The sequence below is a fragment of the Carex rostrata genome, chromosome 11, assembly GCF_964058835.1.
Source record: "Carex rostrata chromosome 11, lpCarRost1.2, whole genome shotgun sequence".
Lineage (NCBI taxonomy): Eukaryota > Viridiplantae > Streptophyta > Magnoliopsida > Poales > Cyperaceae > Carex > Carex rostrata.
In genome coordinates, this window is record NC_135928.1 from 13,191,515 (window position 1) to 13,335,693 (window position 144,179).

Genomic DNA, 144,179 nt, shown 5'->3' on the forward strand with positions numbered 1-144,179 from the left:
TGCATGGATAATTTTTTAAAAAGTTATGCTGTCCTTTTGCAAATGGGATCCAATAATTTCGTTCCTTCTTTTGCTCTCTCATCAGAACAAAATTCATTATTAAGTTCAATTTAACCAAAAAAAAAAAAAATGAGAAGAGTTAATTTGAAATTGATTTTTTTTTCTCTTAATTCATTTTGCAAAGTGCAGAAGGGAAATAAAAAAAAAAATGCATATTAGTTACTTATTTTAATTGATAATCTGTTGAGGCATTTATTAGCATTTAATGAGAAAAGTTTATTTTGCTTTTTCCTAATATTATATTCCGGTCAAGTAAGTTCTTAATTATGTTTTTTTGTTGAATCAATTGATTGAAATATTGAAGTATTTAAAATTGTAGATTTAATTTTTGATATGCTGTCCTTTTATAAAATGTAATGTAAAATCTTAGAAAAAAAGAAATGTATTTATGGTATGGCATGTTTCTTCCACCAACTTGGTGGGCTTCGTAATGCTTGGCACCTCGCTATAGAATCATAGATCTGGAGGCCCCTCTATCGGCCTAACAACCCTAGAGCCTCCGCCTTTGATGCACGGCCTAGGCCTGTACTCTGTAGGCCAGGCTCTTCTCTTATCTTATCTTTTCGAAAGGCCCCTGACTCAACCCAATTCAAAAGGACGGCCCAGATTTAATTTCATCTGGTTCTTGCTCGGAATGTCTGAGGACTGAGGGAAACAATATTATTTGTGCTCTGAGATTCGTGCTAAGTTAAAAAGAACAATTTTGTACTCAGTCGGGTATCCTTAGAGAGGTGAATTCCTCTCTATCCGTCCACATCAGTATTCAGTATTCAGTATTCAGTATTCAGTATTCAGTGATAAGTTGCCAGGGCACGTCAAGTTGGAGGAATTCAACAACAGCAGTTTAATACCGTGGCGCGCAATTTTCCATTCGAGCCATAATTATAAATAAACATTTTAAAGGGTTAGATATGTAAAACTCCCTTTGCATTCCAAAACCCCGAAAAAAACCCACGAGAAAAAGAGCAGCCGTCACAACATTTGTTTTCTTTCTTTATGCTGTGTTTCCTCCGACGGAATTTGTCTCTTATCCGACCAATTCCATCTCTCTCATTCCCCTTCCCCTTCCTCTCCACCTTTGCTATCTCTTCAGATTCGTCCATGGGGGAGACCTCCAACTCCAATCCAGGCGTTGCGGCCGATGCCAAGCCATTCAAGGATCAGGCCTATCTCGATGTTGTCATTGATAAACGGATTAAGATGTTTCAGGCGATTCAAACAGAGCAGATCGCTGAAAGAGCCAAAATTGGTGGTCAACCAATTAAGTAAATGTTGCTTCTTCTTTTTTGTTTTGCCAATTCCTAAATGTTTCCAAGAGTTATTCAGTGATAATTTTTCCATAAGCTGTAAGAACCACTAGCTGTAACTAAACTTGGATGTAGCCGTATTTATTTGATATTATTTAATTGGTATTTACAGGATTACGTTGCCTAACGGTTCGGTAAAGGAGGGTAAAAAGTTGATTACCTCTCCAATGGACATTGCCAAGGAGATTTCCACTGGCTTGGCTGCGAGTGCACTCATAGCTCAAGTGGGCAGCTTATATATTTTAATCCTGCAAGCATCAAATTAGCTGTTTTACATTTTTTTATTATTATAGTACATTGTTTTATTTTCTGTGATCAAAGGTAAATGGAACTTTGTGGGACATGACAAGGCCACTTGAAGAAGATTGCGAGCTGAAATTGTTCAAATTTGAAGATCATGAAGGCCGGGACACCTTTTGGCACTCTAGTGCTCACATCCTTGGGGAGGTACTCCCTCCTAACACATGTATTTATTTGTATAATTGTATTTAAAAAGTGTTTTTTATTTTAGTTATATTTTGTAGGAGTATTTTCATACATAAAACTGCAAAATGGCAACTTTTTCTGCATTATACCATTTTTACTGCACTGGCAATATTGTTTTCAGCTCCAGACCTTCATCTTATAACAAAGTTGGAAAAGCTTTGCTTCAGTGTTTTTGATTTTCAATATCCAAAGGCAACGAAAGCAAGGGTGATTTATCCATTTTTCCAAAATTAGTAAAGCTTTTTAAAGGCATATGTGATATTTTGGGTTATGCAGTGCTTTCACATTTTTGTTATGTTCTAGGTGATCATAAATTAAACAGCTTCAATTATTAATTTTTGTATTACTTTTGGTTCTGTTATGCACATGCCAATAGGAGCAATAGCATATGAACTTTTGTGGAATGGACATTGTAAAAATTCATTTGTATTAGTTGATTATCACTTTCCAATTTGTGAATCTAATGCAGTCTTTGGAAAGAGAGTATGGATGCAAGCTGTGCATTGGGCCATGCACTACAAGAGGAGAGGTAACATGAAAGCTTTATCTCTGTTGTTAATCGAGTTGTTAGAAATTATTTTTATATTTTTGGTCCTTATTTGCTTGTATGCGATGCTCGTTCCAGGGTTTCTACTATGATGCCTACTACAATAATTTGACGTTGAATGAAGAGCATTTCAAGAATATAAAATCTCAGGCAGAGAAAGCAGTTGCGGTATGTCATGTTATCGATATTTTTTTTGCAATTGTACCTGTTTTTTTTTCCTTTTCAACAAAGTGACATAAAAGCCGCCGCTAGCTTTCAATTTCTTGAAAGATTACAACAAGAGATATTCTATGTAAGTTTAAAATAAGACCACCAACTAAAACTTAAAAGATCTAATAAATATAAATATAGAACATTCAGATCTTGGCACCAAATGAGGATTGTAGGAACTAGGAATAACAAAGAGTGGATGTGGTAACCGTCGGATGTATCAACTCAGAAACAACACAGCGTTAACATAAAAAGCTTTGCAAATCTTGAAAACTTTGTGAATTGATTGGTTATAATCTATACAGCTTCATTCTCAATGCAGGAGAAACAACCTTTTGAGCGAATTGAAGTTTCTAGAAATCAGGCACTTGAAATTTTTGCAGAAAACCAATTCAAGGTTCCTTTTCCTTTCAAGTTATGTTATACATGCTTTGCAAAGTTGTTACAATACAGCATCTCTGGTTTTTTTGTACTCTTTCTTGTCTGCTTTTTTCTTAGGAAAAGGGAAGTTACATTGTACATAATCCAACCTTTTCTCTTTTTAATACCACAAAAATCAGGATTCCTTTTTGAACATGATAAATACACTGAGTTTTTACTTTCTTAATTATTTAATTTATTTATAAAATTTGTGTCATATGCAGGTGGAAATCATCAATGACTTGCCAGAAGACAAGACAATTACTGTTTATAGATGTGGTCCTTTAGTTGATCTGTGCCGTGGACCACACATCCCAAACACATCCTTTGTTAAAGCTTTTGCATGCTTGAAGGTGACTCCATATTTTTAATTTAATTACACAGTTTAATTTTGTTTTTTGGATTATAATGTGATATGTAAAATGCATAGGCATCTTCATCCTATTGGAGGGGAAAAGCAGACCGTGAAAGCTTACAAAGGGTCTATGGGATTTCTTATCCCGATCAGAAGCGTCTCAAGGTAAACTTCTACCAGATTTTGGAAAAAATAATGTCCGCCACTTTTGTATTTTACCTGTAAAAGCACCATACAATCGTTGGATTTCCAAAATATCCACGAGTATTAGGAGACACAAGTGATTGTTGGAGTCTTCAACTTCATTACATCCACTAGGCTTACATGCCTATTTGGATCCAAGATTTGGATAGGAAGGATAGGATCAGAATTTTCTATCTGATTATTTGGTTTTTGTCGCTTTTGTAATTCTTCATTAGCATCTTTCTAAATTATTGAAAACTTCAATTTTGGAAATGGTTATCAATAGGTAGGTAGGCACAAGTTGTGCCACAAAAATGGAGTCATATTTTATATGTTACCGTTATCTGTTTAAGAACCGATGATTTTTTATAATACCAGTAGTCTTGGCCCTTTTTTGTTAACTGGATGCAGATATACCATATCTACCAGTGTAGTTTCCTGGGGGTAAATATACATCACACGAGGACAAAAGATATATGGAGTAAATCCGGATATGGTTTGGGAAATTCTAGCTATGTTCAGGATTTACTGGGTCAGGACAGAAGATATATAGGCTAAATTATACTGTGTCAGGGTAGACCTGTGGAACCAAAGCAAAAAATAATAAACCCAGGGTAGCTACCAGGGGTAAATATGCATTCCATAAAATGTCAAATAGAGGTCAATATGCATGCTGTGTAATATGATAGGTACGCTTAGTGTCTCTAGCTGCAGTTGCACTGCTACCAATGTTGTTAGGACCCAAACATATTTCTTGTTAGATAGAGTCACACAGATATAGTTATGTAGAGTCCGTGCTGTCTGCAAGTACACTTTCTAACTTGGGGAATTATCATGTATACCCTTCAATAACCTCAAAATTACATATTCCCCCTTCTAAAACCCATAATATCATATTTATCCTTCTATATTTAAAAAATTCACAAATTTACCCAATTTATTGTCTATTCTATTAATACTCATTTTAAATTTATAAACTTCCTATTTTACCCTTATTAAAAAAATAAAAAAAATATGTAGAAGCATGTGTAAGAGAAATGTTCAGTCTTATAATTAGTCGGTTTGTGAGGGCAAATGGTTAATTTCTTTACTTGTGACACATACACAGTTACATTTAGGCTTACACTTTTGCGTGCGTCACAAGTAGGGAAATAAACCATTTGCTCTCACAAATTGGCCAATTAGAAGACTGAACATTTCTCTTGTGCAGGCAAATTTTTTATTTTTGAAATTGAAAAGGTATATATGATATGATGAATTTTACAAGGAAAAATATGTAATTTCGAGGGTTTTGAAAGATATACATGAAATTTTCCCTTGCAACTTGGCAGGGAGTTATTTCATACCCGTCACTGTGATCTAATATTTTCTTCATGTGTTTCATAGGAATATCTGCACTTCTTGGAGGAAGCCAAGAAACGTGACCACAGGGTACTTGGGCAGGCTCAAGACCTTTTCTTTTTCCATCCTCTTAGGTACATTTACACATTTCTCTGTTATTCTGTTGTGTTCATTTGTGACTTTTTCCTGGACTTCTTCTTTTTGACATTAAATTTGTCTTGTAATAACTTAGTCCCGGGAGCTGTTTCTTCCTGCCCAATGGCGCTAGAATATATAATAAGTTGATGGACTTTCTTAAAGTCCAATATAAGGACAGAGGCTATCATGAGGTAAATCTTCTCTTTTCCAAAATTTATTAGCAAGCAACCCTGGGACGCAGAGGGACAACAAAAAGTCAAATCTAATATGGTTTGGATGTGTAAAGTAAAACATGTAGGTTGAGAAGTACGGAAATTTCTATGTATTATGCATTTTCTCTTCAAATATACAAGTAAAAATGCAATGCAAAATGAATATTAGTGAAAGCCCTTAGAACTGTCATATATAAACATGAAAACCATACTAAAACTAGTGTAAATTCCAAAATATACATATGAATAATAGCTCATAAAAAAGAGTTCCTTAAACATTCAAAACAATAGCCGAAAAGTGAATTATGCGGGATATTTTTTTTTTGAAAAAAAGGCAGTAATTATGTGGGATATAATGAGTTAATGTTTTCTTTTGGTGAATAAATGAATGTAGCATTGGAGATTTTTATAGAAGATGCCATCTTTTAACTTCAAATTGATTAACTTATGTTTTTGAACATCGTTTAGGTCTTGACGCCAAACATTTACAACATGCAACTCTGGGAGACATCTGGTCATGCTGCAAACTACAAAGAAAATATGTTTGTTTTTGAGGTAATTTTGTTTTTCAAAGTATATTTGAAAGCATTGAATTGGTTTCAGGAAGTTGGTTTATATATAACCTAGTTCAGTGATGTTTGATTGCTGTTTATCAGTTTCCCAAGTTTAATGTCCTTGAGGAATTGTGGTGATCGAAAGGGAGAAGAAAAAATAATCAATTTTGGTAATCTGTGGTTTATTTTGCGTATTAATTGGACAGTCGGTATTTGTTTTACATTTATGCTGCTCATGTGATGATGCATAAATGTTTCCTATTATGATGGATCTATTGTTGTGTATAATAATTTTGTTTTTTCAGATAGAGAAGCAGGAGTTTGGTCTTAAACCAATGAATTGCCCAGGGCACTGTTTAATGTTTGAGCACCGGGTTCGCTCTTACAGAGGTGAGATAATTGAATCTTTAAATTTAATTTTAGAAGCTGTTAAAAGGACGTATTGTATCTTATTCATTATAATTAGTACCCTATTTTAGTCATCTTTGATAGGTATGGGCATGCTTTTATTGAATACAATAGGCTTAGTATTGTCTTTAGATTGAGAAAACTCCTAATTGTCCTCTTTTTTGCAGAATTGCCCCTCAGATTTGCTGATTTTGGAGTGTTGCACAGAAATGAGCTAAGTGGCGCACTTACGGGTTTAACGCGTGTTAGGAGGTTTCAACAGGTATTTTGTTATGATGAAGGATATTACATGTTTACTTCAGGGCTGCACTAGTCAAGTTTTAGAGAGTTCTGTTTGCTAGATTATTTTGTCCTGTTTCTTTACATAGTCCTTGTTAGACAAAATATCTACCTTCGTCTGAATTCTCTGTTGGATTCATGTACAATAATTATCACATGTTCTGCATTTGTGCTACTTAGTTGAATTTACTTGCAGACCACCTAAATTTTTTCATGTTACTGTGAATACTGACATGAACTTTCTGTTTCTGGCAGGATGATGCTCATATATTTTGTAGGGAGAGCCAGGTTAATTAAATCATTCAAAAAAAAAAGAAAAAAAAGATAATTATACTATTTACCCCCTTTATTCAATCACACCTTTTATTCTACAGGTAAAGGATGAGGTCAAGTCTGTTCTGGAGTTCATTGATTATGTGTACAAGATATTTGGGTTCACTTATGAGTTGGAGTTATCTACGGTATTGCTGAAACCTTCTTTATTATGATCTGTTTATTGATATGTGTCGGCTCCGATTATATATCTGAAAATATGTGATTTTTTTTGTTATTTAAGAGGCCGGAGAAATATTTGGGGGAAGTAGAGACGTGGAACAAAGCTGAGGCTGCTCTGTCAGATGCTTTGAATGAATTTGGGAAGCCATGGCAGGTAATCTTCTCCAATACTTAACAAGAACTAGCATGTCTGATCCTAATATCTTAACAATCTGGCTGCATAATAGTACAGTCTTGGTACTCATCGTCTTGTGTAAATTCGGCCTGCTATGCTGTTTGATTACGCTCAGATTTTCATGTTTTCTGTTTATTCTGAAAATAGTTATCTCTTAGGACCCTTGCACTGAAATCACATAAGATAGGTTTAAAATTATAAACACCAGCTCACAAATCAAGCTAAAGAGAAAGAAAGCTTTAATTCCCTATGTATCCCTCCTCTCAGCAGCATCATAAGTAGCTGGTTCCTTTACCCTCAGATAATTGTGGCTTTTGTTCAACTTCTTTGATTTTTTTAATTGAGCTTAGCTGCACCATCTTAGTCAGGTGTGTTGGGTATGCATCAATACCTTGTTATACTTGAATTCTCATCTTTCGCCATGCCTTTTCTTTACCACAGTTTCATGTCAAAACAAAATAATAATTTTTTGTTTGTTTTGCAGATAAATGAAGGAGATGGTGCGTTTTATGGACCAAAGATTGACATAGGTGTTTTTGATGCATTGAAAAGAAAATTCCAATGTGCCACTTTGCAGGTTTTGCATTTGAAAACCGTGATTACTATATATGAGCAAGTTGGTGATAGTATAAAGACACCAGAAAACAACTAATAATAAAAAAGAGAAGCAAATGGAAAACAAGTAGTTTTTATGGGTATCATATATATGTGCTTAAAAATAATTCTTTGTTATGTTAAATAACTTGCCTCTCCTGATGCTTTCAAAATACTGTTGATGTTAACCCATTGTCTTGCTCATGTATTGGCAAGTTAATGGGATTGGAGTTTTGAGTGCCAGGAATGGGAGGGTTTCAGAAGATAATTTTACTTCTCTAGGGTACCCAATCTACTTTGAGTCTATTAAGGGTGTATGTGGTGCTTTGACAATAGTATGGGTAAAAATGGGATACTCCTAAAATATGACTCGGAACTTTTTTTTATCTGCAGTTGGATTTTCAGCTGCCATTACGGTTCAAGTTATCTTATTCAGCAGAAGACGAGGCTAAACTAGAGAGGCCAGTTATGATACACAGAGCCATACTTGGCTCTGTTGAGAGAATGTTTGCCATTCTTCTAGAACATTACAAGGGAAAGTGGCCACTTTGGCTCAGCCCTCGCCAGGCCGTTGTCTGTTCAGTGTCTTCCAACACTCTTGATTATGCCAAACGGGTACTTCAACGTTTTCAAATTTGATTTGAGTGTACAGTTGATTTTTTAAGTAGACTGACTATAAAATATCAGGTACAGTTGTTGGTGCACCTGTACTGAGCCTAACAGTTCAGTACTCAATTTTTTTTTTTTGTCTTTTCTAGAAGGAAATTAATATTTGAAGTTAATAGGGGACCCATTACTACCTGCCTGAGTTGCTCGTTTTCTTTCCACTTTTTTCAGGTGCATGAGCAGATACATAAAGCTGGGTATTATGTCGATATTGATTCCTCAGACCGTACGATTCAAAAGAAGGTGTGCTTCTCTTTCTTACAATAGCCTGAATTTTGTACCATTTTTTTGTTAAGTTTATGGATTGAATTCTCAACATATGGATCTTCCTTTTGATTTCAGGTACGGGAAGCACAAATAGCGCAATATAATTACATACTGGTGGTTGGCGCAAAGGAAGCTGATAATGGAAAGGTTTGTTCTCTCCAAATGATTTCTGATAGTTTGCTTAAATACCAGGAATTTGGTTTTTCTTAATTCAGTCATCTGTTGAAGTGTACATCTAACTATGGGAAATGCATTTTTGTTTAGGTAAGTGTCAGAGTTCGAGATGCTGCCAAAGATGCAAAGCTTGAGGAGTTGTCTATAGAAGATCTCCTCCTAAAATTCAAGAGAGAAGTAGAATCTTTCCAAATATAACTAAGTCAGAATGATATTTTATTGGACACTTGATTCATGTGATATTTAAGGGAATGTTGTTGTTTTATTATTCTAATGTAGTATGTTTCTAAAGTTGTTTCACTGGTAATGTTTTTGCCTATATTTGAATCCTCAGTATTGATTATTTTCTATCACCGAGTTGGTTATTACCTATGAATTCATAATTTGAAATAGTTTTGACATTTTTTTATTGTTTTTTACTGATAAGAGGTGCTGAAGGTTAATCCTTCAAATTCTTCCCGTTACATTTTGCAACCGATTAGTAGTGGGTATTTGATAATTTGGATGAGGCATAAACGAAGGGGATTATAGGCATATGTTGACATTGAAAATTAGTGGAATTTTTCCTGAGGTCAGTAATTTAAACTCCCATGTTTTAATTGTGTCAATCTTTGGATAGTTCCAATTAAGACAGACCCTCAATAGTAAATTCTGAACTCCCAAGTCCCAACAGATGTATCCTAGTCTATAATAGAGCTCAAGTGACAAGAAGGTTATTTCTTAAAAATAAATGGGCCGAGATACAATCGGGCCGGGATGTGTGAGTAACAGGCTTAGTTAGCAGGACAAAAAGGGTTTCTCACTTTCTCTAATCTCGTCAAGGACAAAAACTGCAGGGGTTTAAACGGAAATCCACGGTCGGGATTCCCTGTGCGAAGATAAAAATTAAGGAGCAAATAATAGAGCAGCTAAAGCTATTATTATTATTGAAAGACTCGTTAGAAAAAACTGTTCTAAAAACATGGAAGTAGAGAAACAAATTATTGAGGAAGAAACCGCCGCCACCTCCACCGCCGCCTCATCGGTAAACGGATCGTCTGAAGTGAACCGTGCAGTGACGTGGGAAGGGTGTAGTGTGCTTCTAGATATAAACGATGGAGATCGACTCGTCTTCTCCCGTCTCTCCCCTGCTGCGTACACTCTCTCTCTCTCAATAGTCCAAATTTCGTTATAAAGGATGCTCTTGCAATTCCTTTACTGAATGCTCTTGCGTATTATGTGGTAGTAAGCAGAGCAGTACTAAGTGCACTATGTTTGTTTGAGGTTTTTTAAAATGGGAAAAATTGTTTTTGAGTATGACCTGTAACATACAAAATCATTAGTAAAATCTATGTTAATTGGTTTGTAAAGTCGATGTATTGGTGATTTCAGCACAATTAAGATCGGCAACAAGAAGTGCTCTCTTGGGCCTCTTGTTGGATGCCCCTTTGGTACCCTCTTTACTGTGGAGGCCGGCGTTGGTGGGCCCCACCTCTCACGATCTGCCGCATCTAATGGAGGTATCCTGGACAGATTGTTCTTTTGTACAGCAAGTAATGCTGGTACCATATACTGGTTTGGTACCAGTCCTCTTTATATTTGATAATGTGGAATTCCAGAGATACCTTGATAATTTTTGAGACTTCATTTTTTATCTGCAGCAATCTAAATTCCAAAAGCATCATTTATGAATCTGAAGAAAGTTATATCAAGTATGGTTAGATTTATGAGATACATGTTTTTTCCTGTAAGAATAATATTCTTACTCTTGAACTGAGATCACCCGCAAACCCAAAGAAGGCCGAGAAAGAAGAATAAAAGCTATTTATTCCTGCTCTCATCCCAATTATTAAACTTCCAAAATTTGGAGTGTTTGCTGGATATTTTTCTGCATATTATTTAGTTTATTTTATTTTATTTATGTTTTGGTGTGGTTTGATTTTTTTTTTTTGTTTGTTTAAATTAATACTTACAGGTAACTGTGTGGAACACAATAGTAAGGATGAGGCACAATCAGTTGGTGAAATTAGAGATAATAGAGCACTTGTAGATAATAACACTGCACAAAGTTTATCCAGTGAGGATATTGAGGCTTTGCGAAGGTTAGATTTCTTATTTGTTGCTCTGGAATAAGTTTTGGCATGTTTCATTCAAAGATTATAGTAGTCTGAACTATGTCTGATTTATTGCAGTGAAGGTGCCACGGGGGATGAAATAGTGAAAGCTTTAATTGCCAATAGTTCCACATTTGAAACGAAAACGGCCTTTTCTCAAGTGAGTTTTATCTTTTTTACTTCGATATGTATGGTCATCTAATTAGTCTTGTACTCCAAATTAGCTAACTTGTTGATGTTTGGTCAATGCCATCAGGAGAAATACAAGTTGAAGAAACAAAAGAAGTATGCACCTAAAGTTCTTCTCAGGCGTCCTACCATGCGAAGGTTTGAAATTTGCTATGTTTGTTTTATAAGAAAATTCTCTATTTTGGATGCACTTTTGTGTTGTCTTATTGTACTAGTTTTGCTGCAGTATTTGTGAGACATATTTCAAGAAACACCCACAAAGAACTGGGTAAGTGCTCATCCTTCCATTTTTCTTTAAATCAGTGCAAATAGTTTCTAGTTATGGTTTGTGTCAATCCTTGAATTTGTTCTTATATTTCTGCAATATAGGTTTATGAGAGTAGATACATTGTCAATGCTATTGTCTCTGGCTAATGTGGGTCCAAACTCCGATGCACTAGTCCTTGACAAGCTTGGAGGTTTAGTTGTTGGCTCTGTAGCTGAAAGAGTTGGAGGTGACATTTCTTTGTTTTTCAGTACCTCTACTAAGTGTAAAAACCTCATTTTTGCCTTTGAAAATTGAAACTATTGTAGTTTCTGAAAGTGTGCAATATGAATAGTAACTTCAAATTAAATCAAGCTACTTAATAATACTAAAGTAATTTAAGAAAACATTATGCTACTAGTATGATTTAGTTTGTGCGAGTCAAGTTTTTGTATTACTTTTACTCTACTGGTACCAATCACTTGTAATACACCCCGAGCTATCGAAGCTTCTGCTACTGATAATTAACACGTATAAAATTGTAAATGTTTGTTGCGAAATATGGCAGGTACTGGCTATACCTGTAGCACATATTTTGGGTCTGTTCCATATCAAATTGACATGGTGAGGATGTTCAATTTTTGCAAAGATGTCTGCACCAGGTATTGAATTGTTCCTCAGAAATTTTTATTTTTTTTATTATCTTAGTGAATGAGGTTGAATGTGAATGATGTGTCAGTGTGTCACTACAGGATATTGCAAGCACCTTTTTGTGACCTTTCATCTTTGCAAGATCCGCCCTCTGAGTCTGTGATGACAGATCCAAGTGATATGGGACCCAGCTCAGTGGAGGCTGCTCAGCCTGATCCATCAAATGAGATCCTTAATCAGGATGACGATACCTTGTTAGGTACAAGTCCATCAGTATTTTTATGGGAGTTGACTACTTGACATCATTGTCATTATTAATTGGCATTTTTTTTTGTAAATAATAATGGCACGTTTGAATTGTAGATTCTAGGGATAAGGATGATGATGCTTTGACTGCTCAGAAATCAGTCAAACCCGGGAGGAAGGCACCACCTGAAATTATAAAATTATGGAAGGATAATGGCTTTACAAGGTTTGCTCTTGTTGCTCTTGTGAATATTTACTTGGTTAAGCTCAGCTTGTTTCTTTTTTCACTTTGTTGATTAACCAATTGAGAAACCTGGCACACTTCATATGGAGAAGGAAACTTGAGCACCTCCTCCTGTTTTTAAATACTTCCCCTACTGTTCAAAAGCTTACTCTCTTTTTGTTTTTGTGCTTGTGTAAACTTGTGTTTGGAGGGTGTGGTGATGGTTTCTGCAGAAAGTCCATGGAGGCTAAATATTTTGTTTATCATCTGCTTTAATTTTCTTTTTATTGTGCAGCTTGATTGTTGCAGCTCCGGAAATGGATGTGGAGAGCTTGATAATGGATCTTCTTCCCCTTTTAGCTTATTCTGCACCTTTTGCTATCTATCATCAATATCTTCAGGTTTGCATTTCTGTTTATTTAATTTTGTTTTTGTTGACATTTAATTCTGCCACAATTCAGTCTGGTGCACAGACTGGCAACACATATAAGGTAAGATGAAAAATGGGCCATTAGACAAATTTTATATATATGAAAAGCTATTGTTCGAGGGAAGTTAACTGGCACTCCTGGGTATTGATTGGTACATTATTTTTGTTGATTCTGTATATAGGTTTATAGGGTAAAACTAGTTGCTTTTCGGGAACCTCTGTATTTTGTTGCTGTTAACTTTCTCTGTATCCATACAGCCCCTTGCAACATGCATGCACAAATTACAGGCCTCTAAAATGGCCATTGGCTTGCAGATTTCTGAACCTTGGCTTCGTGAATATCAGGTATCATCTCTTTTTTAATCTATTTAATTAGCTGGTTTTCTTATTTATTTATTTATTTATTTATTTGTTTGTTAACTTATTTGGTATTTAAAATTGAATATTCAGGTGCTTCCATCGCGGACGCATCCACATATGCAAATGAATGCATTTGGGGGTTACATTCTTAGTGGGATTAGAATTTCCAACACAGGAGCTGCTAATGAAGATAAAACCACTTAATGGATTTGCTGGTTAACTAACAAAGCTACTCCCCCCCAAATCCCCCTTTTTTGCTGGAGTTTTTATTATTATTTTTATTTGAAGTGGTTAGTTGAGTTAGTTTTTTGCCAAGTCTGAGTCGATTGTATTATGACGAGTTTCTCCAAAGTAATTAACATTATTTATCTTCTTATATTCTTTATTCGTGTGCATTTGGGATCTCGGTATAATTGTCTATGTTGTCTTCAAGTAGAAAACTCGGATTCTCTGTGGCAATATGTGTGCAGGAAGACATCAATTAGAATTTAGGAGCGAACCCCACATGGCCACATGTACCCAAGTAAAAGGTTCAACAATAAATTTAGGTAGACAAGGTATGTTAGCGATAACACTGCTGTCCTTACTCCTTCCCTGCCGCTGAGGCTGAGCCGCAGAAGATCCATATTCTTTCAGATCAATAATTTTTTAATACGTTAGGTGCTGGTTAAAAGAATAAAAAATGAGCTTGATTGGGTATGATTTTGTTGGATGAACGCGGTGCATCTCTTAGTGCTTGAGCTTTACCAGTAATTTGCTGCGACAGGCGACAGCGCAGTATGGACACGTGAAAGGGGAGGCCCAGCAGAGGCGGCTGAGGTTGAAGGCGCGTCACTTGGATGCGAGCTTTCCCCTCGTTCCTCGTTTGAATCCGTATCCTCCCAGGTACCTGACTCAAGCAAATTACAAACGGACGGTCCAGATTAATCTCAGCCGGGCCTAAGTCAATCCGGTGCCTATAGAACTAACTATAAGGGGGTCCGTTTTGAGATTTGTGTCACGTTAAAAGAACTAATCTGGGCCGTCCGTTCGTAATTTGCTTGAGTCAGGTACCTGGGGTGATCGAATTCCGTTTGTTGTGGCGTTACTACTTACGACACCGCACCCAGAATTTGCCTTTCAAAGAAATGATTGCTGTCTCCCAATGTTTGCCCATATCAAATTTAATACATACATCAGCTATATAATATTACTGAAGATACATTAGAGATAAACATACATCTGCACATTTATGGAAATAAAAGTTGAGAAAAATTTGAAATTCTTTAGTAAACAATATTCCCTTTTTCCGTGTGCACTCAACTCATCCATTAATCTTACTAATATACTCCAATCCCATTTTAATAAAGCTAACATAATATGAAAAAATTATTTAGATTGCTCTTCTTAAAAAAAATTAATTGTTAATGTAAATGTTAATTTTAATCTTTTATGTTCAAATTTTTTGTTCGAGATAATCGAATCTTTGTAAGGAATTAGAAGTATTAATATAGCTTTTGCTAAATTATTGTTCGGGTAAGAGTTCATATTCAAATTGAAATCAGTATACTCAAGGATAAAGTTCATAGAAAAAGTATTTAATATTTTTAAAAGAGAAAAGGTATTATTTATGAACCATAATAAGCTGAAAAATTAAGGGAGTCCGTTGGCTTTATCTTACTTTTTTTTTTTTTACAATGTTGATTAATTTGGGGTAGATAGTGGGCATGCTTATAATAATTGAAATTTCAATTCTTAAAATATATATTTCTAATAGTAGTCGCAACTCAGAAAATAACAAAAGCCGAAAGGATAATATAACACAAGAATTAAATAATAGACCAAAACAAAACCAAAGGAACCTTTATATTTTCCCTCTCTCACCGCGCCCCTTTTCTTTCCCTCTCCTTTCTTCTTCCCTCTCTCTTTCTCTTTCTCTATCAAAACCCTACCCGCCATTTCTCTCTCTACTCTATCTCGCCTCACCCATGTCAGGCCTAGATCCTCCTTCTAGAATCGCGCCTCCAGCGATCCTCCGCACAGCCTCCACCAACCGCCACTTCCCCTTCCAAGCCGCCTCCACTACTCCAAATGCACGATTGATTACATCTGACAATTCAGATCTTCCCCTTCCACCTTCTGCTCAAACTGTGGTTAGTCTAGCTTACTTTTCTGTAAATTTTCTGTTTTTTTTCATTGCCAAGCTCATTATTGGTGTTGAAGTTGTTTGTTTTTACTGTTAAGGATCCTGCAATTCAAGTTTTATGGTTATAAATTAGGTAATTGATCTAATTGATTAGGTTTTTATTCTCTTTGGCTTGATATTCTTCTCTGTAGCTTATACCCCTACATTGGGGTTTCTAATTTGGTTGGGTCAATAATATAACAATATTGTAAGATTAGTCTGATTGGGTAGATGGGAAGCATGAAAATTGCTTGATTTTTTAATCAAACCTTTAAAAAACAAATTTTATTTATAAGGTTGTTGAAAGAGCAAGTATCTAGTGAGTTTAGTGAGAGAGAAAAAGTTCATAGAAAACCATCCACCCATGATAACAGCAACCAACCAAACTGCTAATTACTGAGTTGCTATCTTCAAATTATGAACATATATTTACTGATTGTTGTTTGGTCAAAACTTGGATTTTTATTTGGGAGGGGGGGAAGGAATACATGTACAGATAGCTTTGTTTCAAAACTGGAACCCTTCTGTTCGATTTCTCCTATGTTTTATATTTTTTTTCTCGTCACACAACATCTGATGATTATAGTCTATGAAATAGTTGATATATTTTATAACTCAGTCTGATTAAAAATATTAGAAATTGTGGATAGTGAGCGAGCTCATATATTCTGGGTCAGCACACATACTGGTACTACCAGCACCTGAATTAGTATCAGCATGGAAAGTTTAATTTTTTCCGTTATCATTGAAATATCCAATATAAGAGCTGAGTACAAGCTTGATGTCGTTCTTAAGGATGATTGAGAAAGAAGAGAGATGAAACGTCAGAAAACAACAATAGGAAAGTATGGTACCGAGACTAGATTACTGTATGTAAAAGGTGATATGCTTATCTGGTATTGGTAACTGTTGTTATTTGTAAACAGAACAACTCATCTTATCTAGCACTGGGACTGTTGATGCATATTTTTCTGAAGAACATGCCAAACTATTTAAATTACTAATCTAAGTGCTGAATTCTCAGTGCGTGAAAGCTTTACCATCTTATTTGACTGTGGAAGTGTCTGTAAAACTCTGGGATTGAGAAGGCTTACGTGAGGATGCCTCCCGGAAAAAAAGAAGAAAAATCTGATTGTTGATCATGTCTTTGTAGGTGAAAAAACAGCTAGATGGAAAAGATGTGGTCAAGGTTGAACCCTCTGAAGCAGTGTTTACGAGAGAAATTAAATTGGAAGATATGGCCAATGCACTTCCTACTGGATTAAAACGCCCCAAAAAAATAAAGCCTCCAAAAAACAAAAGATTTCTCTGTGATAATCCTGCATTAATTGATGGCAAGTTTCCCAATTCTATAATTTGTAAAATTTGTTGCTCAATCACGGTCTCATTTTCTTTTGCTCTCTTTGTGCAAAGGAGAAGGAGATAATTAAGGAAATGGTCCCATTAAGTTAGACAAGGGGAAATTGTGGAACTTACCTATCTGGTTTTCGGCATTAATGTATGGATGCCCTGAATCAGTTTGAAGTATGGATTTGTTCTTAGATTTTATATCGAAGTTGGATATAGATATCTGTTTCTGTTCACAATTTATTTATGCTTGTGTATTAAATATTCTCTTTCAGGTGACCCGACCAATCCTCTGCTTGCCAGTAATTGTCGCTACGACAGTTCCCTAGGTATAAAATGCTAAATTTAGTACTATCTTTTTATTCTATAGTAGTATTATTTGAAATTAGGTGATTGCTGTTTTGAAAATCTTATAATTTTTAATCAGGATTGTTGACAAAGAAGTTTATAAATCTGCTTCAAAGGGCTGAAGATGGAACCCTTGATTTGAATAAAGCTGCTGAAACTTTGGAGGTCTTTATCTATTTATAGACTAGAATTTTATGAAGAAACATTTTGTTCATTTATTATTTGTTGTAATACTATGATTTTCTTATAAATTATATTACTTTACTACAGGTACAGAAGAGGAGGATATATGATATCACAAATGTTTTAGAGGGAGTAGATTTAATAGAGAAAAAACTGAAGAACATGATCCGTTGGAAGTAATTACCATTTCATAAGACTTACTATACCCTTTCTTGTTTTCTGTTTACTTGCTATTTTGTTCTGAGAATTTCCAAAATTGATTTTAGGTAATAAAACTTTTTGTTCTTTTGAATTAAAGGGGATATGACATGTCAAGGCCAAAGGAGCTAGAGGATCAACTTGCATCATTAAAGGTTCATTTTCGCCACATTTTATTTCTACCATTAGTCAAACATTGTCAATCTGCATGATTTTTAACTTATTAGGTTCACCTTATTTATTCTATTTGTAGGCTGAACTGGATTTGCTTCTAAAGGAGGAGGCTAGACTGGATGGCATGATAAGGTTCCTTTTGTCTATATTGTTTTTACTTTCTTTATTTATAATTTATTCCTTTTTCATTTTTGTTTCTATTTTAATAGTGGTGGAATTGGTAAAATACTTCAGCTGTGGCAAGGACAAAAAAATAATGAGCAAAAGTTTTTCTTAATTGCATATTTGATTTAACTATAAAGTTTTCTATCTAAATTTCATAGAAGTGTTTATTTGTCACTTGTCAATTTAAAATAGATAATAATGTTTGGGTAATGCTAACATGTCTTAAGTTCACTAAGGGAATTCTCAAACTTAACCTAAAAACTGTTGAATTGGTTTCAAATACAAATCTGAACTCATGAGCCAACCACTTTTGTTCAATTTTTTTTAGTTTGTTCTGTATCTGAAGAAGAGGTTGAAATTTTTTGATAAATGAAAGCATCAAATAATTTATTTGCCAACAAGACTAAAATAAATAAAAAATTAATTTAAAAACATACTAAAAAAAAAATGAATGTAGATGCTTGGATTCTGAAGTGGATCAGAATCAATGGCCAAATTCTTCATTTGAAGTTGATGTGATGATTTTTTATGTTACGCTGATGTAATTTTGTTAGTGAGCTTATGGCCATTCTATCTCTAATTAATTTTTCTATCATGACACTTTTCCAAATTTGCAGAACACAATAAGTCTGAAAATAATTGCACCTGAAATATAATGACCAGTACACATAAATGTATATAGTAGAATTTGAAGTGTTTCCTTCAAAAGTGCTAGGAAAATTCAAGTTGTCAAGTTCAATGGATCTGACTTTCAATGAAGAGGATTGGATCTACCTCATTTTCTGGAAGGAGAATGCTGGGAAAATTTTGGTGTCTGTATATGTATTAATTCCAAATTAATGATTCCATATTAAAAATCTTGAGTTTTGATAATTGGATAGTGGTGGAGTTTAAGAACTCAGACCGGGTTTTGAAAAAGCTGAACAGCTGAATTTTGAAAATTCTGGGCATAACTTTATAAGTTGAGTCCACATTTCTGACAGATGCCAATTGCTGGAGTTTCAAACTTTGTCAATTTTAATTCGGATGTATCAGTTTGGTTAATTAAACATTTCCCATCTCATAATCTGAATAATATTCATAACATCTATTACATTGCCAATATGAAAAAAAAGAAAATGTAAATTGGAATGAGATTAGGAAGAAGGAAGGAGAGTTGTGAAGCCAAGAAATATGTTATAACTGTGAGTTGTACGTCAATAAATTTCAATGACAACACATCACATGTATTTAGGCTACATTCTATATACAGTAGTTTGGGGCAGTTCACAACAATGAAATAATCATGAGGTGTTCTAGGTAGGGTTGGACACAATGAATTAAAATATCATACTTATACTGAACATTACTGCCATACAAGTGTTCCTGTTTAAATAATCGTGGCCCCATCCTTCATTTTAATCCATGTTTCTTGCCATACAGGGAGATGAAAGAAAATTTACAAGATTTTTCTTTGGATGAGCGAAACCAAAGGTTGACTTTATTTCATTTCATCTAAAAATATGATAAATTTAATGGAAATTATCATTCAACAGTATGCCACCTTTTTCTCATTGTTTCCATTTCCAGTTTGGTTGCTTTTTTGTGATTATGTTTTTTGGTACATACTTGCAGATGGCTTTTTCTTAGCAAGGAAGATATTAATAGGATTCCATGCTTCCAGGTTTGTCTTTTTTCTCTGGTCAAGATGACTTGAAATTTGATTTTTTCCATTTGTTTTTTATTTATTGGTTGAGCATATTTAATTGCAGAATTCGATGCTAGTTGCAATAAAAGCACCACATGGGTCGAGCGTTGAAGTGCCAGACCCAGATGAGGTTTGTAATTTTTCACTTTAGTGATGTAATAAAGACGGCAGAAAATAATTTTCTGATGAATTTGTTTCAACAGGGTGTAGAATTTCCTCAGAGGCATTATCAGATTCTAATGAGAAGTTCTACAGGGCCTATCGATTGCTATTTAATTAGGTATTATTCATGGGTTTTTCATAAAATTTGAAACTGGATTACCTTTCAGAAATGCACCTTTATTGTTTTTATGCTGGTAAATTCTGACTTTGACAGGATCTGTTCTTTACTAAAATTCCAGATAAATTAGTTTTTTCCAAAGGCGCTGATTTTTTTTATTTTTAATTATCTTCCAATGTTTTTAGCAACAATCATGAAGACAGAGCAGAGACTTCAAATCAAAATCAACAAGGGTTACCTGAGGAGTGTAACATGATAAACACAAGTAAAATACCTAAAAAGGAAGGTGAAGATGATTCTCAATTAAGAGTTTCTTCACATCCATTTCTCTCGTCACAAGATAACATTGGTGGCATCATGCGAATTGCTCCTGATGATGAGAATGTACGTATTTTTAACTTAAGTCGGCAAAATCAGCAAGTTGAGTCAAGTGAAATTTCTGGTCACTCAGTTCTTGGCCAATTTGGCATCTGGTTCATTTCAGTTTATGTGTTTTATTTCTGGTCTGGTGATCTTCAGTTGACGTTAAGTTCTGTTTGGTGTGAGGTTAATCTGGTTTGGGGTCCATTTTGCGATGTTGCGTATTGGATTGCTAGTGTATTGATTCTGTTTTTTGAGCAAATGCTGGTCTAATTTACAGTTTGGCTTATTATCACAATGATGTTGATTTGGTGTTGCATTTAAGACTCTGGTACTTGTCGGGTAGTTTTCTTGTATTTTTTGTGGGTTCGGGTTTTCAGGTTGGTTATTGGGTTTCTTATGGGTTGCAAGTTACATTTTTTCTTATGGTTTCTCAGTGTTAGGTTGGCTGTTGTCCGGGCCAGAAAAGATTGTGGTTTTGTGAAATTGTGGCTTAATTCTGGTTTGGTATCAGACCTGTTTAACATTATTTTGGCTGGTTCACATTTTCCTAGTTTTTTATCTGATTCTTTTATTGAGTAAGGGTATATTTGAATTGCAGATGGATGCTGATTATTGGCTATCATCAGATCTTGAAGTCAGTGTAACAGATATTTGGGGAACTTAAAGATTATAATGTATCCTTTAGTCCTGTTATTCATTTACTTTTCTATTTAATAGTAATCAATTATACTCTTGAACTCAAATCTGCCTCATCATACTAGTGATTTAGGTTTAATTACTCTCATTTTTACATTGACATGAGCCAATACCTTACTTGATTTCAAGCAGGTCCAACAATCAGTTAAATTGGATCTGGCTTTAATCGTAGGATGTGATCAAGGTCACTATTTGGCATTTCTGATGTTTTTCCCTTAACATAGAGAAGTATGATATTGTGACTATAGCTGTGATGTATACAAGTATTGTCAGATTATTTATCAGTGTTATGATCTGCATAGGGAGGTTCTGTCAAGTTTTCTAGTGCATGCTTGAGTTGGTACGTACAGAAAAATGTAAAGAATCATGATAGGCAAAATTGTAGGAATAAGATTGTCCACTGTATATCGTAGACCTATTCCTGCTTACTGTAAATGTATTGAAGATAATCTATGATGTTTTAATTTTCTGAAATCTACCTTTGTATTGTAAGGCTCTACACTAGGGAAAGGAGATTGTTGGGATGTTCTTTTCTGTTTCTAGTGTTATGATCTGGACATTTTAATTTCTGTAATATGCATGCATGCTTCACTCTTTGAAGAGATCAGTGCAAGGGGAAGCAAGATTAGAATGGTGGAGGGGGATGAGAAGGCAGGGGATCGAGTACGGGTGCTGGCTGGACAACATCCCATGCTCTGATCCAAGAGTGCAGCATCGGAGGATTTCAGTCTTCCTCGTTGAAAAACTAAAGAGGAATTAAGAAGCACTTCATTAAGTTGTGTACAGCTCTAAACTTGTCTTCTGGGCTTTTGCTAAAACTAAGTTGGCAACGACTCATCATCCTGTCAAATGCCAAAAAAAAATGTGCCATACCGTACGTCATCAAATAATTTTTTTACGTATCATAATTAAAATATTAACGAATAATTACGATACACAAATTGATCATACTGTGATTAAACATGTTATCTCTAATCGTAATAGTCACGTTTATTATGTTTAACTATTTTTTTTTCATAATTTAGATTAATTTATTTAAGATTTATCATTTGATCAAGATCTAACAATCTTAATTACACGTGACTCATGACCATGTATCTTGATCATATTTTTCGCGTGACGTGCTGTATCAAATTTTCAAAAAACTATAATCTTGCCACACAAATAATCACAGTATGGAACACGCAATTAACAACACATAACCGATATATGTGCTGTGTCGTTCCGTGACAGTGCCGGCTCCGCACCGTGCTATATTTTTCACTCTATTCACCCATAAATTAGACTATTTTTCTTTTGTTTTTTTTGAATAAATTCACCTATAAATTAGAAAAAACAAATAAGTAGGTTCATCTGAAATTTAAAAACATTGTATTCACAAGATTGACTAATTTTTCTTCATTAAAACGAACAATTACAGTATACATTTTGATATGCTAAACCGAATTTATCTTTTCTAATTAATTCAAATACTATCTTCATTACAACAAAACGGATTTTCTGCGACCGATATCAGCGACCGGCGCCAACATCTACTGGGATCATATGCGGTGCAGCACTGGGTTCATATGCGGCGCGACCAATGCATACTTAAGTGTTGAAGCTCATAATTTGGAAAATTCATCGATGTGCGATCTGGAAATTCAACGGCTGAGCATCATTTCGAAAAAAAAAACAGTAAATCAGGACCCTTGCAGGATCTAGACATTAAGCTCCTTAATAAGGAGGAGAGATATAGAGTGTGACTAATTTGCTACCGGAAGTACTTCGACCGAGGTGCTTTCGGGGCTATATTAGCATATGTGATGTTCAAACAACAAATCCAAACCGTTAGATGTTTAATATATATTAAAAACTACTTGGAGATCAAATTTTATATTTTTTGGAATTTTTTTACTATTTATTAAGATGGTTTGAAAATTGCTGTTTTTATTAAAATTCTGCACCATAAAAAACAGTGACTTTCAAACCATCTTAATAAATAGTAAAAAATTCCAAAAAATATAAAATTTGGTCTCCAAGTAGATTTTAATATAGATTAAACATCTAACGGTTTGGATTTATTGTTTGAACATCACATATGCTAATATAGCTCCGAAAGCACCTCGATCGAAGTGCTTCCGGTAGCAAATTAGCCACACTATATATATATATATATAGAGATGGGCTATGGTGCATTGCAATGCATGGAGGGGTTTGTGCATTGGAACATAAATCTAAAATTCAAAATCCAAAATCCAAATGGCCGATCCAAACTGTTCATCTTGTTCTCCATATTAATATGTGGTTGGAGACCAAATTTTACATTTTTCTGAATTTTTTTACTATTTATTAAGTATTTTACAAAATTGTTGATCTAACGGTGGCTGCTGATTTTACTGTTTTGTTAAGCCACCGTTGGATCAACAATTTTGTAAAATACTTAATAAATAGTAAAAAAATTCAGAAAAATGTAAAATTTGGTCTCCAACCACATATTAATATGGAGAACAAGATGAATGGTTTGGATCGGTCATTTGAATTTTGAATTTTAGATTTATGGTCCAATGCACAAACCCCTCCATGCATTGCAATGCACCATAACCCATCTCTCTCTCTATATATATACACGTGAATTTTTATTTTAAAATCCGCATGAAAATCCGCATATGCGTCCGCATACCGCATATGTAGTTGCCTTCCGCATGCATGAACAAAACTGCATTTTAAAACACTGGTCCCGGCCACGGTTCGGCTCTGACTTGCTTAGTGTTCGGTGACGCTAAAACCTATTTTATGGGTCACGGGGTTTATTTATTTCGTTATAACGGTTCCTGGATCGTTATAACGGTTCTTAACTGTTTTGAAACTTCGGCACTCTTCAAATAGGCGTATCTTGGTGCTCGAGTGTTCGATTTCGGCATATGACCACTTTTCGGAAAGCTTGTGAAGAGTAGATATTGAATATGAAGTCTTGGCCTTCATTGGAATATTTCTACATCTTATGAGCCTGCACACATCTCAACTCAAGGAAACTGTTAAATGCAATTTATGTATGTTTTGCAAATCTAGTCAAACAAATAAGTCGAGGGCTCCCAAAAGCCAATAGGGGTTAGTTTTACTTTTTACTAAATTAGCGTGTAGTTATGTTTTAGTGCAACTTATGTTATTGTTTTTTCTTTTCTTTCTTGAAATAACAAAATAATACTTACTATATGATAGTTGGAATAATTTGAATAAATTAAGATAGTTAATTATGCCATGATGTCTAGGTTATTTTGAAATTTAAATAGAAAAAGATAGATTATGGCATGATGTTGAAAATTTTTTGAATAGAAAAGAGATCGATAGTTTATGATATTAGTATTACTATGGATATTTTGAGTCGCAATTTGGACTTTGTGTTGGTTCAATATGAGTATTATAATTTCTTAATTATATATATATATATATATATATATATATATATATATATAGAGAGAGAGAGAGAGAGATGGGCTACGGTGAGTTGCGAAGTAAAGCGACTATTTTACTTCACGCTCATATTTTGTGATTTTAAAGTTCAAAACGTTGATCCGAACCGTTCATCTTGTTCTCCATATTGAAATGTGCTTGGAGACCAAATTTTACATTTTTTGGAATTTTTTTACTATTTATTAAGCAATTTTGAAAGTCGCTGATCTGATGGTCCAGAAAATTTTACTGCTTTTTACTGTTCACAGCGAAACAACAATTTTAAAAAATGCTTAATAAACAATAAAAAAATTCAGAAAAATGTAAAATTTGGTCTCCAAGCACATATTAATATGGAGAACAAGATGAACGGTTCGGATCGACCGTTTGGATTTTCAAAAGTCGAATTTGAACTGTATGTATTTCGGCCATATACATTCGAATGTGCATTAGTCACTCTCTCTGTGTGTGTATATATATATCTATATGAGGAGGGTTAAAATACACCAACCGTTTATACCCCAACAAGATCCCATCATCTGTACCGCACATCTAATTTTAAATCAGCGGTCCAGATATCACCCGCTTCGGACCTTACAACTTTCCTAAAGTGCGCTTTGACCTCTTCCTCTCCTCTCCAGTTTGCTATCGCTTGAACTTCTCTTCCCCACTGAACGAAACTCGCACGCCAACATAACTTGCTCTTCTTCCGGCACGCTTATCTTTTCCTCTCCTCTCCATCCACCCACTTCGCTCTTTCTTGACCATGAATGAAACTCACTCTCTTCCTAGCAGCGAACACGGGGTGGCTCACAACCTTATATTTTCAAATCAAGCTTTAGGACCAATTGGTGTTCCCTAAAATTTCATTGACCAAATTGGTATTTCAGAAAATTTTACAAACTGCCCAAATTTAACTTTTTTTATTTCTCAAACATCAGGAATTATAGCAATAAGATTAATAAGCAAAATACTTGAAATTCACAAATGTTGGTAAGAACAAATAAGAATTACATTAGTGAGGGTAATACTGTATTTTGACCCAGCATATTCAGTACCACCTGGGAGTTGGCCACGATCAATAGTGGAAATAGATGAAATGCTAATCATTGCTCCTTCCAATTTAGCATAAATGGTCAGTCATGAGTTTTCACTGGTTGGCTGGAGAGACAGACGGAGGGAGGAGCCAATTTCGCTGATGGAGAGCAGAGAGTTCCTTTGCGCGTGTGTTTCGTTCAATGAAGAAGAGAGGAGCTACCGATAGTAAACTGGAGAGGAGAAGAAGAGGTCAAATCACACTTTTGGAAATTGAAAGATCTAAAGCGGGTGATATCTGGACCGCTGATCTAAAATTAGATGTGCGGTTTAGATGATGGGATTCTCTTGGGGTATAAACGGTTGGTGTATTTTAACTCTCCTCTATATATATATATATATATATATAGTGTGGCTAATTTGCTACCGGAAGCACTTCGACCGAGGTGCTTCCGGGGCTATATTAGCATATGTGATGTTCAAACAACAAATCCAAACCATTAGATGTTTAATCTATATTAAAATATATTTGGAGACCAAATTTTACATTTTTTGGAATTGTTTTACTATTTATTAAGATGGTTTGAAAATCGCTGTTTTTATTAAAATTCTACACCATAAAAAACAGCGACTTTCAAACCATCTTAATAAATAGTAAAAAAATTTCAAAAAATATAAAATTTGGTCTCCAAGTAGATTTTAATATAGATTAAACATCTAACGGTTTGGATTTGTTGTTTGAACATCACATATGCTAATATAGCCCGGAAGCACCTCGGTCGAAGTGCTTCCGGTAGCAAATTAGCCACTCTCTCTCTCTCTCTCTCTCTATATATATATATATATATAGGGTCCGGCTAATTTGCTGCCGGCAGCATTTTAGCCGGAGGTTCTGCCACCCCTTTTTATATTTTGTGATGTCCAAACAACAAATCCAAACTGTTAGATGTTTAATCTATATTATAATCTACTTGGAGACCAAATTTTACATTTTTTGGAATTTTTTTACTATTTATTAAGCTGGTTTGAAAACCGCTGATTTCAATGCTGCAGAAATTTACTGAAAACAACGGTTTTCAAACTAGCTTAATAAATAGTAAAAAAATTCCAAAAAATGTAAAATTTGGTCTCCAAGTAGATTATAATATAGATTAAACATTTAACAGTTTGGATTTGTTGTCTGGACATCACAAAATATAAAAAGGGGTGGCAGCACCTCTGGCTAAAATGCTGCCGGCAGCAAATTAGCCCCTATATATATATATTTATTTATTTTTATTTTTAAAGATTTTAATATTTTCAGATTTTGTTCAGTGATCGATGTAACCCTTTCAATTACCTTGGAGATCTGATGCCTTCCATTGTATATATATATCGAATATTTTGTTAATTTGTGCTTTTTTTAGGTTTATCACAATATTTCGTATGTCTTAACTCGTTGGAACAAAAGGGTTGATATGAAGAACGATATTGTTTCCCTATTGGTTTGATAGCCGAGATGATGGCTATTATTTGTATTAGCTCTATCTAATCACCCTGTTGTCATTTCATTCTTTTTTCTTCGAATGTTACTGGCATACCTAACTGCAGAAGACCTTTTGGTTTGTACCTGTACCAGTATGCAATGTACTGGTTATAATTTTAATTGAAAGGAAAATAGTATCCTTAGTCATCCTAAGTTTCTAACATGAATGCATGATCGATATAATCAATGTTACTAAATGGGTACATTTCTGACAACATATGGGCTAAACTAAAATTCAACTTCTTCCTGCCTACGGGCTTCAAACCAAAAAAAAAAAAAAAAAAAAAAAATTCAACTTCTTTGTGCAACATTTTGAACTAAATCCATATCTGAGTATGCAATGAATGATTCTCAGTTTCTCACACAAAATATATTTTTTGCGTAACGAAAATGTCATTTGTGCCTAGTTATGGCATCTAATTGATGATCATGCACATATTAAGTATGAACTTTAATTTGTCTCTCTCTCTCTCTCTCTATATATATATGCATGCATACAACAAAGTTAAGAAAAAATATTTTATATATGCTGATAGTTATGCATGATAAATAATTTCAATACTTAACGTTAAATTAAGTTTGATAATAATCAATGTTTAACATTTTGCAAGTTATTGGAGAAAACCAACACCAAAATTATGACCGAATGTCATATTCTTTCGTGTATATCATACATGTAGATTATGACACAATCCAACACATGCAATATGAAATTATTGCCAAATATTATGAAAATGGTTATCCAAGCTGGCATTTGATACCAATCACACTCCCCTAGCGATACGGTGATCTTTCTAAATCTATCTTTATATATGTGTTTTCATTTAATATATTAAATTGAGATTCTAATAAATGTGTTGTTTGCCTTGCAGGTAGTATTTAATAAGACTTTTCCGAAATCTGAAGATTAAATAATAATTTCAAGTATTCAAAACTTAGGAGGTAAGTTTGACAATTTTATTTAATTTTCTTGATGCAATACAGATCTGGTACCTTTAACTATGCATAGTGCAGTTTGGTCCTGGATGATGTATCAAAAATATTGAATCTAGATGGCGCCGTGTAGTTTAGTTACCATGTGTTGTTTAGTTGCTTGTGTTAGTACTGTGTTCTAGAGTAATTATCTATCTGTGCTGGTACTGGCCTTTTTCTGTTTTTGGTTTTGTTGTACTGGCACCTGTGTTGGTACCAGCCTTGTGTATTTTTTTTTTATATGGTTGTGTTGGTACCATATGTAGTTTTTGGGACTGATCTGCAAAATTTGGAATTTTTGAATGTTCGGTCTTGGCTGTTTAATTAAAGGGGCTTTGGGCCTTTTTTCATTGGGCTTGGCTGAGGAGTTAGTAAATTTTTTCTTTGTAATTTATCATGTTTCAGTTAATGAAATCGGACGCCTTTTTTACTCAAAGAAAAAAGATAATACCGCCAAATCTTCAAAACGAATATGATGACTCCCAATTCTAGCTCATGAAATGGGTAGTTGTCTTAATAGAATCTTTAATCTCCATATGAAAATGTAGACCACTTTTATTTTTCTAGGGTTTAGAGCATATCGACTCACGATGGATGCACAACGAATACCTGCTGGTTTATTTAAGGCATTGTCTACTATGAGAAGAAATGAAACATCTTGGGTATATATATTTTATTTTTTAATATAGTGTTTGGTGTATACTATTATATATAACATGTCAATTTTAATTTGCAGTTTGTCATCGATTCAAACTCTAGTCCAAATTTTGGACAACAAAACTCTTCTGAAGTCTCCAAAATTTGATCAACGTAGTTCATCTGCATTTGAAGTTCCACACGATACACGTGGCGGCAAATGCGAGATACAACTTCTGGATATCTTGTCAGATCAATAGGTACTCCAAATTTTAGATAAAATTAAACCGTTAAAAACCATTTATTTAAGAATACTAATATTTTCAAGCACTTGATAATTAACTTATGTTTTCACCATTTTCAGATTAAGTTGTTTCTCTGATTTGTGCGCAAATTCTCTTTTAATTAGGAGTGCAATATGAAATTTCCAAACATTGTGAAAACGATTGTCCAAGCTGACATTTGCTATCAATCATGGTCCCCGGCGATATATGGTGATCTTTGTAAATTGTTTTTTTTCATTTAATATTATTAGCTAGGTTTATATTATAAATATGTTATTTGCTTTGCAGTTAATATTCAACAAAACTTTTCTGACAACTAAAAATGAAATCATGTATATTAAATTGTCTCACTTCCTGTAACTTTCTACCTTCCTCTGCCTTCCCGCAACTTTTTCCTTCCGCCCAACCGAGAGCGTAGGATCTTGTCGAGTACGGAACTCCAAAATAACTCAAACTTGAGGTTCGTCCGATCAGAATCTGGCCAATCCAACTTGAACTAAAAAATTGAGTTGTATGAATTCCGTTTGGTCTAGAATTGGTTCACGGAATATTCTAATATCGATCACAGTTTAGCGGGTCAGTTACCTGATGTTTCCTTTAGTAGAAGGATAAGCATAATGCACATTGGATTACACAGATATTAAAAACAGGAGATACAATTGGTACAAGATATATAACAAGAAGATATCGATTTTGTCTTTTTCAAACCTGTTGTTCGATACACATATTACATATACATGCTGATTTGACAAAGATGTTGTATATTGGGCTATACAGATAAAATAATAAAAGATCTTCAAAAATATAATGAGAGCAAATTATCCAATATAATAAAATTGGTCCTTCCGAAAGATGCAATCAGCAAATGGTATATATAACTGAACATCCAATTTGTCCGTTCTTTAATATTGCTAGCGTTTATTGTTCGATACACGTCATTTATCACTTGTGAGACATGCTGTGACTAATTTTATTTTGGAGTACAAATGGATCTGATTTTAATATCGTATTGGACAACAAATATATACGAACTGATGATTGGCCATATGAGCCGCTCAAAGTGATTCATGTTCTGAAATCTGTGATAAATATCTCTTGTTTGAAGAGGCAAACCAAAGGAATTTAATCAGTAACCGACGGAGATTCACCACCTCAGAGAGAGAGATAGAGAGATAGAGAGATGGGACATACAGGTTTTACGTACTGGCCGATCAGGTACGAGCTATCCCAAACGGCTTACATAAAAATAGTTTTACACGCATTGAAGCATCCTTCGTCGGCCATCAATGGCATCCTCATTGGTACTTATAGCAACTATACCACCGTTGAAATCGTAGATGCGATGCCCGTCTCGCACTCCCCATCCACTTTCTTCACTCCCTTTCAGATCGCTAATTTTCAGGTTGGAATAGAATTTCTGTGTAAATAAGTCTAGTCTAGCTATTGCCTTTTCTGATCAGGTGAAATTTATTTCCTTATTCAAGAATACAAATTAAAATCATGAGTAGTATTTCATTAAAATTGTACAGACAGGTGAGTACTGTTACAAACATCAGCTGAATGTGGTGGGGTACTACCATGCAAATGAGACGTATGATCACTGCAAGCTGGGCCCTGCTGCTTCCAAATATGTCGACCAAATGTTTCGCCAAAGTTGTAATTCTGCAGTGCTGCTAGTATATATATATATATATATTTTCCACCTTATTGTCATCTTTTTTCTCTTCTTTTTGAATTATCACAAAATCCCGATCATTTACTAATTGCTGATACATTTTTTCTGTGACAGTTGGATCACAAGAAGCTCGATCATTTAATTAAGGAAAATGATGGTGATCCTGCTGTTATGGTAACCACACTTTTTAGTTTTTATTGTACCTATTTTTATCTATTTAAAGCCTATCATGATGGGAACTGGGAAGGAATTTATATTGACAACTCAACATACCAAAAAAATGTTTGTTTATCAAATCATAATTAAACTCTGGTTGGAGATACATGTTCTCCGTATATAGTTTAGATAGGTTGTGTATGAAACTTGGTACAATTTGAGAATGGTTTGGTCATTTATCAATTAATTGTCAATGCTACAACTGAACTCTTTCCAAATTTAATTTCTTGATGAATGACCAATTGTCTTTCAAATTATACCAAATTTGAGACAAACACTATCTAAACTATAAAGGACATATTTGCAATTCTAATTATTTTATTTTATTTTATTTTGGTCACCATTTGGTCAGTTATCAAATAACCTATCTCTATCATGATATAAAGACTTCCTATCTATATATGTTACCAGTTGTACATATGTGTTTTATAACAGCACAAACCTGTCAATTTAACTGATTCTTGAGTTAAAAATTAAAAAATGCTCATCCTCAAATGTAAAATCAATTGCAGATTTTCACATGTGGTATATCTAGAACACCTTGTCTCCAGGCTGGGCCTGAGGCTAGAGATGAGTTAGTTCTAAAAGAGCCATCAGCACATGCTTTACTGGCTTAATATATTAATTGCATCAAAAAAGTGGAAAGAAATAGTTGATTTTGAAGACCACCTCAATGACATAACCAAGTAAGAATCATGAATATATATATATATTGTTACTTCTGAATGGTAGGAGACTAATTCTGATATATATATATGTCTTTCGCATCCTTCAATTCGCAGGGACTGGTTTAATCCTAATCTCTTCAAGTAGAAGTACTGCTAGTTAGCTGCATATATATTTTTGGGCCATTTGACAATTAGTAGGTGATTCAAGAAATAACGATGTACGTTGTTTATCCTGTCAATTCATGTTAATTGATAATTACTTGTGCAAATGAATTTATATCATCTTATTTATTCATGAATTATACCAGATTTGCAGCAACAACTAAGCCTAATGAATTTTTTTTTCTTATTATATATATATATATATATGTTATTTGTTAAAAAATCTTACTTGTGCTTCCTTCATCAAACTTATTTAATGGGAGTACAACATAATTCCATAATCTAGCAACCAGTATACTCTATGTACTCTTGCAGCTTTTGTTTTCCTACATTAACACCTACAGATACTGAAAAAATAAAAGGCAAATGTTTCTATGGAAACCTTGTAACGTCAACCGTTCAATTCTTTCAAATCCAACAGCCCGGCCAGCCCCAGATTATATAATTATCTCCGCTTCTAACGTTAAGATCAACAGAATTTTTTTGCGGAATGGCAAAATCATCATTTGACCATCTATTTATTTCTTGATTTTGTAAAATGCTTAATAAATAGTTAAAAATAAAAAAAATATAAAATTTGATATGCGAGCACATTTTAATATATCTATCATGTTGAACGATTTGGATTGATTATTTGTACTTTGAAAACTTTAAAAATATAAGTTGTAATCGGGTGTCACTAAAAACGATTACGGTGCTAAAGCTCAATATTTGAGTTTTCAAAATCCTAACGGTCGATCCAAATCGTTCATCTTGTTCTCCATATTAATATGTGTTTGGAGACCAAATTTTACATTTTTTGAAATTTTTTTATTATTATTTTAGATAGGTAGAAAATCAATTGATCTAAAAAATTATGCACCATTCAGATATTTGATTTTCTACCTATCTAAAAAAATAGTAAATTTTTTCTAAAAAATGTAAAATTTGGTCTCCAAATACATATTAATATGGAGAACAAGATGAACCTTCGGATCGGCCGTTAGGATTTTAAAAACTCGAATATTAAGTCATAGCATCGTAGCCCTCTATGCAACCCATAGCACCGTAGCCCTACCCACAATATAATATCAGTTTAAATATTAAATGAGTAAAACTAGAGTGTTTGTTTGGTGAGCTTAACTCCAAAATATATTATATCAGTTTCAAAAGACAAATCCAAGCCGTTGAAATCCATCTACTTAATTCACAAGTGATGAATTTACATACATAGATTTTAAGTTTTCTAATTATTTTAGTATAAAGTCAAGCGGTCAAAATTAGAAGGTTTATAAATTAATTTTGATGCATTCATTTTTTGACCACTTGACTTTATACAAAATTAATTCAAAATTCTAAAAACTTTACATGTAAATTCATCACTCGTAATGTAAATCAGTTTCAATGGCTTAGATTTATTATTTGAAGCTAATCTAATAGATTTTGGAGTTAAGCTCACGAAATACCTTGGTGAGCTTAAGAACACCCTACTTCTACTAATATTAAATTAGTATTAAATAAATATAATATCAGAGTAGATTAGTATTAAATAAAATATTAGATTAGTGTTTAAAAATTTAGTTTAAATGTAATATAATATTAGTTTAATCATTATTTTATTCATTCTCTCCATTGTTATTTCAAATATACAATCTAAATGATATTTTACTAATCCGAATAGTTTAAAGTTAGCATTATTTTCAAATTATTCAGGTTGGTACTATTCTCAACCACTAACTTAAAAATCGTTATTCTTGCACTAATCCTTGTACGATCCAAACGTACCCAAAGGACGTTGGCAAGGACTCATCATCCCATACCATGTTGTGACTTAATTAGGTCCTGTGCCATGTCATGACCAAGTAATTATTCACGTAGCATAATCAAAATATCGAGGGATGGTCACGACAGGCGAATGGTCACACCACGTGAGTCACACTGTGACTACATACACATGCTGTGTCCAAATGTCACGTTTAGCACGTTTAACTATTTTTTTCATAATTTAAGTTAGTTTATTTAAGATTCACCATTTGGTTAAAATCTAACAGTCTTAATTACACATGACTTGTGATCACGTGTCGTGCAGTGCCGTGTAGTGTTGTGCCAAATTTCAAAATATATAGTCTCCGCAAGCGAATGATTATGGCACGAGAAACGCAAATCATGACACGTACTGTACCATTTTCTGACGGAACTGGCTCTGCGCCGTGCCATTTTTCTCACCCTATTCACCCATAAATTAGGAAAAACAAACAAGTAGGTTCATATGAAATTTCAAACATTGTATTCACAAGATTGACTAATTTTCTTAATTAAAACGTAGAATTACAGTGTACATTTTGCCATGCTAAACCGAAATTATCTTTTCTAATTAATTAAAGAGAAAATGTAATGTCAACCCGGGCTACAGTCCCCCAAAAATACCTGTGTATAAAAGTCTTCTCTTTTTAGCTTAGTTCTGATGCGTTTTTTACTGTCACAACTGCCATAATTTCAACTGCTATAATTTCAAGTACAATATGTATATTTACAGAATTATATGTGTATGTTTATAGGATAATATGTGTATGTTTACAGGATAATATGTGTATGTTCACAGAAGGTGGTCCCCAACAGCAGTCACGCGTTTTCAACACCTGTCACGCGTTTTTAACAGCTTTCGCGCATTTTTATGTTTACAGAATTTGTTGAATTAGTTTACAGGATTTAGTATTGATGTTTACAAAATTAGTTGAAAACATTCGGAGATTTTTGGGGGACTGGAATTGGAGGACTGTTAGCTGCTTCCTTAATTAAAATACTACCTTGATTGACAAATAATAATAATAACAATATCAACTACATTACATATGACATACACGTAGCTACATTATAATTTCATCATTTTCTTAATTAAAGGACCAATGAAGGAAAAATAGACGAAAACCAATCAGAATCACAGATCACAAGTTAAATTGAAGCATGAGAAATCAATTCTAAAAACAGCGGTTTACCTCAATTAACATAAACTAACAAAATATTGCCTTTACGCTACCTCTACATGGAGATCAACAAAAGAAAGGCGGTCACCAGGAAATTTTCCTGAGCGAGAGAGAGCCATCTCCAGTGAATTTAGAATTTTAGATGGATAATCGAGATAATAAAAATACCAATATTTACAGCAAATTAAGAGATGTTGTTCCTATTCTCAAAAAAAAAAAAAAAATTCTCAAAAAAAGAGAGATGTTGTTCCTCTCGTCTCTTGAGCGCAAGGAGAAAAGTCAAAAAAGGTTTTTTTTAATAATGACCTATGTTATGTGAATGTGAAGTAGCGGGAATAAAATAAAAGAGTCAAGTAAAAAAATGAAACTTTTTACTGCTTTAACTTTACTACATCTCATCTGGTGTCGTGAAGTAATTTCTTTTTAAAGAATATACTTGTATTTTTTTTTCAATAAAATTATGAAAGTATACTTACGTTTTAAAAAAATTAAAAAAATTATCTATTCGTGAAATTTTTGTCCAAAATATATTTCTATTTAATGTTTTCCTCATAATAATTATAAAAATATACTTAATATTCAAAATAATAAAATAATTATGTTTCATCCAAATTGTTTGTTCTGATTATATACGCTCCTGATCTTGTTTGAAGTAAAAATTTCATACAACAGTACTTGATCAACTGCCAAACGCAAGGCAATTAATTAATTAAGGAAAGAAGGCTGCTGGGATTAATTCAAGTTTAAGGAATATATATATGTTGGTATGATTTTTTTTTTTTAAGGTTAGTGGCAAATTGCCGACTCGTATACTATTTAAATTAAATGTAATTTTCCAAAAAGAAAACAATTTGTGGATCAAAGCTGGGTTTGTGAGTTGTGGAAGGAGAACTCTCCAACTTGTCTACTATTTATTATTGGATAGAATTGAACCTGATTGACCATGTCTTTCTGTTCTGATCCAGACGAATGCGACTTTGTCCCACAATGACTGATTTCTTTTACTAATTCCTATTTCCTACTACTAAACATATCATGAGAAACAGTCCTTATTTTGCCTTATTAAAACAAAGGGGGCTAATTTTATTAATATAATATATATCCCAGTAAAACATTATATTCTATTGGGGTGCTGCCTATATTCAAAGCAATATTTCTATTATGAATAGGTGAATGAAACTTTTTGTCAATTTATATCCAATTTTCTACTATACTCTTTCTTTCTATTACATGGTCTCAAATTAAGGAGTATATTATCTAACATAATTATGATAAATTAGTATTATTTTGTGGACAAATCATCTAACTATTTAATATTCACAAATTTTTTTGTCTTTGCCACTAGACCAAAGACTAATTCTCGCTTACAAAATGTATTTAGAGGAGAAAATGCTAGTTTGTAAAATATAAATTCTATAAGAAATTATTTATGTTCATAAATATTTGAATACAAATAAATATATTTTTCTAAACATTAAATACATATATAATGTACCTAATACGACTGACGGCACAATTCAAAGAAAAATAAACCAATAACTGCATTATATTAAAAGTTATATGGTACCTTAAACACATTAACATGTATTTATAGAATTAAGAGAGAGAAGCATGACACAAGAGTCATGCAATCAAAAAATGAAGAGAGAAATTGAGTTACACAAAAAGAAAAATAGAGATGATGTAATATTATTAAAATTCTTAAATATTGCTCCCATGACTCCGTATGGGTTCGAAGTCCGGATGAGAACTCTTTTTTAGATATTAAATGTAATTTGAAAAGTTAGACCTGTGTATTTCTATTTAAAAAAAAATCTTAAATGTTGAACTTTATGAATTAGAAATATATATATGCAAAATAAATAATGTGAACATTAGTCAAATCCGACTTGATGCAGTCATAAATTCACTCTTCTGGCTTAATTAAGGTAGTTAGGTAGCAAGTGATTACTTGGTCAATCTTCAGGTTTAGAATATGTAATTACATCTAAAAGGTTTCTAGAAAAATAAAATTGATCTATTAAAAGGGCTGACTGCTTCCAAGAGGTCGGAATGTCAATACTGTGTTACACAAGATTATATCAAGAATAGTTTTTCGGAAAAAAAAAGAAGAAGATAAAAGATTACTAATATCATATACATTGGAAAAAAAAATATCAAATCTATCATTTTGTGCTCTTACATTAGATGTGATTTGATGATCATTTATTCTGTTTCTTTTTATCAATTAAAATGTGATTTCTAACTTGTTAACTTGAGTTTATTGATAGCCTAAATGAACTCCAAAAATATGAGAATACATTCCAAGTGTAATGTTTTGCTAAGTCAAAAAAGGAAACAAAAGAAAAGAAAGAAAGGTGTTTGTCACGCACACACTTTGACTTGGCCATCTCCAAGTATTAGGTATATATATGGGGAGCAAATACAAACATATATCTGCATCAAACACAGCAAAAATGAATTTCAAGCCTTCCTCTTCCATCGTTCTTGCACTCATTTTCTGCATTCAAATTTTCCAATTAACGGTGCATGGAGTAGATGCATCAAGCAAAGTAAGTACTGCATGCGTCAATTAAAATGACACACACATATATATTGAATTTCTTGCTCCTAAAACTTCTTGTTAATTTCAGCTCTATATTGTGTACCTGGGAGAGAAAAGGCACAATGACCCGGAACTTGTAACAGCTTCGCACCATGAGAAACTAACCCCTCTCTTTGAAAGGTTTTTTTTTTTTTTTTTCATTATAAGCTTTATTCTTTCTTTCAAATTAGGTGACTATTGATAAAATCCACTTAATTTTAGAAGTTAAAAACCAACTCTCCCCTTTCTAAATTACACCAAGTGGCTTATACATCTTGAAGTTATTTACATGTGCATACAACTAAGATGTAGTACAATAAAGTGTTCTGATTAAATGTATTGTGTTTATATATATGAAACAGTAAGGAGGAAGCAGTGAGTTCAATTGTGTACAGCTATAAGCATGGTTTCTCGGGTTTTGCCGCAATGCTTAACGAGTCTCAAGCACAAATTCTTTCAGGTTCATTGAATGCATCTGTTTTTTTTTTTTTTTTTTTTTGCATCACAAATTAACAAGTTCATTGCAACATGTGTGCAGTTACAGTTAGTTAGCTATGTGTAATTATTGTCAGAAATGAAAGTTTATATCTTTGTATTTTCCTTACGTATCTTGTGATATATTTTGTGATTTTAAATTGAGACATAACAATAGTAAATTTGTGTGTTTTTTTTAATTTACTATCACTGTCAACAGATATGCCAGATGTAATTAGTGTGACACCTAATCGCAAGTTCGCAGCACACACGACACGCAGCTGGGACTTTCTTGGGTTTGACAATAATTCCCAGTTTAATACACTACTCCAGAAGGGAAATTACGGAGAAGATATAATTATTGGAATCATAGACTCAGGTTTGATTTTACTAGAATCTTGATTAGTCTGATGTTCTCACAAAATATCCAAAAGTATTTTAAATTATTCCTTGAAAAATGTTTTCCTCATGTGACTCTTTTGAACTTAACCAGGTATATGGCCGGAATCAAAAAGTTTTGACCCCACCGGGTTTGGACCCGCACCAAAACGGTGGAGAGGCAAATGTCAAACTGGGGACTCATTTGGTACCAGCAACTGCAGCAATAAAATCATTGGTGCGCGTTGGTATGCCAGTGATGTTTCTTCCAGTGATCTTGAAGGGGAATACCTGTCACCTAGAGACGACAATGGACACGGGACCCACACTGCCTCCACGGCTGCAGGCAAGGGTTTCTTTTAGATATCAAGATGCACTATGTATTTTCATACTAGTATGTCTTGTCAAGTATAGTACTCAGTCTTAGATTAATTTACTACGACATAATCAGCATCGTCGCTATATTATATACTTTGTAGGCTATTTGATTAACTCAGTTGAATCATGATATAGTCAACCATTTTTTATTAAGGTTTGCTGGTGATTACCAACCAACAATATTTTCATTATTAAACAAAATAAAATTGAAAAGTTGTACAAGCAATACAAATAGAAAAGTCGCCGAGGAAATCAAGATTTATACATCATGAACATATATAGCCAACTAATTTAAATATTATTACCCAAAAAGAAAACGCTTATAAATCAGAAGAAATTTCATTACAAGTGGTTAAATTTTCATTCCTTGTTACAGGTAATGTAGTGTCAAATACGAGCTTCCACAGCTTGGCTGCTGGATCCGTCAGGGGAGGAGCGCCTCGTGCCAGGCTTGCTATATACAAGGTCTGCTGGGGGGGCCAAAGTCAATGCAGTACAGCTGACATTACTGCAGCAGTAGATGATGCAATAAATGATGGTGTTGATGTTATATCTATGTCTATTGGTGGCGCATATGAGAATCCCGGAACATTGCATGCCATTGCAAAAGGAATTAGTGTAGTTTGCTCAGCAGGAAATAACGGGCCAGCACCTCAGAGTGTAGTAAATAACGTTCCATGGGTAATAAGCGTGGCTGCCAGCACAATCGATCGATCTTTTCCAACTGTTATCACACTTGGAAATAGTCAGAGATTGGTGGTATGTAATTAAATATGATGATTTTGGTATATCAGGAAAATTAATATTAGATATATATATTTATATATAGGTGGCTCATTTTATTTTTCTAATTTGCAGGGTCAATCGATCTTCTACGATACTCAACAATCTAAGAACAACAATTTCTCCATGCTTGTTGATGGTGAAAGGTATTCCATACATATGAGATTAGAAAAATGTCTTGCATATATTAGATTTAATTTTACAATGTTCTAATTTTTTTTCAAATAAAAAAAAAATTAAACTCTTTGTGGTCTTCTTTTTCTTTCGCAGTTGTGACAATTCAACATTAACCAAGCTAACAGTAACCGGCAAGATTGTGCTGTGCTATGATCCGACTACAATTCAACAAACTTTACCTCGATCAAACTTTCTTGTAGCAGAACAGAATGTACTAAATGCTGGGGGTAGGGGTCTCATATATGCACAATATACAACAAACTTATTACAACCATTTCCAGGAATTCCTTGTGCTATAGTAGATTTCGAGATTGCGAACAAAATCTCTTCCTACATTTCTTCCATAAGGTACACAAAAAAGAGGGAAATTCTTCATTTCTGAATTTTGCAATAGATTTGGGATTGATCCATCATTTTTTATTTACGTTGAAAATCAGCATTCCACTGGTGAAAATATCTCCGGCATACAATATAGAAGGAAAACAAGTGTTAGCACCTGCAGTGGCAGCATTCTCTTCAAGAGGCCCAAATCCAACATTTCCCGGCATCCTCAAGGCATGTGATCCATAATACAATTGTTTTAAATTGCTGGCACTGTTTAAAACTTTACATACTTTCAGTTTAAGTTCTAACATTTTTTGATATGTATGTGTGCAGCCTGATGTAGCTGCACCTGGAGTGAGCATACTGGCAGCTGTGAATGGAGGTTACCAGTTTAATTCCGGTACGTCCATGGCATGTCCCCATGTGACTGGTGTTGTTGCACTTCTCAAATCTCTGCATCCTCATTGGTCCCCTTCAGCTATCAAATCTGCAATTGTCACAACAGGTTAGTGCAAAATTAGCAGTTGACTTTGTAGAAAACCGAGTAACCGACTCCTTTTCAATTTTCTCCTTTAATTAAATATGAGCCATCTAACCCAGGCCAACAGCACAACACCAGATACATTAATCTTACCAATTTGGAGCACTTTTATTATTTTTCGTGATTCAATAAATCAATGACTACAATTATGAGCCAGCAAATCCATACATTTTTTTATCGAACTTGTTATTAATTAGTAGAGAGACTAACTTATCAATGGTTCTTTTCAGCATCTGTTGTTGATTCATATGGTGTACAAATAGAAGCTGAGGCTACTCCCAGAAAAATCGCAGATCCATTTGACTATGGTGGGGGCCACATCGACCCGAACAAAGCAGCTGATCCTGGTCTAGTCTATGACATAGACCCAAACGATTATACCAAGTTCTTCAACTGCACTCTCGGTCCATCAGATGACTGTGACTCGTACACAGGCCCACTTGACCAACTAAACGTTCCATCAATTGCTGTACCGGATCTTAAGGATATCGTTTCCGTCTGGCGAACTGTTACCAATGTGGGACCCACCAACTCGACTTACAGGGCTTTCGTACATCCTCCCGCTGGAGTCAGTGTATTTGTTGAGCCAAATTTGCTTTCTTTCAACAGCAATAAGAGCGTTGAAAGATTTAAGGTGACTTTTGTGGCGAATCGCAAGGTGCAAGGTGGTTATACGTTTGGAAGCTTGACTTGGTCTGACAACTCGAACCACTCAGTGAGGATTCCAATTGCTGTTCGTACCATCATTCAAGATTTTTATGCAGACACTGCATAATTTAAGGGTTCAGAAGCTTTTGTTAATAATGATTGTAGCTACTTAATTAATTCCATTTATTTTAATTCAATTATGTTCTTTCATATGATTAATGGATGTATAGATTGATTCCTGTAATCAAATAAATGAGATAAATCCTCTTATATTTACCTTTTGAGCTGTCAATTCCGATATACCGCACTGAGTTAAAACATGATTAAAGAGAAGAGAGAAAACTACAACTACATCATTGTCTTCTTCGTCGTTGTCCTCCTCTTCTTCCTTGGAAAAGTGCCTCTCACTGGATTATACCGATATAGTTTCTTTACAGAGTAAAAAATAATAATTCATTTTGGTTTTTCGTTTTGTAATACTATTTTATTATGTAAATTTCTCCCGAGATCACTAAAATGTTTCATTTACAAATTGAAATCAGTCGTGCAAGGGTCGCACAACTTCAACTTGTCCGACGGAAACCACTAAAATTTCAGTTTGTACTTTGTTCCGATTAAAGATTTATGTTAATATCAATTTACATCCAAAAGAACTTAAAGATCTTAAACACTGATATCAGCATTGCCAATATCAATAACTTATGTCTAATCAACAAGCATATAAAAACGTTTAGAAGCATTTGATTTACTCACTGTTCAACGACATAATGTCTGAAGAGAATTTTATTATATATATGCTCTGGCTTGAGTCGGGAATTTTGATGAAGTGGGGCAAAATATTAGAGTTAGACACAATAATATAATTAGTTTAACTAATATATGTATATTCTTATATTTATTTTAACTATAAATATATAATAACAAATTTAGTTAGATTGTAGTTTAAATAAATTGTTTTTGTTACAAACTGTTAGATTCTAACTATATTATTATATAGTTAGGATTTTATCTTTACCATAGGAATTTTTTCTACAAACTGTTACCCTTACCTTTAAGTAAATTAAATAATAAAACTTTTAATCTTTTAAAAAAAGAAAAGAAAAATAATTTCTTCTCTAAAATATATTGTACTGAAGCAAATCTCTTTACTTTTACAATTTTAATTTTTTTTTATCTTGTTTAATATAACAAATATTATATATATTAAGCAACTTTTAGAGTTTTCAATTACTTTTGGACTCATTTTCATATGATTAAATTCTAAAAGCTGTCGGTTTTAAATGTTGGTTTGCGTTAGAATGTTATATTTGTACGGAATGTGAAGTAAAAATCGTCAAACACCAAATCCTTCGTAGAAAAAGTTGTTTAAACTTCACGGTAATTTTCTGTTTTTGTTTTGCCTGTTGAGTGAAAAGTAAGTTAGATTTTACTTGATATTTTATTAATGTTTTAATTTGGACCGTCTGATTGGAACAAAGTACGTAACTATGACACTGCTAGTCTCCCATGCCAGCAAGTCGAAGAGTTAACAAGCCATAATTATATTGGGCTTTGAGATTTATTACGGGCCGCTTTAATCAGGCCTTTTATCGTCCTTCACAAATCCTTTTATCTTCATGCGCATTTGGGTCTTGGGTTCAATTCTGTAATTGTGAAAACAAAAACAAAAATTGTTGGTGCATCAAACATACTAGAAAGCTAAACTTAATACTTTGATGAATTTTTGTTTTCTACATAATTATGGCACAAGTTCTAATCATTTTCATTAAAATGTAGAACATATATACGAGTATGGTTTTCACTATTGTTGGGGACTCAATTTTGTTCTTTAGATTTCATTTATTTATTTTTTGTTAAATATTTGCCACAAAGATTGAATCACTTTAATGCAAGGTTTTAGAAAATTTAATTGACTTATTGTAAATTTTTAAGTTCCAAATGTAAATTAATTTAAAACGTTGTATTAATTAAATCACGTTTAGTGTGACAATTAAAATATCTCGCATTCATTAATGTATAAAAAAAATGCTAATTTTCAAAATGGTAGTTTTCCCGTTCCATCGATTAATAATTCCATAGTAAAATTCTCTCTAATTATTTTGCTATTCTCGTTATAAAAAAAATAAAGATGATATCCAACTATTAATAAATAACGATCAATTATATTAAATTGTAGAGTATGAACTATATATATAATCAAATGTTAACTAAATTGATGTAGGGAAACACCATTCAGGCTAAAAATAAACAAAAAAAGAACTTTTAAGCCCTTATATCTTCATTCTTATATTAAGCATGTAGATGTTTTGATCCGCCAACGAATTTGATTAAAAGATGAAATTTCAAATTGAATATTAACCCTCAGATGATGTTTTGATCCGCCAACGGTTTTGATTAAAAAATGGTAAATTTTAAATTGAATATTAACCCTCAGATCAAATATTTTGATTCTATATATACATCAAATATGCATGCTCCTATTTGATTAACCACAATTAGCTAAATTGTTTAAGAGTTTAAAGGTTAATCCTTGATTTATTTATAAATGAGCAAGCAAAATTTGAAAAAAAAAAAAACAAAACAAAAAGAAAACAGAGTCGAAAACGACTGATCTAGTAAAGCAAATCAGAAAAACTAGTAAAAGAAAAAGATATATGAGTGTTTGCTTATTAAGATATATCTCTCCTAAATAGGAGTGGCAAAAAAATTAAAAGCTCATAGTTCGTGGCTCGTGTTCGCACAGAATATATGCTACAAAGTTTCAGTATAGCAAGCTATACCTTTTAAACCTTTGTTACACTCTGTCAAATCAGATAGCAAGTGCACTATCCTATCGATGAGTATGCTCAGGTATCGATCCACAGGGACGGAAGAAAATGACCGGACTCGTCTTAAAATTACTTGAGATTCTAGAAGTGAGAAAAATTGGTTTGATTTAATCCTAACAATTCTACTGATTTATGACAAGTTTAAAAGACAATAAAAAGAATTAAAGTTGTTTTCAAATGATAAAAAGGCGTTTCCAGGGTTCAGATTTCATTTCTGTTCAGCCCCGAGGCATACGGCCCGTATGGGAATCCATACGGCCCGTAGGGGACCCCGAGTTAATGCTGCAGCTACTGTTTTCTGTGTTGATACTAATGTTTAGGGTTTCTATCGACCAGATCTAGATACCTAACCTCAACTTTCGCATTTTGGCCTAGTACCCGATTACCGGACTCAAATACTTCCCTCTTAGATGCGTTAAACCTCAACTTTCGCATTTTGGCCTAATTTATCTAAGTTACTTGTTGGTTTACTAAAAGTATCCAAGGACTTTCGCCTCAAGGAAAGTTTCACCTTTCGGGTACTCCTTGGTTTCACCCTACTTCATATACTTTATTCGGTTGGATTAAATGTCATAGACTTGGCTCATAACACTTAGATGTGCGCATTCATCTAACGGGATGACTAATCAATTCAAGCAAGCACAAATAAAGCAATCAAAATACTACTCAACAAAGTAAAAACAAAGCATTCAACACAAAATCCAAGTAGCATGCAAACAAAACCAAACTAGAAACTACATCTTAACCCTAGAAACAAAGTAAATTAGCTACTCATGTTCATAAGATAACACAAATAACAGAAAGTAAAAGAGTTCATGACAAAACAGTGGAAAATCTGAAGATCCGTTGCAAACTCGCGTTTTTCACTTCTCTTCCTCTTCTCCTCTCTTGTCTTTTGCTCCAAGAAAGCTTGTCCAAGTTCCAGTGGTGAATCCCCCTTTTTTTGGTGAGGAAATATCTCATTTAATGCCCTGGATCGCGTGTGCAGAGGCTTCCTTTTCGGCCTCCTTGATTTCAGCTGATTTCAGATCCTGCTGGATTTTTCCGATTTAGCACCCTACGGCCCGTAGGGGACCCCATACGGCCCGTAGGGCTGTGTTTTGTCTTGGAGACTATGTGCCTCTGTTGTGGAATCTTCTGTGTGGTTGGGCAGATCCTGTACGGCCCGTAGGGTATGTCATACAGGCCGTATGAAAAATTGTCAGATCCAGTTTTTCGCCCTTTTTCCTGCAAAATACCAAACAAAACATAGCAGTACCACATTTCTTCGAAATATAAGTAAAAAGTCCACATTTATAGGCTTTAAAACACAGGTTTAAGTATAAATTAGGGCTATAAATTAGACATAATAAGGAGATATCAGCTCGATTGTGATTCACACTATCTGATTCGTTCGCTAACAACTCGTTTGACTGAGCTGTTAACGAACTAGCTCGCCACTAGCTCGGTCCAAAATTAACGAGTTCAAGCTAAGATCTAGCTTGCTCGCCAGCTCGCGAGCTACCTTAGTTAGACATTAATTTATGAATTTGTATGAATATGTATGCATTTTATACTGTCTAGCTTGGTCCATCTCGGTTTAGCTCGATTCAAAAAGTTTGTAGACTTTGTTTTCTTCTTAAAAATAAGATCCACCTAGACTCAACTAGCCAACTTGTCAGCTTGCGAGCTAGCTAGCTTGGGCTGACTTATCACGATTTTAAACTGAGGTTTTAACTTGGATACCCTAGATCTAGCTCGCTCGGTTGTAGCTCAGTCAAGAATTAATTAACAAGCTGAACTAGAACCTAGTTCGGACCGAGCTAGCTTGTTGCCACCCCTACTCCTATTCATCTATTTCTACTGAATCTCAATCTCCTCTAGCAGTTTATCAAGCATCTTTGATTGCTCTTTAAAAGTTCTTGTGCAACTCTCTGGCCACATGACAAATATAACAATCAGCTCTCGTAGCTACGTACTTCATCTTTGTTTTATCCAACAGAAAGTTTTAGGTAATATTTGTTTTTAAAAAGTACATGAACATGTTAATTTCTTCTATAAGAATAAAGACCGTTATTTTGTACTTAGTCAGCTGATCTAGTTATAGTTCTCACCAGCCTCTTAAAATCAAATTAATATAACTCTAGAGAAACATCTGAAACTAATATATAGCATGCTGCATATCATGATTTCATGATTTCTATTTGTGCATGTATATATGATCAGCTGTGTGCTCTTTTATCAAACTATAAATAGAATACAATGGAAAATATAAATCATTAATAAATTCACAAAACTTTTAGCTTTATGTCATTTGTATTAGATATAATAACTAAGGATATTAATTGTCTAAAGTACATGCGGATATATATCAAGAAATAGTACATAATTAATGTCAAGAGACAAATTAAGTATGGCTTGGTAATGCGAAAGATATTTGAGTGTTTTGATGTGGAAATATAAATGAAATTAAATATTTTAAATTAAAATGGAGAAAATAAGTAATTAAGAATGTTTCAATTTGTATACTAACAATAATTCCCCTCATGAATAATTAATATCTCACTTTTTAGCAGTTCGATCAGTTTAATACCAAATTTCAAACAGAGTATATATATATATATAGCCACCACGTCATTATTATGTAAAGATTTATTTATAAATTACTACTATATATGTGTCATGAATAAATAATTCTTCTAGTAAAATAATTATTGTGAGATTTCTGGAAATTAATATCTTAAACACTATTTGGGCCCGTTTGCTGAAATTAAGGACCATATTACAGTGAGCACATGCATAATCATTTAAGCACTGTCTACAGTACCTCTCTCTTGTCCTCTTGGCTAGGGGTGTCAATGGTACCTTTTTAGCCGTTTACCCGACCCGTATCGTATTCGATAAGGCGGGTATGGGTAAGGTTTTCTTTTCGTTAGCTTATTGGGTATGGGTATGGGTAAGAATTTTTTTTCGTTAAATAAATGGGTAAGGATATGGGTAATGACTATTTCGTACCCGTTACCCTATAGGGTAATTATAAAATTCAAATATGTATTTAATTCAATTTCCAACCCACTTAAATGTATATTTAATTCAATTTTTAACCCACTTAAATGTTTATTCGTGTTTTTGAATTTTTATTCTTTATAAAAAATAATTTAGTTGGAATTGATTGCACATTTATTTTATTTTTTATTAGAAATGCAATTATATGTGTTAAAATGAATGAGTTTTTGATGTTTAATTTGTAAAATATAATAAAACTAATTATTATACTAGTATTATCCGTTATTCACCCGCTACCGTTTCGTTACCCGATAAGATTAACGGGTAAGGGTAGGGTAGGGTAAGATCAATTTTTAATGGGTATGGGTAGGGTATGGGTAAGGTCAATTTTAATGAGTATGGGTATGAAAATGTCTCCACCCGACCCGTACGATACCCATTGACACCCCTACTCTTGGCTCTTCCTAGTGTGAACGCAGAACGCTTTCTTGACCTTGCTAGCTAGATTACTTACTTACTAATTAAAATGATCAATTATAGTAAACACACTGTTGATAAATGTCATTCAATCCCAGTGTAGTAATATGCGGTTTCTATGCGGTATGCGGAAGGGCACCGCATACCGCATATGCGGATTTCTATGCGGATTTTAAAATAAGAATTCATATATATTTGAAAATTGAAATACATAGTAATACAAATAGGAATAAGAATTTATGAGTACAAATAGAAATACATAGTAATGACAACATGCCAATATTATCAGTAATAGTAAATTAGTAATACAGAGTAATACAAATAGTAATACATTTCCTTGAGAATTACAGTAACCTATTACTGTTATTCTGATTCCAACATCAATGAAGTCCAATGGTTGGGATCTAAATAACAGGTTCAAGGAATAACAGCTGATTTATTATCAGTTTGGTCAGGTAAAAACCAACAAGTTCTGTAACAGTACAAATACATAATAATACATAGTAATACAAATACAAATACAAATAGTTAGAACAAATAACAGGTTCAAGGATTATATGCGGCCTGTTAAAACATATGCGGTCAAAAATATGCGGCCTAATATGCGGCCGCATATGCGGAACCGCATATTAAACCGCATATTGATTTTCTATGCGGTTCGGAACCGCATATTGATTTTCTATGCGGTTCGGAACCGCATACGCATATGCGGCCGCATATGCGCCGCATATTACCTAACTTTATGGCTAAAGATATATAATATATGAATAAAATAATTTTGTACGGAGATATACAAATATTTGCACCCGCACGGTAAGAAATCCCTTAAAAATGCGACTTATTCTAAAGGTTTTGGCGTAAAAGGGGCAGACGTCGTAGCCGATAGAAAGTTGGATTCAATTCTTATGGGCCTCACTTTATGGTTTGAGATTAAATCTCATCACTTTGGGATTCGGATTAGCATAGGAGCAATATTATTGGGCTTTGAGATCCGTGCTAAGTTAAAAAGAATGGTCCAGGTCGATTAATCGTAAAAGATTCTCTTGTGTAGTATTGGAGAGGATGTGAATTCTAGAAAGTTTATTGAACAAAATCATGTGCCGTTTTGTTGTTAGTTGTCGTACGTTGTTTGTTTCTCATGGTGCAAGGAGATGATTTTGTTAAAATAATAAATATTTATGAATATTCTTTTTTTTACAATTTATATATACATTTTTATTATTTTAGTATATTGTTTGAAAATTATTGTCAAATGATATCCATATATATTCTTTTTTATTCTCAAATTTTGAACTTGTTACCATCTAGCTAGTATGTTACTTTACTTCCTAAAGGTTTGAACTTTAAAAGTGGGAAGTCATTAATAACCACTTCTTGAATTTTAAACAATCTAGCTAATAGTTCTTACTTCTTACCAAACATACAAAATAAATGAAAATGACTTAGATTACTTTATTGTAATAAATGCAAATAACATTTGATATTTTATCAAAAATAAGAACACCACAATGAACCAATTTGAAATTTTTAATGAAGATGGCACGGAATTCAGCTTTAGTACTGGATCTTTTGTGATAATGAAGCTAATTATTTTGCCTGTGTAATATTTTGTTTTTATGGACATGCAAATTTTAAATTGAAAAATTATATCATTCTTGTTAATATTTAATTACACAATGAATAATAGATCTATACATATATTTATATTTTACATCAAAAAAATCTAAAGTTATTTAGTTGATATTGACTAGGAAATCGAAAGAAAAAACAAATGTAATAGCTCTTCACCCCTTATTATTGTATCTTATCATATGGTGAAGAGCAAAGTATCCGGCTGTAGGGTTGGCAACGAGCCGAGCTAGATGTGACTCGTTGCTCGTTCATTTTCACAATGAGTAAGTCATGACAGAGCTAATATTAGAGTTCGAGCTAAATATGCGGCTCGATCGTTTTCGAACCAAGTTAGAAACGAGCGGACCACGAGCCACGTGCATGATTTTTTGCCACTCTTTGGATATGATCCGAGTTATGCATGGCTTGTGGTTCGCTATTTGCAAAATGAGCGAATCAATATAAGAGTTCGAGCTAAAAAAATTGACTCGTACTGAGCTTGAACTAGTCACAAGCTTTTTTTCAACCCCTCCGGTGTTGTTTGTCCCAAGCCATAATCAGAGTATGTATTCTAGGAATTCTTTTTTATAGAAATTACTATAAAAAATTCTTATAAAATAATTATAAACTATTAGATTGATTGTATTTATATTTTGATTTCACAGAAGGAATAAAAAAACTGTTTCAATTTGATTCCTCTTTTAACATATGTATCACACAGTGCTACGCCACATAAATTCATATATTTAAAGAAACCGAAAAAAAAATGATTTCTTTAGAACCCTTTAAAGCATGGTGTTATCTGAACCTGAAAGGACTAGTCGGTTCGACCGGAAAAAATCGGAGCCAGTTATCTGTTCGGTTTAATTTACATTTTAGCAATTGAATCGGAAAAAAAAAGCATTCAATTAACTGTTTTTTAGTGATAACCGCAAATCAGTCTTTTTTTAAAAAAAAAAAAGAAGCCCGATTTATGTGAATTTTATCTTCTTTTAAGCATCTAATGAGAGAGAAATTAAGATCACATGCATAGAAGGAAAAATCAGAATCAAAATTGGAATTGTTCACTTGACTGTAGAATTGGAATCGGATGAATCGGTAAGAATCAACTGAATTAGATCAGAAACTCGGATTTTTTTTTTTATAAAACCTTATTTTATACTGAAGATAGAAAAAAAATATATAAAAAAATAATTTATCAAAATATTAAGTTAAAAGATTACACTAAAAAGTTCATTAATATAATATAATACATACATTTAAAACTAAACATATAGTCTACTTAATTAATTAATATAATCGGAATCCTAACTCAATTGCCGATATCCTAATTATTTCTCACGAAGTTAACTCAATTGAGAGTACTTAGAACAAACAACGAATATAACCCAGCACCGTCCTTTCTTTAATTTTTTTTTTATGTTTTTTAGATACCGTTTTTTCTTTATTAAGACTTATCAATTAATTAAGCTATTGGGAGATCTTAATTAATTGTAGGACCCATCTGCCTATATCTCTTTCTTCTCCTTCGTTCAAAACCTAGCTATCTCCGCTCTCGCGACATTCCGTCTCCGTCTAGAAAAAAATAAAAAATTGGACTGACGGTCTAAATCAAGTAAATCGGTTTGGAATCGGCGCAGAATCTGACAATTCAACACTGTTTGGCTCGGTTTTTCTCTGAAAAATCTGCCGCCACATAACTCGGTTAGAAATTGGCTCTGTCAAAACTGATTCCGGTCCGATTCGACCGGGTCGACTCAGAATCGCACAATTTTGCTTTTTATAGTCATATGTTCATCTAGATTCTAGTACCTCAATAAGATGTAATTAACTTTTTAGATCACATGCCTTTCTTTATTCAATTTATTTCAGTTCTTACTGTGTACACGAATATTTTTTTTTAACTACTACTATGCCTTATAACTTACTAAAAACATGAATGTAATTGAGCTTTTTATATGAACTTGAACTAATCTATATGTACATTTTTTTTTAATTTTGGAATGTTGTGTATTTTTTTTTCTTAAAATAAAATTTTGTCATTTCTTGATGGTTTTATTATATTTGGGTGAGAAATTTTTGTTGGTTCCAAAGCGTGAATAGGATCTTTTTAAAATTTTAATGTAAGTTAATTTAACTACATGTGTCTACAAGTTATTCGTAACGGAAACTAGAAGAACTTTAATCTAAATAAATAAATAAGAAAATAAATAGTAGAGTTTAGAGACATTTGACACGAGAGTTATTTACGAAGTTCGGCACTAACGCCTACGTCTCCGAGTCCTGTGACCTTCGAGATGACGCTCTTTTTTTTTACCTAATGAGAAATGAGTACAAGGTAGAATCGGTGAGCTCTTACAAAACTTTTGGAAAATCACACCGCCCGAGCATAGAATGACTCACGAGCACTAAAGGCTCAAGGTTGAACAAGGTGAGCAACAAAGGTTTTAGTGAATAAGTTAGAAGGTTGATCATGCATGATTACTCTAAGAGATTGAGTATTGGTTGAATAAGCTTGAGATTGAATATGAATATTGAAGTTGGAGTGCACAATAAATAATGGCTTTTTCTAAATCTGCAAATCGAACTAGTTTGATTATCCAAACCTCAATTTTGTTTCTATTTATAAAAAACTGAACAAACTGAAGTAATTTGGTCTTAACCTTTACAACAGTTCCTGAACCGTTGTAACGGTTGACCAACTTACGTCTGGTTTGGCTGTCGTGAACCCTAATGGTTGATCTACCATTGCAACAGATCAATAACGGTTGGTCACTGAAAGTTTGGGGGTGGCAACCGAATTTATCCGTTGTGCAACGGTTAAAATCAAATTAATCCGTGGCACAACGGTAGAGGGTTCCTATTTTATCCGTTGCAACAGTTGACTTTACTTAGGTCAATCTTACACTTATTTACCAATTTTACATATTTAAATTCTTAATCTTGAGGTGATGCTTCTGTTGTCCAATGTCAAATACTTCATGACTGCATGTTCAATAAATATAACAATTGTTGATCCATCATTGATGTGTATATTGCAATATCTATAGTTATGAACCAGCACAATATCTTAAGATAAAATTTTTGTAAAATTTAACAAATATATGTTTTACAAATTTAGTTAAACAGGCAAGTAGATTATGGCACAATCCAACAATTTTATTAATTTATAAAATAAAGTTTTATAGTGTTAATATGTACGATAGGTATTTTCCTATTTGAAAACATGATTATATTTAATTATTTATAATAATAATTATTTCATAAAAATAAGTATTTAAAAAATCAGTGATCGAATTGGTTGATCTATTGGTTTGACCAGTGAACCGTTGATCCGAAGCTTTACCCGTTCGATGGTCCATCCGGTTCTGACAACATTGCTTGTAAGTGCATCTATTTTTTTTATTCTCCTTCTCAGTACGGTGCATACACTCATGATTACTCTTCTCCTGTATTTTAAACACAGGAGGAGCCACTCCCATAGAACAGTGTAGCAGTGATTCAACAAGATGTCCCATATCGACTTGTGTACACTGCAAATGATACACATGAGGTTATTTTTGGTCGTGGTGCAGATCAGTGCCCATCTGAGAAGACACTTTTCAGGGAGATCTATAAGGAGGCCTCACCACAACCATCATGAGAGTATACGCCGCTGGTGCAATTGGAGTGGATGGAGGAGGGGCAGGGTATGAGACAAAGGAAAGAGAAGTTAACGTACACACCACCAAGTAAATAATTGGAGATTTTTTACTTGTTATTTCGTTAGTTGTTATGTTTTTCGGACTGTTATTTAGTTCTTATGTTGCGACATATGTTCGATTTTTATGATATTATTTGGATATTAGAGACTTATGTTTTGATATTATGTTTTTATTCTACTTTTAGTGCATGTTCTCCTTTTATTATCTATCGTATCATTCCAATAAAAAACGCCGAACATACGAAAATATGTACACTGTACGACATACATTATAATTTTATCAAAATTAAGAATAAAATAATATTGAGCATTAAAATTAAAAAATAAATAAATTCCAAAACAAAACCAAATAATAATAATAAAAAAGGATTGGTGCCCTTCCCCAGTATGCGCACCACACTAGTACAAAAAACCCCTTCACCGACTATTTTAAGCAAAGCATCAGTGTTGCTCACACTACACTGACTCTTTTATTAAATAACAGTCAGTGTTGTTGTTCAACACTGACGCTTTATAAACAGTCAGTGTTGGTTATCAACACTGACTGTTTTTCAAAAAAGAGTCAGTGTTGAACACCAACACTGACTGTTTTTCAAGTGTCAGTGTTGATTATCAACTCTGACGCTTTAAAAAGAGTCAGTGTTGGTACTCAACACTGACTCTTTTGGAAAACAGTCAGTGTTGAACCCAACACTGACTGTTTTTAGAGAGTCAGTAAAAGGTATTCTTCACTGGCGCTGGTTTTACTGACGCCGCTATAACAGTCGGTGTAGGGGTATTTTAACAGTCAGTGAAGGAGTTTTTTGTACTAGTGCCATGTGGTGCTCTTCTCCAGTTTGCGCATCAAATTGATGCCGTCCTTCAGTGTGCTCACCAGTCTAATTTGGTGCGCGGACTGAGGACGCGTGGGTGGTATGAATTAAATTTTGATTGTTTGACTGATGTTTAATTAATTTGAATTTAATAGGGTGATAACTAAGAAATTTCAGAGTAAACTGCAAGCGTTTTCATCTCAAGTTTTTGTCCTAATTATTTTATTATTTAAGTGTTGGTATGCTTTCAAATGTCAATTTTCCAAATTTATCAAAACAAAACAATTGATTGTTATTTGTTCAGTCGGTTTATAAAAAATTGACTGACGATTGTGTAGAAAATATTTAGGTCGTCGAAGCTAGGTTTGCAAGTTACGGAATAAAAGTCTCCAAGTTGAGTATTTATTATTGTGCATGATTGACGATGTCCTTCTGTTCTTATCAGAAAACCGTGACTATCACATAAGGAGTGATTTTTTATTTGTTTTACTAATTAAACATATCATGAGAATTGAGAAACGGTCTTTAATTTGATTAGTATAATATCCAATTAAATAAAACACTGTTTTCAGAGCAAGACCCCACTAAAACAATTTTTCTCGTTTTTGTGTATTGTATTACATGCTTGTAGAGGAACTGTATGTATCTAATTCTCAAGTATCAATCATAATTAAGGTCAACTAGAAATATTTTTCGGATTTCGCTTCAGAAAAAGAATATCTATAAGGAAATGCTTGTTTCTAAAATTAATTTTTTTATAAAAAAATATTTACATCCAATTTTTTTAAAATATAAATAAATATCATTTGAAATATTGAAGACATATACAATATAACTAATATGATTGACCATGCAGTTAAATAAAATAAAAAAAATAAAAAGTTGTAGAACTCATTTGAACCGTTGAAACTCATCTATCTTACGAGTGATGCGTCTGCATCCAAAAAATTTAATCTTTCGAATTAATTCAGTACAAAGTCAAGCAGTCAAAATTAGAAGGTTTATAAATTAATTTTGATGTATTCATTTATTGAACATTTGACTCTATACAAAATTAATTCTAAAATTTATTTTTTTTGCATGCAGACGTATCACTCGTAAGATAGATGGATTTCAACAGTTTTGATTCATTGTTTGAAGTTAATCCAATAAGTTTTAGAGTTGATTTTACAAATAGGCTTGATGAACTTAAAAACTAGTTTTACGCTTGTTTTTAAAATTATATTATACCTTAGACATATTAAAAATATATATTTTTACATTAGAAGAGAGAAGCACGATACAAGAGCTATGTGATCAAAAGATTAGAAGATCTAAGAGATAAATTAATTGAGTCCGACAGATAAATTTAGATGATGTGTTGTATGTATTGCTGAATTTTTTTTGAATGTTTCACAATCTTTATGAAGTAAAAATATATGCTATATCAGAGATAAATATTGTAAATTAATTAGTCAAATATGTACGTCTTGATGCAGACAAAATATGCTCTTAATTAAAGAATTAATAGGATTGTTGGATTTATTGTCAATCACGTTGGATTTAATGTCAACATTGAGCGTATATGTAATCTAATTATGAATTATTTGCTATCATATATGGTTGTCAATTAAAGTGATCAAATAAGGTAGACAATTAATATATTCATTAGAATTTGGTCCATAAATGTGTAAAACAATTTAAGCAAAGATCAAATCATTGATGGACTGATTTAGAAATTTGTAATTCAGAAAAATACCTTTCAAGAGGTCAGAAAACTACCATTATGGAGGGTTGTGCAATATGCACGGATATCAATGCATCAACACGGTTTTGATGCACAGTACATTATACATTTTTCAAATTGGCAGATAACCATAAAAGTTATGATATATAAGAATTGGTCTCCAAGGCACAAAGTAACCAAGAAAAATACAGAAACTGAACGTACGTTTTTCTCTTAAAAACAATACAGTTCTGTGTACCTTCTCTTCTTCTTCCACCATCAAAAAATAGAGAAGAGAAATATATTAGAAAATTTGGAGATGGTTTCTCAAGGGCCACACCTTGCTTTCTTGGAAGACTTATTCTTTGACCCAACGACAAAAGGCGAGAATGACTTCTTGCCATTGAAGACTTGTCTCGTGCTCACGGAGACGGCTTACTCTACTATGGCTTTAGTTATTCCATGCCAAACGACATGGAATCAGGTATTATGTTTCACACTTATGATTTATATTTTGGGTCTCTTTGGTATATGATAGTTCTTAGGTTAAATAGGTTACCTTTGCATCCATAGGCTCAGTGAACATGCTGGTTCACAAACAAAGATTCGTAAGATGTTTTATTTCATCAAAACAATTAATTTCAATTTCAGTTTACTCAAACTAACTTTGATAATTTTATTTGTGTTGAAATGTTTATTCATAATAGATGGATGAAAACAATCGCGAGCCCAGGTGGTCTGACGAGCTGTTCACGCCGACACATACCAACAAGAAGACGGGGCAACTTTGTTCCGAGAGGGCGAAAAGGGCACGGGTAATATAACATAACAATCTTTTAATAATATTCATTTTGTATGTTTTTTATTTGTTTTATTTTATAAATTTTGCAGGACAAATACAATCAGGATATGAGCGCAAAGTATGGGCCTGATGAAGCTCTTTGGCCCTCTTTTGACGAAGACATCTGGTATGCCAACACAGACAATAATGCTCACGGTGACAATTATGGTCTCGGTGCTCTAGATAAAATACACATACTTAAATTTTATAAATTTGTATATAAAAGTGTAATGTAACACTAATTATCTTATTTTTAATGTTTTAGGCAAGACGAGATCGATGTATCGTCCAGGAGCGTCTTCTTCACAATCGTGAGCCGAATCGCAATCGCACTCGTATACTTCGGGGCCACCTCCTCTCAGGCAAGAAGACATAAATACGATTTCAGGTCAGGTGTTAGGGATTATTCAACCACAGCTCAACCAATTCATGGAATTCATGGAGGAGATGAGGCGTACCATGGCGGGTTCTTCGTCTCATCAAGTACGGAATTCAATTTTTGGGTATGTTTGAATCCAATAAGGGCATCCACAACTAATAAGGACACTAAGTATGGCAAATCGACTAACAGAACAGTAAACTCCTAAAAAATCTAAACCTTAAATCCTAAACAGTAAACACTTAACATTGAACCATAAAATTTTTAGTTATATTCTCACAAGGAGGCTCTACCTTGCACCCCGATACTCATGATGACAGCGGGGATGATCTCAGAGATGACTAGTAGATATTTGATATTTTAGGATATTATATCGTACTTTAGATATTTTGTTTTGAGTAAGTCTATGGTACTATGCATATTACGATTTGTTACTGTGCTACGGCTTTATATTCGAGTTTTCAAATCCTAACGGTCGATCCGAACCGTTCATCTTGTTCTCCATATTAATTTGTATTTGGAGACCAAATTTTACATTTTTTGAATTTTTTTAACTATTTTTTTAAAATTTATTGAAAATCACTGTTTTTGGATGGTCCAGAATTTTCAGATCAAGTGATTTTCTAAATATCTAAAAAAATAGTAAAAAATTTTCAAAAAATGTAAAATTTGGTCTCCAAATACATATTAATATGGAGAACAAGATGAACGATTCGGATCGACCGTTAGGATTTGAAAACTCGAATATAGAGCCGTAGCACGGTAACAACCCGTGATATGCATAGTACCATAGACTCACTCTTTTGTTTTTATGTCGTACTTGAGATATTTCATATTTGTTGTTATGTAGTATTTTAGATGTTCTATGTCGTACTTGGAATATTTCATATTTGATGTTTATGTAGTACTTTAGATGTTTTATGTCGTACTTGAGATATTTCTATTTAATGTTTATGTAGTATTTTAGATATTTCGTACATTTCATGTTTATAAACAGAATGAGTTTAATATTATATTAGTTTCGTAGATTTCGTACCAATTGAATTAAACTCACAAAATGTACGTTGCCTCTTACATCAACATGGACAACGAAAGAGAGGTTTGACACTACCAACCCATTTTCGGTGATTTTAGGTCGAAGCAGAAATGTCAATATTTACAGCAAATTAAAAAAGTGTCTCGGCACAACAAGGAGAAAGTAGAATAATGTCTTATTGGTGAAAAGACAGAAAAAGTCCAAAGTCCAAAGGATCTTTTAAGTATTGGTATGCTTTCAAATGTCATTTTCCAAATTAATCAAAACAAAACAATTGATTTTTCAGTCGGTTTATAAAATCCGATGAAAAAAATTGATTGACGATATATTGTCTAGAAAATTTATGGAGAGTCGAAGGTCTACGAGTTACGGAATAAAAATCTCCAATTTGAGGGAGCTAATTTGATTAGTATAATATATCCAAATAAAACACTGTTTTCAGAGCAAGACCCCACTAAAACAATTTTTCTCGTTTTAATTTGTGTATTATATTACATGGTTGCAGAGGACTGTATGTATCTAATTCTCAAGTATCAATCATAATTTAGGTCAACTACAAATATTTTTCGGATTTCGCTTCAGGAAAAAAAATATCTATAAGAAAATGCTAGCTAGTTTCTAAAATTAATTTTTTTATATAAAATATTTATATTAAAAAAATTAAAAATATAAATGAATATCATTTTGAAATATTCAAGACATATATACAATATAAATAATATGATTGACCATGCAGTTAAATAAATTAAAAACTAAAAAGTTATAAAACTCATATGAACCGCTGAAATTCATCTATCTTATGAGTGATGTGTGTACATCAAATTTTTTTTAATTTTTTAAATAAATTTAGTATAAAGTCAACCGGTCAAAATTAGAAGGTTTATAAATTAATTTTGATGCATTCATTTATTGAACGTTTTTTGACCACTTGACTCTATATAAAATTAAAATTTTCGAATGTAGACGCATCACTTGTAATTAAGATACGTAGATGGGTTTCAATTGTTTTGATTCTTTGCTTGAAGCCAATCTGATAGGTTTTAGAGTTGATTTTACAAAGGAGTTTGATGAACTTAAGAACACACTAGTTCTACACTTATTTATAAAATTATATTATACCTTTGACATATTAAAAAGAGGAGGGTTCAAATGCCTCAATTTTTTGTGCCTCCATCATGCCTCCATTTTTAAAAACTTTAATAACTCAAAATTTGAAACTTAAAAGTCAAAATAAAACAGTTGGACATGACCTACATCATTTTTATCTATGCACATGTAAAATATTACGACATTTCAACTTAGTTTTGGTTGTTATGAATATATTGTAAAAAATGTATTAATGTGGATAATTTCTAGACGTTGATTTTTCAACTTATTAATTCACATAAAAACACAATTGAAATATGATAATATTTTATAAGCATATAGAGAAAATAACATAGATCACATCTAACGGTTTTATTTTGACATTTATAATTTAAATTTTTAGTTATTAAAGACTTTAAAAATGGAGGCATTTGAATCATCCTCTATTAAAAATATATATTTTTAGATTAGAAGAGAGAAGCACGATACAAGAGCGATGTGATCAAAAGATTAGAAGAGAGAAATTGAGTGGGACAATAAATTTAGATGATGTCTTGTATGTATGTAATGCTGATTTTTTTTGAATGTTTCACAATCTTTATGAAGTAAAAATATATTCAGAGATATATATTATAAATTAGTCAAATATGTACGTCTTGATCGATGCAGACAAAATATACTCTTAAAGAATTAATAGTAGTTAGCAAGGATTACCTATTCAATCTTCTGACTCAGAATATGCAACTACATCTAAAACTAAGGGCGGACGCAGGATTTTTGACAGAAAGGAGTAGGAATCGGATTCAAATAGCTTATTGAATTCAAATTCATTAGCTAATCAGGTACAAAAGAAATAAAGTAACTGACTTGAAAATTAAATTCTTATAACTAAATTTTAGAAAGTAAAGACAAACCTCCAACTACCCGTCCCTTTTCAGTTTGTAAAAAATGAAAAAAAAGAAAAATTAATAGCAGCTATGAGGTTCAATACCTCCAACTAAAGTTTCTGGTTATGTTTTGGTTGGATTTAATTTGTTTCAAAGCTAGTAAAGAGATGAAAACTGCAATTATGCACAGGACCTATATATATTATTTTATAATGCATTTGACCCGTTATCAATCAAATACTAAATTGCAATTATTCACAGGGCCTATATACTATTTTAAAGTGTATTTGACCCGTTGTCAATCAATTACTAAATTGCAAACTAAAAATAAGATGTATGTCAAGGCAGCATCAAACATCACGACACATTTCAATTTACAGTAGTTTACAGCAGGTTGGCATGATTTTCAGATAGATACTAAATAAAAAGGCCTTAAAGCCCGGCCCATAACTTATAAGAAAAAAGAGAAGGAAGTTGCTTTTTAAATCTTTCAGTTTTAAAATTTTATTATAAATTTTCTAGCTAATTTTCAGCTCAACAATTGCGAAAATGAGAGCTGAGAGAATTTTTTTTCACTCTATTCTTGTTTTACCCTTCTTCTTCTCTTAAATCTGTCTAATTAATTGACAAAGTTAATAAAGGAAAAAAAAGTTATTCAAGGAATCAGATCTTCTCATTAATTATTTTTCAACCTCTACACACAACAAATATGGAAATGAATCAAATGGTAGAATTAAATAGTGAGAACGTATTAATGATTAATCAAATGGTTAGAATATGGTCCTTCACGTACCAGTCATGGATTTAAGTAGTTAAATTAATAAGCCTTTTGATACAATATGAATTAAGTAAAAAGGATTTTCTGATATGAATCAGGTACAAAGTTATACTTGGTCTGAACGAACGAGATATCGGGTCACATCTTAATTTGATCAACCTCAGAATATTTGAATTGTTTAAACTCAAAATTTGGTCTGCATTTTTATTTTTTTATTTGAACCACGATATTGTATTACATTAGTACAGTCAATAATTACATTTTTAGTACAGTGCATGATTCAATAGGAGCAATGTCGAACCAGTACTAGAAACATCATTATCTACCTTATGGTCTAAAAATAATAAAGAAGAAAGACAAAAGATAAATCAAATAAAACATGTTAAAACTTAGATCGATACTAAACTGGTACAGAAATATGTAGTGCCTGGTACATATCATAACAAGAACTTGAATAATGCAACTGAACATTTTTTTGCCATTCTCATTAAAAATCTTTTCAACTATTTATACTGAAGTGTAGAGCATGCGCCTCAACATTTGAAAAGACAAATTGAATAATCTCAAAATTTTATTTATGCAACTTTAATCACTTAGTTTTGTTGTTGTCAAAAAGTTTCTCATAGGTGCGGCTTTTAAGTGAAAAGATACGTCTTCTTCAAAGAGAAAGAAATTTTTAAGTATGCAATATGTTTAATGGTTTTACTCCAAAGCTAGATGGAAATACAAATATTTTGTTCTCAATGTCGTGCAAACAATGTTAATTTTATCAAGTTTAGGTTACTTGTAATTAAGCATGTATAAAGTGTACCAATCTCCTTAATCCTTTTAGATACGAATGCTTCCATTGATTATCTTATTTGTACTTTTATTGATTCTCTCATTCCACCGATATGCAAAGTGTATCAATATTTTGTAAGCGTAGGGGTTGCAGGTATTAAAAGATTAAATCTATAAATTTTATTGTAGTCTTTATATTCTATATATTTTTTGTTCTTAAAGAGATTGATATTAATTTATTTATTTTAAACAATGGACATCATTAGGGAATATGTAAATAGATAATAGGGTACTGTTTTGCCTAGAACATTAGGCATTGTAAATATGTAATTATGTATATATGTAACTTACAATGTGTTGTAAAAATATTTTTCTATTTTAATACAATTGCTGTGGGTATCTGATTTGCCAACCTTAAAAAACTTTCTTTATTTTACTTTTTAATATTCCTTTGTTAACTTTCTGTATTAATGAGGCAAATATAAGAGAGAGAAAGTGTTGAGAGGTAAAATAGGTATTTAGAGAAAAAAAGTTTCTCTCAGCTCTCAATTTTGCAATTGTTGACCTGAAAATAGCACTCCCCAATTTTTAAGCATGCGACCTTTTATACAAAGATTATGACGATTGTTGATTTTGTTATTTTCATGATAATTCAAAATTCAAATTTCCGAAAATAGATTTGAACGTTTGAAGAATTAATTAACTAATTTACCTCTTAAGTATTAAATATTTAAATTTAAATTCCAAACATATATTTAGGATGTACAAGAGCCGTTTGTGAGGTAATAAAGAATGTACAACTCCAAATTGTCAACTTGTATTAAGATATTGAATTATTTTGTCAATGAAACTACGTATACTAACTTGTTAATTACTTGAGTTTCCGATTGCCAAGTAAACTAAAAAAGAGAAGAAGTTTTTGTTACACATATTCAACATTGCCTTGACCAGGTCAGATTTGCAAAAGTTAATAAACAAATAGTTATATAAACCAAGTCTCGAAGTATTAGTTATATATATAGGGAGCAAATACAAACATATATCTGTACCAATTAAACACAGCAAAAATGAATTTCAAGCCTTCCTCTTCTATCGTTCTTGCACTCATTTTCTGCATTCAAATTTTCCAATTAACAGTACTGCATAGAGTAGATGCATCAAGCAAAGTAAGTAATGCTCACGTGATCAATTAATTAAATGACACATATATACATATTAAATTTCTTTCTGCTAAAACTTGTTGTTAATTTCAGATCTATATTGTGTACCTTGGAGAGAAAAAACACGATGATCCAGAACTTGTAACGGCCTCGCACCATGAGAAACTAACTCCTCTCTTTGAAAGGTTCTTATATATATTTTTTTTTCATTCTAATTATTTCAGATTTTAATTAGTTAATTAGGTGAAAAGCCGCTAATTAATTACTTTTAGAACTTGAAGACCAACTTTTCCCTTTGAAAATGACATGAAAAGTATTCAAGTGGCATATCTTGACCTACAATTAATATATATGTATTATGTATACGATTACAACTAAGATGTATTATTACAAAGTGCTGTGATTAAATGTATGTACGTACCATACAGTAAGGAGGAAGCAGTGAGTTCAATTGTGTACAGTTATAAGCATGGCTTCTCGGGTTTTGCCGCAATGCTCAACGAGTCCCAAGCACAAATTATTTCAGGTTATAATCTACAATAAATTGAATGCATTTTTTTGCATCGCAAACAATTAGTTAATTGCAACATGTGTGTATTTCTACAGTTAGTTATTAGATACAAGTGAGTACTGTCAGAAATGAAAGTTTATTAATTTAATTGTATATTTTCCTTACTTACCATGTAATTTAGTTTGTGATTTTACTTATTTCCCCACATTAGGAACGTATTAATTATTAGTTCCCTTTTGTGTTGCTAGACAGCCTCAAGCAAGCTATTATTAAATTAAGACAATAGCGATAGTAAATTTGTGTTTTTCCTTATTTTATCTTTATATGTCATAACCTTTTTGTTTGAATTAACTATCACTGTCAACAGATATGCCAGATGTAATTAGTGTGACACCTAATCGCAAGTTCGCAGCACACACATCACGCAGCTGGGGCTTTCTTGGGCTTGACACTAATTCCCAGTCTAATACACTACTTCAGAAGGGAAATTATGGAAAAGATATAATTATCGGAATCATAGATTCAGGTTAGATTCGCTTTTCTGATAAGGGCTTGTCCTAAATTATGTACTCTCTGATATGACTTCTTTTGAACTTTGAACTTTCACCAGGTATATGGCCCGAATCGAAAAGTTTTGATGCTACTGGTTTTGGACCCGCACCGAAACGGTGGAAAGGCATATGTCAAACTGGTGACTTATTTGGTGCCAGCAACTGCAGCAATAAAATCATCGGTGCACGTTGGTATGACAGAGATCTGTCTTCCAGTGACCTCAAAGGGGAATACCGGTCACCTAGAGACTATGCAGGACATGGTACCCACACTGCCTCCACAGCTGCAGGTAGTTAAGGGTTTCTTCTTAAATTTCAAGATGCACCATGTATATTTTCCAATTGATCCTAATGTTTGGGTACATACTAATATTCCTAGTCAAGATAATATAATACTCGGTCTTTGATTAATTTGCTACGACATCATCAGCATCGTCGCTATTATATACTTTGTAGGCTATTTGATTAACTCAGTTGAACCTTTTATTTGATCCCGAGATATATCATGATCTAGTGAACTAATATTTTGAAGGTCTGCTGGTGATTACCAACCAATAATTTCATTATTAAATAAAATAAAATTGAAAAGATCAAGATTTGCACAGCACAAAACATAGCCACCTAATTAATTACCCAAAAACAAATTAAACGATCAAAATCTTAGAAGAAATTTCCTTCTAAGTGGCTAGATTTTCATTCCTTGTTACAGGTAATGTAGTGTCAAAGACGAGCTTCCACGGTTTAGCCTCTGGATCCGTCAGGGGAGGAGCGCCTCGTGCCAGGCTTGCTATATACAAGGCGTGCTGGGGCCAAAATGTCAGGTGCAGTGGAGCTGCCGTTCTTGCTGCAGTAGATGATGCAATAAATGATGGTGTTGATGTTATATCTATGTCTATTGGTGGCGCAGATGAGTTTCCCGGAACATTACATGCCATTGCCAAAGGAATTACAGTGGTTTTCTCAGCAGGAAATGAGGGGCCTGCACCTCAGAGTGTAAAAAATAATGTTCCTTGGGTAATAACGGTGGCTGCCAGCACAATCGATCGATCTTTTCCGACTGTTATCACACTTGGAAATAATCAGAGATTGGTGGTATGTAATTGAAGTTGATAATTTTTTTTATTTCAGAAAAACTAATTTCAGATATATATATATATATATGGACATAAGGACATATTTGTAAAATGAACATATTTTTATTTTCAAAGTTCAAACAGTCGATCCGAACCGTTCATCTTATTCTCCATATTAATATGTGCTTGGAGACCAAATTTTACATTTTTCTGAATTGTTTTACTATTTATTAAGATGGGTACAAAATTCAATGGTCTGAATTTGATATTTTTTGTACCCATCTTAATAAATAGTAAAAAAATTCAGAAAAATGTAAAATTTGGTCTCCAAGCACATATTAATATGGAGAACAAGATGAATGGTTCGGATCGACTGTTTGAACTTTGAAAATAAAAATATGTTCATTTTACAAATAGGTCCTTATGTCCATAGAAGCCTTTGCCTATATATATAATTATATATATAGAGAGAGAGAGAGGGGGTTGACTACTCTACTTACATAAGCATATGAGGGTATATGCTTATAAGTCATTTTTTCGTTTTCAAAATCCAAAAAGTCGATCTGAACCGTTATATGTGATCTCTATATTGAAATGTACTTGGAGACCAAATTTTACATTTTTCTGAACTTTTTTTACTATTTATTAAGCTACTTTGAAAATCGCTGATCCAACGGTAGCTTCTGATTTTACTGTTTTGTTAAGCCACCGTTGGATCAGCAATTTTCAAAGTGGCTTAATAAATAGTAAAAAAAAAAAATCAGAAAAATATAAAATTTTGTCTCCAAGCACATTTCAATATAAATATCACATCTAACAGTTCAGATCGACTTTTTGAATTTTGAAAACGAAAAAATAACTTATAAGCATATACCCTCATATGCTTATGTAAGTAGAGTAGCCAATCTCTCTCTCTATATATATGAGTGAGGCTACCATACATTGCAATGCATAGGTATTTTTGTACATTATATATATATAAATTTAAGGTGGCTCATTTATTTATTTATTTATTTTTCTAATGTATAGGGTCAATCGATCTTCTACGAAACTCAACAATCTAATAACAACAATTTCACCATGCTTGTTCATGGTTGGAGGTATTCCATACATATGAAATTAGAAAACTGTCTTGCATATATGAGATTTAATTTTACAATGTTCCAATTTTTTCCAAATAAAAAAAATAATTGAACTCTTTGTGGTTTTCTTTTTCTTTTGCAGTTGTGACAATTCAATATTAACCAAGCTAACAGTAACCGGCAAGATTGTGCTGTGCTACGATCCGACTGCAATTCCACGAACTTTACCTCGATCAAACTTTGGTGTAGCAGCACAGAATGTACTAAATGCTGGGGGTAGGGGTTTCATATATGCACAATACACGGTGAACTTACTACCGACATGTCAAGGAATTCCTTGTGCTCTAGTAGATTTCGAGATTGCAAACAAAATCCATTCCTATATATCTTCCACTCGGTACATGAAAAAAGAGAAATATATATACTTATTTTCCTGATACTACAATAGATAAGGTATTAACCCATCATTTTTTTAAATTGCAAAGCAGCACTCCACTGGTGAAAATCTCTCCAGCATATAATATAGAAGGAAAACAAGTATTAGCACCAGAAGTTGCTGCATTCTCATCAAGAGGTCCAAACCCGAGATTTCCCGGCATCCTCAAGGCATGCGATCCATAATACAATTGTGATATAAACTGTCGGCACTATTTACATACTGTGTAAGCTCTAACATTTTTTGATATGTATGTGTGCAGCCTGATGTAGCTGCACCTGGAGTGAGCATACTGGCAGCTGTGAATGGAGGTTACCAGTTTAATTCCGGTACGTCCATGGCATGTCCCCATGTGACTGGTGTTGTTGCACTTCTCAAATCTCTGCATCCTCATTGGTCGCCTGCAGCTATCAAATCTGCAATTGTCACAACAGGTCAGTGCAAAAATTATCAGTTCATTTTGTAGAAAACTGACTCCCTTTTCTATCAAATCTTTCTGGGTTCAGCTTAACCCAATTTTGTTACACTAAGTATCATGTACCTAGGCCAACTGCACAACACCAGATTTATTATTCTTACCAGTTAGTAAAACTTGTATCATTTTTTGTGATTCAATAGATGAATATATAACTCCAATTTTGATCCATCAAAGATTCAAACCCAAAATTATTTATCAAACTTGTTATTGATTAATAGAGAGACTAACTCATTGATGGGGTTTTCAGCATCTGTTGTTGATTCATATGGTGTACAAATAGAAGCTGAGGCTACTCCCAGAAAAATCGCAGATCCATTTGACTATGGTGGGGGCCACATCAACCCGAACAAAGCAGCTGATCCTGGTCTAGTCTATGACATAGACCCAAATGATTATACCAAGTTCTTCCACTGCACTCTCGGTCCATCAGATGACTGTGACTCGTACACAGGCCAACTGTACCAACTAAATGTCCCATCAATTGCTGTACCGGATCTTAAGAATATCATTTCCGTCTGGCGAACTGTGACCAATGTGGGACCCACCAACTCGGCTTACAGGGCTTTCATACATCCTCCCGCTGGAGTCAGTGTATTTGTTGAGCCAAATTTGCTTTCTTTCAACAGCAATAAGAAAATTGAAAGATTTAAGGTGACTTTTGTGGCGAATCGCAAGGTGCAAGGAGGTTATACATTTGGAAGCTTGACTTGGTCTGACAGCTCGAAGCACTCAGTGAGGATTCCAATTGCTGTTCGTACCATCATTCAAGACTTTTATGCAGACACTGCATAATTTAAGGGTTCAGAGAAGCTTTTGTTAATTCCATTAAGACAACTTCATCAGTGTCTTCTTCGTCGTCGTCCTCCTCCTTCTCATTCTCCTCTTCCTTGGAAAAGTGCCCAGTGAATAATAATTCATTTTGCATACCTATTTTCTTAAGTAAATGATAATTCCTCCTCCTTTCACTTTTGTTTTGATAATAAACAAAAAGAGGGCCAATTACTTGTTTCCATATATTACTAGATGTGCGCATCCCTTGACGACCTTAGATACAAAATACAACACATATATAGCAGTCTAAAGATAATCAATAGTTTATATGTGGTGATCAAAGATTAACATAAAAGTACTGTAGCACTTTGCAATACCTTAATAATGTTGATATAATTAATTAATTAAATAAATGGACCAAGAATTATAGTAGATGATAATAAATATAGGGGTGAAAACGGAGTGGATAATATTCAATCCATATTCGAAAAATTATGTATGGACATCCGATATCCGAAAATCTGTGTGGATATGGATACTGATATAGTTCTAAATTTTAATTATCCGTATCCGAATAGTGGATTGGTATTCATCATTATAATTAGATAAATATTATAAACTATAATATTATTTAATAAATATCCGATCTGATCTATATCCGAAAAATAAAAACGGATGAGATTTAATTTTACCAATATCCGCTCCATATCCGATCTGTTTTCACCCCTACGAGAATAACATATATTCTGCGCTGGATTCTTGTCATTTGTAAATTGAAAAAACAAATTCATTTCATAAAGAATTTAATCTAATCTCTGTTTTTCCTTTTCTCAATTAGAAATCACAGATCAGTAAATGCAACTATGCAGTGTGCTGTTTCATTTGATAAGTTAAAACTCCTGTTATTAATAAGCCATAAACTGATCAATTGGACGTGCTCTGGAATGACTCACAAGTCACAATCAAAGACTTTAAAAAGAGAAAAGTAAACTAGTCTAGGAATCATTGATATATTTGGGCTCAGAAGTACGGACTGTATGGGCCGCAAATATCAATCTTAAATTAAATATTAAATAATTAGTGGGATCAATTTAACATATGCAATACACATAGTATCTTACGATTAAGGTTAAAAAGAAAACGATGCAACAAGTTTGTTGCTCTCAATTTCATGTCCTTGTCATGATATTAGTTAGATAAGAAACATAATTAGAATGATCTATTCATATAAGTATATATATATATATATATATATATATGTATACTATTTTTTCAATTAGAGTGTATAACTATTTCATATGTTATTATAATTGCCTAATATCTTAAAATCTATGTAGGTTGAGCAAAGTAGCACCGACATTATTATTGTTGTGCTAATGAACATATATAAAAATTAAAATATTGGAGAAAACCCTAAATTGTACAACTCAAACAAATTATTATATTTCATTCACTAACAAATTAAACAATGTTAGATCATTATACTAAAGCATTTTTATTCATTTATCCAAATTAGTGGATATTAAACAAGCCGCGGATAACAACAACAAATTCAAATCTCCTCTCAGAAAAAGGTAAATTTTGGATTTAAGCCCTAATTTATTTAATTAGGGCGGTGTTTTGATCGTGAGATTTTGGCCCTTCACCTAAAATAGGCAAAATATTTATATCAGAATTACTCACTTTTTTTGTTCATATCTAGATTCTTTATTTAGAGTTTTTCATTTCTGTAAAATACAAACTTAATTAACTTTTAAATAACAGGTTAATTGATCGGTTCGTCTAATACTAGATCAAATAACAAAACTTTTTGGTCTCGTCGTGGCATTATCAATTATGACAATTGTAAGTTTGTAACACCCGGTAATGTATACTTTTTTTTTGTAATTATATTTGGACTTTATTATAATATTACAACAAAATAAGGTTGAAATGGCAAAAATGCAAACTTTATAAAATAAAATTAAAAAACACCAACGTGGCATTTATGCCACGCGGCTCATGTAGGTTGCTCTCCCTCAATTTAACCTGTTGACTCTCTTTCTCCTTAATCTATCGATTCAAAACATAAAAAGAAAGAGAGAAAAAAATGGAAGAGAAAAAGAAAAGAGAATATAAAGATTCATAGGGAGTTTTAAGAGGGTATATATGAAGTGGCACGTGTGCTACGCAAAATGAATAAAGGAGGAATGCATGGAGGCCGCGTGGCTATTTTTTTTTTTTTTATAAAGCTTGCATTTTGCCATTTCAACCTTATAATTTTGTAATATTATAATAAAGTACAATGAAATTAAAAAAAGTATATGTTACCGGGTGTTACAACAATTAACCAAATCTTACAATTAAATATATTATTTTTAATATATTTTCACTTATTTTTTGTGTCAATTATTATAATTTGTTATGGAATGATAAACTTTATATCAAGAATCTTATATTTTATAAATTAGTAATAAAAATTGTAAATGTTTTAAATGTTTTTTTTTTGTAGTTAATGGTTTCACAGCATCTCAATTTTGGTCAGCACAATTCATCTCTAGTAGCACCATATATATGTGTCAATTGCTAAGTACATTTGTGATTTTTATTTCTAATATATTTGTGACCTCTTTATTTTGACCCAATTATTTTTCTTTTTTCAGGTCACTTGCACGCCAGTCATAATAGTATCCCGGTGTCAATTTGGAAGAGATGAAACTATTCATTAGGAATTGTTTGGAGAAGATTAAGGAATTCATTGAAAATATTTAGAAAAAGATGAAGGGATTCATTGGTTATATTGGGAGAAGATTAAGTGAGTGATTATGGATAAATTTTTTACAAAAGGGGTTCAATTTTTTACTTTTGGGTGTGTGATAGTAGGTGATAAATTCAAAAATTCAAAGCAGTAGAATGGATAAACCATCCTATTAAATAATTTGGTCTTATTAGTTTTAGGGATTATTTCAATTCTAATCACTACAGCAGAACGACTTTACTGTGATCATGACTTTCGTTTTTTTCAAAAAAAAAGAAAAAACGAAAATCAGCGACGACCATGACTTTCAGTGACCATATCTGCGAATGACGTCTTCACCGGTCACTGAAATTTTTGTTTTTTTTTTCACCGAATTAATTTTTCTACGAAATTTGGGTGCCCATTTTTATAGCACAAATTCCTTGATACACAGCACAATAAAATTTTAGGGACGAAAATATCCCTGCTCTTATTTACATAGCACAGCCCTTCGCAAAAACTATTACGAAAATTTGATTTACTTTGTTATTATTACAAAATTGTAAGTTTTGCATACTTGTCAGATAACTGAATTTTTCTGATAATCTCTGATTTAAATATAGTTGGGAAGAAACGGATCACGGATCAAGAAGATTAAAAGCACAAAAGACAGACAGGAATGCAAGGCTGCGCTGTGGAAATAAGAAGAGAGACATTTTCGTTTCTAAAATTTTATTGTGTTGTATACGAAGGACTGGACTTGATGCTGTAAAAATGAGCCCCCCCCGAAATTTTCGCCCCAAAAGCCACATTCGTGCGTCAGAGATCCAAAACCCTTCTGTCTCTGTCCTTTCTCCCTGTCGCGCCAAAATCCTAGCCCTTCCCTTCCTCTCGCCAGACAGCAGCCAGCAATCAAAACTAGTCAGTAGCCCTTCCCTTCCTCTCGTTGATTCCCTGTCCCTTTCCCTTCCTCTCTGCGGCAGTCAGCTGCCAGTGCTGGCTTCAACAGAGGTTTCGCCCTTTCCTTGATTGGTCGGTCTTTTGGCTAATATTTACTTATATTTACTAATATTTCGGTTCTGCTGGTTGGATAGGTTTTATTTGGTTTTCAATTTTCGATACCAAACCATAAATCAAGAACCTATCTCCCGTAATTTATGAAATCAGTCTGAACTGTTCAAAATAGATCTGATGTGTAGCATTATTTCCCAATATTTACCAATTAGGTATATTCTTTCTTCAAAAAGAAACTCACTCAAATCTCCTATCCAGCAAAGCTACTGCTCGGCTCAACTTTCTTGCTTTGATCGAATCCCCGGATCAGATCTGGAAAAGTGTTCTATCAGGTTGCTTCGTTGAATTCCTACTGAAAAGGTATACTTTTTGCTTTCTAATTTTCAAGTTATATATCTTATATGTGGTTTACCTAAGTAGAGAAGGATCAGATTTTGGAGAAAATTATCTTTCCAATGCTCTCTTTAGGGTCAGATTTTAGAAAAGGGTCAGAGTTTTAAGAAATCAAGTTGAGGCATGTTTTTTTTATTTTACTGGTATTTGATCTGTACCAGTGTTGAATTTATGTTTGATGATTTTCATGATTTCAAGTTATATCCATTGTCACTGGGTCCTGACTCCTGCCCCTTGTAGTTTCTTAGTTTCATATTTTTACTGTTGGGAACAATTAACCAAAGGTGTTTAGTTTACAAATGTACCAATTACAAATTGTACCAAAGGGTGTTTATTTTACAAATGTACCAATTATATATATGTATAGTTATTTTCATCTATGTCCTCTATTACTATATATGTATAGTCAAATATTTATATAGGAATAGTAAAGTTAAAATATATATATAATAAGTTGGCTAAGATTCCTTCTTGACCTCCTGTAACAGATCAGCCAGTGTAGGCTGATCAAAAGTTCAAATCTAAAATCCACTTACACAGTTAGATCGAGGACAGAAAAACAAGTGGTTTAGAGCCAAAGTTTTCTCCATTTGAATTTTTGTACTATTTTCTAGCTATTTTCTAAGTCAGACTTTTCAAAAATAAAACAGCATACTATACAAACATACTATACAAAGCTAGAAATTTTCAAAGTTAGACTTTTTGTGCTATTTTTATGCTATTTTTCTCCATTTGGCTCGTTGGATAATATTTCACTATTATCTTCCAATTATTTAAGAAAGCTTGCACTATTGCTTGTATTTTTATTTTGCTCTCAAATTATTTAAGGAAATTTCAGCCACTAAGACATTTGCTTATATACCGCATATGAGAATTTTTTTTTTTAGTCAAAGTGACTGCCCTTGGTACATTATTACTAGCTTATTGCAATGATATGTGTGCATGTTTTTTGGGTTTATATAGAGTTAAAGGGTGGACTGATGGTTGGTACTGTTGGAGAGGATGTTCATCAATTAACATTTAGATATCTAGACTTGCATGCTTGACATATAGTTAGAAACTATAAAGAACATATAAAACAGTTAAGCTAAGTTTTAAATTGCTTGTTATATATAGGGTATAGGTGCATAAGGAAAGAGGCTTGAAGAGAGGTACGAGGAAGAAGCAGAATAATTACTTGTAATCAGGTAAGTTTTCTCTCTCTCTTAATGAAATTGTAGTTAATTATATTATTAATTGCGTAGTTATTAGTATAGTATTGTTTTATGATCCAACAAAACCGGAACATTTAGTATGCCTTTTAGGTTCATACCCGTTCAAAATTAATCTAATAGGGATTAATTTTGAATAGTCCCCATTTTGGGACTGCTCTTTGAATGTTTTGTCTCATTTAGAATGTGAAGAAATGTTTGTGGATTTAGTATTTAAGAAAGATTTTGTATCATTTTCCCTTGTTGTTCCTACGAGTACGTATTGAAACATGTTCAAAAGAATGTGTTTTTAATGCGTACTTGAGAAACTAAGGGGAAATGCTGTCAAATTTTTCTTAAATATTAAATTCATAGATATTTCTTCACTACTAAGACAAAGACTAACCAATTTGGACCTATTTATATTTAATGTCATTATTTCATTGAAGTGTCAAATTATAAGGAATGGATAACTTCAAGTTCAGTTTTGACCTCGTGTGCATTTAATTTTATGTAGACCTAATCAACGCAAGACAAGGCAGGCAAAGCATCATCTCTCTCTATCTGGTACGTATGTTTAAATTCATAGTTTATGTAGTGCAGATGTCGCTTGTATGGCTGTATACTGTTGGATTTCGGGGTAACCAAAACCGGTTTATGCTTAAGCTGTGAAAAGACCGTAAAATAAAAATTTTACTTCTAATTCAAGCCAAGGATTAAACGGGGTATGTCAGGAAACTTTCAAAGGCGGTCCACCATCAGTATTCATTTGGCATCAAAAACCAATTTAATCCTTTTACAGATCTACTTCATTATTAATTTCTAAAATTTTAATCTACTTATCAATTAAATAGATTAATATAACATTTATATCTTTTTTTCAAATTTATATTGGAATGCAGACCAAGCAAGAAGAGCGACTCCGGGAATGACTCGTCTCGGAGCATCAAACGTTTGATGCCTCTATCGGTTATCCACTAGGACTCAAAATTAACATTCTTCAAGATGTTTAACTTAGAATTTTACATTATTGAAGTCAAATTGACTTAGCTATACCTCAATTGATTCTTATTAAATATAGTGTACAACCAATAGTTCCCAAAATAATAGCTAATGACTAATTAGATACGTTAATAAAAGTTGGAACACGCTCTCTGTAAATCCCAAAGATATTCTGACACTTTGAATTGATTATAAACTAATCATTAAGCTTGAGTCAATTTGAAACTCTTCAAAAATATATATTCTGAAATTTAAATATCTAGTCAGATCATCTAAAATAAAGTCCGACTTGGAAACAAAATATACGCAAATTAAAAATAAAAGAATGCAACAAGTTTCTTGTTCTCAATTTTATATCATTGTCATGATTTTAGTTAGGTAGACAATATAATTAGAATGATCTATTCATACAAACTATATGTATAGCATTTTTCTAATGTGAGTATATAACTATTTCATATGTTATTATAAATCTGATATTTTGAAACCTATGAAGGTTGAGCTGCATAACACCGAGATCATGATCTTGTGTTAAAACAATAAGAATCTGAAAATTAAGCTACAAAAAAACATATATCAAAATTAAAAATATTGGAGAAAACTAAATATTATATAGTTTTTTCATGAAATTATTATTATTATTATTATTATTATATATATATATATATATATCATTTTTCATAATTTTTGTTTCCAAGTCTTTTATAACTTTGATGACATCCAATTCAGAGGTTAGATAGTTATTTAATTTTAAATGTTTAATAATTGAATAAATAGTTAAAAACCATTTTATAATAATATTATGCCTTGTAGGTTCTGGATAATGATTTGAAAATCGTTAAATCAACCAAATATACAAAAGAATTTGTTACCCATATCCAAAAAAAATGATATTGTTGTAGTAATTAAAGTACCTTTTGTTTTCCTTACATAAAATAATATTATAATATTATGTTGAGTTTTCGGATGTTAAAGCAAAAATCTAACTTTATTATTTTTCCCAGATTTTCAAATATTGAGGAAAAAGAGAAAAAAATTGTTTGTCATAAAGACTCAAAGGCAAGTTTTAGTTAACTATTTTCTTTTATTTGCATTGATCACACCCTTGAGCGACAAGTTTCATGACATTTCTTGAATTTTGTATAAAAACAGACCAAAAAAAAAAATTATGGAAACAATTCCTATATATATTTTTTTTTATACAATCAGTTATCTCGTGGACTGGAGATTGGTTTATTTGTGATGGAGTGGAATGAAGCCGTTTTATTATATGTTCATTGTGATTATCTGTCACATGCATTTATGGAGGAGGTCCATTACGATAGTTATGTGAAATTTCATGTTCAAATTAATGTTAGATTGCTACACGGTAATAAAAAATTTCTTAAAAATTAAGCCTATTTCTAATGCAATGTTATATTAAATCATTCCTAATTCCATATTCTTCTTCATATTTAAGCTCAAAGGTAAACAAATGGCGGCATTTACAGAGGAGGCCTAAAATATTGTGGTGGTAGTACGTAGGTGACAAGTTTCAGGAATGATTTCAATTCTATTAGAATGTTTGTTTATTTTGCTATTTCCCATAATCGATCAGTTTTTTGAGGATTTGCGGGCCACCTTCTTTTATATATTTTCTCATTAATTTATAGATATTTGGGTAGGGGCCTTAGGTCCGAGATTTTTATTTTTATCCAAAAAATAAATAATTTTATTATAAATAATCAAGTTTTTCGAAAATTTTTATTTCTACCCAAACCGCATATATTCTGTGCGGCCCGAATTAAAATGGCCTAGGCAATTTTTGAGTGATAATATCTCACGATCTGTTTAGAGATTTTGGATGAAACTTCACAGTCTTGTTCTACGATGTCAAGACTACATGTCGGTCAATTTTCATGAATTTTGAAGATGTTTTCCTATGTTAACCAGGGATGCAAAGTTGGACTCAGAAACACTCCTTTAGCAGTTCGGACAATTTTTGAGTGATGATATCTCACGATCTGTTCAGAGATTTTAAATAAAATTTCACAGACTTGTTCTACGATGTCAAGAATACATGTCGGTCAATTTTCATGAATTTTGAAAATGGTTTCCTATGTTAATCAGAGATGCAAAGTTGGACTCAGAAGCACTCCTTTAGCAGTTCGGGCAATTTTTGAGTGATGATGTCTCACAATCTGTTCAGAGATTTTAAATAAAACTTCACAGACTTGTTCTACAATGTCAAGACTACATGTCGGTCAATTTTCATGAATTTTGAAGATGGTTTACTATGTTAACCAGGGATGCAAAGTTGGACTCAGAAACACTTCTTTAGCAATTCGGACAATTTTTGAGTAATGATATTTCACGATTTGTTCAGATATTTTAAATAAAACTTCACAGACTTGTTCTACGATGTCAAGAATACATGTCGGTCAATTTTCAAGAATACATATCGGTCAAGAATACAAGTCTGTGAAGTTTTATTTAAAATCTCTGAACAGATCGTGAGATATCATCACTCAAAAATTGCCCGAACTGCTAAAGGAGTGTTTCTGAGTCCAACTTTGCATCCCTGGTTAACATAGGAAACCATCTTCAAAATTCATGAAAATTGACCGACATGTAGTCTTGACATCGTAGAACAAGTCTGTGAAGTTTTATTTAAAATCTCTGAACAGATCGTGAGACATCATCACTCAAAAATTGCCCGAACTGCTAAAGGAGTGCTTCTGAGTCCAACTTTGCATCTCTGGTTAACATAGGAAACCATTTTCAAAATTCATGAAAATTGACCGACATGTATTCTTGACATCGTAGAACAAGTCTGTGAAATTTTATTTAAAATCTCTGAACAGATCGTGAGATATCATCACTCAAAAATTGCCCGAACTGCTAAAGGAGTGCTTCTGAGTTCAACTTTGCATCCCTGGTTAACATAGGAAAACATCTTCCAAAGTCATGAAAATTGACCGACATGTAGTCTTGACATCGTAGAACAAGACTGTGAAGTTTCATCCAAAATATCTAAACAGATCGTGAGATATTATCACTCAAAAATTGCCTAGGCTATTTGAAAAAAGCAAAAAAAAAAAAAAAAAAAAAAAATATTTTCGGACCGCATATATTCTATACGGTCTGAATTTTTAATTCGGGCCGCACATAATATATGCGGTTTGGGTAGAAATAAAAATTTTCGAAAAACGTGGTTATTTATAATAAAATTATTTATTTTTTGGATAAAAATAAAAATCTCGGGCCTTAGGTTATCTGGCCTACATTTGTTTTTTATTTTTTTGTTCTATATAGAAAAACTGAAAATAAATTACTATTTTTCTTTTTTTCAGATTGCTTCAATTTTTCATTTATAACTTGAATTTTACTTGGGTCCAGCTCACTCGGATACATGCAACACATCCGCTTCCCTCTTCTAATTAGAAACCCATCTGCTCTCTTTTCTACTTTTCTATTATTGTTTCATGTCTTAGATTCTGTGATTCTTCATTCAATCTTTCATGCAATTTCATTTATATTAGTCAGTATCTTACAAAAAAATCTATAAACATGTGGGAAATGCTTCTAAAATTTTACATACTCTCAAACCTAAATTAGTTTGAAGTTCAATTTTCTTTTTTCCTGAACATTCATGAAATATACTTTTGTGTGATGAGCATGGTTTCGTGTGACGGATCCACCTCTGTTTCTGGGTCTATAGAAACCTTTCTCGACTCAATGCAGGTGTCTAGCTATTGCCTTAGTTTTTACCAAGCTGGGGTCCTTTGATGTGATGGAAACGATTCATTAAATATGTAATTAGGAGTTGCGTTCTAGAAACATAGTTGTTTATAATTTCTTACATTCTCCTAGTTGTTTATCTCATACCAGAAAGTGTAAGATTACCAAGGAGAGAAGAAAAGGTGAGGGAAGAACTGTGTTTCTAAGCAAAAATAAAAAAATTAAAGAATCAACAAGATTTAACATTTTTTTGGCATAGTAAAAAAGATATATTTTTTTTGGAAAATTTTAAAATTAAACTACTTAAAGAGTGTTTCTCAGACAATTTACCGGTTTCCTCCATAATCTAGCTCCAGATTTTAGTACATCAATGGACCCTTAGACGAACTTTTTTTTGGTACCAAGGACTGTTATATGAGGAGGTATTATATTGTTCTTTAATTTAGTTGGCTGCGCAAATTTAACAAATTGATCTTACAGTAAATTCCTTTTAGGTTTTTGTTCTTATAGGCTATTCCAATATATAATGTAATAGATAAGTAGATTTTAATCAAATGAAAAACAAGCATATATGTTAATTGTAAAACGGAACTTTTGCTTTGCTGAATTAATTTGCTGTTTTTAGGTTTTTATTGACTAATTTATTCAGTAGACAAAAAAAAAAGTGTAAACAGGCCAGATTGAACCCAATAATTCTCAGAAGCCTATAAAGGAGGAATACAAAGGCAAATCTATTCAACACAACTAGTTTCAAAATACATATTACTAGATTGAACAAGCCCTCTAACGGTTATATTTTGGTGTTTATGTTTTAAATTTTGACTTATTAACATTTTAAATTGTTGTTGTTGTTGTTGTTGTTTTAATAATAGGAATATTAAAACTAGGGATACCAATAATGAAATTAGGATCAGAGTTTTAGAGCTAAAAAATTGTTGAACATTTTTTCTAGATGCTTAATTAATTAACTTACAATTTTATAATAAATTTCGTAATATAATCCTACGGGCAAAAATGAAAGATTAGTATATTGTACCGCTATTTTATAATAAATATTTTTGTTATTACCTTATTTAAAGAGTTGTTAAACGGCCTGAAGATAATTAATCAAACATATTTTAGGGTGGGTTTGGATGGCGTTAATTGGAACAATAAAAGTTTGAGTTAGCCAAAAAAATAGCTCGTTATTCTGCGTTTTGATGAAAAAATATTTGTTTTAAACTCCTAAGTTAGCAAGTTAACTCGCTATTATACTATTTTATTGAAATGTTGAGTTAGAGGTTGTTCTAAATTCTTTAGTTATTTGTAAAACCTCATTAAAAGCATAGAAAGTCAACGTGGAACCCTCATTATATTTTTCACTATTTTGAAGATTACAATTTATTTTGAGTGAGTCTATGATACTATGCATATTACGATTTGGCACCGTGCTACGGCTCTATATTCGAGTTTTCAAATCCTAACGGTCGATCCGAACAGTTCATCTTGTTCTCCATATTAATATGTGTTTGGAGACCAAATTTTACATTTTTTAAAAAAAAATTACTATTTTTTTAAATTTATTGAAAATCACTGTTTTTGGATGGCCCAGAATTTTCAGATCAAGTGATTTTCTAAATATCTAAAAAATTAGTAAAATTTTTTTTAAAAATGTAAAATTTGGTCTTTACAAGGGCACCCAAAGTCGTGATCACCTCATTGACTGTTTCTCCACTCTTCCCTCTAATCCTAATTATCTCTACATGCATATATGTCTCAAGGAATGCATGCTGAAATGAACAATTTCCCAGCAACGCTTCTTGTGCAACAACTTCACTCTGCTTTGGTGGTGCATAATAAAAGGTTAATTAGTAAGATATATAGTTGATAACAATTAATATATCCTGATGAAAGTCGATCTATTGATAGTTGACAATAAAATGTTAGTGAGATAGTAATTAAGATAGTTTCCACAATTAATGCTTGTGCATTTTGTGCAAACAAGTCATCAATCATTGGATTGCACATCCTCAATATTTAAATTCTCAATATAAAAGATGTATATTGTACTTAGCTCAATTATTGCTCAATTGCAAAAACATTAATTAATTATGAGTTTTCCGTTATCAGTCTCATCAGAATTTGCACCAATCAGCTGTTGCAGCACTTCACACCCATGCATGTATATATGCATACTATTGTTCGACTATTTTAAATGATCACGTACTTCACACTCATTTTCTTATATACTGGTGCTGGCCTCTGGGGATGAAATCACAAAGATCTCCATGATATTATAATACTGGTGCTAGGAAACAACAGACTAGAGAAATATACATCAGTCAAGATCTCGAGAATTTTTTATGCAAGTCAACAAAGAAATAATCAATGCTTAAGTTAGATCATAATTAATTAACATCAGTCCATACACCAGGATCTGAGCTGCTGTATGTAACTATATATAATATATATATGCATGCAAGCACCGCATGCATACAGAACTCAGAGACTTCACCTCAATCAAATAAGAAGAAATCAAGAGAGAAAGATAACATGAAGAAAAGCTTATTTTCTCTTCTTCTTGTTCTTCTAATTTTTTTCTTAGGCACTAGTATGGCTCGGCCACTTCCTCGCAAGGCGGCCTCCTTTGGCCCGTGGTTTCCTATTAAGAATGTCTCAGACCCGGCGGTCCAATCTATGGGCTCGTATGACTCTCTCTCTCTACACACACTCACATATATATATTTCGTAATTCAGTAATTGCAATGATCATTATTCTATCCAAAAGATAAAAATTGGAGTTGTGCCTGATTTACCATTTGGTGATAAAAATTAATAATATGAACCAGAGCAACCAGTAGATGAAACTTTTGTCACATACCAAATTAAGGGTAAGTCCATGAGTTTCTGTGTCATAACTCATAATTAATTAGCTAGTTTGATTATAGCTAGTATATGTCCAACGGCTTATATATATATATACACCATCTCTTGCAGATATGCTGTTTCAGAGTACAATCACCTCAACACTACAACAGTACACCTCGAGTTTATAAAGGTCCTCAATGGATCAACATTTCAAATATCTTTCTATCCCCGCGCTCAAATGATATGGCTCCTTTGGTTGGAGGCGAAGGAATGCACCAATCCTGACCAATCCGACATTTACCAAACTCAAGTTTATGAGAATTTTGGATATCCAGATAACAGATATCCCTTCGGAAGCTATTACTACAAAACTTTTGGTACTCTTGCAAAGGTGGGGTAGGTTTTATAGTTTTCAAATAAAATAATCCACAATAATTTATTTGTTATAGTTTCTATCTTCAGTAGGTTGGATTGGTATGTTTTGGATCCCTAGTTTCCTTCATTAATTACCTTTAGGACCTTGTTTCTTTTTCTTTTCTTTTCTTCAATTTAACCTCGTCCATGTGCTTTTTTCTTCAATCTCAAAATACATTAATGTACAGTCCATGTGCTTTTTTCTTCAATTTAAACTCATCCTGTTGGATTTGTCTATTTATTGATTTAAACTTAAATATTTTATAATCAATATATGTTTGATTAAAGTAATTAATGGCAGTTATATATTTGACCTAGCTAATTGGAAATAAAAAGTTCTTATAAATATTTGTGTCACCATGTGTCGCTAGGTTGGGAATCGTAATAAGAGAGGCATCATTGTATCTATACATCATCCTGTCAACCAATATTCTTTATACAAACAAATAAAAATAAATAATACGGTGTCAACTATAAAACTCAGTAATCAGTTATTTAACGATATGATTTTCTATAATTAGCTTATTTAAATAACCATATATACATACTGGATCAATCCGCACAAATTCACATCAAATTACACCTGCATATTTAACCTGCAAAAGCATGTTGATCTAAGTTAAATTATTAATAAAAACAGAGTAGAACTAGGGTGCTCTTAAGCTCATCAAAGTTCTCTAAAACTTATCAAATCGATTTCAAATGACGAATCCGAACCATTGAAACCCGCATACCTTACGTGTGATGCATCTACATGTGAAATTTTTAAACATTCGAATTAATTTAGTATAAAGTCAAGCGGTCAAAAAAGTTCAAAAAATAAATGCACTAAAATTAATTTATTAACTTCCTAATTTTGACCGCTTGACTTTATACTAAATTAATTCGAATATTTAAAAATTTCACATGTAGATGCATCACATGTAAGGTAGGCGGGTTTCAACGGTTCAGATTCGTCATTTGAAATCGATTTGATGAGTTTTAGAGTTAGCTTAAGAGCATCCCAGTTCTACTCATAAAAACAAGTCACATAATTAATATTCACTCATTCCAAATGTTGCCACAGACAATTTCCACATTCTCAGAATAGATCCGTGTTCACATCTTATTTGATTGAGCAGATTCGGGTTCAAAGGCATATACATATCGCATGCTCATTAGCTACTAGTACACCCTCAGAAAAATCTATCATTTGATAATAAACAGAAAGACGGCCAATTAATTGTTTCCATATATATAGTCAGACATGCACAATCTTTGACGACCTTAGATATAAAGTACAACATATAACAGATTGAAGATAATTATCAACCGTTTATATGAGGTGTTCAAAGATGAACATAAATGTAATGTGGCACTTTGATAAATATCTTAATAATTATGATATAATAAATCGACAAAGAATTCTAGTAGACGTACGAGAATAACATATATTCGATGCTGGATTGTTGTCATTTGTAAATAGAAAAAGAAAAAATCATTTCATAATGAAAATTAATTACCTAATCCCCACAAACGAAGAGTTAACAAGTCCAGGGAGCGGAATAACGAATTCAGAGTCATCGCTTCGTAAGCTCCGCTGCTCCTAGGGAGCTCCGCACAGAAGAAAAAAAAAATTCAGAAGGTGAAAATAAAAATAATGGTTTGAGAGTCGATTTGTGGCTGGTTGCTCCACCCTGCTTCTTCATCCGCCCCTTCTCGTCTAACTGGTTCATTTAGCTTCGTCTCAATTGAGCGGATGGCTCCGTTTAAGGGTTCCGCCACTTATTGTCTTTCCCGTTCGTCTCAACTCTCTGGGTTCGACTGAGGGTTTAGTATCGGACGTATAAAAAATGCGATACTAATACTACTAGTGTCGGACAAAATAAACAGCCAATACTAATAACTAACAATTTGTGTCGGCTGTTTATTAAAAGCTGATACTAAAGTATTAGTGTCGGCTGTTTATAAATAACTGACACTAATTGTTAGCTATTAGTGTCGGCTGTTTATAAATAGCCGAGACTAATACTTTAGTATCAGCCTTTTATTAACAACCGACACTAATTGTTAGTTATTAATGTCGGCTGTTTATAAATGCGCTCACCATTTTCAGTCCCGCGCACCACTTCCAAAACACACCTAGGTTAAAAACATAGCCGCTCCTCTCTCCCTCCGTGTATCAAAACACAGCCGCTCCCTCCCGCTCACCTTAGCGCATCTCCTCTGCTCACCTTAGGGTTTACTCCCTCCGCCGCTCACCACCCTCTCTTAATTTGTTCACCGGTACACACTCTATCACTCAAGGTAACCTTACTACTGTATCTTTTTGTCTAGATCCGTGATGGCGGCGCGGCTTCGGCTGGTGACCTCGTCGTTCCCTCTTCTCCACTCTGCCGGTACTCTCTCTCTGGAACTCCGTCACTCAAGACAAGTCTCCTCTCTCTCTCTCTTTCTCTCTGGTACGTACTGCGGCTTGATTTTAATTGGGAATTTTGCAATTTGCAAGATTTTTGAACAAATTAAGAGAAATTTCAGAAACTGTAGAACGACAGTAATGGTGAAATTCAAGGAGAAAATTGAAAAACTAATTTTATACTGTAAACATTGATATTTTCAGTTGCTTAGAAATGCTTGTTTGTTGAATAAGCTTGATTTGCTTGATATTTCTCTAGTGAAAGGGGAGACTAGAGCACATTAATTGTCTTATAATTTGTTGAAATCTTTCCAGCACATTGATCTTGAGCCAGTGGAAACAGAAAGACCAGGAGAATTAATTGCATATTACAAGATTGCCAGTAATTGACCCTTTCTGTTGTCAACCTTTTGTCTTTAGGTTTCCTTTTTTATAATTAACTTAGGCTTTTGCTAATCCAGAGCATTACAAGTGGGCACTGGAATGAATTATTTGTTAAACGTAACTTCAATGGAGTGATTATATTAGAAGGTGATGCTTCTATATATATGTTTTCACTTTATATATATATTTGTAATTGCTTATACATATTGCTTATTGAGCATTTTATTTGGTAAGCAGATGAGATGACATGCAAATTGCACCAGACTTCGAGGCCACTGCTACTTTACTTGATACTGACAAGTAAGAGGACCATCATATGTCTTATTAATTATATTTTCAATTCTGGAAACTGACTTTTCATTTTAGTAATTAATATTTTGCTATTAAAGGACCATCATGGCTGTTTCTTCATGGAATGATAATGGGCAACAACAGTTTGTATATGACCCTGGTTAGTACTAAACATAGTAAATTCATGTGATCAACTGCAGGACATTAGAATTAGCATGTGACATGTGTACCCCTGCATAAAATCATTCCATGAAGTTTGTAGAACATATAATTTTGGTGAACATGTAAGTAAATTCATATCAGCACTAGTCCAAACTGTTTTAGTAATAATATGAGGATAAAATGATAAAATAGCTCCATAGATTAAATTAGGATCAACTTTTAACATTATTGTCTATTTGGTCTTGATCTTTAGCAAGAATATCCTTTTGTTGTACAGTCATTTGTAAACAAGGTAATCTCTTATTTATATTAGTAATAAACCTATGCCCTTTTATGGTATTTGCAGTTTTAATTTTAACTGTAGATATGTTGATTTCCAGGGATCAAGCATGTGACATTGCAAGAGAACTTCACGAAAAAGTTTGCAAAAAAGGTGTCAGTAATTAAGATTTACTAATTACTAATGTTGTTGCTGGTTTTAATTTATATAGACAACACTCCAATGAGCATTTTAGAACAAAAAATTTCATTTTTGGAATTTTCTATGATTTATAGTGAATTTTTGAAAAAAAAAAATATTTAGTGTAGGCTATTTACAAAGTATTAGTATCAGCCCGATTAGTATCGCCCAATGTCTGACACTAATACCCATAAACAGCCGACACTAATTCGAAGTTCTCCACTAGTGGTGGTAACTGTTTTGGTCCTGTTGATTCAGTTCCCGGTTCTGGTTTGATTCAGTGACATCTCGACTGAGTGGTGACTATTTTGGTTCGGTTTGATTCAATGTCCTCTTCTTCCTACTATCTGAGTGGTGACTGTCCCGATCCGGTTTGATTCATTGCCTCTCGACTGTGAAATCCTCTGGGCGACGTCGAATTCGAAAAGAAAAAAACGTTTCGTTCTCAAGGAAGGGCTCAACACGGCATAGTCCGCAAGCTGTGCAACTCGAATAAATTACTGATGTGCCTACATTCTTAGAGAAGAAAACCGGAAGGCCCGCCTACTTACTATTCAGGCGCGAATAAACCAAGTCGTATTCTCTGACTTCACGTATCTTTTATTTTCTGACACAGCAAATTAGATTATTGTACAAATAGCTTAATGTATAAGTTTTAATGTTTTTTAATTGAAATGAAAGAAACCTATGTAATAGCTACTTTGTAAATCATTGGATCAATGCAATCATCTACGAGCTTTCAACCCAAAAAAAAAAAAAAAAAGAGTCCAGGAGCGTTGATATATTTGGGCTCAGTACCAATATTAAATCATTAGTGGATCAATTTAACATATGCAATACACATGCATTACTTATGTCATATCAATTGACACATGGGATTTTTATAATAGATAAGAGTATCTTACCATGAAAGGTTAAAAATAAAAGAATGCAACAAGTTTCTTCCTCTCAATTTCATATTCTTGTCATGATTTTAGTTAGGTAGAAAATATAATTAGAATGATTTATTCATACAAATTAAAATTATATGTATACCATTTTTCTAATTCGAGTATATAACTATTTCACATGTTACTAATAGTCTGATATCTTGAAACCTATGAAGGTTGAGCTGAATAGCACCGAGATAATGACTCTTGTGTTAAAATAATAAATTTTTGAAAATTAAGCAAAAAAAAAAAAAAACATATATCAAAATTAAAAATATTGGAAAAAACTAAATACAATACTGTATTGTTCTTTGAGGTAATGCTTTCTTGTATTTATCAATTTTCATATTATTGTTCTTTCAGGAAATATACCCTTTATAAGTTCGTAATTCAATAGCAACTGTAAGTATAATACTAATATATGTTAATTATTGTCTTAAGTAGGTTCTCCAAAGTGATTTAAAAATAGTCAAATTTAAATTTATAAAAGATGTCTTGATATTGTAAAAGTAAATTTATCTTTGTTTTGCTTCTTTAAAATAATATCAAGTTTTTAGATCATGGCATGAATTATTAGGTTAAACAAACAAAAAATGTTAATATTATATTTGTCACTATCTAAACAGCCAGACTTATTCAGCGAAATGTTAATTTTTGAGTTACCATACGCAAACAAGAACCTCTCCTCTGTTAAATTGAATACCAGATACATGTTGAAATATATAGAAAGAATAATAACGCTGATTTTAGCTAAGCTCAATTGCTTAGAATTTGGGTGAGAGATCTCACTTTATTGATATAATTGGGATTCTCATCTTAGAATTCAGTAACTTGTAATCACTCAACTTATGAAAGCAAATTGATAAGATAGTAGCAACAAAATAACTAACACAGCCAAATGTACTTGGGTTATTTATTCATCAATGTAATTAGAACTGATTACTCTTAAGAAAACTTAAAATCTTTAGTAAAAATATTGTAAAATTTGGTCTCCAAGCACAATTCAATGTGGAGATCAACTTGAATGGTTCGGATCAACGTTTTAAACTTTGAAATTAAAGGTCAATTCTTAATTTTGATATTTGATAATGGAGCATTATTAAACACTTGCCAGAAGCCGGTTTTGTCTCCTCTATTTTCTTAATTTCAATCTCTATATCCTCTCTTATTAATTCCCACCCGATCGAATTATGTAAAAACTCCACCTGAATAACAGAAATCACATATGTCAGATCCCAATTTTAAGTGCTAGTTCGTTTGATCTTTTGGTTTGTTATGTTGAATTAATTTAACTCTTGTTTTTATTAGATCTCTTGGCTGGAACATACAAAGGATAAACAAATCAAATCAAACAATTCATCACGTTCAAATACATTATACACAGACACTCCCACACAGAAAACAAGAAAAGCAAAAAAAAAAATGGCATATATTATACCTTAATGGGATCGTCAACTTGGATTTTTTTGACAAGTAATGCACGCAAATGGTGCCGAAATTTTTATAAATACTCAAAAAAAATGGAATTACAAAATCTACTCAGTCTATGAATAGATTTCGAAAAATATCCCTTCCGGTTACTAAACAACCCAATATTGATATTCCTTCCGGTCACTCAATTCCCGGAAATGAAAATAACGTCTGGTTACCAAATATGGCTTTTGTCCGTTAATTGAATAACCGGATCCATGAATGGTGTGGCCCAATGTTTGTTTCTCTTTTTTTTTTCTTTTTTTTTTCTTTTTTTTTTTTTACAAAACAAATTTTTTTTTTTTTGTATTGAAATATTATAAATGTTGAATGTATTTCTTTGAAAATAGATGGAATACAATATAATTTGATTTATTAGAAAGACTGCAACAAATAATTCGGATTAATATTTTTCAGGTCGGATTTTTCGCGATTGTATGAAAAATTAATATATTTCTTTATGTGTTATTGGAAAAAAAAAATATGCTTAGATTCTGAGTTATTGATTCCGGTTCAAATGTCACTTCTAGGTTAATACAAAAAATATTGTGATCCTTCTAGTACATTTAATTTATAAAAAGTTTTATCTATTTTGAGAATTTTTTAATATCAATCATTAAATAACTTAAAGTTTTTATTTTTTTTCAAAAATAGATTTGATTTATCAGAAAGACTGCTATGGCTTTGGATATTCCATGACAAACAACATGGAATCAGGTATTATCTTCCGCACTTAAGATTTATGTTTTGGATCTCTTTGGCATAGGACGGTCCTTAGGTTAAGGTGGGGAACTGTTTCTCCTTCTCAAGGTATTAGTGTTTGACCCCTAGATGAGATGTAATTGTTTGATCTCTAGATAAGACGTAATTGTTTGACCTTTATGATTCCTTAACATTAATGACTAGTCATTTTGCGCCTTAATACAAGGAATTTAACCATCTCATGTGAATTTAATAGATTGTACCTCCCCATTCTTCATTCCTTACAATCAGCCAATCACAATTAAGAAATTGGTACGATCGAGTACCAGCGTTGAGAATACCAACCCAACTAATCACTAATCACTAATCACTAATTTATTTTTTTTCATTTCTTTCGGTTTTTACTTTTCGATTCCTTTCTCTTTATTTGTTCTCTTTTTTCTTTTTCTTTTTTTCTTACCTAACGAAAGAGAGAAGACCAATTAAGCAAATGAGAAGTGAAGCACCCAGTATTGACCACGTGGCATTAGTGCCACGTTGATGATTTTTTTTTAATTTAAGTTTGCACTTTTATATAACTAACCTTTAAACTCACAAAATGTGCAAATTAGTCCCAAAATAATTTAAAAGAAAAATATCATATTATCAAGTCTTACATTTTAATACAAAAAATAAACAAATCATAACATTTTCTATTTTAATTAAAATAATAAAAAAAAGAGAAAAAACACAAATCCATATAATTATTCTCTGGAAACCCAAATCTAGAAAATTATTCTCCAGATTTGCGTTAACCAAGGCGCCCTTGAATCCAGAGAATAATTTTCCAAAAAGAAGGCCTGTATTCGGACATTTATTCTCTGAGTTGGACAGATTTTGAACTTTCTCGAATTTAAGTGCAAAATGTTAAATTTTATAATTATTTAATATTAATAAAAATTCGGAGCCCTGTAGCATGGATTTTTTTTATAGACATTAGTTGTGTTAATTAAAAAAAAATGATTTCATATGTAGATGGAATCGAGTGGACAGGAATTTCCAATCGTCTAAAGTGAAAAGCCAATTATAATTTTTGGATACATCTTTCTTCTAATAGAAACTTTAATTATTTTCTTATATTGAGGATGTGAACGCCGTTTGTTTTAAAATATCATGTTGGCTGTTATAACTTCTTAAAAAAATTCCATAGCATTAAAAAAAAATTCAAAACATAATATCACAATGGTACAAATTCAAAAAAAATATCATTTCCGCTAAATAATTTACCAAAATACATGATTAATTTTGCTGAATTATTTAGCGAAATATGTGACTGGTTCAGTACCAACAAAACTGAAGGTTATGTAGCGAAATAATCAAATTTCCAAATTGTTCGATTCACATCTTTAATATTAAAATATTGAAAAGTTGTAGAAACGTTGACTCTTTTACTGATTTATTGTTTTTTCTATTAAAATATCAAAAATAAAATTCTATTAGAAAATAGATAGATTGTCTTGAAATTTGAATTTACTAAAAAGAAAATACGACAAATAACTAGGATTCAAAGTTTGAACCGGAATCAATTATTTGAATCCAAACAATTTTTTTTTTTTTTTTCAGAAACACATCAAGCAACAATATGATTAAATTGTTGGCCATAAAAAATCCGTTCAGAAAAATCCTTGGATCCGGATCATTGATTTGGCTCCAAACTTCAGATCCTAGTTATTTGTGGCGGTCATTCTAGTGCGTCTAAATTATAATGCAATTCATTTATCCTCCAATAATATTTAATAATAATTTATAAAAATAAATTGCTCAAATCTAAATATTTTTTAGGTCATATTTTTTGTGCCCAAGAATTTAATCATATTGTTATTTGGTGTGTTGCTGAAAAAATTAATTTTGGATTCGAGCAATTTGATTCCGATGCAAACTTTGAATCCGAATCATTTATTGCAGTCATTTACTACATCAAAACTTTAAATATTTTAAAAATATTTTTATTTTCTAATATTTGACTAGAAAAAAAAAAGTCAATCGAATAGTTAGGATTTCTAAACATTTTCAATATTTTAATATTAAAGTTTTTAATCGAATGTTGTTTTATGTCAGATTTGTAATATATTAATGTTAAATTTACAAAATTTGATCGTTTGGACTACAGTTTGGAAAAAATTTATTCATAGAAATTGTTCGCGTGAAAGCGCAACGCAAGTTTCGGTACGCTTGGGAGCGTACCTTTTAAAACCGCGGTTACACCGTCCGATTAGGGTTGCAAGTGCACAACCCTATCGAGGAGTATAATCGGGTATCGATCCACAGGGACGGTTTCTTTGTCTAGAATCTACTTATCTTGACTAAAGACTAGAAGTGAGAAAGAAGGAGTTTTGGTATTTAATCTTCCTAAAGAATTAATTCAAACAATCAAACAATGCAATAGAATAGTGACTATGCAAGGAAAGGTATAAACTGTGTTTTGATTTAGGATAAAAGATGTTTCAAGGGTTTCAGACTTCATCTCTGATTTGCCTCTAGTGGTACGGGTCTTACCAAGTTGGTACGGCTAGGCCGCACCAACCTGGTCCGATCAAGTCGTGTGGGGCTTGGTACGGGTAGGCCGCACCACTCTTGTAAGACCCGTACTGATTTACCAGAACAGAGCTTACAAGTTCGAGTTGATGCATTTCTTGCTGGTACCTCGTATTAAACTCTTGAGAAAGGTTCAATTGACCATACCTAAGGTTCCTAAACCTCAACTCTCGTTTGTTGGTTCAAGATTTAGGTTTGGGAGTCAATTCTTCACCTTCTAGGGTTTCTAAACCTCAACTCTCGTGTTTTGGTCCAGATCCTCTAGTTGATTGATTGGAGATCTAAGGTATCCTCTAATCTGTCAATTAGGGGAGAATTCAACCTTTCAGCTTCAATTCGAACAAGTCTACCTAAAGGGATTGGTTTGGTTGAGAGAAGGCAATGGTCACATGACCTTGTTAGGGTTGATCTACCACTATAGGCACACCACATGCAATCACAGCAAGACAAAACAATCAAGACAAGCAAATACACAATCAATACAATCAAAAGAGTTTATACAAGATCCAAATCAAGAAAAGCAACACAAATCAAGAAAATCCATCTACAAACCCTAGAAACAATGATCAACTACTCACAAGTCATAGATCTGTCCAGAAATACAAATAAAGAGATAAAGAGAGGCATGATAGAACTAGATCGAAGATCGGGAGTGGAGAAGGGGTTGATCCGTCGATTTTCGCCTCTTCCTCTTCCTCTTCCTTCTTCTTCTCTCCTTGCTCCTTTGCTCTCTTTCTCTCTTTCTCTGAGCTCTCAATCTGGAATGGAATGGAATCCTCGAAAATGGAGAGATCCCCCGCTTTAAATAGCCTCTGCCAAGATTTGAATTCTGTCAGGCGGCATCTATGTACGGCCCGTACCAAGGTGGTACGGCTAGGCCATACAAGATGGGAAAGAGCTGGATCGGCTAAGTCTGGTACAGCCCGTACCAAGCCTGGTAAGGGTCGTACCAGGGAGTCCAAAAATGCCGTTTCTTCATGTATTTTGCTCCAATCCTGCAGAAAACAAACAAACTCTCAGCAGTATCAAATTCTAAGGATATATCAATGAAATGCACATGATTTTGACAATTTAGAACGTGAATTTGGTACGAAATCAAGTCAAATATAGGCTAAATATGCGAGGTATCAGAAATTATAGAAATTATAAAATTCGGACGTACAAAAAAGAGTACCTCGTTTCTATCGAATATAGTAATATCGGATTCATAGAGTCCAATCTATTGATTTTTTTTTTTAACTGCAACAGAGTGGAAAAGAAAAATTTATGGATCGTGAACAATGATTCCGATCCATAAAGGGGTTGATGTTTTGCGGTACAAAACCGTCTGTAACCATTGATTTTCTACGGATACAATGAGTTTTGTGCCACAGAAAATCAATCGCTTTATGGATTGGACTCATTGAGTTCGATCTATACTCTCTTTTTTTTTGCAAATTATCTGTGCAGGTTTTTAAAAAAAAAATCAGACTCAATAAATCTGATCTTACTATATTTGATAGAAACAAGACAACCTTTCTATTTTTGTACGTCTAAATTTTATAATTTTTATGGATAAAAAATTTCCATACAGTTTTGCTGGATAATCCAGCTGACGTCCAACCAGAATTATTGAGCGAAATGTTATTTTTCGAGTTTGTATCAATGTGACGTTATATTTTGAAATTTCATTTTTTTTTTCTTAAATGTAATGAATAAAATTTTTGGTAATTAATTAATTATATAATGATGATATAATAAATAGGTAATTATATAAATAAATAGACCAAGAATTCTAGTAGACGAGAATAACATACATTCTATGCTGGATTATTGTCATTTGTAAATAGAAAAAAAAAAAAAACAAATTCATTTCATAAAGAAAATTAACTTAATTTCTAAAAAAATGAAGAGTAAACAAGTCCAGGGAGGGTTGGTATATTTGGGCACAGAAGTACCAATATTAAATTATCAGTGGCATCAATTTAACACATGCATTACTTGTGTCATATCAATTGATACATGGGATTTTATGGGATTTTTATAATAGATAGAGTACTATCTTACCATGTTAAAAATTAAGGAATGCTACAAGTTTTTTTGCTTTCAATTTCATATCCTTATCATGATTTTAGTTAGATAGAAATATAATTCGAATGATCTATTCATACAAACTATATGTATATCATTTAAATAAGTATGATATCTTCAAACTTATGAAGGTTGAGCTACACATATAGCACCGAGATCACTTGTGTTACAAGAATAATGATCTGAAAATTAAGCTACAAACAAACATATATCAAAATTAAAAATATTGGAGAAAACTAAATATTGTATTATCCGAGGACTAAAAAATAGGACTTTTTCCATGAAATATGGGGAAATCGCTATTTTATATGTGAATCACGAGTATGTCTCAAGTGAATTAATGGAGGAATTCCAATATAAAAACGATGTAAAATTTAGGGTAAACCTACTTTATTTCAATATGGTAATTTAATTTTTTTTTTAACATTTGTTAAGCCCATACGGTATACATATACATATACGTAATTCCATTTAGCAGTTTTAAAACCATTTCAATTTTCTGCATTTAGATTTGTCTCTATGTGGAGATTTAGCAATTTTTCTCTCTTATATGTTTTCTGTAGTGTTGATATATTGTAGAGTTAGGCGTGTTCATATGTTTCACAATCAATTAGATCGATTTTAAACTATACATTCAAACTGTTAAAATCGATTTACTTCATAAATAATGTGTTTACATGTCAAATTTCTGAATTTTTAAATTAATTTAGTATAAATCAAGCAGTCCAAAACGATAAAAATGAACATATTAAAATTAAATTATAAATATTCTATATTTAACCGCTTGACTTTATACTAGATTAATTAAAGATTTAAAAACTTGACATGTAATCACTTGTGAAAGTTGTTTAATTTATATTTCTGACCTGTAATTTTTATTTGTTATTTTTCACTTCTTTATTTTGACCCAATTGCTTTTTTTTTTCCAGATCACTTGACAGTTGACACCAATCAGACTTTTCAAATTAGCATCCCGGTGTCAACTCGAAAGAAAATGAAGCGATTTTTAGAAATTGTTGGGGAAAGATAAAGCAATTGATAAGAAATAAAAATTTATAAAAGGTGTTCAATTTTTTTTACTTTTGAATATGTGTAGTTGGCAAGTTTTAGCCATTAGAAAAGATAAAATACCCTATAAAACATTGGGTGCTATTATTTTCAGGGATTATTTCAATACTAATAGAGTGTTTGTTTATGTTGCTTTTTACATTAATCGATCAATTTTTCAAGAATTTGCGAACTACCTTCTTTTACATTTTGTTATTTATAAATATTTGGATAGGGGTTTAGGTTATCTAGGTTAAATTTGTTTTGGGTTTTCTTTTGTTTTATATAAAAAAAATTGTAAATAAATGATATTAAGTTTCTTTTTCTCATATTGTTTCAATTTTCCACTTCAATTTTTATTTATAACTAGAATTTTAATTGGACCCAGTACTCTACTAATTAAATACATTTAACCCATCTTCTTCCCTCTTCTAATTATAAACCTAACATTTTTGCCAACCGAATTGAACTTTGGTTCAATTCGAACCATATTACTCAATTCTGAAAACGAATTCTCAAAATGAATTGTTTAATGATTGTTAGTATTGAAATAATGAATTGAACTTTGGTTCAATTTTGAAAAAAAATAAAAACTTTAATTTATTTAATGATTGTTTTTCAAAACGAATTCTCAAAATAGATACAATTTTTTATAAATTAAATGTACTAGAAAGATCACAATATTTTATGGATTACCTAGAAGTGACTTTTGAACCGGGATCAATAACTCAGAATCTAAACATTTTTATTTTTTTCCAATAACACATAAAGAAATATATTAATTTTTCTTACAGCTGCGAAAAATCCGGCCTGAAAAATATTGATCCGGGTTATTTGTTGCAGTCTTTCTAATAAATCAAATTATATTGTATTCCATCTATTTTCAAAGAAATATATTCAACATTTCTAATATTTTAATACAAAAGATACAAAAAATTAGAAATTTTTGTTTTTTTTTTAAAAAAAAACACAACTTCCGGTTAGTGATTAACTGGTTAAAAAAAATACAACTTTCCGGTTAGTGGTTAACCGGTTATATTTCTTGAGTTCGAGAATCCACTGACCGGACATTTGTTCCAAATCCGGTTATTGGATAACCGGTTTGGGTAAATTTCGAATTTCAGTCGAGATTGGGATATTTTTTTTAAATTTTATTTATTTTTTGAATATAAATAAAAAAAATCGATTCTTTTTCTCTGGCCATCGAAAATGTATGACTAAGAAATTAGACCATGAAAAAGAACGCAGTTGCTTCAAACCACAAAAAGTATATTTTTAAAGAATAATTATATTAATTTTCTCACCCCTATCCTTCCATTTATCCCCACGCTCCCTCTCTCATTTTTTTTCCTTAACTGTCATTAATCCCCTCAATTATTCCGCTCATAATTTCCATTTATCCCGGCATTAAATTATAATGTCATTTAATAACAATCACCGCATTAATTATACTGTTCTTAATTAACAATTCCGACATTAATTATATTTTTCTTTAGTAACAATCTCCGCTAATAAATGTTTATTTGTTTATTAATGTTCAAAAAAATATTTATCATTATTGCTGATAAGTATTTATCACAATGTCTAAGAAGTATTTATCATTGTCTCTGACATGATGATACTTTGATTTGATTAAACATTACTTATTAACCAGTTCAAGAACAAAATTCAAGAAAGTATTTATCATTGTTTCTGATAAGTATTTGTCATTAATTCTAACAAGTATTTATCATTGTCTTTAACGTACATATGTTTTACTGAAAATTATAATTATGTCTGAGAAGTATTTATCCATGTAACATAAAATATTTATCATTATACTTGAGAAGTATTTATCATTGATGTTTTACTAAAAGTTGCAGTTATGTCTGAGAAGTATTTATCCGTGTAACATAAAATATTTATTATTATGTCTGAGAAGTATTTATTATTGATATTTTACTGAAAGTTGCAATTATGTTTGAGAAATATTTATCCTTGTAACATAAAATATTTATCATTATGTATGAGAAGTATTTATCATTGGGTGAGGGAATTGTTTATTTAATGGTCCCCAATTGTACGGGGACAATCCAAAAAAAAAAGAAAATTTTGCACGATGATAACTGACAAGTATTTATGAGGGGATTGTTTATTTAATGGTCCCCAGTTGTGCGGGGATAATTGATGGATTGATTTATTCTTTCATAAATAGAGATCATGGATTAATACTTTGCAAATTCAAGATAAATACTTTGATGTTTCAAGTTAAATACTAACAGTTTACTAAATGCTTTATTAATGACTAAGCGATCCCCCCATAATTTTTTTGCCAGTTTGTACGGAATTTTTTGTAGGGATTTCATGTGTATGCCTATGTGGTGAGAATTTAAAATTTTTTCTATCACCACTTGGCTCAATACACAAAAGACGTTATTTATATGACAATAACAAACAAGAAACTTCTTAATAGTTTCATTAAGCACCTAATGTGTACTAAATAAAAAATAAATAAATTTATTCATTTCTTATACAAGAGGAGATAATAATTTATACCTAAAGAGATTGTCAAATCTCTTGTTAGAGGAAAGTCGATTTCCCTTCTAAATCTCTTGGAACCGCCGTTCTCTTAGAAGCACCTCTTGGTTCACCTTGAACCTAAACAACGAACTACCACACCTCTTAGATAGATGGATGTGGAGTTCAAGGCTTAGATACAACCACCTCTTAATCTTTAAATCAACAAACTATTTGATTTCTTGGTGGCTAAACCTAACAAGAGAAGATGAGAGAGCAAGCTTCTCAACTTTCGATCAAGGAGAAGGAAAAACGTGACTGCTCAAAGGGGCTGATTTTGGCAAGTGTTATAGGCAGAAAATTAGCATATTTTTCTCCCAAATGAGCCCCCTTAAATAGGCAAGGGTTAGGGCAACCCTTTGTGTAAGGTTTGAATCAATTACACAAATGCCACTAGTCTTGTTTAGCCATCTCATGCTCTCTTTAATCTCATCTTATGGTTGGTTTAATAAATTAATTTATGAACAAATAATATTATTCATATTATTATATTATACAATATTTATATTATTCTTATAATGTATTCAAACATTATACCAAATAATATTTGCATAACTTCATAAATTTATTTATGGTCTAAGCATGTCATATTATGACATTTTATTTTAGCATTTCATCACATGTATTTTATCTTATACATCATTATGAAATGTAAAATACTTGTTGTTTCTTTTCAGTTGGTGTGACCGTATAGAGGATCTATGTCATCTTGGCAATAATATAAATCTTTATATTATTGACTATAAGAGGTTCTATCATTACATTATAGTTATTTAAACGACATAGTAATCATTTACTCAATCCACTAATTTTGTGTCTATCTTTGTCACATGATATTATGAATAATATGCAAAATAAGATCGTGTCATTTTTGCATTATATTCATTTTCTTGGTCTCTCAAGTGAATTATAATTATAACTACATTAGTTATATTGCATGCGATATAATTCCACTTTACCAAGGGGCCCAGTAATATCATACCTCAAATTGAGGGACAATGATAATATTAACATATAGATTTCTCCCGCACAAGTTGTACACAACGAACTACTATTTCATTCCTATCATAAGATAGTATTTAAATAGCAATCACATTATATACTTTTCATGTGAAAAACCTACACATCTCATATCTAAGATTCTAAAGACACAATGGAAACATTAATGACACAAAACACAATCCATATAATGTTCCATTCATTTAGGTCATGTTCAATATATAAAATACACATTTTTATATATTCATGTAATTAAATGATAATCATTTATCAACATTTATAGAACTTCAATGTACTTTAATCTACATGACAATCTTCCTCGGTAATTAATGTTCCTCCTTAATTACCACGATCGTGAACTTATTTAGTGATTAAATGTTTCTCATCTTAGGAGTTATATGATTCAAAGACCAAGAGCATCTTCTTGAATACTTCCAAAGATATAACATATAAATCTCAAGGAACAAGAATAATAGTATTCGTAATAAAATCATGAACAACACATAAATTATTATTAAAATATAACTTTTAAAACACATATTCTTCATTTTTTGCGGGAATAAAGGTGCGGAGATTGCTATCAGGATCCCTTTCTAAAACCATAACATGATTTTTCAAACATTTTGAGCCTCAGAGAGTAATTTTTTAAAATATTTTTATTTCGGCTTTGACCTTTAAAAAGTGTAAAATCAAGCATTTAGCCAAAGGCTTAAATCATGCACTGTTTTGCGAAAACATAAAAATCTTTTTGGTACCTTAAAGTTTCGGTCTTAAACTATTTTTCTTAACTAAGAATTTGCCTTAAAAATATATATGTAAAAATGCATTAAAAATAAAATAAATGCATGGACTTCTAAAATGTTATATATATTTACGCGACCATAGTTTAATTTTCAACTGATTTAGCCTAAAAGAATTAAAATATATCAACAGCCTAAGAAAATCCTACCCGCCCAATTTGTATTAAAAATTTTTTCTCTTCAGTTTCTAGCATTTCGAATTTTGAAATATTAATTCACTTAAGTATCTAAAACTATTTATAACCCTCAAGATGACATTTTTTTCCTAAAAACTTATTGTTTGACTTCATGCAGAATAGATAATAAAAGAAAAAAAATGTATGACTAATGTGCTTCTGAAGTCAAAATAACGCTGTCAATATCTAGGAAACAGAGGCAATTTGATGAGCATCAATTAAATTTGGTCTGATGTCCGATCAGAGTTGTATGATATGTATTAAAATTTGCAAAAACAACTTCTAAATTCATGTGAATCAAGTACATAAGCATTATGAAATAAATCAGACATCGAATCAAATTGAATTCAATATTGTGCAGGACCAATATGTATACCCTAAAAAATTCCTTGAATTGAATTAGATTGAAAAATAGGCCTTCCAATTATATTTTAAATTTCTAAAGTTACAAGGGCCCAAAGAGAAAAGGTAGGAACGACATGTAGAATTGTAGACTAAAACCCTCTTTGTTATTGATTGTTAAGTGTTAACAAGGATCCGCGACCGAATATGCCATCTTCCCCTTCCCCTTCTCCTTCCCCTTCCCCTTCCCCTTCCCTCTTCTAAAATTATACCAATTTATTTATTATTTATCTCATCTCATCTCATCTCATCTCATCTCATCTCCGAGAAGACAAAAGAAGCCCACGAAACGAAACGAAACCCCTACCACGAACACCGCAGAGAGACATGGGAGGGGAAGGGAGGGAAGGGGATTGGGAGTGTGGCGGCTGTGGCAACCGCAACTACGCTTTTCGATCGCTTTGTAATCGATGCAAACAACCGCGACTTTTAGTCGATACTAAGACCCCTCGAGATTCCAAGTGGTTGCCCCGAATCGGCGATTGGATCTGCTCCGGTACGCACGCCTTATTTCTTTTTCTTGCTATTTGCTTAATCCCCCAATGTACTTGCTCAAGTCAATTTCATACCTCAATTCAGCACAAATCTTTTCAACTCAAATTCACTTCGCTACACCTCCACCTGCTGATGTGCTTACTTCTTTTCTGCTCCTAAGTTTTCTTTTGTGAACCCGACTACACTAACAAATCAACATAATGAAAAATCATAATCAAGAATACCCAAAAGGTTTACTTCAACTTCCTACCAACTAGCATACACTGTTACCTGTACCAAAATATGTGATTTCTATTATGGTTGCAATCCAATTGTAAGCATGAAGAGTTTCTTCTCTTACAGATTCGTTGTGTATCAACTTTTATGTAATTTGAATTTCATTTGATATTCCATCAAATGCCTTTAAATATGGACAATTGCAAATTTTAAGTCATCTGATGAACGGTGAAACTTGTATCATATTTGATCATTTTTCATGTGTTTGATATGCATAGATTACATTCCTGCTGCCGAATTTTTAAAAGTATAATTTACTTTTAATGTTAATTAACCCATTGTCAACGGATCCCAGCTCTTCATGTGATCCCTTTACCCAGTTTCTTTGGAAGTTTGTACCTTATTTCTATGATATTGAAAACAAACTCAGCCATTTCTGTTTTGTTCTTATTTTTTTTTCTCTTGGTGAATCACTTATAAAAATATAAAATTTTAGGTTGTAGTAACAACAATTATGCCTCCAGAACAAGTTGTAAGAAATGTAACCTCTCAAGAGAAGAGGCAGCTGTACCAGCCCTAGCCTTGCCTGGCATGTCACTCCTCCCAACCTATGCCCACTACCTCTCTCGCCAGCAACAGGGTCTCAAAACAGGTCTCGGGTCACCTAGCGGATCACATATGCAGTCTGCCGCAATGTCAGCTGGTCTAGGCTGGATGTATGGGGCCCAGGCTGGCAGTTACGGATTGCATTCCCCCACAAGTGCTAACCCGGGCAGCAATAATTGGGGATTTGGTGGAACGGGTTCAGGCCAGTTTTTAGGAATTCCCAAGGATTGGAGAAGTGGGGATTGGATGTGTATTTGTGGGTTTCACAACTACTCGTCTCGTGATCAGGTTTACACTTTTTCATCTTTTTGTATTTTGCTCTTATTATATTATCGCTTTTCCAAGTAAAGTGACCTTTTTGACATTTTGTCCATCAGTGCAAGAAGTGCAATGCACCTATGTCATCTGGCGTGCCTTCCACAACGCTTACATCTTCAGTTTCGGAGGCTTCCTCAAGTAAGATGTTTTGTTTTTTCTTTTTATTAAAAATTCAGCTTTCCTTTCATATTGATATTCCCTGCTATAGATGGAATTTTGCATTAAGATCAAAATGCCTATTTACTCATACCTGACTTGTTACAGCCTTACTGGTATAGATCTGTGCCTGTGCTGAAAGGGATATGATTAGAGAAATATATATATGTTTCTTGTTTTATTTCAGCACTAGGTATTAAGCGGTTGGCATCTGATGACTTTGCGAATGGCTGGGAAAGCAAGAGGCTTAATGCTGGTCAGGTATTTAAATCTCAATGTGTTCAAGTAAAATTCTGATACCGGGATTATATATATATATATATATATATATATATATATATAGAGTTAGGCTGGGGTGCTATGGATAGCATAGTGGCCTCTATGCTACGGCTCAATATTCGAGTTTTCAAAATCCAAACGGTCGATCCGAACCGTTCATCTTATTCTCCATATTAATATCTGCTTGGAGACCAAATTTTACATTTTTCTGAATTTTTTTACTATTTATTAAGTATTTTACAAAATTGTTGATCCAACGGTGGCTGCACAAAACAGTAAAACCGTTGGATTAGCGATTTTCAAAGTGGCTTAATAAATAGTAAAAAAATTCAGGAAATTATAAAATTTGGTCTCCAAGCAGATATTAATATGGAGAATAAGATGAACGGTTCGGATCGACCATTTGGATTTTGAAAACTCGAATATTGAGCCGTAGCATAGAGGCCACTATGCTATCCATAGCACCCCAGCCTAACTCTATATATATATATATATATATATTTTAATTTTCTTGTTGTGATGATTTTTAACCATCTTCTATTTTGAATTTCATATTTGGTCAAAAGTCAAATGTTCATGAATTGTTTGGTAATGGGAATTCTGCCATTTTGCCACCCATGCAGATTAGCATTCCAGCTCTCATCGGAAAAGGGTAACTTTTGTCTGTTCATCTTTTTTTTTTTTTGTGTGTTTGTCGTGAAGTCCAAGTTAGAGTTGTATATAGAAAAAGACTTGAAATATAAGATAATACATTCTTTGGCCTATGTTCACCCGGGAAAATCCATTTCTGATTGTATGCCCTCAAATTACTTTATGCAGACCAGTATTTGTTCTGGATACGCGCAAAAATCATTCTATGTAATAAGAATATTACAGTATTTTAGTAACTCAAAACCCAAATTGTACCTTCTTGATATGCTCTCTCTGTGCCCAGTGTTATGTTCTTGAGAAACACAACCATTATATTCTGTGTTATTTAATGTTATAGAAGCATAGCATAACTAATGAGAGGTTTATTTTTTGCAAGGTTATAAATACAGAATATCTTATGCATGAAATGATAAAGTTTATGATTTTTCTTGCAGAGCAAAGCAATGGCGTGATGGGGACTGGATGTGTAGTAACTGTAACAATCATAACTATGCCTCAAGAACCCATTGCAATAGGTACCCATGTGCTTTGTTTTATTGCAACTCGCATTTTGCACCTCTTATTTATAGTGAAGTTTTGTTATTTTTATAACTGATTGGTTTCTGCTATTGCTTGCTGATACTCATCTGAGATATGTGCCATATTCTCATTATAGTATGTACCATGTAATGCTTGTAAAATTGACCTAACTTGTAGCTAAACTGTGCTTTTCCTCTGTTTCAGGTGCAAAACTATGAGAGATGGAGGGGTTAACCCTGGAAGTGTGCTATAAAGATGCATTTTTCTCATATATATTTTTTTCTTGAAGATAAATTATAGCTTGTTGTGGGTTGAGGGTTGGTGCTTGTATTAGTTGAGAGTGTTGTCTTTCACGGTTGACAATGTGGAGATTTCTTTTATTTATTGTTGTGGTTCATTCAAGTTTTAGTGATTGAAGCTTCATCATTCCATTTTGATGTCTATTAATGAGCTGTAGCACCTTATGTACGTATTTTTGAATGTGAAGAGAATAGTGTAACATTTTTACAGATATTAAGAAAGGTAGTGTTTGCTGGGATTATTAGACTAAGGTCTTGTAATTGTATTTAGTAATTTTTTTTTTTTTCTGATTAGCATTGACAGTCCTACAGTATTCTGTTCTATTGTGCTTCAGTGCAGTGAAACCATATCCTCTACCTGCTTCAGTATTGGTAATTGCAATTTATGAGATTAGAGTCCATTGATGTAATATATTGAAAAGGGAGGCCATGAGGCTAGTGGTAGCACAATTTAACTTTTCTACCTGGTGTGATGATCGAGGTCCAAAATAACTTGTATTGTCCCAGTTGGCTTATTAACTACGTACTGTTGGACTAACAATTTCTCTCACCATCTTACCTTGCAGTTTGCAGTTTTTGTGACTGACAGTGGTTGCGTAACGTTGCATTATAATTTTCTTGGCCTCAGGCTCAGGCTCAGGCTCAAGCTCAGACTCATCTCCTGCTCCTCGATTTTAATCATAAGAAATCATATTTAATCAAAATTCCAGATGCACAGTTCACTGCACTTTTTTCCATTTAATGGCATGGAAATTAGACTAGGACAATGTAGGTGCATAACTTTTCTTTTACTAATATCAACTTTATCCCTGTCTCTGACACAGCGACACGTCAAAGACTCAAAAGGCGAATCCACTTGCACAAGTGCATATGTAATTGTAAAGCATACCAGTAGACAGTAGTCCAGTACCAGACGCCTAGTACTAGAAAAAAAACATAAACAAATAGCTCATGCGTTTATTTCTCACACGTGTCAACAAAGGTTGTTTTTCCCTATTGGCACGTCCACTTTACCACTTACATGAAAGTAGCAATTCATCTTTGGTCCATTTGTACCCTACTTACCATTCAATTTGATTAATTTAATTTAGCCATTCTCCCTTTTTTTGAGACAGCTACATTTTTTGCATAAGCAACTTACTGTTCACACAAAGATAATACAAATTTGGAAAATATTGTGTTGCAACGGATGAAGCCAGCAACGCTGTACTTGGAAGTTGTAATAGGTGGCTAAAAATAATATGGTTAAATCAGAAATAAATTGTATTAATCAGTAGGGAGAAATCGTCATTGCAAGGACTAAGGAGGCACTAGTAAAACGAATTCGTATCCTCTGCGTTAACTCAAAAATAATCTTTTGAGTTAATAAATCTCGACTATCCGATTTGTTTTAAGATTCGTGCGGAATAGATCTACACTAATATTAAAGGGTCCCCTAAATTATAAGCAGGGATTGGCTCCGTTTGAGATTCATTAACTCAAAAAATTTCTTTTAAGTTAATGCAGAGGATATGCATTCCTAGAAAAACACCATAACAAAAAAATCAAAACGGAAAGAAATGGTCATTTTAAGGGAAGAGAGTAGGGGTGGCAACGAATCAAACCGAATCGAACTTACTCTAATTTGAGTTTGAATAAGATTTGAACTAAATTGGATTTGATTTGTTTTGAATCGAATTAATTGCAAACTAAATATTTTTTGAATCAAAGTCAATTGAATTATGAACTACAATTTTTTTTGGCAACACTAGTTATACCGGTAGTTTATGCATTAGTTTTCTTCTCGCGGGACAAAATTCACAGTTTCTTTTTACCTTTCACGAATTCACACTAATGAATTATGGGCTAGTTCAAGATTTTCTTACCTTTTATGCTGTTGGATTGATTAAAATCACGTCATAGACCTAGTCAAATGAAACTTATTTCATTGTTTTTTTATTATAAGTTACCATTATATTAATAATTTTGAGCTGCGATATAAGTTTGGTTCCTGCATTATTAAAATTAATGATTGAATCCATTAGTTGTATTATTTGAGATTTCAATCTAAATAGTTCGCGAATCAATTTCAAACGAATTATACCCAGTTTGAGTTTGATTTGAATAAGATTCAAACCGAACTAGGTTTTATTTGTTTCAAAACGAACTAATTTTGAATTGAACTAAACTCAAATCAAACTCAAATCAAATTACGAACTACGAATTTTTTGGCCATCCCAGAAAGTATGGCTGTACAAAATTGCTTGAACTCACAACTCGCTCATAACTCGCTCGTTAATGGCTCGTTGTAACTTGCTCATTTACAACTCGAGTCAGTTTCAACTCGAGTTGATTGACTCGTTTAATAAATGAGTTGAGTTTGAGCATAGCCCAACTCGCTCATTTATAATTCAAGTTACATAACATGAGTTTGCTGGTGCTTATGTACTAAATTGTTGTATGAAAATTATTGGACTCTAAGTTGTTGTTTGCTTTGAGTTGATCTATTATCTATATGTTAAATTTTTTGTATTTAGATAAACTATTACTAAGTCATTTCAATTATTTGTGTATAGATAAACATATACTAGTATATACCAATATCTAAGAACTTGACCGGTTAAACGAGTTATTAAACGAGTTGCGAGTCAATTTGAATTAATAATGAGCTAAATTCGAATTAACTCTACAACTCGTTATTATCAATCTAACTTGAGTTGACTCGTTCATTTATTAAATAAGCTAAATATAAATTGGGGGACAACTCGCTCAAACTCAGTTGATTTACCGCCTACCAAAAATAGAGTACAATTTTATTTTTCGAACTTCAAGAAAAAAATTACCGACAGAAAATGAAGAGAAAAGTACAACAAGAAATCTATACTTTTACACGTCAGCAGAGTTAAGCCTGGTCAGAAAAAGTCAATAGTCCCCACATAAAAAGAATTCTGAATGGGACAAGTCATTGTGGGCCCCAAGCTCCACGTCACCACCACCATTGCACCAACCAACAACCCAAGCAAAAAAAAAAGGAAGAGAAAGTAAAAGTTGCCATACTTTTATGCTTTTTTGAAAGGCAAACAATGACATTAGAGATTTCTCCAAAAATTTTGAAAGGCAAAAGGAATCTTCTTTTTATCACAAACATATAAATCTGATACGAGTATCAAGCTACTGTTGTGCACATGCTTAACACAGCGCATAAAAAAGGATGAATATTGCTTGAAATACCCACAAACATGCAAAATATAGCAAGTTCCAAGGACCAAAATTGTAATTTGGAAATATGCAGATGCTGGTATTCTTACAGCACTCCAAAGGATACCTTAAACATAACAGAAAATTGTAATTGTAGAAAACAAAAGGAAACCTTAATCAAGTGCATGTGTTGGTTAATAACTTAATCCACTACTAAAATGTGAGATTATACAAACATCTTTAACAGAATATGTACAAATAATAATATCTGACAGTAGGTCAACGGGATATTTCTAAGTTGGATGAGAGCCCGTTCGTTTGTTGCAATTGATCCATGCCCCAGCTCAGTTTCTGTTCTTCCCCATTTTCCATGGCCTCATACTCCTATAATTAAAACATTTCCACAAAATTAGAGGTGGAAATTTCATCTCTACTAGATAAACCTTCACATAAAATTTTCCCATACAAGGACAGAGAGATACTATGGACCACCTAAATAAAAGGTGGGGAATATTTTATGAACCAGACTACAACAAATTGGGTGCACCAAAGCAAGTACAAAAGCAGGGATACTTAATTATTTGCAGTCTTAGAGAAATGTGAAACCTCAGACATACACCAAAGCTAAGTAGACATTAAAAAATTGACTACTTTTATGTTTCATCAAATATCCACTCAACTGTCTGAATTTTAAAGGCTTAGCAAAGTATGAATACATTGGTTAGTTCAAGCAAGTACATGTATGCTCTAACTTATCTCATCCAAAGGCATTAGAATATAGAGAACAATTTGAATATCATATCAGTTGGAATCTGCATAGGAATATTCCACAAGAACAGATTCTAGATATTCCAATAATTATTTGGTCAGGTTTCTCCAATAGCCCTTACTTGGAATATTAATTGTTAACAAGTTATATATTGCCTTTTGAAATAGCAAGCTTACTTCTTTAAGGTTAGGACAATTTGGCTAATCTTTTACGAATTTACCAATGTCAGGGTAATAAGTCAAATACAGGGGAGTTGTGGTAATTTTTCTATTTACCTCCAGTTTAGATAGAAGCTCATGTGCAGTCTGAGCAGAGACAATAATGTGACGAGCAGATGGCATAATAAAGCCTTCATCAACAGCTTTGTCAATGAAGGAGAGGAGAGAGTTGTAGTAACCATCAACATTCAACAAACCCACCTAACCTCATATAAGCATACACAATAACACAACATGTTTAAGAAAGTATAGATGTGAAGAAAAAGTTAGTGAATTATATGCACTTGCAGTTGTTAATTAACTACCAATAAGCAATAGCATTCTTGGTTTATAGATAGTGACAATTTGGTCCATTTGTTTGTTAATTGGTTACTTTATGCTACCAGTTGAGTGTTGTTAATTGGAGAAGGATATATATAGGGAGAGAAAAAACCACTTTGATTCTCTGAATCAGAAAGGCGAAAATTATGTTCATACCCTAAAAGATACCTTTCTAAGTTTATTGTTTTCCAACACTAATCATTTACCCCCTTCCTATGCTAGTTCCAGAAAAGAAAATCTGAGTTTCTTATCATCTTAGTGTTGTAATTTTTAAATGACCAAGAAGATAAACAAACAAAAGAAAAGGACATGGAGCGCACAAAGAAAATTGAATATTTTATGGGGCCCATTGTGATAGAAATGTGAATTGAAATTACCGGTTTGTCATGGATTCCAAGTTGAGCCCAGGTGATGACCTCAAGCAACTCTTCCAAAGTACCATAACCACCTGAATATTGATATAATAATAAATTACTCATTTAAATTAAACTTAGCACATTTGAGGTTAAGTGGGTCAGAAAAAAAAATGCAAAAATGCAATTTTTTTTATCTTTTAGTCCTACCATCACAAGCACTCCTGTTGAGTCACATGATTTTGAAGGAAAAGTAAACCTAGATTAGCTATAATATATATATCATATATGTATTGCCAATGATTGGATTGTGTCTCATTCAAGGTGAGGTACCCTAGTCAAGGGAATGAGACCATATAAAAATTGATTTCTAAATATGTCCTTGGAAATCTAATTCTTATTTTATTTTTCACTAAAATCAAGCATGGTAGGAATAGACTAAATTATTAAATTATTTAATAAAATTGCAGAATAGAAGGAACCATGAGAAAGTGTGAGCAAGAGTACATCAAATGGTGGCCCCTTTACTCTGTTTAGTATTAGTAGTACATCCTGACAAGCTTGTTTGTACTATTTACAGCAGACAAAGAAGCTGATGCATTTTAATTTTCTATCTTACCAATTCCATTTGTGTAATTGTGTACCCCCAAAATTGTTCATATTATCCAAATTTCAGTTTCATTAAAACTTTCCAAATTTTTAACAGTTAGCACTTACCAGGCAATGCAATAAATGCATCTGCTTGCCTCGCCATCTCAGCCTTCCTTTGGTGCATACCAGAAACAGATTTTACCTCTCCTACTGTCTCTCCAATTATCTACAATGCATATATAATCATATTAACTTATTAAAATGCTGGAACCTTTATTATCCTTTCCTTTTATTTTAAAGGGAAATTGAATATCCACTAGGAATGAAGATGTGGACATATAGTTACAAAAAGGAGGCAATAGTAATTGTAGTTTTATTTTTAAGGATCAATTAATGATATTATAAAAGGGAAAAGGTAATGAAATTTGGAAAAAGATAACTCGCCTCTCTTGGCATAATAGCCCTTGGAACAACCCTGTAAATTTCAAAGAAAAAAAAATGTATTTAATTATTAGAAATTTATCCAACTTGTTAATTTGTTTCAAAGGGTGTGTGTGTGTGTGTGTGTGTGAGAGAGAGAGAGACCCTAAGACATGGCGGCCACCACTGTAGACCGCCTTTGAAACAAGGCCCATGAGCCCAACACTGCCTCCACCGTACACCAGGTCTATGTTCCTCTCAACCTTGAAATATCATATCATAAAAATATAAAAGAAGAAAAAGAAATGGTTTTTAGAAAAATTAGAAGAAATGGTTATCGAGTTACACTTGCATCCATTTATTAGATATAAGTATATGTAAAAGTAAAAAAGACAATCATTAGCTCAGCTGAGCTTGTAACATGGAAGGGCAGGCATATCTTGTCAAATCAATCTCTCTTCTCTTCTCTCTCTCTCATCTTAAAAAAGAAAACAAAATCTTTCCAAATATGTGATGTGGTACTCCAAATTTAGCAAAGAGAGAGAAAGAAAAGGTGTTGAAATTGAAATAGAAGCAATTAATTAATAATCTGATGAATGACTGAATGAATGAATGAATGAATTACTAGTTCATGGCCAAGTTGGATAGCAGCAGTCTGATAGGTGGGTTTCTTGCCAGAGCTACTTCCACAAAAGACACATACTCGTCGGAACCTCGAGGTAGATCTCTTAGTCTCAAGGTGGGTTTCTAATTCCATTTATCAATTTGAAAGACAATTAATTATCTTCTCGCTCTCGCTCTCCCTCGTTTTCTATATATATATATATATATATATATCTGAAGGCGTGAGAGAGAGAGAGAGAGAGAGAGAGAGAGCAAGCAATAAGCTCTGTGGAGTGAAGGGGGAGGGGGAGAAGAGGGGAGAAGAGAGATTAAGATTGGTTGGTGACTTGGTGGGGGCCTTTTTAAACCCATCCATCGGCTCGGCTAGTCGGCTATTATTCATTTTTTTTTTTTTTTTTATTTATTTATTTTTTTTTTTATTAATTATTCCTACAAATTACAAAACATCATTATAATAATAACCTCTTAGTCTTAATTAGTTCCATCTTTAATTAATTAATTAATACCCCACCGAGCCTAGCCTAGCCTCCGTATCTGCTTATTTAATTTCCTACCCTATTATTCACGCTATTAAACCCATTACGCCGATTTCCATCCAATTCTACTAATTAATAACTTAATTCTATTCATATTTAATCAAATTTCTAATAATTGAAATACATTTTTAGTGTAGATTTTTGGATTCGATAATTAATTAATTATTCATACTTGTTGACAAACCTAGCTAGATAACATAACAAGTCCCAACTGTTGGTGTTAGCCTACATATATATATATATATATATATGTATGTATATCCGATCTTCAATCTATCAGATTAATTAATTGTGCTTCCTAAGTAGAGACATATATTTCATGTAAATGTCTTGGGAGATTGATTTCCAACTTTTGATTCAATTAGGATGCCAAGTCTTTGTATAATTAAGGCTTCAAAATTAGCAAAAGAACCCTTATTATATAGAAGCTTAATTTGGTGGTCCGAAATATAAAACAATACGAGGGTTCCCATCTCACAAATTTTTAATATCAGTTGTTGTCACAACTCACAACTCCTTTTTTATAATAATGTTTTCAAATTCAAATCCGATTTGTTGACCTTGAAAAAAGCTTATAAGTAGTAATGTGTCTTTCTAATATCATACGATATTTTTTGGTTCATTTTGCAGAAGAAGATTAATATACTACAAAATATAAGTATCAAGTTGTCCAACATATATATATATATACACACATAAAGATGAGGGATCCACTTGTACCGTTTTTAGTGACACTCAATTATATTTTAGAGTGTTACCTACACTTTACATTTTCAAAAAAAAATTAAAGTCCAAACAGTCGATTTAAATAGTTCAACATGATAGATACATTAAAATATGTTTGCAGATCAAATTTTTAATTTTTTTTTTTTACTATTTATTATGTATTTTACAAAATCGTTGTTTTTTAAATCATTGAATTTTTGTACCCATCATAAAGAATAGTAAAAAAATTCAAAAAAAATTTAAAATTTGATATGCAATCACATTTTAATATATCTATCATATTGAACAATTTAGATAGTCGATTTGAACTTTGAAAATGTAAAGTGTAATTCAGTGTCACTAAAAAACTGTGTAAGTGGATCCCTCATCACATATAAATAATATTGTGTTAAAATAAACTAAAAAATTCTTTGTGAATTCATCACTGATGCACAACGAACAGTACAATCATTAGTTTGAGAGAGAGAAGAGGGATCCAATTACATTATTTTATAGTGACACATAATGATATCATATATTTATAAGTTATTTTTGTAATTTTAAAATTCAAACAGTCGATCTGAACCATTCAATATGATCTCTATATTAAAATGTGTTTGCATAACAAATTTTATATTTTTAAAAAAATCTTTACTATTTATTTAAAAAAAATTAAAATTATTGTTTTCAATGGTCCAAAATTATCTAAAAATAATAATTTTGTAAATATTTTAATAAATGCAAGTGTTCTAAATAGCACGTTATAGTAACGCAATAGCAACGCTATAGCGTTTTTGGACCTTGAATGCTACGCTATGGATAAAATGGTGCTATTTCAGATACAACCGCTATGGCAGTATTAACGGTCTGCTATCTATACGTTATGCGCTATAGTGCATGCTATGCTACATAAGCTTTTACTAGCATCGTACCTGTGCGTTGCAACGGAAACACATTATTTCATTATAAAATATTATAAAATGAAGAAGATCAAGTGTTTCATTATTTCATTATTTGCGTGATCTTTTTGAAAATCAACCGTTCAAATACGTGCTGCACAAATCTCAAAGCAATAATAATACTGATACGATACGAATATGGCGATACGGTAATTTTCAAAAATGAAGGATACGATACGGCTATTAATATATATATATATATATATATATATATATATATATACTTATTATTTTATATATGATATTTATATAATTATAATTTAAATCAAATTTGTAGAGAAAAATAGTTAAATACTATATTTATGTACAAGATAACAAATGTGAACTCTAGTGTAGTGGTAAGAATTTTGGCACCAACAGAATCCAACTGGGTTCGAATCCCGCCTTCAGCAAAAAAAAAGGGTGCGCGGTGCACAGGCTCGGTCCACAGGCACCATGCGTGGTTCAAAGGAGCGGTCCACGAGTGTGGTGCGCGGTCTACGGGCGCTGAGATCATATGCGGCGCGACCAGTGCATGCTTAAGTGTTGAAGCGCATAATTTGGAAAATTAATCTATGTGCGATCTGAAAATTCAATGGCTGAGCATCCTTCCAAAAAAAAACAGTAAATCAGGACCCTTACAGGATCTAGACATTAAGCTCCTTAATAAGGAGGAGAGATATAAAGGGTGAAACTAAAAATCAATTTTTTTAAGATCTACATTGATTTTGCTTTTAAATGGAAAAAAGATAGATAGTTTATTTCATGATACCTATAGTTTTTTAATGTAAAAAAAATATAGTTTATGTCATGATGTTTAGATTATTTTGAATGGAAAAATGATATATAGTTCATGATATTATTAGAGATATTTTGAATAACAATTTGGATTCTGTATTGATTCAATATAAATATTCTAATTACTTAATCAATTTTTTGTTACTTATTGCTCTATGAGACTTTAGATCATTTTGATAATTAGTATAGAAATATAAAATATATTGTAGGATAGCTTTCGCTATAACTACGCTATTCACAATAACATTTTTTTTAGCCTTTCCACTATGATGTGATAATCGCTATTTAAAACCTTGATAAATACTAAAAGTTTTCAAAAATATAAAATTTGGTCTCCAAACATATTTTAATATGGATCACGTTGAACGGCTTGAATCGACTATTTGAATTTTAAAATTATAAAAATAACTTATAAATATATAAATATATAGTGTCAAATGTAATAAAATATTGTAATTAGATTCATATATATATATTCCCCAATACTATAGGGGTTTGTTTCACATTCGTCCGACGGTCCGAACAGCAAAATAGCAGAATAATGTACTATATATATCGATGGAAAATTAATATATAATATTAAGTTTCGGAATAGCATTAAAATATGCTAATCTTCTATTCAACAAAATAGGTCGAACAGCAGACGATTAGCATTTATTATTCTTAATTGATATTATTTTATTATATTATATTTTAGAAATAATTATCAGTATTACTATCAATAATAATAATTAGTATTATTATAATAATTAATTTTAAAATACTAGATAACTATTTATATATATACGAACGACGTTTTTTATTATTATTTAATATTATTTATAAGGGTCTGTCTAAATTGCTGCTGGCAGCATTTCGGCAGAGGTGCTGCCGGGGCTATATTTAGCCGTGTGATGTCCAAACAACAAATCCAAACCGTTAGATGTTTAATCTATATTATAATCTACTTGGAGACCAAATTTTACATATTTTGGAATTTTTTTACTATATATTAAGCTGGTTTGAAAACCGCTGATTTCAATGCTGCAGAAATTTACTGAAATCAGCGGTTTTCAAACCAGCTTAATATATAGTAAAAAAATTCCAAAAAATGTAAAATTTGGTCTCCAAGTAGATTATAATATAGATTAAACATCTAACGGTTTAGATTTGTCGTTTAAACATCAAAAAATAGAAAAAACAGTGGCAGCACCGCCGGCAGAAATGCTGCCGGCAGCAAATTAGCCACAGCCTATTTATAATACAATATAGCACTATTAATTCTGTCGCTATTGTACTTTTACAATTTAATTAAATAACACTATGCGAACACAATTTAGGAAACTTTTACTATTTAACCGTGATAATTATATATAACAATATATATATATTAACAGTATCGGATTATATATCACGTACGGCCGGTTATTATACTGGTGATACTTTTGGCTGATTTTGACGTGATGTAACTTAGTGTTGCATTTGCAATAATGTTAATTGTTATGTTTTCTTTTTCTGAAAAGTCTCAACTTGTCAATCTTGATATTATTTTCTTATCATCTTATCGCATTCATTATTTGTTCCCCACTGAAACCAACGACTAATATGATATCTCATTCTACTCGATCGGTAGTAAAAAAATTTAGAAAAATGTAAAATTTGGTTTTCAAGCACATATTAATATGGAGAACAAGATGAACGATTCAGATCGACTTTTTGAATTTTAAAATTTTAAATTTAAACCGTGTGTATTTTTCGGCTTATATGCTACCGAAAGTGAAATTTTTTTGGTCCTGTGAAATGAATTGCACGTGAGATTGTGAGGAAAGCATAGACAGAAAGAGAGAGAAAGAGAAAGAGCAGCAGTCTCATCATATATATCTGAGCCGCTAAACAGTGTTTAGACTAGTGGTTTGCTAAACCCCTAACGGGTTCAACCCGTTTTGCCCGGCCCGTACCCGTTACCCGAGCTACCCGTACCCGTTGCCCGGGTACAAACGGGTAGACGGGTACGGGTAATAAACGGACCGGACAACCTAATTTGAAAAAAAACCCGTTATACCCGTACCCGTCTACCCGCCCACCCGTACCCGCCTACCCGTACCCATCTACCCGCATACCCGTACCCGTACCCGTTACCCGTACCTGACCCGTTTCATTTCAAAAAAATTTGAATTTTTTGAATTTTTTGAAAAAAAACAAAAAAAAACAGAAAAAAAAAAAAAAAAACCGGGCGGACCGGACCCGTACCCGGATACCCGCAACGGGTACGGGTAATAAACGGACCGGATAGAGGTTTTGGGAAAATTACCCGTCTACCCGTTACGGGTTTTACCCGTACCCGACCTACCCCTTTACCCATCCTACCCGTTACCCCTAACGGGTAACCCGGAACGGGTCACGGGTAACCCGTTAGCAAACCCCTAGTTTAGACTTTAGACGCGTGGAATTCACAAAGTCTGGTCCAACGACATCTCATCCGGATTCCGGACCAAACCACAGCGACAGATTACAGATATTTATGGATCCGATCGACTCCGAGTGAAGTAACTCAAAATATTTCAAACCTGTAACATTTTGACACGAAGCACACTGCATAATACATATAGTTGTCACTTTTTATCTTATTTTTGTAGCTAACTAGATAGGAATCCGATAAAGAAGAAGCCCTTTAATTTAAAGTGAATAAATAAAGCATTCAAGCACGAAACGAAAATGACAACAAAGACCAATTAAGCCTGCTGAAACTCTGGAAGATACATATATATATATATATATTTAAAAAAAATTGAAGCTGATCCGAAGGTTCGTGAGACGCAGGCCCGTGATTGGATTGTTCGAACACGGGTTGTACGGACTTTGCCACGTGGACGAATAAAAACGACACTCATCCATTAATCCAATACTCTCACGAATCATTCACTGAACATGGTCAAGCCGTACACACTATGCAATGCACCAAGAGTCCAAGTCTCCAAGATAGATAATGCATATGAAATCCGAATTCACTGGCCCCTGCCCCTGCCCCTGCCCCTGCCCCTGCCCCTGCCCATTATAACATAATCTCAATCACTCAAGAGTCAAGAATGAAGGTACCGCCCTCACCATGCATGCATGTTGCATGAATAGATACATTATACAAGACCGCACAAAATCCATATTCGCTCAGGCAATTCTCAAACCGGAATTGTTGTTTCTTTTGTACCTTCCAAATATCAAGTGGCAGTTATTAGGAAATTAAAAAAATAAAAGTCGGTGCGGTGCAGTCAGATGGATTTAATTTGTATTTCACATGGGCCGGTTGAATTAGCTTAGAAGATTCTCTGTTCATATTTTATTGTCGGTATTTGGATTTAGTTAAATTAAGTAGGGTATTATTTAAGGAAAATCTAACTAATTAAATTATGATAACGGTAATGAATCTACATTTAACTAATTAAATTCTATTCGGCTCAATATTATAATGATAGCGGTAATGATTTTAATCTATATATCTACCGCCGCGCGCATTTGGTTCAAATAATTAATTAATATTGGCTGATGAATTGAATATGAATATAGTAGTTATGTTATGTATTAGTTAAAACTTAAAAGTCAAAAGAGAAATAATTAATTTCCATAAAAAGGCAAGTAATTAATTTTTTTTTTAAGCTGACTCATGTCCGCACTTGGTTCCCCAATGGGATTGAGAGGTCATTATCCAAATCATTTCTGTTAGTGTTAGGTACCCACTGCCACTGCACCTCATCTTCACACAAATATATAAAATACATATGCTGCATGCTCCAATATTAGAGTTTCATTACGAAAAACTAACTTCGTAATTAATTCCATTAGAAATTAGTTCATTCTAAAACAAATCAAATTAGTTCGATTCCAATCTTATTCAAACTCAAACTCAAACTCAAACTAGATATATATAGTTCGTTCAAATTGGTTCCTCAACTATATTTTAGATTCAAATCTCAAATAATATTGCAACTAATGACTTCAAACATCAATCTTTAATAACGTTGAAATCAAACTTATATCATATCTCAAAATTATTAATATAATGGTAACTTATAATAGGAAAATGTTTTAGCAACGTAACAAATTAACAATGAAAATAAATTTCATTTGACTAGATCCATTCCGTGATTTTAATCAATCCAATAGCATAAAAGGTAAGAGAATTTTGGACTGACCAATAATTCATCAGTGTGAATTCGTGAAAGGTAAAAGGAAACCGCGTGAAGAAAACTAATGTATAAACTACCGGTGGCTGTCAAAAGATTTTCTAGTACTAGTTTGTGATTCGATTGACTTCAATTTGATTAAAAAAAATTACAATTAATTCGTTCGATTGAAATTCGTTCTAAAACAAATCAAATCAGTTCGGTTTGAATCTTATTCGAACTCAAACTCAAACTGTAATTGGTTTGATTTGTTTGCAGCCCTACGCCTCACCCATGAGATGAGCAATTACACAGAACTACTGGGGCCTGCATTTCTCTCATAAAATTGTTTCATTTTTTTTTTGGTGAAATAAATATTTAAAAGAAAATTATATTGTAAAGGATTAAAAAAAACTAAATGATGTGATCAAAATTATGCAACAAAAATTTATCCACAAACAAACAAAAATTCACAACTTTATTTTGATTTACTCGACGTGACATGAGAATAAAAGGGCGGAGCAGAGAAAAGTGATGTAATAGCAATAGCAATAGCAATAGCAATGGCTTGTTTCTACCAACAAAGTAGTAGAAAGTGAAAATCATTTTTAGTATCATGACAAAAGACGAAGACTGTATTCATAATATTAAATAGTTAGCTAACATAATTCCATCTTAAAAAAAAATCCATTAAGAATTTTAATTTTGTCGAAAATAGTAGCTTTAACTCACCGCACCTTACATGTGCTGATTTGCTTACCAGTGTTCCCTCAAAACAAAACAAAAACAAAAACAAAAAAAGAAGAAAAGAAGAAGAAGATTTGCTTAGCAATGTCTTTTCTCTCTAATTTTTGATTTTTTTTACTTTACCATACTTTTTTTAGACATTATTCGTGTAAATGTATGAAGTCTCATATCTAGAATTTTTTGTTCTATTTTCATGTTATTTATTTTTTTTGTTCTTGCAATATGTGATGTAATTGTAATACGTGTTGCATTTATCTTTATAGTTTTTTGAAATTTAGTTTAGTATTTTTAATATTTAGATCTAGGGTTTAATTTAAAGTCTGATATAGAGTTTCATTTGATTTTTTAATTTTTTTAAATATACACAGTTCACTTTAAAAAACCGTGTATGATGTGTTTGGTGAAAAAAAAAGTGAATTGTACACATTTTTTTTTATCAAAAACTGTGTAGGATTAGTATTTTTGTATACGGTTCGAAAACTATGTAAAAGCCCATATTTTTACCTTAGTTAATAGCATTTTTTGTACTAGTGGAAGGTTGAAACGTAAAATATACAATAAGTTTCTACTGAAATTTAAATTCAAATTTCCACAATTATAAATTAAAATTAATTTAATTAAATTTATGATGTAATTAAACACTTCTCATATGATGTAAGTGTTAGTTTGTAATAATCTAAAAGTCAATAATATGATAATTTTATCATATATATTTTGTTCATGAATTGAATGATTAATCATTTTGTTGCATTGAGTATTATTGCATTTATGAATCATTTCGAGTTCATGACTGGAATTGTGAAACTTCATAATATAGATAATATATACTCTTAAAAGTCTCTAACCGAGGTAATTAGCAGGAACACTAATTGACCGCTATAAGATTAGTATGTGGATTAAAAGATGATCAAGTTTTACAGACCATAGACAAGAGTATCATTTTAATCACATAGATACTTGTTCCAAGACCAAGGTATTTGACAGACCCCGAATGAAATATTAAATGAAATTGTATTCGTGTCATTAATGCTTTCATTTAGTGTTAAGTTCTATAGTATGAGGTATTCATCTTTCCCACTAAGATATGTGTATGTGTGACTGTTACCTAATGCTATCCGTAAAAAGTAGCTATAACGGTAGCTCTTCGGTATACATAACTTATGCTGAGGAAGTGATGGTCTACCAAAAGTACTATTGTCCCTCGTATTTATTATACGAGTTATTGTATCACTGGACTCCTTGATAGAGTAAGATTATCTGCTAGCGGTATAATTACAAGAGTAATTATATTTGATAATCTGGTCAAGATTAATAAAAGATTAAGTTTGCAAGGATGACACACCTACCTTGAAATTGATCTGATAACTATCAGACAAAGAATTAACACAAGTAAAATAGTTTACTGGATCGTGATATTGTACAGTACAGCATCATCTGTGTAATTGGATGGTCATGATGCATTTTGCCAGATGCCTCTCATGATTATAGAAGTCAAAACAATTTTAATTCTATTTACCAACATAACACAGATTCTATTGGGTCACACCGTATAGGAGCTACTCGGAGAATCTTATTGGTTAATTATAAATTGATTATGATTAATAATAAAATGGGTATAATTAATTATATGTGATATAATTAAATTATAAAGGTCATGTAAAAATGGTAAAGCAAAAACAAAAGGTTAATTTATAAACGAACAAGGTACGTTGTATAAAAGTTATCGAAACAACAACCGCAAGAAATATAACTGTTCAGAATAATTATATGAATGTTAATTGAATTTGGGCCAAGGGCATTTTGGTCTTTTCAAATGTCATCATCCTTATCCACATGAGGGCATTTTGGTCTTTTCACTTTCGAACCTCCTTACTATTCATGGGATATTTTGGTAATCAGGCAACCGACCCTATGGCCTATATAAAGGCATGGGGTGTAGAGAGAGAAACCATTAATTCACTCGTATCGTTTCGTGTCGAATCAAATCAGTATTTTCTCTTTCTCGGTTTCTCTCCCAAATAGTATTTCAGGTTAGAAAATGAAGGTATACATAATCCACATATAATCTTACGGGTTATTGAGAAGTATATTTGCAGGATTGGTGAATAGTGTTTTCTCGAATTTTGCGGTATTTCAGTTTTAGTTATTAATGAATCTGAATAACTGCAAATTTGTATTTTTGTGTTTACGTGTTTTTGTTTTTTCTCAGTGAATAGTATTTTTTGCAGAATCTCACGGTTTACGGTATTTCTGGCAAAAGAAATAAATCGCTCTTTGGTTAGTCCTGGTGGATAACTGATAGAGGCATCAGACGTCTGGTGCTCCGAGGCAAGTCGGTTTACATTCCAATTGGAATTTGGAAACGAGGTATAAATGTTATATTAATTTATTTAATTGTTAAATAGATTTAATTTTTAGAAATCAATAATGGAGTAGATCTGTAAAGGATTATAAGGTCCATGTAATGAAAGATTGGAGAAGGACACTCTCGGTGGTCTTTCCGGCATATTCTTTTAATCCACGACTTGAGTTAGAAGTAAAATTTTTGTTTTACGGTCTTTTTGCAGTTTAAGCCTAAATGGGTTTTGGACACCCCGAAACCCAACAGTAAGATCTGTCTTATTATATGTTCTACGTTTGAGAGAGAAAAAAAGATAGCAATGAAATGTGGGAGTCGGCACTATGTTGTAATTAAATAGAGTATATCCGACCTATGTCTATAATGTGGGGGACTTTAATATTAGTGCGGATCTAATTCGCACGAATCTTAAAATTTATTGGACGTTCCAGATATATTAACTCAAAAACTTTCTTTTTTTAGTTAATGCAGATAGGGTTGTATAAAAAATTTGTACTTCATAATTTGATTCGAGTTTGATTCGAAAAAGTTCGTAAAAATTTCTATTCGAAATAGTTTGAAATTAATTCAAACTGGACCTGATTCTTTCGAAATAGGTTCGCAAACTATTCTAGTTCGAATCTCAAAGTAACGCGAACCATTAATTTCCGCTCATGACTTAAAAGTTAAAACATAAGGCCGCACAACCATAAGTTATAACTCATAAGTCGTAACCCTTGCTCTCAGTTCTAAAACTCTATATGACTTTCACCTTTTGCTTTCGGCAACTAGGATCACTCTCCTTTGTCGTGAAAAAGTACGTAAAAGATTTGAAATTAAGTTTGTAAAAAATTCGATTCAAAATTAATTTAAATTGAACTTAGTTTGAAATTAATTCAAATCAAACTTAAAATGGAATAAGTTGGATTTGCAGAGTATAGGAATTAGAAATGTGGTGGCACAAAGTAACTTTCGGTGGTAATGGTGAGCGGCTTTTGTCCTTTGGTTGTGCACTCAACAGAGAAACAAACAAAAAAGGCACGGAAATTCCCTCCCCTCTATTAGAATCTCGTCATGCATATTCTCCAATCTTCACCAAGATCCTCTTGTTCCTTTTTTTTTTTTCTGAGGAGAGATCCTCTTGTTCCTGATTTGAAGCAATGGAGATGACAATTTATGAAATGTACCTGGCTTTCGAGTCAGGTTGAAAATGTTCAAAGAATTTTGGATGAATAATAAGTTGAATTGGTGGATATTTTGACATGAAATAAATAGAAAGTGTAGAAAATACAGAAAATTAATTCAATCACACTTGTCCATTAATTCTCAATAAAATGGAGCTAAAATGAATGTACGTGATGACTTAATTTGACGCATGTTTATTTTTTGTTTTTGTTTTTGTTCCTAAATAATGGTGGGTCCAGATTTGCATTAGATATGAAAGTGTAGATTGGACGTCTTGGATTGTGTATGTCTTCTTAATTGGTTGTTGGGAAACACTGAGGCATTGTCTAAAGTGCTTTCTTTTCTTTTTAATCAATCCTCTATAAATATAATTCATAATAATAATACTAAAGCATCATTTTGGACTTCAACTTTTTGCTTTTCAGATTTCGCTACCCCACTCAATTGTCTCAATGCAAATATGCAATGCATGTAACATTAATTACAACTTTGACCCATCTTTTTTTAGTAGCCTACTAAGATTCATTATATATAAAATAAAAGATCACATGAGGAGTTACCTATAATTTTAGCATTTTTTTTTCTGGGCCTTGTCTACAATTTCAATCTGTGTCCTTATTATAATAGACCTGAATTAATACATACATATCAAAGAATATGTTTGATTTAGAGCATCTTCATCTCAGCAATTGATACGAGTTTTTAAATAACTATCGACCACATATTAGAAATTAAAGTCTATGAAATTTTTGAACCTTCACATCTTTGAAGTTAATTCTAGAGTTTCTAAATAGACTACGTGATGATTAGAAATAATTTGAGCGAATTGTTTGGCCAGCGTGGCAATTAGAAATAGTTTCTTAATAAGTAATTTTGTCGAATAGTTTCTAAATAAGAAACTGGGTACATATCTAAAATTGAAATATAAATCGCCACGTCAGATGGAATGACAATGCTCTTAGTAACAAAGATGTTCTTTCTATAAAAGATGGCAGTGTAAGGAATTCAGATAGTATTACTAATTTACTATTTAATTCACTTTTTATATTAATCACAATTTAAGTGTAAAATTAAATTCAAGATAAAATCTATCACTAGTAGCGTAGTAGTCTTCAAGCGTTAGTCATAATCTTCTTTTGTTTTTTTGAGTGTCAAACATACATATCAAATAATAACAAATGTGCAATTATCAGTGTCCATACAAACATGTTCAATCGTAAACAACTGTAAGTCAGTATACTAACACCGAAAGAACAACCCCCGGCCCTTCTCTCTTCTATGCTTATTTGGTATATGTAGAGTTATGATTTTATAATTTCGAACAACATAAAAACGAACTGCTACTACATATTTATAAAGCCCAATAATTCTGATTCGCACATATAAAACTGCACCAATTAATCTCACCTATATATATATTGGTCTCACAAATTCAAAGAGAGTGCAAAATTAATGTATGGCTCCAGAAATTAAATTATTAATTTCAGTCTAAAATAATTTGGTTGGTATGTTACAGATTTAATATTTGTATTAGAAATATAAATTTATCAATCTGAGGCTAAAAAAGCCGTGATTTTTATTTTTACCCATTAAAATAAATATTTTATTAAAAACAATCAGTTTTTGGAAGAATTTATAAAAATGCCCAGTCCGTCTAGAAAATTTACGGCCCGAATTTAAAATTCATGTCCGCCTATAATCAGTGCATCCCTCTTCTTACATTTTTATTATAAATCTTTTGATAACATCCAGAACTTAAGATATAATTCGCATAATTCATCAAGTTTTTATCTGTGCACAAGTGTGTAAGAACATTCAGAGTCTATTATGTAAATTTATTTTATACACATTATCATAAATAATCACGGTTTAGCAAATAACTCTAACCAATAACCAATAATCCTAATCAAATTTAATAGCATACAACATAAATGATATTTTAATCGAATTTTAACCCTAACCCTAAACTCTAATCCTAAACCCTATTCGAATTTTAATCGCATTCAAAACTTACCCGAAATTTTCGGTCGAGGAGGCGGCGGAGGTGTTACACTTAGGGGCACCTCTAATTGCTCAAAAACTGAAATTAAATTGCAATTGAAAGTAAAGAGATGAGTTTAGAGAAATTTGACACGCGGGGTGATAACGGAGTTCGGCAAAACAAAGGCCTACGTCTCCGGGGCTTCGCAACCTTGTGAGGTGCGCCTTCCTATTACCCAATACGAAAGGATTACAACTTGTGAACCGTTGAGCCCTTACACACCAAGCGGGAAGTCAAACGGCCAACTCAAAGAGGTGAGAACAAGGTCTCGATTATCTAGGAACACAAGAGAAACACTCAATAGCTTACTCTAACCTAATCTATAGCTAGATTGGTGAAGTAGGTTGAGGTTGCTTGAGGGATTTTGAAGTTATAGGCTCTCACAACAATGGTGGATTCTAAGCTCTCAGAAAATCACTTTTTAAATAATTAGGGTCGGCTGAGGTGCTTTTGAAAGTGATCCCCTCAATCTATTTATAGTGGCAGCTCAAAAATGAGCTGTTTGATATAAAACGTTACCAACGTTTTATAAAACGTTACCAACGTTTTATTCAAATGCGATTTAGGGTTTTAATTCTCTGACAGCTTAGTAAAACGTTGCTCAACGTTTTATAAAACGTTACAACGTTTTATAAACGTTATAACGTTTTCTAAACGTTCCAACGTTTATAGTTTATACTGAACACCTGTTCTTCAGTTGTTCTGAGCCTGTTAAACGTTACAACGTTTCATAACCGTTATAACGTTTGTAAAACGTTACAACGTTTTATAAAACGTTCTAACGTTATAACTTGGTTTTCTTTTGATATTTTTGAAGCTTCTGATCATTATAAAACGTTACCAACGTTTTGTAAACGTTCATAACGTTTTATCCCACTTTGATCAACCTCATACATACTTTATCAATCTTTTGAATTTACATTTTATATTCTTGATAAAAGTCTTCGTGATTTCTTCAGTCCAAGCATATTTCATCGCAGTTCTTTCTCTTCTTGGACCTATATGTTCTTAAAATAGAAGAAATCGTAAAATTCAATAATTGTATGTTTTTGCAAATTAGTCAAATAGACGTAAAAGATTATTGTACGAACAACAGGAGGTAGCGAGGAGCACGAGCGAGGAAGAGGGAGAGGGAGGAGAGGCGGTGAAGGGCAGTGGTGAAGAGGGTGGCAGCGGAGGAAGAGGGTGGCAGTGGAGGGGAGAGGGAAGAGGGAAGAGTGGCAGTGGGAGAGGGTGGCGGCGAGGGAGAGGGACCGGCGGTGAAGGGGCAGAGGGGTGGAGGCGCGGCGCACTGATTTTTTTTTTCTAGCAGAGGAGAGTGAAACAAAGAGCGAGAAGAAGGGGATCACGGGGCACCTGTCACACCCCGCGGCCACGAGTCGTAACAGTCCCCCGCCGTAAGCATACAACGCCGTGTATGCTTACAAGGCAATTACACAGTTCAAGCACAACAACAAGCAATAGAAACAAGTTTCTAATATATAATCAGAGTACACAGTCTGGACAGAAAATAGTACAATAAAAGTATCACATCCGGATACCAACCATGAGGCCTACCCTAAATCTATACAACAAAATATATATCTAGGGTCATGAAGTGGTAAGCTACTAAGGCCTACTACTCTCGTGCCTCTCCGGAATCAGTCGCACCAGTACCTGTAAAGTAACCCGAAGGGTGGGGGTGAGAATAAATTCTCAGTGCGAAAGTTGCCACAGTTTAGATTATTGGACTTGCAATCAAACTCTATATTCAACAATGAAACCCAAACCAAAACAGTTCAAACAAATATATATATTCATAAATAACAGAATGTCAATGCTCGACAACAATTAATCAGATAAATCACAGTTAACGGAATTTCCAAGATGAATTTCAAACACAACACATATTTTGGCTTAACTCGATTTATTAGGGCTTGTAGCAATTACAGATGTTCTTTCGAGCTGGACCCTTTATCAAACCCACATCTATAGGGTTACTGACACCTACAGATGGCCCACCGAGCTGGACCCTTTATCTGACACCCATCTGTAATCGCTTGGCTTAACCGTCTATTAAGGTCTGGTTCAAGTCACATAAAGAAAATTCTCTTTAGAATTGTTTTCAATATTCGCAATATTCAATTGACCTTCCAAATGCATTAACACGTAGGAAAATGCCACCGAGTCATAGACGTTACACACTAGTCACCCACGATTCCAATTCACACATCATAACATAATCACCCTCCCTCGTCCCAACCCGTACTGGGAAACATTGAGGGTCGTTCACCTAAGGCCATTAGGATCCTGGGAATCAAAGCCAGCATACAGCCCGACTTTGCAAATTCATTGGATCCAAGTGCTTAACTTCGTAAATCCATTCACATACATATCAAATCGTGGTGACTTTCAATCAATCAGATCATAATAGATCGACACAACCTACAACCATACCAGCATGCAAATCACTCAAGTCACATCAATTCGAGTTTAATTTGATTGGGCTATGCAAATGCTTTACACAATTCAATGATGCAATCAAGGATATTCAACATGACAAACGAATAAACAGTTTAATTCCTGAAAATAAAGTATCAAACAAGTCCAAGAATCCCGCACCTGATTATGACGAGCGTACCGCTTAAATTATGGTTCAGACGTCTCGAAATGTCCAGCAAAGTCTTGCTCGACCGAGTCTACACCTATATGACAAGTAGGCCTAGTTTAATTCGGGTTCAGTGGTCTATACGTTTACTTTAATTTACTAATAGTTTATACAGTCCTAAATCAATTCTTATGCTTTGGTACCGATTCTTGTCGGTTCCTTTTTTCTTATTAACCATCTTTATAACTGAACACATTTGCATCTAGGCCCTCTAGCCATATACAATTTCATTTTGGTAACACTTCACTTACTAGTTCACCAATTTGGTTCTCGTAACAATTCGATTTACCGATTGGTTAAACCCTAATTTGGTCAAAACCTCAAATTAACCGTTAAACGTTCTAGAAATTCAAGATCAAGATGTAACCCTATCGATTACAAGTCTAATCGGATGGATTAAACAAATCAATTCACGATTATGCCCAATTTCAGTTTTGGCACGAAAACCCTAGAAATCAAAATCCACAAATCGGAAGGAAATTGGGAAAAAGATTGACAAATAAACAAGCAAGAGGTGTAAAAGAACTAATCCTCGAGCAATTCGAACACAAATCTCGAGTTTAAAGCGAAAATCTGAGAAATTGAGAAATCTGAGTTTTTTGAGAGAGAGAAGGAGAGAAAGGAATACCGAATCAGAAGGTTAGGAGAGATCTACGGCCGCTTGCTCGGTTCCAACTTTGATTTCTCACAACAATCGGGAGTTTGAGAGGGACATGAGACTCTCTCACTCTTTTTCTTCTCTCTTGGGTGAAAATCACTTGAAAATGGGGAAATGAATGAAGTGGGAGAGAGAGAGAGAGCAAAAGAATTATGCAAATAACCCCTCAGAATCATCCAGTGCAGATGGCTTCATTCGCAGTGCGGGTCCGGTCACCCGCACTCGGGACTTAAACGAATTTCAGAAAAATGCAAATTACACAGAAAAATCTCTGAGTGCGGACGCACTCATCCGCAGTGCGGGTCACTCACCCGCACTCGGTACTTAGTCAATTTTTGGCAAGATTTCAGAAAAAGTCTGAGCCTAATGCGGATGCATTCCACCCGCAGTGCGGGTCCATCCATCCGCACTCAGCACTTAGAAGAATTTCAGAAAATTCAGATCAACACATGATTTCATGAGTGCGAACACCTTCACCCGCAGTGCGGGTCAATCCATCCGCACTCAACACTTAGGAAAAATCAGACCAACATAGAATTTCATGAGTGCGGACGCACCCATCCGCAGTGCGGGTCAACCCATCCGCACTCAGCCTATACGATCTCAAAATCTCGAAATTTCAACGCGGTTTCGATTCACACTTAACTTACTTATTTAGATGAACCTTAATTAAGGTTTTAAACTTATATTTTGTTAGCACGATTTTTTATTCTTGCCTTTAAAACATTTAGAATTTAATTGTTAAAATTTCGTAACGTAACAACACCTCAAATATAGCTTCGGTCTGTATATATCCCATATGGACGGGAATTTTAATTCGGACCGTAAATTTTCTAGGCATACGGGAATTTTAAATCCGGGCCGTAAATTTTCTAGGCGGACTGGGCATTTTTATAAATTCTTCCAAAAACTGATTATTTTTAATAAAATATTTATTAAAATGGGTAAAAATAAAAATCACGGCTAAAAAAGTATACACCTTAAAATATTATATACAAATTTATGTAAAATGTGCCACAAAATAAAAGATGAGAAAACATTGCATGCATCTCTTTTGAAATGCGGAGGCTGTAGTGATTGATAAAACTGTCGTGTTGTGTTAAGACGTGTCCAGCAGTACAAGTGTCGCGCTGGTACATCTAGAAAATTACAAGTGTTGTGTTATACCGTCTTGTACGGTATTGATTTCGGACACAACATTTGTATTGGTACAGCTAGCACAACATGGTATACTGTATTTACTATTTAGGGGTGCCGAAATTTGTTTAGATATTGTGTTTATTTTATTTTTTTTATAAAATATATTTAAATTATTTAAAACTAATTAAAAACATTACAAAAATTCTGGAAAAACAAATACAAAAAATAGTGAATAAATTTAAGTTCATATTTTGACAGGATTCATTTCATTTATTCAAAATAATATGTCAATAATTCAAATTTCTCTCCAATATGAATTTATTAATTGTGTGGCTTGCGTGTTGAGTCCAATATGAAATTAATTTGACTGCTTGATCTTTTTTTTGGCAGAATAACTGTGAAGCAATGTTTATTTGTGTTTAAACATATATATTCTAGTTGTGTCGTATCAAGATGTGTCATATATAGTTGTGTTGATTTATCTAATTTCAGAAACAACACTTTTTACAATACGGTACAAATACATCTTGACAGAAAAACCTCTAACACCGGGTGTCATGTTTTACTGTGTTTCGACCCGTGCATGTGGGTTTCACATGCTATGTGTTTTTTGTTAATCACTACGAGGGTGTTCGGTAAGTTGGTTTGGCCTAAATTTTAAGCTCCACTAAGGAAGAGGTGTTTGACAAGATAAATTTAAGAAAGTGAATCTTTAACTTTCTTAAGGAGGCTTAATGCCTTAAGCCATGTAGAATGGTGACTTAAAAATTGAGGCAAGCTTAAGAAAGTGGGCAAAAGGAGACTTAAGAAAGTGGTTTTAAGTTTTGCAAAGGAGCAAGTGTTTGGCAAGCTTAAGACTCCTTAGAGCTCCTTGTTTGGCAAGCTTAAGACTCCTTAGAGCACTAAGGAGCTCTAAGGAAGCCTAAGCTACCCTTGCCGAACACTACCTACGGAGCGGTCAAATATATGTTCATATTGGTTTTTGGGAGCTTTCGACTTATTTATTTGATTAAATTTATAAAACATACATAAAATTGCATTTAACCAGAGGCGGATCTTAAGTCAAGCTGGGGAGTGCTAAGCCACCCCAAGATTTTACAATTTGTTTACCAAGTACTTGTAAATTTAACTAACTTTTTTTTATATATGGATTAGCCCCCACTATAAATAATATAATAAATTTGAAGGGCTTACAAGTAACATGTAGAAATTAGAATAGCTGACGGTTGCTCATTCATTTCTAATTAAATGCTTTGATTTCCGAATCCAGCACAGTGAAAATAGGAAAGACATCCATTCCAAATTCCAACGTTTCTCTTTCCAACTTGGAAAGGTCAAATATAGTAGAAAATAAAATAAAGAAAGTGCCCAATGAGATGGAAAAAGAACAATCTATGTAACTCTATTCTCTAGCGAATAGGCAGTGAGAAAAAATGTAACACAAAAGAAAGAAAAAATATCTTCACCGTTCATAGCAAACAGGAAAAAAACAAATGTCCAAAGACAAAAAAAATCTACCTTCAAAATTTCTCTCTCTATTGCAGCAATGCGAAATTTACGACCTCACTTTTAAAATTGATTCATGTTTTGAATTGAGGTTTTGGTATCTATCTGCAAATTGTTAATTAATATTATTCATTATAATTTTTTGATAAAAGTTGATTTCACTATCATGCCAGATTCAAAAGAGTTTGTTTCACTTTCATGCTAAATTGTTAATATGTTATTTTTCTTTATTCATGATTAAAATTTTAGTTTAATTTTGATAGACATGTGCGTTATTGGTGTTAGTAATCTATTGTATATTTTTATGAAATTAAAAAGTGAAATATCTAATTATCTTGGGTTATATTATATCATATATTTGTTTTTTTTAATAATTGTTTAGCCCCCCTATACTCAAATTCTAGTTCCGCCTCTGCATTTAACAATTTTCTTAAGTTAAGATGTGCGCAGGTTTATAAGATATAGAATGTTCTAATGAAGGTTAAGACTTCATAATCAACATCTACTCTTCACAAGCTTTCCGAAAAGTGGTCATATGCTGAAATCGGACACTCGAGCACCAAGATACACCTGTTTGAAGAATATTGAAGTCCCATAACAGTTGCTGACCGTTATAACGGAATAAATACCAACCGCGCCGCATAAAATCGATATTAGCGGCCCCAGCTGCTTGTTGGAACAGAGCCGGACCGTTAGCGATTTGTCAGCCTGCGCACCTTTCGTATTTTGGCCACCGTTTCATCATACAAACTCCGATTTGAGTGAATCAAAGCTTGAAATTCTCAGGAAACTGAGATCTACAACTTCTATGTATTAACCTTGTTTAGAATATGAACGGATGGATCGGTATAAGTTTTGGAAGATAGACGTCAGATATGGAAACAAGAATAAACCTAGATTTGCTTCTCTCTTTTTATATAGAAGCCAGAGCTAGGTTTTTAAGGTGTGCTCCAGCCGTCAAACTTCATCCCCTCAATTCACAAGAGAGCTACCATGGTTGCTAGACCTTAAACTTCAATACTCATTCAACAACCGAAGATCTTCTCCACCATACTCAACCAACTTCAATACTCCGAGTGATTTGTGAGAGATCTTTATTTACTACAAACACCTTGTAACCTTTCGAGCCTTTGTGCTCACCCGGCAATCCTTGAGTCCTCGCGAATCGGATTGACCAACCTGAGCCTTAGTGTTCCTTGTTCGGGCCGTGTGACTTCCCATAAGTTTGTAAGGGCTCACTGGTTCCACCTTGTATTCCTTTCTTATTGGGTAAAGAAAGACGCACCATCTCAAAGGTCGTGGGCCCCGGAGACGTAGGTGTTAGTGCCAAACTCCGTAAACAATTCTCGTGTCAAGTGTCTCTAAACTCTACTATTTATTTTATATTTTAGTTTATGACAAAGTTATTATAAGTTTTCACCAATAATAACTTTACGACACACTCAAACTTTACAACTTAGATTAAAATTTAAAAAGACCCTATCTCTCCTCTAGGTGCCTTTGGAACTAACAATTCAGTCATAACAATTCGATTCACATCAAAATTCGTGTGTTGTGCAATTGAGTGACACAAATTTTCAAGCTATCTACATGCATCTTGATACAGAAGTAGAATCAAGCTTTTAAGTTATAAGGTGAGATGTGAATGTGGATCAATTACATAAAAAAAATTTAATTAAATTTACACTTTTGATATTATTTTACTTTAAACTATAGAGAGAGAGAGAGAGAGAGAGAGAGATGAATTGAGCCGAATTGTTTTATTTTGAAGTGAGTCTGCCATTGTCTTGATGTTGGATGTTGGCGATTGAAGTGACTTCCAACCAAACTAATATATATAACTGACTTAATTTGGTCCGATGGCCCTTGGACGAGCGTCTCCTCTCAGCTATATATATATTGAGGGGGTGCAATGAAATGAATAAAGGACGTCGGCATAATTAAATTAAGAATTTGTATGATCGAGTTAATATATATATATGCATGTATCTGAACCGTCCAATATATATATTTTAAAATCCGTACATACTATATATATATATATATAGAGAGAGAGAGAGATGGGCTATGGTGCATTGCAATGCATGGAGGGGTTTGTGCATTGGACCATAAATCTAAAATTCAAAATCCAAATGACCGATCCAAACCGTTCATCTTGTGCTCCATATTAATATGTGCTTGGAGACCAAATTTTACATTTTTCTGAAATTTTTTACTATTTATTAAGTATTTTACAAAATTGTTGATCCAACGGTGGCTTAACAAAACAGTAAAATCAGCAGCCACCGTTGGATCAACAATTTTGTAAAATACTTAATAAATAGTAAAAAATTTCAGAAAAATGTAAAATTTGGTCTCCAAGTACATATTAATATGGAGAACAAGATGAACGGTTTGGATCGGCCATTTGGATTTTGAATTTTAGATTTATGGTCCAATGTACAAACCCCTCCATTCATTGCAATGCACCATAGCCCATCTATATATATATATATCTGTACTAATTAATACTAAAGAAGGGGGTCGGATTTAGTGATTAATTGATCATATGCACCTTAATTAATTCCTTAATTACCTGGGGCTGGGGGCTGGGGCCGGGGAAAGGAAATTAGGATGCATTAATTGCTCCCTCGCTCCATTTCAGTTTCAGCTATATATATATATATTGCCTTTTCGGCCTTTCGAAGGGCCCTTCCCTTAATTTCTTGCGAACCCTACAAATTAATTAAGTATACTGCATGCATGTGGATCGATATTATTATCTGATCAGTAACAAATTAATTAGTTATTAAACGTGACAGCAACCAATTAATATTATCTAATTCAAAAGACAACTACCATGCATGCATTACCATATCATAAATATATATATGACTGTGTGCTTGCTGCTTACTGCTTACTGCTAATTACTGCTTACTGCATGCATTGAGATCTCTCTCTCTCTCTCTCTCTCTCTCTCTCTCTCTCTCTCTCTGGTATTCTCTCTCATGCATGTTTTCTTGTCCGTGTCTTTTTGGTGCTTCATGGCCGCTTAAATCTTGTATTCTTTTTCCTCATAATTAACACTCAGCGCTGCTACCACACTCCAACTTGTACATTATTTTAATTAAGAGGTTTTATCTTTCCTATTTTATTATATATGCTATCTTTTAATACACTCACTCTTATTCTATTGTTATTAATTTTAACCAATCACAATGACATGATTTTTAGCAAGTGCTTCATTATATATATAATTGTTACGGGTTGAGAACTTGAGATATATATAGTTAGTGATAATGGGTTAATTATGTTGATAATATTATATATGAATGTTATTTGAATCAATTGAAAAAAATATTATGATGACTTCTTTTAATAGATTGATTGTGTATATTATTTCATGCTATTTGAACATCACATTTAACAAATATTAAATTCAAAACATTACCTAAAAATGGGTGAATATATATCAAGTAATTAATTAACTCAAATCGTCGTCTTTCTGGGTTTTTGTGTCTTGATATTGCCAAAGCCAAATTAAATTAAGGTTTATTCATAATCAGTTAATTCTATTTGATCCACCAGTCAATTGAAAATTAAGTACGAACAATGAATTATTTTAAATGTAAACGTGTGAAAACTAAATAAAATTAAAGCTTCTATGAATAAGATTTATAATAATAGGAATGTGACTTGGAGGATAATGGAAAATGAAAGGGAAAATGAAAGGGAAAGGGACTGCTTAATTAATTCCACAGCATATATATATATATATACCGCTTCACAATTAGGAAACTCAAAAAGGGAATATCCACAAGATTATATCCGATCGATGGATATACTCCCATCTATCTAATATATACATACATACATACATACATACATACATACATACATACTTGTTGTGGCTATCGGCAGTCCACAAGATTTGGAAAAATATCACACAAGGCCAAGGGACTATCATCCAATTAATCACTAATTACTTGTTCATCTTTATTATTTAACACTCCTAGCTAGCTAGCTAGGATTTAGACCAAGATATATATATATATATATATATAGATAGCGAACCTGCTCTTGCATTAATTGGGTCCATTCATCAATTACATTACCAACACGGCAATATACAGTATCTATAATTTACATGTATTTCTCTTTAATTTTATTTTTAATTTAACAACTGATAATGACTTTTTCATGATTTTGAACTCGTCTCATAACAAAGCACATTATGTGCATATGTGCATAAAAAAAATGTGCAAAAAGAATGTACCAGATAGGGTTAATTAAAAAAAAAAAAAATAACCAGCAGCACTGACTTTACCAACTATCAATTAATTATTGATTTACAAACTATTAATAAAATATCAACTATCTACTAATATGATACCAACTAAACATGGGTACATACTGATATATCATATATATATAACGGACGAAATTCATGGCTACCGAGCAATTAGAAAATTTAAGTAAAAATAATAATTAAGATACTGGAATTTCTTGTGACAACAAATTAATTATATGTTGCTTCATGATTGAAAATTTGAAATAGTATTTGCTTATAAAATTTAAACAAAACTTTCGGATGACACATGAAATTGTCCAATCCTAACAATTAAGCCTTTTAAATTTTGTAGGCCAATTCAAGAAGCCCGCAAGCAAGCAGCTTGACTTTTTAACAGGTAAAAAAGTGTACTGATTTTACAGTTTTTGGTAGCCTCTGTTAAATCGGCCACAAAATATAATTCATTGGTAATTTATATAGTTTGCGGCAAACACTTGAGAAATATAATTTGAAGTGGCATTTTTAATATATAGCCCTTTCAAACCTCTGCATTATTAGAAAGCTTAACAAACTATAAGGTATTTATTTTAACTTTTAATGAAGCAATTGATTGAGATAGCTAGGCCGGGTACACTAGTAAATAAGAAAATGTAGATATTTATATGTACATTAAAGAAAAAGAAAAAGTATTAATTTGAACCACAAGAGAAGTGGGAATGTGGGATCAAACGTGTTTCAATAAAAAGCAAGTATTAATCCTTGTCATGTAAAGCCTTATCCAAAAACCCTACTAGTCAAATTAAGATGGAGACACTATTTGGAAACACACATGTTTCATGTTTCGTTTTAGAGGAGGAAGGGAAGTCACTTCCAAGTTTTATCTAGATTTTTTTTTTTTTTTTTTTTTTTTTTTTTTTTTTTTTTTTTTTGTGTGTTTGTTAGCTTTTCTGCTTCTCTCAACTCTCATGTATTTGTCTCTTGCGATCAACTGGAGAATCATCATTCATCAGGTGTTTGAGAGCAATTAACTAATAATACAAATAGAAAAGAAAAAAGAGAAACCAAAGAAGGTATTACGTGGCCTTTTTGATAGATATTAGATAGAGACATGAAACGCTATCTTTTTAGCATTATCTTATCTCCCATATATTTTCAGCATGAATTATCATTCATCAGGTGTTTTTCTCTCTTTTTAAAGTGCTACCTTTTAAATCTCATCAAATTCTTTCAGATATCTCATCAGCTTTTCAGTTACACCCCTGTTATAATTTGAAGAATTCAAATTTTACTGCTTTACAGGAGAAGAAAATTTTGAAACAAGAAAGTAGGCAGAAGAATAAACAAAGAAATCAAATGGAAAATAACGCAGAAATAATGTTACTGTGAAAATTAACTGCTTATTTCTCATTGCTCTCTTCCAGGCAAAATTATGGCATCAGAAAGAATTGTATCTTCCATTTACCAATTGATTACTAAGTAATGCAAATTTTGTCTAATAAAGTGTTCTTTTGAAAATATTAAAACTTCAACAGCAATAGCATCTACCATTTAAGAAGAATAAAATAAATGATTGTATTAAAAAACTAAAGAATTTGTTGGTACAGGTGATCCTTCAACGACACCAAAAAATAAAAAAAATAACTATATTGCTATTAGACAAAATTTTAAACGCCCCTCTTTTTCCAAATGACATCTTCAAATATAATTTCTTCAGGGTAAATTGCAAGGGAACCAGCATGAAGAACATTCCTTTAGTTTTAACTTAACCCCTTATAATTTTCCAATCATAGAGCCACAAACAGCTCTGACATGCAACAGATTACATCTAGAAAAACGGGGTCAGGTTTTCATGAAAGGTTCCTTTTGCAATTTCCCCCTCAAATCTGACAAAGAATGATACTACCTGGCATTTTTTTTGCAGCAATAGGATTCAATCCGTTACAACTATACAAATGTATAACGACACCACATCAATTTTGTGAGAATCAACAACTTGAGAGTTAACTAGGGTTGTGGGGTTGAGTTGAGTTCAGCTAGTAAAGATAAGTATGATTGGGCCAACATGTGGCCCAGATGAATTTGGGCTACTGTATTAAGGTGCAAGTTGTCATTTAGAAGGGGTAGCCTATACGCATCTACAGTCCTAACATTCTGTAGTTGGATTCCCTTTTGTGCGGCTCTTACTATTCCCGTGTAATTGCCTTCTCCAGATGCAAGTGCAACCTTAAAAAGAAGAAGGAAAAGAACAAAAGAATAAGATATTGTCCGAGTTGTCTATTCTCACAATAAATTATATGTGATTTAACAGTGGATATCATCAGTACAAAGCAAATACTGTTTTCAGTATTATCTTCTTATAAGATACAGTGCAGCTTATGTTAGATACGCAAAAAACTAACAACCTTAGAAAAAGAAAGGGGTAATCTAAAGCTCAGATGATACTAATAATTCATACTACTAAACTGGTATCGGAGTAAAGGACCAATAACATCGCATTTAGCTATTACAGAATCACACCTAGGTCCCTACACTTTGATTATTTTTTATTGAATAAGAAAGGGTGGAGGTCTAGCCTACCAACTTTCATTTAATGTCCATAAAGGACCCCCCCATCCGGATTTCGAACCCACGACCTCCCACTCAGAGGGTGTTGCCTTTTGCCACTGAACCAAAGATGGGTGATTATTTGTCGAATTTAGTCTTCAAAGTTTATTTTTTTAAGTTGGTCTCTAAACTATTTCAAATGTTCAAAGTGATCTATCATCTTCAGTGTACATCATTTGGCTGTTATACCTGACATGGCACCTGACTTATAGGCTCTACATCGCCTTCCCTTCACTTATCTCTTTTATCTTAGTTTTTCCTCTCGACTCAGGGCAACCCCCTCCCCTCCACTTATCCTCTTCTAAAGCCTTTATCGTTCCCTCTCATATGTTATTTCTATTGATTTGAAAATCAAGGGATACTAATGTCTATATAGAATGGGATATCAGCAGAATTTTAACGGATACAACTGACATATTATGTAAAAAGGGCCACTTTAGTCATCATCAAATAGTATAGCGGATAAGTTAATCAGAAAAAAGCTGCAAGGACAAAGTTGGAAAAAACAGTGATCGATACCAAAAGTGCAATTTTGATTTTCTACTTAATCTGTTTATCATTCTGTTGCTTGTGCTCAGCCTAAATACAGGTCCTGAGTTGTTAGATCCGGTGAAAGTATAATAAATGAGTTTGCACACTTTTACTGCTTAGACCCAATTAGTAAGTTCTGGATGGACATCACGCATCATAAAGGCGATCAGCAGTACTTTAGTGAATTAATGAAATACAAGTCACTTTAGTGTTCCTATAGAAACATTTACACTCATAATACTAAATAAATTACATTTTTTTGGGAGATTAACTCATTTGTGGGTGCCAGTATAAAAAATGGACTTCTGTATCCAGATTTTGATTTTTTGCATTACTAAATTTGATTTGTTTTATCATACACTTACCAGTCATTAGTATGAATAATGATGGTACCAATCTTATTCCATATTCCTTGAATTTCATATCCACCATTACAAGACCAACTTTTATGGTAATTTTTGGGATAAACATAGAAAAGGAAAAGAGAGAAATAAAAAATGGGTAAAAGTTAGTTATCCAAATACCTGAATAACTGGTAAATGAGGAAGCCCCAGGTCAGCCCTAATATTTATGATAAGTGTCTCCATCTTTTCAGCATAAATCTCGGCATCATCTAAATTTATGGTATCCGTCTCCCCTTGGTACCACAGAAGAGCTTCTATCTTCCCCCCTCCCCTTTTCCCATCTACAGCCGCCATAGCTCTTTGCACCATTGAGTCATATAACCCCAACCCTTTAGCCCACTTTTGTATTTTTGTACCTCCAACAGCACACGGAACCAGACCAATCACCACATTTTCATTGGCAGAATGCACTGTTTATTAGGGAGAAAAATATTGTTTTTACCAATTTATGTACTTAAATACATATACCAAAAGAATTGTAATAAAAATAACTAACAAATTAGTGGTCAATATACCACCTCCCCCTTCCCCAACTCCAACCCCTACTGTTTCTGCGACCAGATCATAATTCATGAAAGGGGGGCTTAATAGAAGCACAAAGGGGAAATCAAAAGTGATTCCCCAAATGGTTTGAATGTATGAATCAATATCATAGTTGGCAGTGGTAATTAATTAGTAATTGCAAGGTCATTTGTTACCTTTCTGAAGAAGAGCTTTAGCAAAAACCAAACCGGGCCCCACGCCGCAGGACTTGTTGACATCAATATCATAATGCATGGGCTCTCGTGCCGTCTCCCAGTGAAGCCAGCGATTGAGTCTGAGCACGGAGAGGTGAGGTCCGTACTGATCGGAGAGGTCATTGGATTGACCAGCGAGGGATAGGGGCCCACGGCCAGCCATGTTGGATTGACCAGCGAGGAGGAAGACATGCTTGCGGGCTCCAGCGTTAGGAGGAGGGAAGAGAGCGGAGAAGGGGATCGGGAGGAAGAAGGTAAAGACAAGGAAGAGAGAGGAGAAGAGAAAGAGAGCTGGGATCAGCCTTCTCATCTTTCTCTTCCCTTTGCTCTGTTCCCTTTTCCTTTTTATTTTTGCACATAAATTCTTTCATTTTATTTTATTTTATTTTATTTTATTTTATTTTATTTTATTTAATCTTTTGCACATACGTACCTGTTGAAAATGGTTATTTTGTTCCCAACTTCTTGTCTGGCACTGTCATATTTCATGAAGATTAGAAAGTAGCCTATTAAACTAAACGTGAACAATTCAGATCCATATCTTAAATCTTAAATGTGAAGTTCAATCAGCCCTCTGGCCTCTTCCCTCTGTCATCCAATTATTATTCAAAGAAAATAAAATTAAATAAAATTTGGAAATGAATTAGAATTAACAAAACGGCTTTAACGGGCCTGTACTGTGTCTGTGCCCATAACATAACAAGTTTAAGTTGTATTACATTCCAAAATGTGGGCCACTTTGAGCTAATTTGTATGCTTTTTCGGTTTGTCTACATTTTTAATACCCTCTTACAGCCTTTACTTAGTTACATATCAAAATCTGATCACAACTTATTTACATCTCTAATTTTCATTTTCTCATGCACTCGTGCTTAAATAAAAAGGGCAATTTTACTCTTTTAAACTATTTTCGGCTTTGATTTTATCCAAGAATGGAAAAATAGTAAGAATTACAACTTTTTTTTTTTTTAAAGTTTTCAGCATATTTTAACAATTGCCATATGGACTCCTAATGCGGTGTTCCGTTCTTTTAACTATTTTTATTGTCGATAATTTCTTTGTAAAGATGCACATAAGACCAAAAGTTGCATATTTTTAGTTTTTATTTTTTCCACGCATAGATCAAAAGAAAAAAAAGAAGAAAAAAAACCTTACATTATATAGATTTTTAATCATGAGTTCAACATATTACAGACTCAATCATCTGATTGCTATCAGAATAGAGATGCTTCCCTTGTACGTCACATCCTGATTCTTTTTCAAGAACCAAATGAAGAAATCAGCTCTCAAAAGCAGTTGCAAATTATTCCCAGGATTTCAAATTGAACATTTTGAATATCATATCCAACATATGACAAACAGAATATCAATTATTTGAATAGTTGCAGCCTGTCATTCATCACAACCAAAATAGTTGTGATAACTATTATATATACCTTCTCTATGAGATCAAAAATGCATATCATCAGGACAAGACAAACAATTATAAAAAGATTAAATATATGTCAAAACAAAAGGTTAAAAAAGAAAAAAAATCTAGGCTCCAACAGTTGTTTTCGCAACAGTTTCTTCAGATTGTAAGCTGGTGTAATAATCAACAAGAACCTTCCATCCGCCAGGGCACATAAATCCATCAGGCGGGTTCTCTCCAGTCTTTGCAAAATTTCTCATCTACAACAAAAAGTATACAAAAGGATTGATTATAAAATAAGAATGTGCTATCTGGAAACAAACTTTAACCTGGAGAACAATGTGCCTAAATTACATGAACTCAACAGTATACAACATTAAACTATAAATAATTTACTACATTAGAATACCTTAGTTCCAGATATGAAAAGAAAATCTTGACTGCGTGAAGGGTCAAAGAATGCCATCTTCTTTGCAACTGTATCATATGCTGCCACCTGATTAAAGAAAAAAAAAATGTAAATAGAAGCTGCTAGTGCAGTAACACCAGATGTTACATACCAGCAAGCACAGCAGATAAATGTTGCTAGTACAGTCAGTTCTTTGTCCACAGTCAAGTCTCTCTCATATCAGTAAAAAAATCAGTTTTACCAATACCCAGGAGGAAATGTTTTTAATTAGAAGTCAAAATAAAAGGCAGATGCAATACCTTGAATGGGAGTATATTAAGCTTCTCTAAACCAGGTGCCATACTTAAAACCTTTTTTCCATGGTCTGGGTTGTACAGATCCCTCTTCTCGGTCGGGTGACCCATACCAGCTGGGTCGCGACCCACTATGTAAAAATTGGCACCTGCATTTATGCGTGCCTTTGCATGCCATTGCACCTCTGTGGGTCCCGCATAGTGCATTGGAGAAGGAAATATTCCCACAATTGTCGTCTCTGGGTCGAGAACCCCATCTTCTAGCACCTGTTATTAATAAAATAAAATTTTGAAACGAGTTTTACAACAGTGAATGCATCATAATTGGTTCAAAAAGGATAACATATTAGATATACACATGCTTCATACTTCTATGACCTAAAACAAGCTTTCATGTTTAGTCTCATATTTCAGTACAGTACCTATCAGGTCTGGTTAGACATGTGCTGGTAAATTGGTCCAGTACTGCACTGTTCATGCTATACATATCAGTCTGCTTCAAATTCATACAGGCAAAAGACTAGTCTGTATATGGTTATATTATCATGTGCCACATTGCCAATACCTGAAGAGGCGAATGCTGATCAGAAAAACTGAAACCATTACCACATGCATATAGATATAAATTAAATTTACTAATGTACCTTCTTATGTTGCTCCATTCGCACATCAAGAGGTACATCATCGGCCTTAACAAAACCACCCAAAGGATGAAGTAACAAAATGGGGTTTTTATATCCCATTTCTAACAACCTCCTCCTAGTATCATTCATTAAAAGGGCATGTCCATTATGCACTGGGTTTCTCAACTGGAAAGCAAAAACTGCATCTGCTTCACGCTTGTCAAATTCATCTCTCAGTTGGTGTGGTGACAGCCTATAGTGATCCAACCCATCATTGTATTTGATTGGTTCAATCACTTGTAGATCCCCACCAATCAGCCAGTTTCCGGCTGGGGTTATGGCTTCTTCTACATACGGTAGGCCCAGGGCTGTACAGCCCCATGTACGTGCTATTCTCTCTTCTTTGTTGTGGGGGTATATCTCTATCCTGTCATCAATATTGAGAAGAGTGCGTCATGAGTAAAGTAAAGTTAGTTGGGTCTTTTTTTGTTTTATATATGTATTAATTCAAGAATTGGCAACTGATATAGGGGTTTTTTTTTTTTTTCCTGAAATTAAATACCAGTGAAAAATTCAATAGGTTGTTAGCTAGGTTGATCATCCGGTACAGTATTGGGGGTCCTTGACCCCATGTAGTGAAAGTGAACTATTGATTGATTAATTTTATATATTAAACAAGTCGATGAGTTGCTAAGTGAGAGCTATTAATCTGTGGGTGGTTATCTATGAAATGGAGAAAGTATCTGGCAATTACCATTTTGGACGTATGATAGTGAAGGATTGATTGATTCCTGATGAAACAATTAGTTGGCATGTTTAAAATGCTCTGTTTAGCAATAATAAATGTGGGTTTGAGCCGAATTAATTCTTCTCTTTTTCTTTTACAAATGATTGGAGATTGTAAGACCTTCTGAGAATTGCTACAGGTCCCCCACTGGGTCCCAAGAGGGCGACACTTTCGTTGGCCCCAATTGAGTCCTTGTCTTGATCAGTAATGGAGAGTACAATCGGGAGAGACATATTAACAACGGAGCCATCCTCCATCTTGAAGCAATTGAAATGCAAGCATTGCAAGTACTCGTTCTCTCTCATGAAGCCTTTGAGCGGGCTGGCCCACCCTTCAGACAGCACGTGCACCCACTCTATGTCGATTTGTTGAAGCGAAATGGAAGGTAGAGTTGACGCCTCTTGACGGAGTGCCTCCCGGTCGGACGGCGGCGCCACCAGCTCGACCAGCGCACCGCCGTCGGGTTCTATGAGAGCGGTTGTTCGTGTGACGTGCGGATGACGCGAGGAAGGAGTAGGCATGATGCGTTTGGGTGGAGATGTGAGAGTGAGAGTGAGAGAGAGAGGGGTTGGTGAGGGTTGGAAGAAGGCGAGATGGGGTACTCTTTGGGGATGGTTTGGGAAGGGCCAGGGGAGAGTGGAGGTGGAGGAATAAAAAGAGAGGGTGGCCATTCTCATTGGATGGTCTCAGAGAACAGCAAACAAGGCTGTCACTTGATCTGTTTGCTATTCCGGAATAGCAGGACAGAAAGAACAGATAGATATTAGATAGACAGCTCATAGCTGTTCCTTTTTTTATATTTAGATTTTAGACTGACATCTAAAATGTATTTGATCTTCATTTAATATTATATTGCCTACGGGCTTTTCCTCAAAAAAAAAAAATTTAATATTATATTGGAAGTCGTTGCCACAGAAAATCCCTAACTGGTGGAGGGAATCAGGGAATAAATGAATGAATGTTAACCGCAAATTAATCTTTATTGGATGGAGCCATGGAGCCCGTGGCCGTGGCGTGGTCACCAATTTGAGGTTTGTTGGGACCAGCTTTTAGTTTTTTTTTGTGCGGAGAGCTGGAGGCCATTTCTTTTTTAGGGAATCTTCATGTTTGATTTGATGACGATTCCTGTAGATTGGTTACTAGATATAGGTAACTGCATAACAGCCATGTATTTCGTATCTCTCTCTTTCTCCTTAGAATAATACGCTGGGAAAATTAAGCAACTTCTCTAATATTATATATCTTGATTGTAACTTGAGTTCATTCTTATTCTTATTCTTATTTATTTTAATTACTTTCTATTTAATTACATATATTCATAGTGAAGATTGAAGACTAGGCTAGGCTTCAACTAGGACAGTTATCAAATTTACATACCAAATCTCTGGTTCATATTTCTAAATGGAAAGTTTATCCTAGTTACAAAGTAACATTCAAAATATATTTTGTTTTTCCCGCCGTATAGTTACTTGGGCCACTGATTGATTGATTGAATGAATGAATGAATGACTGAAATCAGTTATAATTTATTTGGGCCGTTAGTCCAATCTTTTTTGGGCCGAGTCAACGGAATTTTCACAGTAGCCTATAGCCTATTGCATGCTCAAAATACTTTTTTCTTTACAATGGTTCAAAGCTTAGTGAACGGTTTGATTAGGGATCTAAAAAAAGTCATGGCGTGACTGAATACATCACGGCATGACATATGTGCCTGTTAAATACTGTGATTTTATGTGACGTTACCATTTTTTGAAAATTTGACAGGCCTTAGCACGTTACATGAAAGATCTGATCACGGTATGACACGTGGTCATGCGAGTCACATTTAATTAGAACCGTTAGATATTGACCGAATGATGAATCTTTAATAAACTAACTTACATTATGAGAAAAAAAAGTTAAACGCAATCAAATGTAACAAATGTGACCAGTCACGTGTGAACACAGTGTGTCACCATGCATGCTTCCAAATTTGATCACGACACATATAAATCTGACTTAATTATGATACGGCACGTCACGTTACGTTATGCATTGAGAAGATTAACTAGGTTTGATATAAGCTGGACAGAAGGATTGTGATTAGTTGTGGGTTATTAATTTAGAACTCAGCATACACTAGTGGAAAAACTAGAATTAGGATTGGTTATTTACGCACATTAGGATTGAAATTTAACCGATCTTGATCTGGGCGATACTAATACTAAATTAATCTGGATCAGTTAAACAACTGATCTTAAAAGTTTGAATTAGGATCGGTTGTTTCAAAAAACTGATCCTAATAGTACTAATTAGGATCGGTTATTTGAAACAACCGATCCTAATTCGAGTTTCCACCAAAAAAAAAAATATACGGAGACAGAGAGAGAGACACGGAGGTATAAGGATTTGAGAGGGAGAGACGGAGACACACACAGAGAGACGCTAAGTTGAAAATGAGAGGCACGAAATGAAAATAAAAACCCTAACCAGGTTATATAGGGAGTTATCAGGATCGGTTATTTATTGAACCAATCCTAATAGTATTGAGACTCAAAATTTTTGGCTAAGTACAGAGGCGCAAAATGAAAATAAACCCTAGCGCCAAATTAGAATTAGGATCGGTTAATTCAAAAAAATCGATCCTAATAGTACTATTAAGATCAATTTTTTTAAACAACCGATCCTAATTTTTTTTTTTTTAATGTTGGTTCTACAAAAAAAAAAAAAAGAATTAGGATCGGTTGTTTCAAAAAACCAATCCTAATTCTTTTTTTTTTCTTTTTTTTGCAGAACCAACATTAAAAAAAAATTGGGATCGATTGTTTAAAAAAACCGATCATAATTTTTTTTTTGCAGAACCAACATTAAAAAAAAAGAATTAGGATCGGTTGTTTAAAAAAACCGATCATAATTATTTTTTTCTTTTTTTGCAGAATTAGGATCGATTAATTCGAAAAAAAAACAAAATATAAATAAATAAATAAAAATAGAACCTTCTTTATGCTCAGTGTAACAAAGTAATCATTTTCATTATATGTGGAGAGTGGTGCAACCTTTCCTCCTGGAATAGATGTCCCAGAAACATTTGAAACAATAAATCCTTGGCACAGGGGGCTAAAGCAATCATCTCCGTTATTTGTGAAGTGATGTTGTAACTCTTTATAACTTTGATTTGATTTGTCAGTTGGATATCACAAGTCTAAAGATAACAATAATTAAGGACTTAGCCTTGATTCTTAATAATTTTTTTTATTCAAATATACAAAAGGAAATATAATTAGATTGCCTCAATGATGTCAACTTCTATTTTTTTTTTAGAGAATAATTGGAGAGCGAGAGAGAGAATAATTGGATTATTTGATTATTGTTGACATATACCATTTGCTCGGAGAGAGGCAAATGAACATAATAAATAGTAAATGCATTTTAAAATAATTATATGAATAATTCTTGAATAATCTCTTAGGTTTTTGACTAAACAAAATACTGATCGTTGTATCTACCGTCGAACGAAAACTTAAACTAAGTTTTTGAGACACTAAACGATATTTTTTTGAAATTCTGATGCTTTGAATACCTTGGGGTTTTCTCCTAGGTGATATTCAGATCCATCTCGTCCTCCCCTTTCCGAAAAGTGGTCATACGTCCAAATTTGACTTTCCTAGCCAAAGTTATGAATGTTTAAAGTTTTTTTGAAAGCTGAACTTTGGAAATTCATAACTAACTGTAGAAAAATCTAAATAAATTGAAATTTGTGTCAATTCTGTATATTATTGAATGCTCTATATGCTAGTGTAATCTCTTTTACAATTTGGTCCATATATCAATCCATACTTGCTGATTTACCAGTAAAGGTCAATTTTGATGTTTTTAGTGCATTGCACTATACCAACGGCCTTTGCCTAGTGGTTGGCTGCTGAGTTTGGACTTGGTACCATACCAGAGGTCAGTCTAAGGTGTTTTGCGCTGCTATAGCACGCTATTTAGAACCTTGTTTTTGACATACAAGAAAAAATTTTCTTCACAAAATTATTTAAATCAAAATATTAAGATCTCTAAAAAAAATAGTATTAAATTATTTACAAAATAGTATTAGGATCGGTTATTATAAAGAACTGATCCTAATTCCTTTTTTTTTTGGTAAAACCAACATTTTTTTTGCAGAATTTGGATCGGTTAATTCAAAAAAACCGATCCTAATAGTATTAGAATTGGTTATTATAAAGATTCGATCCTAATTCCTTTTTTTTTCAGAACCAACATTTTTTTTTGCAGAATTAGGATCGGTTAATTCAAAAAAACCGATCTTAATAGTATTAGGATCGGTTATTATAAAGAACCGATTCTAATTTCTTTTCTTTTTTTGCAGAATTAGGATCGGTTCTTTGTAAAAACCGAACCTAATAGTGCATACATTAGGATCGATTCTTTATATAACCGATCCTAATAGTATTAGGATCGGTTTTTTCAAAGAATTGAACCTAATGTATGCACTATTAGGTTCGGTTCTTTATAATAACCGATGCTAACACTATTATGATCGGTTCTTTGTAAAAACCGATCCTAATTAGCATAGTATTAGAATCAGTTCACTTAAAAAGCCGATCTGAATAGTTTTTAGGATCTTTTTTTTTTTAAAACCGATATAGATAGGTATTAGTATCGATTGTTTCATATAGCCGATCAAGATAGACTGATACTAATTCCAGTTTTTCCACTAGTGATAGAGTGAAATCTTATCCTTCTTGTCATTGAGGAGGACCATGGGATCTATATCAGACGGTCAAAATTTATTGGATTCTCTAATGGATTAATTATGAACAATTGGATAAGAGCCGAATCGGATTTAATCTGTCCGTCCTAAATACTTGAGTTAATTAATTAATTCAACAAAATATATGAAAGACCAGCAAAAGAAAATGACACTGAAAAAGAGTAATCCCAAATAGGTACATTAATTGTTAGAACACCAATATGTATTTTTTTTTTAATTTCCTTTTTGTTCTACCAAACTGTGTATGAAACAAGAGTTAATATTTCGTAACAAAATAAAAGAAGGATAAGAATATTTATCACTAACGTTTAACTGAACACAAAATCAAAATGAAAAATACTTGAGGTAATTAATTCAATAAAAAAAAAGATGAATTAAATTGAGCTAGATATAATGGTTACCAAATACAAGTAGAGTTATAGAATTGTGGACCGGAGTACTTAAAATTATAATAATGTAGTAATTAGGAAAGATGAACATTCAATTCCTATAGAATTTTATTTAAGAAAATAATCAT

At 32.8% G+C, this 144,179-nt stretch overlaps 10 protein-coding genes, 2 long non-coding RNA genes and 1 other non-coding gene across 17 annotated transcripts; 10 read left to right on the forward strand and 3 right to left on the reverse strand.

The window, feature by feature from the left end:
* Window positions 1-798: 798 nt before the first annotated feature.
* On the forward strand, window positions 799-9,317 carry LOC144561744 (threonine--tRNA ligase, mitochondrial 1-like). The gene is made up of 21 exons (XM_078310834.1): window positions 799-1,325; window positions 1,480-1,591; window positions 1,689-1,814; window positions 2,323-2,382; window positions 2,479-2,568; window positions 2,933-3,007; window positions 3,255-3,383; window positions 3,461-3,550; window positions 4,955-5,043; window positions 5,142-5,238; window positions 5,728-5,814; window positions 6,119-6,203; window positions 6,389-6,483; window positions 6,756-6,788; window positions 6,875-6,961; window positions 7,057-7,149; window positions 7,655-7,747; window positions 8,158-8,379; window positions 8,602-8,673; window positions 8,773-8,844; window positions 8,962-9,317. The coding sequence occupies exons 1-21, from the start codon at window positions 1,057-1,059 to the stop codon at window positions 9,067-9,069; spliced, it is 2,184 nt and encodes a 727-aa protein (XP_078166960.1). The 5' UTR covers window positions 799-1,056; the 3' UTR covers window positions 9,070-9,317.
* Window positions 9,318-9,797: 480 nt separating this feature from the next.
* LOC144562325 (eukaryotic initiation factor 3 gamma subunit family protein) lies at window positions 9,798-13,717 on the forward strand. The gene is made up of 13 exons (XM_078311529.1): window positions 9,798-10,005; window positions 10,243-10,370; window positions 10,826-10,952; window positions 11,043-11,124; window positions 11,221-11,291; window positions 11,380-11,421; window positions 11,523-11,647; window positions 11,966-12,059; window positions 12,150-12,307; window positions 12,412-12,520; window positions 12,813-12,918; window positions 13,206-13,292; window positions 13,398-13,717. The coding sequence occupies exons 1-13, from the start codon at window positions 9,833-9,835 to the stop codon at window positions 13,509-13,511; spliced, it is 1,416 nt and encodes a 471-aa protein (XP_078167655.1). The 5' UTR covers window positions 9,798-9,832; the 3' UTR covers window positions 13,512-13,717.
* A 1,420-nt stretch (window positions 13,718-15,137) lies between these two features.
* On the forward strand, window positions 15,138-21,441 carry LOC144561933 (transcription factor E2FB-like). Its single transcript, XM_078311040.1, has 14 exons — window positions 15,138-15,439; window positions 16,625-16,805; window positions 17,094-17,147; window positions 17,246-17,331; window positions 17,437-17,525; window positions 17,648-17,702; window positions 17,801-17,853; window positions 19,309-19,359; window positions 19,501-19,549; window positions 19,638-19,703; window positions 19,777-19,853; window positions 20,039-20,237; window positions 20,815-20,890; window positions 21,142-21,441. Exons 1-13 carry the CDS (start codon window positions 15,275-15,277, stop codon window positions 20,878-20,880), a joined length of 1,191 nt encoding a protein of 396 aa, XP_078167166.1. The 5' UTR covers window positions 15,138-15,274; the 3' UTR covers window positions 20,881-20,890; window positions 21,142-21,441.
* Window positions 21,442-26,829: 5,388 nt separating this feature from the next.
* LOC144562504 (small nucleolar RNA Z102/R77) lies at window positions 26,830-26,916 on the forward strand. Its single transcript, XR_013514120.1, has one exon. It is a non-coding gene; the product is annotated as a small nucleolar RNA Z102/R77 (small nucleolar RNA).
* Window positions 26,917-29,936: 3,020 nt separating this feature from the next.
* On the forward strand, window positions 29,937-31,310 carry LOC144562450 (ER membrane protein complex subunit 8/9 homolog). Of its 2 annotated transcripts, none has more exons than XM_078311679.1 (3): window positions 29,937-30,198; window positions 30,586-30,645; window positions 31,200-31,310. In XM_078311679.1, exons 1-3 carry the CDS (start codon window positions 29,977-29,979, stop codon window positions 31,302-31,304), a joined length of 387 nt encoding a protein of 128 aa, XP_078167805.1. In that variant the 5' UTR covers window positions 29,937-29,976; the 3' UTR covers window positions 31,305-31,310. The 2 variants fall into 2 exon arrangements, 1 of the variants encoding a protein (XP_078167805.1); XR_013514082.1 differs by lacking the exon at window positions 29,937-30,198 and adding an exon at window positions 30,329-30,472.
* A 5,535-nt stretch (window positions 31,311-36,845) lies between these two features.
* On the forward strand, window positions 36,846-41,002 carry LOC144561745 (subtilisin-like protease SBT3.7). Its single transcript, XM_078310835.1, has 11 exons — window positions 36,846-37,032; window positions 37,114-37,205; window positions 37,427-37,524; window positions 37,759-37,917; window positions 38,032-38,262; window positions 38,671-39,053; window positions 39,153-39,223; window positions 39,348-39,602; window positions 39,692-39,809; window positions 39,912-40,083; window positions 40,350-41,002. Exons 1-11 carry the CDS (start codon window positions 36,892-36,894, stop codon window positions 40,892-40,894), a joined length of 2,265 nt encoding a protein of 754 aa, XP_078166961.1. The 5' UTR covers window positions 36,846-36,891; the 3' UTR covers window positions 40,895-41,002.
* A 14,433-nt stretch (window positions 41,003-55,435) lies between these two features.
* Window positions 55,436-55,934, forward strand: LOC144562313 (uncharacterized). Its single transcript, XR_013514057.1, has 3 exons — window positions 55,436-55,496; window positions 55,596-55,703; window positions 55,780-55,934. It is a non-coding gene; the product is annotated as an uncharacterized LOC144562313 (long non-coding RNA).
* A 6,678-nt stretch (window positions 55,935-62,612) lies between these two features.
* On the forward strand, window positions 62,613-66,766 carry LOC144561747 (subtilisin-like protease SBT3.7). The gene is made up of 8 exons (XM_078310836.1): window positions 62,613-62,872; window positions 62,957-63,187; window positions 63,607-63,989; window positions 65,000-65,070; window positions 65,195-65,449; window positions 65,541-65,658; window positions 65,751-65,922; window positions 66,214-66,766. Exons 1-8 carry the CDS (start codon window positions 62,716-62,718, stop codon window positions 66,756-66,758), a joined length of 1,932 nt encoding a protein of 643 aa, XP_078166962.1. The 5' UTR covers window positions 62,613-62,715; the 3' UTR covers window positions 66,759-66,766.
* A 3,503-nt stretch (window positions 66,767-70,269) lies between these two features.
* LOC144562460 (uncharacterized) lies at window positions 70,270-73,199 on the forward strand. 3 transcript variants are annotated; one of them, XR_013514085.1, is made up of 5 exons: window positions 70,270-70,485; window positions 70,726-70,827; window positions 71,977-72,047; window positions 72,568-72,617; window positions 72,953-73,199. It is a non-coding gene; the product is annotated as an uncharacterized LOC144562460 (long non-coding RNA). The 3 variants fall into 3 exon arrangements; XR_013514086.1 differs by having other exon boundaries at window positions 70,270-70,464; window positions 70,680-70,827; XR_013514084.1 differs by having other exon boundaries at window positions 70,270-70,464.
* Window positions 73,200-97,714: 24,515 nt separating this feature from the next.
* Window positions 97,715-101,231, forward strand: LOC144562073 (zinc finger (Ran-binding) family protein). Of its 2 annotated transcripts, none has more exons than XM_078311207.1 (7): window positions 97,715-97,946; window positions 98,658-99,055; window positions 99,145-99,223; window positions 99,429-99,502; window positions 100,087-100,172; window positions 100,606-100,686; window positions 100,895-101,231. In XM_078311207.1, exons 1-7 carry the CDS (start codon window positions 97,778-97,780, stop codon window positions 100,941-100,943), a joined length of 936 nt encoding a protein of 311 aa, XP_078167333.1. In that variant the 5' UTR covers window positions 97,715-97,777; the 3' UTR covers window positions 100,944-101,231. The 2 variants fall into 2 exon arrangements, with proteins under 2 accessions (XP_078167333.1, XP_078167334.1); XM_078311208.1 differs by having other exon boundaries at window positions 100,144-100,172.
* Window positions 101,232-104,317: 3,086 nt separating this feature from the next.
* On the reverse strand, window positions 104,318-107,712 carry LOC144561591 (cytokinin riboside 5'-monophosphate phosphoribohydrolase LOG1-like). Its single transcript, XM_078310600.1, has 7 exons — window positions 107,464-107,712; window positions 107,004-107,101; window positions 106,863-106,893; window positions 106,545-106,644; window positions 105,852-105,922; window positions 105,211-105,354; window positions 104,318-104,550 (listed from the first exon to the last, which is right to left on the reverse strand). Exons 1-7 carry the CDS (start codon window positions 107,593-107,595, stop codon window positions 104,446-104,448), a joined length of 681 nt encoding a protein of 226 aa, XP_078166726.1. The 5' UTR covers window positions 107,596-107,712; the 3' UTR covers window positions 104,318-104,445.
* Window positions 107,713-132,657: 24,945 nt separating this feature from the next.
* LOC144562089 (putative carbohydrate esterase At4g34215) lies at window positions 132,658-135,741 on the reverse strand. Its single transcript, XM_078311239.1, has 3 exons — window positions 135,345-135,741; window positions 134,767-135,056; window positions 132,658-133,330 (listed from the first exon to the last, which is right to left on the reverse strand). The coding sequence occupies exons 1-3, from the start codon at window positions 135,691-135,693 to the stop codon at window positions 133,112-133,114; spliced, it is 858 nt and encodes a 285-aa protein (XP_078167365.1). The 5' UTR covers window positions 135,694-135,741; the 3' UTR covers window positions 132,658-133,111.
* A 921-nt stretch (window positions 135,742-136,662) lies between these two features.
* Window positions 136,663-139,653, reverse strand: LOC144561592 (ATP sulfurylase 2-like). The gene is made up of 5 exons (XM_078310601.1): window positions 139,027-139,653; window positions 138,141-138,546; window positions 137,503-137,763; window positions 137,204-137,290; window positions 136,663-137,054 (listed from the first exon to the last, which is right to left on the reverse strand). Exons 1-5 carry the CDS (start codon window positions 139,581-139,583, stop codon window positions 136,920-136,922), a joined length of 1,446 nt encoding a protein of 481 aa, XP_078166727.1. The 5' UTR covers window positions 139,584-139,653; the 3' UTR covers window positions 136,663-136,919.
* Between the last annotated feature and the right edge of the window lie 4,526 nt (window positions 139,654-144,179).

Excerpts from the sequence above, each read along its gene's own strand:
- LOC144562325 (XM_078311529.1), top strand. The coding sequence starts at position 9,833 with ATGGAAGTAGAGAAACAAATTATTGAGGAAGAAACCGCCGCCACCTCC. Across the intron at positions 10,006-10,242 it reads TCCCGTCTCTCCCCTGCTGC|CACAATTAAGATCGGCAACA; the intron begins GTACACTCTCTC and ends TGGTGATTTCAG. Across the intron at positions 12,521-12,812 it reads AAGGATAATGGCTTTACAAG|CTTGATTGTTGCAGCTCCGG; the intron begins GTTTGCTCTTGT and ends TTTATTGTGCAG.
- LOC144561592 (XM_078310601.1), bottom strand. The coding sequence starts at position 139,583 with ATGAGAATGGCCACCCTCTCTTTTTATTCCTCCACCTCCACTCTCCCC. Across the intron at positions 138,547-139,026 it reads CCTGTAGCAATTCTCAGAAG|GATAGAGATATACCCCCACA; the intron begins GTCTTACAATCT and ends TATTGATGACAG. Across the intron at positions 137,764-138,140 it reads GAATGGAGCAACATAAGAAG|GTGCTAGAAGATGGGGTTCT; the intron begins GTACATTAGTAA and ends TATTAATAACAG.
- LOC144562073 (XM_078311207.1), top strand. The coding sequence starts at position 97,778 with ATGGGAGGGGAAGGGAGGGAAGGGGATTGGGAGTGTGGCGGCTGTGGC. Across the intron at positions 99,503-100,086 it reads AGAGGCTTAATGCTGGTCAG|TCAAATGTTCATGAATTGTT; the intron begins GTATTTAAATCT and ends TTTGGTCAAAAG. Across the intron at positions 100,173-100,605 it reads CCAGCTCTCATCGGAAAAGG|AGCAAAGCAATGGCGTGATG; the intron begins GTAACTTTTGTC and ends TTTTTCTTGCAG.
- LOC144561591 (XM_078310600.1), bottom strand. The coding sequence starts at position 107,595 with ATGGAATTAGAAACCCACCTTGAGACTAAGAGATCTACCTCGAGGTTC. Across the intron at positions 107,102-107,463 it reads TCCAACTTGGCCATGAACTA|GTTGAGAGGAACATAGACCT; the intron begins GTAATTCATTCA and ends TGATATTTCAAG. Across the intron at positions 105,923-106,544 it reads TGCATTTATTGCATTGCCTG|GTGGTTATGGTACTTTGGAA; the intron begins GTAAGTGCTAAC and ends ATCAATATTCAG.
- LOC144561744 (XM_078310834.1), top strand. The coding sequence starts at position 1,057 with ATGCTGTGTTTCCTCCGACGGAATTTGTCTCTTATCCGACCAATTCCA. Across the intron at positions 2,383-2,478 it reads CATGCACTACAAGAGGAGAG|GGTTTCTACTATGATGCCTA; the intron begins GTAACATGAAAG and ends TGCTCGTTCCAG. Across the intron at positions 2,569-2,932 it reads AGGCAGAGAAAGCAGTTGCG|GAGAAACAACCTTTTGAGCG; the intron begins GTATGTCATGTT and ends TTCTCAATGCAG.
- LOC144561933 (XM_078311040.1), top strand. The coding sequence starts at position 15,275 with ATGTCAGGCCTAGATCCTCCTTCTAGAATCGCGCCTCCAGCGATCCTC. Across the intron at positions 17,332-17,436 it reads AAGCTGCTGAAACTTTGGAG|GTACAGAAGAGGAGGATATA; the intron begins GTCTTTATCTAT and ends ACTTTACTACAG. Across the intron at positions 19,704-19,776 it reads AAGTGCCAGACCCAGATGAG|GGTGTAGAATTTCCTCAGAG; the intron begins GTTTGTAATTTT and ends TTGTTTCAACAG.
- LOC144562450 (XM_078311679.1), top strand. The coding sequence starts at position 29,977 with ATGGGACATACAGGTTTTACGTACTGGCCGATCAGGTACGAGCTATCC. Across the intron at positions 30,199-30,585 it reads TTCAGATCGCTAATTTTCAG|TTGGATCACAAGAAGCTCGA; the intron begins GTTGGAATAGAA and ends TTTCTGTGACAG. Across the intron at positions 30,646-31,199 it reads ATGGTGATCCTGCTGTTATG|ATTTTCACATGTGGTATATC; the intron begins GTAACCACACTT and ends AATCAATTGCAG.
- LOC144562089 (XM_078311239.1), bottom strand. The coding sequence starts at position 135,693 with ATGAGAAGGCTGATCCCAGCTCTCTTTCTCTTCTCCTCTCTCTTCCTT. Across the intron at positions 135,057-135,344 it reads TAAAGCTCTTCTTCAGAAAG|TGCATTCTGCCAATGAAAAT; the intron begins GTAACAAATGAC and ends CCTAATAAACAG. Across the intron at positions 133,331-134,766 it reads CTCATTTACCAGTTATTCAG|GTTGCACTTGCATCTGGAGA; the intron begins GTATTTGGATAA and ends CTTCTTTTTAAG.
- LOC144561745 (XM_078310835.1), top strand. The coding sequence starts at position 36,892 with ATGGGGAGCAAATACAAACATATATCTGCATCAAACACAGCAAAAATG. Across the intron at positions 39,224-39,347 it reads ATGCTTGTTGATGGTGAAAG|TTGTGACAATTCAACATTAA; the intron begins GTATTCCATACA and ends TTTCTTTCGCAG. Across the intron at positions 39,810-39,911 it reads CATTTCCCGGCATCCTCAAG|CCTGATGTAGCTGCACCTGG; the intron begins GCATGTGATCCA and ends GTATGTGTGCAG.
- LOC144561747 (XM_078310836.1), top strand. The coding sequence starts at position 62,716 with ATGCCAGATGTAATTAGTGTGACACCTAATCGCAAGTTCGCAGCACAC. Across the intron at positions 62,873-62,956 it reads TATCGGAATCATAGATTCAG|GTATATGGCCCGAATCGAAA; the intron begins GTTAGATTCGCT and ends AACTTTCACCAG. Across the intron at positions 65,659-65,750 it reads GATTTCCCGGCATCCTCAAG|CCTGATGTAGCTGCACCTGG; the intron begins GCATGCGATCCA and ends GTATGTGTGCAG.